The sequence below is a fragment of the Dicentrarchus labrax genome, unplaced genomic scaffold (genome assembly GCF_905237075.1).
Source record: "Dicentrarchus labrax unplaced genomic scaffold, dlabrax2021, whole genome shotgun sequence".
Classification (NCBI taxonomy): Eukaryota; Metazoa; Chordata; class Actinopteri; family Moronidae; genus Dicentrarchus; species Dicentrarchus labrax.
Genome location: NW_026136701.1, coordinates 17,347,434 through 17,456,701, shown reverse-complemented (window position 1 = coordinate 17,456,701; position 109,268 = coordinate 17,347,434). Strand labels below are relative to the sequence as shown.

General features: G+C 39.4%; 3 protein-coding genes and 1 long non-coding RNA gene across 6 annotated transcripts; 3 read left to right on the top strand and 1 right to left on the bottom strand.

The window, feature by feature from the left end:
• Positions 1-15,156: 15,156 nt before the first annotated feature.
• On the top strand, positions 15,157-20,353 carry LOC127368860 (uncharacterized). Of its 2 annotated transcripts, XM_051410102.1 has the most exons (7): positions 15,157-15,335; positions 15,455-15,560; positions 16,263-16,382; positions 16,498-16,579; positions 16,673-16,763; positions 19,499-19,618; positions 19,681-20,353. In XM_051410102.1, exons 2-7 carry the CDS (start codon positions 15,552-15,554, stop codon positions 20,117-20,119), a joined length of 861 nt encoding a protein of 286 aa, XP_051266062.1. In that variant the 5' UTR covers positions 15,157-15,335; positions 15,455-15,551; the 3' UTR covers positions 20,120-20,353. The 2 variants fall into 2 exon arrangements, with proteins under 2 accessions (XP_051266062.1, XP_051266072.1); XM_051410112.1 differs by lacking the exons at positions 19,499-19,618; positions 19,681-20,353 and adding an exon at positions 16,855-17,385 and having other exon boundaries at positions 15,165-15,335.
• A 1,525-nt stretch (positions 20,354-21,878) lies between these two features.
• Positions 21,879-23,200, top strand: LOC127368672 (uncharacterized). The gene is made up of 3 exons (XR_007885864.1): positions 21,879-22,008; positions 22,084-22,143; positions 22,214-23,200. It is a non-coding gene; the product is annotated as an uncharacterized LOC127368672 (long non-coding RNA).
• Positions 23,201-45,879: 22,679 nt separating this feature from the next.
• Positions 45,880-62,933, bottom strand: mmp16b (matrix metallopeptidase 16b (membrane-inserted)). 2 transcript variants are annotated; one of them, XM_051405008.1, is made up of 11 exons: positions 62,452-62,932; positions 60,348-60,496; positions 60,092-60,106; positions 59,634-59,750; positions 58,248-58,552; positions 55,310-55,471; positions 54,629-54,846; positions 54,358-54,496; positions 52,941-53,091; positions 50,725-50,840; positions 45,880-49,751 (listed from the first exon to the last, which is right to left on the bottom strand). In XM_051405008.1, the coding sequence occupies exons 1-11, from the start codon at positions 62,578-62,580 to the stop codon at positions 49,390-49,392; spliced, it is 1,863 nt and encodes a 620-aa protein (XP_051260968.1). In that variant the 5' UTR covers positions 62,581-62,932; the 3' UTR covers positions 45,880-49,389. The 2 variants fall into 2 exon arrangements, with proteins under 2 accessions (XP_051260968.1, XP_051260977.1); XM_051405017.1 differs by lacking the exon at positions 60,092-60,106 and having other exon boundaries at positions 62,452-62,933.
• A 5,884-nt stretch (positions 62,934-68,817) lies between these two features.
• Positions 68,818-108,788, top strand: egfra (epidermal growth factor receptor a (erythroblastic leukemia viral (v-erb-b) oncogene homolog, avian)). The gene is made up of 28 exons (XM_051406174.1): positions 68,818-69,108; positions 89,957-90,108; positions 90,950-91,136; positions 91,277-91,414; positions 91,546-91,614; positions 92,135-92,253; positions 92,630-92,771; positions 93,363-93,479; positions 93,935-94,061; positions 94,187-94,260; positions 94,348-94,435; positions 94,581-94,780; positions 94,954-95,086; positions 95,522-95,612; positions 96,187-96,344; positions 97,090-97,128; positions 97,298-97,442; positions 97,525-97,647; positions 98,599-98,697; positions 99,661-99,846; positions 100,149-100,304; positions 101,830-101,905; positions 102,713-102,859; positions 103,004-103,101; positions 103,189-103,356; positions 105,644-105,691; positions 105,785-105,878; positions 106,699-108,788. The coding sequence occupies exons 1-28, from the start codon at positions 68,991-68,993 to the stop codon at positions 107,040-107,042; spliced, it is 3,636 nt and encodes a 1,211-aa protein (XP_051262134.1). The 5' UTR covers positions 68,818-68,990; the 3' UTR covers positions 107,043-108,788.
• Positions 108,789-109,268: the final 480 nt, after the last annotated feature.

The following is a 109,268-nucleotide window of genomic DNA, read 5'->3' as shown; positions in this document are numbered from 1 at the left end:
TGTGTGTCGGGTAAAGTTTATAGGAATTATATCAAACCCAAATTAATTTAGGAATATATCCAATATGTAAATAAAATATAAAGTGAAGCTAAAACTTGAAATAACTCCAGGGCCCCTCCACAAAAAAGATTACAGACAGATCACAAAGAAAACAAGTAAACTGAATTTAAGCCACCCCTGATATATATAAAAAAAATTAGATAACACTATTGATAATAAGCTGAAAGACAAAATCAATACAGTCAGCCATCGTGACAGCAACAAACAAACAAACAAACAAACAAGGCAACGGGGATACAGGTTACCTATCTCTCTCTCTCTCTACCTAGGGATGCAAAACACCAACTAAAAAATGATCCAAAGTTCTTATGGTAAATGTGTTTTCGGAGCGCTGTTACTCATAAGCCCAGAGTACCATCCCACTGCAGGGATCCTCATTAGTGACAAGAGAAGATTGTCGCTCTCATTCATCTGTATGGCTGACATGTTTCAATCGGACACGACCACAGGGAGATTCTGAAGGAGAGGGATGACTAAAACCGCCTCTCCCTTGTGGACAGACCTCCTGAGACACAACTCAGACATTAACAAGATTGTGAGTTTGATGCGTAGTCTGTACACGATGAAACCCTTGTTGTTATTTATTGACAAGTTTGTTTTTAAGGCCTGTTGTACAAGATCTTATTTAAAAAATGTATTGAAAATACGTGCTCACCATTGAGAACTCATTTTGAAGACTTTATTTTCTTTGTTCCTCTCTGCATTTATATATTTTAACATTCCTCTGCATTATACATCTTCATCAAGGCAGATAATGTTTGCACACCATAGAGACAGAGTCTGGATATAGAGGCCTGTGAGAATTTCAGGGTTTGGTTGAGTGTTGGGGTCTGGTGCCCTCTGCAGACAGAGAGGAGACACATATTTTGCACTTTTATGTGGCCCAAAGATCTAGCAGTGGCATTATAATGGGGTTCTACATGAAATATGTTCTCAGATTATAAATACAATTATTCTGTAATGTCCTTTATGTGTTATATGGTTATGACATATAGGAGACATCAATCTGACCATTATGTTAATATTGTCTGTGTTTATATGCTCTGTACTTTTGTGAGTTTCTATGCTTATGTGCTCTGTGTTTATGGGCTTTTTTTTAAATTTTATGATATGCCATCAACTTCCCAGCGACTGCAGATGAAAATCTGGCACATTTAATGGTGGACTTAAGTCCTCATTTTAATTAATGTGCATTGTCCCTTTTTAAATAAATAAGTTTGAAACTTAAAACCTCTGTAAGATAAAACATTTATATTTAAAGCTCAAACGAGAACTAATCTGAATCTGAAGGTTTTTATTTATATTTTATTAAAATAAATTGGGAAGCAATTATTAAATACAGTAATTGCTTCAATTACAAACTATTATTATTACTATAACAAAGTAGCACAACGGATATGAAATGGGGGGACATTTGCTCTTGTGAAGAGTGGGACTATATAAAGTATGTATATTTCAGTTTCTTCCTAAATGTAGTGGTGCTGTCAATCGAATTTGAATTACTGACTAACTATTTTTTTGTATTTTCATTTATTTTCTTTTTTTGTTGATTGATTTTTGTGAGGTTATATTGTCATGTGACTGTATGTATTATTTTACCTGTATTGAATAAAAAAGAAATAAATAACTAGAAGTAAAACATAGGATTTTGTAAATGATACTATGTAGCCCACAATTCACTTCGCACATACTTCTACTCTTGCCTGAGGCGGGAGTCGGGTGCTTTCAGTCAGTTTAAATAACATGAATGAGAATAAAAGCCAGTGGTTGACTCTGGTGTTCTTTTTGTTGTTTCTAGTCTTTTATCTAATTGTCACGCTGGTTATGCCGCCCTGAGCCTCAAGCGTTTGTAAATCAATAGGAATGTTTTTTACATGAAATAACAGTGAGATAATGAATTATGAGAACAATGAAACTGCGAAGAATTGCAAACCTCACCCATAATAATACATAATTTAAGCAGAGGCACATGTTTTCAAAGATGTGATTAACATTAAGCTTCAGTTCCAGATGTATACAGCTGGAGTGTGGGAGTATTTAAAGATAAACTAAACTAAACTAAATCACAGCTGAATTAGCTAAAATAACTACATCTAACATACAAAGATACAATCATACTCATAATTTAACATTAAGAGGAAGCAATCTGTTTAGTTAAAGTTGATGAAAAATAAGTGAAATAAATTAACAAATACTGTATACATCATATCCAAAAGTATGTGGACACCAATATATCACGCGCTGATTGCCGACCATCACATTCCAAATAATGGAAATAATATAATAAATCTGTAGTTATGATGGCCTCCACTCTTCTAGGACGGTTCACCTCAGGGTTGTGAAACCTGGCTGCAGGGATTTGCTCCCATTCAGCCACAAGAGCATTACTGATGCTGAGCGACAAGGCCCTGCTCGCAGTCTGCTTTCAACTTCTTCCCAAAAGTATCAGGTCAGAGCTCTGCGGGCCAGGTTAAGTTCTTCACCAACAAACCCTCTCTTGATTTCTACACAGACCTGACTTTGTGTGCAGGCCCGGGGAAAAGGTTTCTCCCCAAACTGTTGCCACAAACTTGGAAACACAGTTTTGTGTAAAATATATGCAATAAAGTTATAATTGTACCTGAGGGGCCTAGCCTAAACCATGAAAAACAGCCTCAGACCAAAAGTATTTGGACAAGGTGTCCACAGTTTTGGCCTTCTAGTGATTTTTTTCTAAAGTTGAGGAGCATTGTTTGCAAATCCTTGGTGTATTAAAACATTATATGTACTGTAGATCTAAGGGTACACTTAGCTTCTTTCAGTTCAGGGAAGTAAAAGTTCTGCAGAATAAAAGTATGCCTTGGAGATTAATGCTTTGTTTGAGACAATCATTGCTTTAATATTAATGAATAAAATGTCTGTAACAGTTTCTAAATACAGAACTGGCTGAAGAAATTATTTGGATGCGTTAATTACAGAGAGAAAAAGATGTGATAATCAACACAAGTTGGAAGAGAGGTGTGAGTAGGATCTTGTACATATTTATGCAAGATTATTATAGAAGGTCCCACTATATTATATATAGTAAATACCTAAATACCAACTACTGTAACCTCCACAATGTAATGGAAGGTAGGTGGTTTTCACACACTGATCAGTGATATTATCACTGATCGCTTATTCTGAAATTCATAAAACTTGATTTTAATCAAATGTTAGCAATACTCTTCCTCTTTTTTTTAATGATTTTTTAAGTCCTGAAATGTGTAAATCTATACCCATCACTGTCTGATTGGTAATCATTGTCATTCTGTTTCCTGTCTGTACAGGAAGTGGAGTCACCAAAGCTCCAGGCTATGTAGAGTTTACCAACGAGTGGCTCTGCCTTATATATAATATAAATATAAATATCTTTATATTAAGATATTATGTGTAAATGTGGGAAAATGATTAAGAAGCTTTAATTCTGGAAACTGAAATATATAATATATATTATTCCAATATTATTTTTTTGGAAAATGTATCAGAAACAATTTTGAATTTTGTCATTTTCAAACCAAATTTTACTGGTTCCAGCATCTCAAATATAAATAATTGTAGGTTCATTCATTCATTTCATCATTTTACTGTTTTCTGACATTTTATTGACCAAACGATCAATATAAACCAAAAAATAATTGCCATATTTATCAGTAATTAAAATAATTGTTAGGTGCAGTACTAAAGCAGAGAAATATGTCTTATTTTATTCGGGTCAAAAAATTTGAAAGATTAAGAAATGTAGTGAACTCTGATTGCAGGATAATTAAATAAATTAGTAACAAAATAAAAACATGTTTTTGTTGAAAATCCATATTTTATCTTATTCATTATAATTTCCAAGAGACCTCTGCTGAATTCCGGCAGTCACCGACCTTTCTGGTGTGAAAGATGCCATGCAGTTCATGCAAAGTGTCATGCAAATCACTTTTCCACGGGTTCACATGACAAGCCATTGGTCTTCAAGTTGGTCCTTTTCATGCAGTGTCCTATATAAACCCTGACAGCACAAACATCCACACAGTCCTGTGAGAACACTGCAACAAGAAACAAACTTCATCATGGCTGTGAAGACTTTGGCTGTGGCCTGTGCTCTCTTTTTGGGAATGTGCATCATCACAAGTGGCAAACCAACTGACACAACCCATGCTTTCTGCAAGATTGTCTGGTAAGACTTCTTCTCTTTGTGATCAAATGTTGCTCCTTAAGCCAGTGCGGAGTGAGTGTGGAGAGGCTTTAAGTAGGGGTGTATAAAGTGAGTTTACACAGGTTTATTACTCTATTACGCCACTGGATATAAGATATAATGAAAAAAAGCTAAATAAAAGTACATATAAATACAAATAGATAATAATGTGTTTTACTCTCTCTGTTCCCAGGTTGCTCGGAGTGCCATGTGATCAAGTTAACATGGCCATCGTGACTCAGATTAAAGCCATGGGCTCATACAAGGTGGGGAACTTGAAGAGAAATGTAGTTTCACATTGATTAATTTTGGTGACCGTCGTGTAACTACAGTACTGATTTGCAAAATGCTCTTCCTGTGGTTCTAATCCAGCTCGGCCCAGTGACTCCAGCCCTCATTCAGGCCAACCACACTTCAGCAGTGGGCCAGATCGAGGCTGTTAACTTCACTATGATCGCCACATCTATGGGCCTGGGCTGCCATGTAGAGGTGAGTCGGATACTTTTACATCTTAATTGCAATCAGTGAAATTAAATTTGTTCTTTTTATGAAAAATGTCATTAACATGTTTTATGTGGTTGCTGTTTAGGGTTCATCCATGTCCGCATTCTGGTACAGCCTGTTTGATAACGGTACCAACTACTGTAACCTCCACAATGTAATGGAAGGTAGGTGGTTTTCACACACTGATCAGTGATATTATCACTGATCGCTTATTCTGAAATTCATAAAACTTGATTTTAATCAAATGTTAGCAATACTCTTGCTCTTTTTTTAAATGATTTTTTAAGTCCTGAAATGTGTAAATCTATACCCATCACTGTCTGGTTGGTAATCATTGTCATTCTGTTTCCTGTCTGTACAGGAAGTGGACTCACCAAAGCTCCAGGCTATGTAGAGTTTACCAACGAGTGGCTCTGCCTTGGAGTTGGATTTTCTGCCTGCAAATGATCGTTTTTTTCATGATTTTAATTTTTTGTCCTGACATATGGATAAATAGAATGGATTTACTAAATAAAAACTATGTTTGTAACAGAAAAATGCTATGTTTTTGCTTTTATTCTCATTTATGCAATTATTTATGTTGTAAATTATCTGTTTTCTTGTGAGATACATGTGGTTTAATAATATGAACATATAGAGTCAAACTATTGTGCTGAGATCTCAGCAGTCTCCACGTGAGGGAATAAACATAATCAATAAAAGCTTAATAGTTAACATTTGGCTCCTCAAGGAAGTGACTCACACAGGCTCCTGTCATTTAAGTTCAAAGCATATTAACACTCAAAGCATGAGGACAGAAAATGTTACTTTGACTTTTGACTAAATGTTAGACTTTGAACACGTTCTTGCTGCCAAACCTGCCAACATCTCTGAGACAAGCACACTCATCACAACACTGCAAGTGCAACAAAACCCCGCCAACAAAAAGCCAATAAGCGTAACTTTAATAATTAATGTAATATGCGCAAAAGATGCAGAGACAACGGAAATAAACACTCAACAGAATACAGACAGTTCATTAAGGTTACTCAGGTAAAGGCTGCACCGAAGCACCGAACACTGGAGAGAGAAACTCCCTCCAGACTGTGACAAACAGATAACAGAGGGGTTTGTTATTTTATACTTTATTGTGTAAAAAGCAGAACAAAAACACAGTAAGGAACAGATTAGATATAAGCATTTTTTTCTTGATGTATTTTATTGTTGATTTTAATAACTTTCATGTACTTGAAGTGTGCACTGTATTATCTAAAAAAAAGAAACGACTCGGATCAGACTGGGGGCTGAACAAACTTGATCCTGACACCCCTAAAAATGACGATAAAGTTAATGTTAAACTTAGACCTTAATTAGTTTCATACAATTTAGCGTTTAATTAAAGTTTAGATTATGGTACAAACAAAACAGTTTGTGGTTTATTTGTAAAGGAAAAATTAATTTCACAGCTGAGCAGTGAATTTTTCAGAATGTCAAAAAAATTAAAAAGCCCACAGGATGGCAGATTATGTTCTCTTTCATTGTGTATAAAAAAACTGGGATATATATAGCTGTGTGTGTGTGTGTGTGTGTGTGTGTGTGTGTGTGTGTGTGTGTGTGTGTGTGTGTGTGTGTGTGTGTGTGTGTGTGTGTGTGTGTGTGTGTCATGTGCGAAAAGGGTGTAAGATCATTGATTGTGATACAAGTTTACATGTGCCTCATATCTTCATATCTTGGGTCTTTTTCTGTATATGACGGCATTAATGTTTCATGACACCATCCATAGTTTCTGCAATCCTATACATCAATCTATTCTTATGTTTGTTGGTGAGAGATTGGAAGCAAAACCTCATGGTGGAAATTAAATAAAGATAATTATTATTATTATTAAACCTTGTTTTTTTTTTTTTTTTTTAGAGGAAACAGAAGCTGCATCACATTTAATTTTTTTATACATTAATTTTCAATGCTGGCGTCTGACATGCTCATTTCTTTTTTCTTTCTTCTTTCAAACCTGACTGTTAAACAGGGTTAGACAAAAGCTTGCCCTGAGAATGACTGTAAAGTGATTATTCATACAAAAGCATAATGCTTTTGTCACGCTATCCACAAGACTCTTGAGCACTAAAACAATTATTCATGCTCCATTTTCATTATTTCCCCTCTCAAAAGAATTTAGCCCCACAATCTGGAGGGAGTTGATCAATTTCAGCTGTATTACAAAAGGTGATCACTCATTCTATTCTTTTTAAAGGTGTGGGGTGTAATATTTAGGAGGATCTATTGGCAGAAATGGAATATAATATTAATAGGTATGTTTTTATTAGTGTATAATCACCCGAATGTAAAAATCATTGTATTTTCATTGCCTAAGTATGAGCAGTTTTTATCAACAGACGCAGTGGTCCAACGGTCTCCGCCATGTTGAATCACTATGTTTCTACAGTAGCCCAGAAATCAAACCAAACACTGGCTACATATGGACTTTTGCAGCCCGTTCTCATTCCCAGGTCGTCAAATACAGACGCGACTGGTGTTCAGTTAGTTGCAATCTGCACCGTTACATGCCACTACATCCCACACACTGCTTCCTTTAAAGGTAGAATGCAATGATAATATATTCAGTTCGTTTTGGCTCATTTTGAATTATGAATCCTGATTGTTTATAATAATAGTATCCATATTCCATTATGTCACATCCTTTATGACTTTCAGATATACTGTAGGCCTGTATATATGTTTAATAGCTGTAAGTAAGACTAACACAGGCTGGCAAACACACAGATCTCAGGCCTAAGGATATTACTGTCTCCAACCATCACATACTCTGGAAGGAGATATACTCTAATACAACCTGTTTAACCAAACTAACTATTGATTTGTCGCGGGTTCTTTGAATATTAATTCAAATATATGTTGACCATTAAACTACACTTGATATGTGTTCAAATTGATCTTTTTAGATAAACATGTTTACCTTGTTGCTCTCTGCTGGGCCCAGAAACCTGGTGAAAGGTGTGTGAGAGATCTGTAGGAAGTACTCTCTTTCGCCAGTGTTTTTATTTTGCTCGGCTAAAGGTACAAGTGATTTTGAATGTCAGTCATGACTGTTTTGCTACTGTTTTTCTTCAGCTTGCTTTACATTCCAGTATCACACATTAGTTTTGGGGCAACGCAGAGAATTTTATATGCATGAAGTCAAACAATACATGTCCTAATGCTCACGTTTTAAGGCAATTCAGAAACTTTCAGCTCTGATTCTGCTTGTTGTGTGTTGGGGGAGGGCAGTAAGGTACAAATTAACATAACACTGGTTATGCTTACAAGAAGTTCTTGTTCTTTGCTTGTGGGCTTTTCCCAGTTTGCCTTTAGTTGTTTTTATTATTTTCACTTTGTGTATTTTTAAAATATCAGTTTTAGTGAATCTCTCCTAAAGTGGTTCAAGGAAAATAAAGAAATCACTTTGAATATTACAAGTCACATGTTGTTGTCTTTCTAATCCAAAATACATCGACATCAACTGCTCTTATCTACTGACCGTAAGCCTCTGGATTCTCTGATGTTCCGCTTTGAGTATGTCCAGCTAAGAAAAGTCATCTGACTTGTGAAAGACCATCATGCATTTTACCATGTAAATCAAGACTGTAAAGATTTCACAGAATGTGGGTGTAACATTTCAGTAGGTTTATTTGTTGTTATGATCTCATGATGATGATGACATTTCTACAGAAACAGCACATGCATTGTCAAAAGACTTAATACGCACACAATTAGATCTTACTTTTTAAATGACATTTTTGCATGCATTTTATATTATACAACAAAGTCTGGACATGAATTAGTGACATTTAAGTATATTTAGTAGGAACTCTTACATTTCACATGTATCAATGAGAAAAACGTTACTCAGATGTGCAGAAGGCAGAGAAACCTAACCACTGCTCTCATCAGCATGGACTCATACATTTTCAAAAGCATGAAGCTTGACACGACCAATGCAACATAACCAAGCCATAAATGTATAACTGCCAGCTTGTTAGGTTCTACAGGTGGCAAATCCGTAGCCAAGGCAAGCCCATTCGTTGGTCATCTCCATGAAGCCCGGTGCTAAGCTGAGGCCACTCGCTAAAATCAGACACATTTGCATGAACAGAAAGATGAAAATAAAATCCTTCAACATTAATGTTTACTGTTTTTCCACAAAGAAGAAAGAAAAATGTGTTAATTGACCGAATATACAATCAAAACCGCAAAGAATAAACTCGAGAAGTTAGAAATCACAACCCAGAATAGCAGCAAGCATGACAAGATAATTAATCTCTGTAAGAAAAAGACACTCACCTGTCAGCAGGTCGTGGAGGTTGCAGTAGTTGAGGCCGTCGTCAAGAAGGCTGCTGAATGTGAGGGAAGCAGACTGAGCCTGTTGCAAACAAATGAAATATATGAAGTTTTATATGTTATTCTCTTGATTCTGGGACATAATTCATCTGAAGGAGTGAATATTTCTTACAGACACGCGGCAGCTGTTGGTCAGGATGGTGGTGTTTAGGGTGAACTCTATGTTCTCAACTTGCAGGTTGCCAGAGGAAGTGTGGTGGGCATGGATAGATTTTTTGTCGGCTGAAACAAGCTGGAATGGAGGAAACACGGGTGATTATATATGACCGAATATGTGGTCTTCAGATAACTGTCCGTTATCACTGGATTAATTCAAGGTAAATTATCTGGACAACTTTAGAAGAGAATATCACAGCAAATGAAGACTTAAAGTCGAAGGTAACAACAGAAAGATCAAGGCTTAATACACGAAATGGATCAAGTTATTAATAACAGTTATAATAGTTTCCTTATCTGAATTAAGGGTCTAAGTATATTTAGGCACATTTGTGATTTTGAGCTATAAAAGTGAAACTGACTTCACTTAATGTTGGCTGGTATTGTTAAAGGTTTGTGTCATTCAATAATGTTTGCCATCAGGCTCTTATTTTGATGATCAGTGAATGTTTCAACGCCTTTATATGTAGTAAGTATAAATGTATAAAATTAAATTAATTACTGCTTGTATCTTTAAACATGTCAACCACCAAAAAAGCAATTTAAAAAAAAACCAATCTTACTATATAGTGACATTTTTCACAGGCATTCACAGGACTGAAGGCTTGAATCTGTTGCACCAGTTTGGTACCGACATCAGCACAAGGCAGCCCAAACAACCTGGAGCAACAGAGCAATTATCACAGTATTATTCTTCAAATGACAGCAAACAGCAACAATTTTCTTCCAGCTAATGTTTTTATAGAATCTAATGTTTGCCATCACTAAGTTGCAGCATTTCTTTCTGAGCCTGAATACAAAGACACAATGAAACCAGAGATTAAGGCAGATTAGTGAGTCTTACCAGATTGTCCTGCAGAAAGCATGGTAAGGAACAGGCACCGGGCTGGCAGATAAAGAGCCAAACAGTCCTGCAATGAGCGCAGAGGCGAACAGCAGAGACCTCATGGTCACAAAGAAGCAGGTTTCTCAAAGGTGGAAGGTGCGAGTGTGTGCTGGGTGCTCGCTCTGTAGAGTGTGAAGTATCACTGCAAAATCTGAGCTTGTGACTGAGCCGTCACGAGGGCCAGTGAGGCAGATTGAAATTGACCAGATCAAAGATGAGAGCTATTGGGCAATTATACTCTCCTCATGCCTTAAGTCACAGAAATAAGAGTTAATGCCAAGTTATGTTTACAGTGTAATATTATGGGCCAATAATTATGCTCCATGTCTGTGATGCAGAACTAATAAACGTGTGTGACTTAAAGAGCAAAAAGTTAAAGTTAGAAAAAACTTCCCTCACTTATAAAATATAATAAAAACACAATTTTACAAATGCGTGTCACAGTGCGTCATCTTGAGTCTGCAGAGAGCGAAGAGCTGTCAGATCCTTGTCTGCATTGCTCCACTTTACTTTTGATGACGTGCTGTTCTATCAAGTCTCCCTTGATGGCAAATGACCACTGAGGAAACCTATATCATCATTTCCTGTCCTTAGTTACCAATATCAGTGGAGACCATTGCTTAAATATGGCCTTTATACCAGATCAAAGAGTGAATTTACACCAGAAATTAAACCACCAAAACCCAGGATCAGAAGAGGGAACGAGTGCAGCAACAGTTTCGATGATCTCTGGTAAACTAAATTAAATTACACACACAAGCATAATATAGTTGCAACTTTTTATTGGTATTTTTCTCAGAAGTACATACATTTGTCAATCTAAAACTACAAATTCAAATGTAAGAAATTCATGAAATTGTTAGTATCTAAGCTTTAATTATTCAGATATTAGTCAGAGATACTTAGGCCTAATTGGAAACCAAATGCAACAAAATCTTGACAAGATCTGGTGAAGCAAATTCAACATTGATGCTTCTTAGTCTGTACAGGTGGCCATTCCATAACCTAGGCAAGCCCATTCATTGGTCATCTCCAGGAAGCCCGGTGCTGAGGTGAGTCCACTCGCTAGAATGAAAACATTAATTCACAAACACAAATGGACAGAAATCAGATCATTCCACATTTGTGCTTAATAATCATTTGCATTCATAAAACAAAGATGTCTCTAAAGTTTATATTTCAACAGAGCAAGAATCACATTAATATATAATTAATGTTTATAATAGGAAATGCACTCTTGGACAAAATAATTCATGTTGTCAAGTGATTCTGGCTCCTGAACTCACCCGAAAGCAGGTTGCGGAGGTTGCAGTAGTTGAGTCCATTATCTAGAAGGCTGGTGAATCCAAGAGAAGTGGACGTAGCCTGGTAAGTAAGAAAATAAATACAAAAATTAAATACACAGCACCAATTTATACTGGGCGTTATATACTGTTACTTATGACTTTATTACTGGTTTTCAACACATTTACAAATCAATATTAATAATACTTGAGCCCAGACTGTGAGCCCAAATTTCTGAAGGGTTTGTTTGGTTATTGTTCAATAAATCCTCTGCTGATGGTTCAGTAACTTATCTCATATAGTGCATAAATAAAAATAAACTGAAATAAGCCAAAAGTCTTTCAAACCTGTATTTATATTAAACATGAGAATACATATCCCTCCTGCAGACAGAGGTCTTTTTACTTTTACAATTAAGCAGTTTAACACAGTTTTTTTTAATTAATTAATGAGCATAAGAGTGAACCCTTTACATCTTGTTGTAATACAATAACTAGTTTTATAAAACCTGTTAAAGTCACTGTTAAAGAATTAGCATCACTGATACTTACAGACACACGGCAGCTAGCGGTCAGCAAGGTGGAGGTCAATGCAAAAGTGATTTTCTCAGCCTGGAGGCCATTAGTAGAGGTGTGGTTGGCTGTGATATATTCAGGGGTGGCAAACACAAGCTGGAAAAAAAACCCAACATATTATTAGATTTAATATATTAAATTTACATACACTGACATTAGAATTGAGTTCTGTTCTTTTGTGTCAGTCTAAAACAGAAGTGGTTCTTACCATATACTGACATTCCTTACAGCCAGTCTCAGGGCTGAACACTTCAATCTGTTGAACTAGTTTGGCACTGATTTCACTACAGGGTGTTGCAAAGAGCCTAGAAAAATAAAAGTATGGACACAAAAAAAGCACAAAACAATTCATTTAAAATTCTAGTAAAATGAACATTCCTGATAAAAAAAAAAAAAAACAACTACAACAACCTCAAATTCTAATACACAAGAGACACAGACAAGAACCAGATCAGTAACTCTAACTCACCACTGTGTTCTGCAGAAGGCATGGTAAGGAACGGGAACTGGGAACGGGAAAGGGACGGCAGCTAAAGAGCCAAACAGCCCAACAAAGAGAGCAGAGGCCAGCAGCATTGTCATGGTTGAAATGGAGCAGGTTTCTTACTCTTGGAGCAGGAGTGTGAATGAGCGAGAGGACTGGCTGAGTAAATGCTTTCCTTTCAACCCTATTTATACAAAACATCAAGCTTATGATGAGCCCCTGTGAAGACCCTTGAAATTGATTTGGTGAAGGGTATGACGTGAGGGTCTTGTGCTGATTGTCTTTAATTACACAATAAAATGGCTCTTGTTTCAAAACTGTACAAATACTTGAGCAAAAAAAAATGTATTAATTTACAATGCCTCTGAAATTACATCCTAAGAACACTTAATATGAATACAAGAAACAATCAACAGTATTTTACATAATGAGGCACTTTCTTTAATATTAAGGGGTCAGCTAACCTAAACTGCTAAAAAATATTTATATAAGTATCTAGCTATGCAAATAACTGTGTTATGTATTTCTTTGAATGTTTTAAAATCCATGTATTTATCTCTGAGGTCTGTGCCTCCTTACCAGAACAACGGAGGCGACATTTTGTGGCTCTCTCAGCTTTGAAAGGTTACATTTAAAATATTCAACAGCAACACGTCTGTCCAGAAACAGTTACAGAAAAGAAGATGTCATCAGATTAAAGTTACATTCAGTAAAAAATGGGGATTATTAGCAGGATTATAAAAAAAAAGAAGAAGAAAATACAGAACAATATACTACCATGCACATTTGCATACATTACAAAAAAGTCTCATAACACCACTCTGGTGTCTGGAGTAAAACCATAGCTAATCCTATGGTTGCAAATTCATTTTCATAGCCTCTAGTGAAATAAATGCTTTAACTGGGTGGAAATTTTGACATATTTTTTGTGTTTAAAGCAGAAAAGGGAACAACATGACAGTATAGCTGATGCTAAAAATCTTTTCAAAGGTTACATTGTTCTGTTGTCTTATAGAATACAGTTCATCTTGTTGATATTTCATTTCTATTGTCTTCATTTGCATATATGGTGTTGAGGAGATTAAAAGTAACGGAAAGTTATTAAAGTTGATATTGTGATACTTGATACTTACTTAAATTACTGACTACATTTTTTAACAGGGAATTAGTAATTGCAAAGGATCACATTTTTAAAGTAACCCTCCCTAACCCTGCATGGTAATGAAGAATTAAATGATTTCATACACATCATTTGTTATTCATGTGGTCACTGTGACAGCTGCACTCGGATGTAAAGCTAACAAAAGACTTATGATCTGCGAATGACTATATTGACTATAATTACTGTGAAATTTAAGAATCTTGTGATTTCATAGCTAGAACAGTTATAATCAGCCATGGTCACTGAAACAGCAAGCACACAAACACACATCCTCACATGGATATGCACACATAGGAGATTACACACAATGACATCCTCTCTGTAAGAGTCATATAATAGCAGCAGGGACTTAAATGACACTCAGACACAGTTAATCCAATTAAAAATAAATAAAATGCAAGAACCTGTGAACACATCTCGTGTCATGGGCCATCCCTATCGTGCTCCTCATGATGAACTCAGCTCAAATACATTGTGTGTAAACTGTGACCTGGATTATTTCATTCCTAAAAAAAAGGGGTGGTTTGGTATTTTTGAAGTGGGATTGTATGAGGTACCTAAACTAGAGGGCATTTGGCATGCTGGTAATTTGGAGAAGCAAAATAAATATCTGTTGAATGCTATATTTACAATATTTTCACTGCTTTACGTCAGACAGCCATTTATATTGCCCTCTCCAAAAGACTACCTCGCAGAACACACCTCAATCCCAAACAACTAATGTTAGTTCGGATTCAAACTAACACGTTAAAACACAACGACACAAACTAACTAACTGAGGCAGGTCGAGGCGGCGGTAGACCAGTAACTCCTGTGTTCTGTGACGTAAAATCACTGTTTTTGTCAAAGGCTTTGAAGAGATCATAGATCGATATAAACGCTTCAGTTTCTCTGACAACAAGGAAAAAAGGTGTACAATATTCTAAATACAGCGTACACTTAAACTGATATAGATTATATTTGCTGGGCCTTTTTATGTGGCTGTGCTGCCCCCGTCCACAGCAGTGTATTGCTTCCACCGTCTACTGTGGGTGATACACTGACTATCTATATATATCTTAGACAACCCAATTCAGAATACCCAAACTATCCCTTTAAGGGTGACCTCTAGGTACCATGGAACTTATAAGGGTTTCATGAAATGATATCATTCTTTATTAAGTACTTTAGGGAAACGTTTGGAGAGCACGCAGGAAATAAGAGGGGAAAGAGATAGATATATAGATATCACATGCAACAAATACATCCGAATCAGGTGAATCCAATGGGGAATTTGCAATTACAATGTCATTACCATAAGACTTTAGTTCACCAAGGTCCCCCGGGGCCAGATCCTAAGTGCAAATAGTTTTGAAAAGAAAGGCAGCCTTTAGTTACACCCACTAATGAGGCATTAAGTAACCAATGAAGAGGCACTTCTGTGTGTGTTTCTTCTCGTGATCTTTAAAAGGCAGAGGGACTGAACACTCCAGAAGACACCACATCCAGTGACAACAACAATGCATATGAAAGCTCTTCTCACCACCTCAGCTCACCTCACCACCTCAGCTCTTCTCACACCTCACACCTCACAACCACCTCACAACCCTGCTACTTCTGCCGGCTGCCACCTCAGTTGCAGACCAGTCAACATGCACCGTAATATGGTAAATAGCACTTATTCTTTGAAGGTTGCTACTTGCTGGGATCTTTTTAAAATGTTGCTTTTTTAGTAAAATGCTAAAAATAAAAGTGAGTTTGTAAAATATTTTCTCCTTCCTTACAGGGTTTTTAAGCTGCCCTGCACTGAACCTGTCCGTGCTCTGGTGAATCAGGTGAAGGCGTGGAGCACACAGGAGTGTGATGACAGCCAAGAGAAGTGCATGTATGAGGTAAAAAAAACATCTTTGCTTTTTTTTTCTGTGACCAGCTAAAATTATTCTGACAAGGAGAATTGTTTAACCTTTACATCTGTGTCATTAACTACTACAACTTTATTTTTCAAGCTATAATGAACCAACTCTGTGGAATTCTCTACCACATGAAGAGCTCTTCTTTTAAAAGTAGACTAAACTAGTTTTAGTTTAAAGTTGGGTAAATCTTTTATTGTATAATTATTATTATTATTATTCAATTATTATTATCTCATCTCATGTAACACCTGTCACATGAAATGTGCTATATTAACAAACCTGACTTGGCTTTTTAGATGTTAATGAAATAAGCGAAATACGGTGGCTTTTCTAAAAAATTGCAACACACATTGCAATGAAACTGTGGGCAAAATAATAATAATTGCCTTTTGTTGGTATAATTCATTAAAAATCAAAGGCAAGTTGTGCCAGTGAAAAAAGTTCAGTGAAGTATGGCTCAGTGTTTTACTTGGTGGGACTTCTATGATTGGTGAAATTCACGGGAAACTACAATGATCGGTCAGAAAGTTGCAGTGATTCACGGAGATTGGTTGAATTTGTGTTAACTGTTGCAATCACAATATCTGAGGGACCGAATAATAATGATCATTGCAGAGTGAATTGGTCTTGCTCACCTCTGGTTGCATAATAGTTTGTTTTTGTTTTTGTTTTGTCTGTAAGATGATAAAGAAGCTCCCCACACACCTTGAAATTAAGCACACATCCCGCAAATCGCACACAACCACTCATATGATCCTGGATTTCTACCCTCCAGCGGCATCCGCTTTCTGCAAATTCAAGGTAGGTGGGCTTTTTATGACCTTTAAAAAATATCTATTGCTGTTGTCAGTGTTTATCTTACATTCAGATGTCCTTTTAACATCTCTTAACATTACTTTTGTTTATTCCTGCACAGGCCATTTCGACAACACCTCTGAATAGCCGGCTGAATGGCACCAGTCCAAACAACTACTGCCCATTCTACAATCTAATCAGTGGTATGAGATTCATTTTTAAACAGTAGTGCTTCTAATACTCTTAATATGTATTGTGTGCCTAATGTGCTTGTATGTCTGTTTGTACACGAACAGGAAGTGGGCTGACACAGGCAGAAGGCTACAAAGAGATCTGCAATTCGGCAATGTGCTCCTCAAAAGAATCAGCAACATGCATCACTAAAGGGTGAGTCCTGCACACTGAATTGTTATTATGGTTCAGTACTGCCTGTGCTGCTTCCGGGTTCCTCTCTACCACCGTTTCACCTGACACACAGGTCAAGACTCCACAGTTAATCAAGACTCCAAGCCACTGCAATATATAAACCCGGCTCAGTCAGCCAGAGTGTGGTACAGACGCTACAGCTGAACTCTTAGACTTATAGCTTATAGCTTGATTCTCTGTCAGTTTATGTGTTACTAACCTGTGTATCTCCCTGTATGACAAGCCAGCCACTAACCACCTTGAAAAATTGCTATCTACAGATGAATGTATGTATTAATTGTGTTATTATTAGTTGTAAAATTTCCATATAAACTTCTGTGGTTTTAAATAAATGAATAAATTCAGCCTTGGCCTGACTGCAGTGATGTTAACTCAGGTGATGTCCCTGGCCGCAGTGAGTGGGACTGATGAGATTTGAGTTTGTAAACCTTTTGTCACCATGTTAAAAAAAATAACAAATACTGAGAAAGTTGTACTTTATAGAGCATTTATATTCTTGAATTGGCTGACTTTACTAGCCCAAAAAGCGAACACAGAGAGAGAATTTTACTGGAACTGTCTGACAAATTAAATTTCAAACCAGGCCATGACTTCTCTGTGTGATTTATCACCGGTTCTTGGCACAGACACCCTGCGACCCATCACCTTACCCTCTACAGTATGTGTACATCTTGTCTCAGTGAGGAGAAGGCACTTGTGCAGGGTCTTGACTCTTGTGATGACCCTGTCTGGACCTGGTCTAGCTGCAAGACTATATAAACAAATGGCAGTCAGCCAGTCTTAGTTTAGTTTCTTTTAGTCATGTGAAATAAATCCTTTGTTCAACCTCAAGCCAGGTTGTGGTAAATAATTGGTTTATTATTGGACTTATTGCACTTGAAGTGAAGAATTATGTCCCCAGAGCAATTCAACAAAATTTAATAGGTGGAAGCCAGAGGAGAGAGGAAGAGAAGGTTATCATGTAACATTGAGAAGTAAATTATTTAATTTGGAAATGGTATATAATATTAATAATTTTCACTAAAGTATGATCACCTGAATGAGCAGTTTATATCTAGCCTACATGTTTCCTTCCATGGAGTCCGATATATTGAACCACCATGTTTCTACAGTAGTTCAGAAGGGACAAAACAAACACTGGGGGGCATTTTGCAGCCACCACAGTTTCTGCTTCGGAGAAGTGAGGGAGTTGTGATCTGATTTTACACCACTAGATGCCCCTAAATCCTACACACTGGACCTTTAAAACTATAGTTTCTCTAATTGTCCAGACTACCCAAAACAACAATATTTCTCTCCAGTTATTCGGAACAGTCAATTCACACTAGTGATGGGTTGGTCGCGAACGAGCTGGCTCTAAGAGCCTTATTGCCTTTTAAAGCTGCACGTGATTGGTCAAGATGTGTGGTAGAGTCTGTGTGTCTATACTGAGCAAGAGGGGGGAGGGGAGGGGAGGGGAGGGGTTACAGACACACAAGCAGCACAGTGAGCACACAACAGGAGGCAGGGAGACGAGAGAGAGCGAGAGGAGAGAGAGGAGAGAGAGGATTTTACGATTTTTTCCGAGACTACAAATGAAGATGAGTGACAGGAAACAGAGTAAAGTTTGGACACATTTTGACGTGTTAGACTCATCAAAGGCAGAGTGTACACTTTGCAAAGTGAAAATTTCATATCAAGCAGGGTCCACAAACAACCTGCACAGGCATATGAGAACTGTTCATCCAACAGTGCAATTAGAGGAGAAGAGACAAGCAAGGGAACCTGCTATAAATGAAGGTGCCAGTGTGTCTACTGCAACTGTTGCTGCTCCTACAACATCTACAGCATCAGCCAGTATACCACCACAACCACCTAGACCTACATCCCAGAGCTCTATGAGCCAGTTTTTGCAAAAGGCTATAACCCCAGCAAACAAAACTCAATTGATGAGGAACTGGCTAAAATGATTGCACAAGATTTTCAGCCATTTTCAATCGTGGAAGACAAAGGATTTAGAAGCTATACTCATGATCTCAATCCAATGTATGCACTTCCAAGCAGGAAAACGCTTTCCCAAAAAAATCATCCCAGGCCTATATGACAAAGAATGTGCTTTACTGCTAGGGGGGGTCAAAAAAGCCACAGGTGTTTGTTTAGCAACTGACTGCTGGACATCCTGAACCACCACATCCTACATGTCAGTTACTTGCCACTTTATTGAAAGCTACAAAATGGTGTCATGTCTACTGGATTGTTTTGAGTTTAGTGACAGACACACGTCTGAGAACCTAGCAGAGCAGCTGCTCAAAGTGGCAAAAGAGTGGGACGTGGAAAACAAACAACAAAAAACAAAAAAAAGTTGTGTGCTGTGTTAGTGACAATGCTGCTAACATAACAAAAGTAATTAAAACCCTGAAATGCACCCACCACCCATTTCTTGCATACACAATTAATTTGATTGTAAGAGATGCTCTGAAGGTGATGAAGATTTGAGCAGGTCACTGTAGAGATCAGTGCAGACAGGTACAGTGTACAAATGTTATCATGTTATTATTTTTATTATTATTACTTTTCAGTTATCATGTTTATTAGATGTTGTTGTTGTTGCATTATTATTATTATGAAAAGCAGATGAGACATGACGGGATATATAATAATACATACTGCTTAATAATACAAAGCATAATTCACTTATTTTTATTACTCTTTTTCAGCTATGTTACAGCCTCTAAAATGTTGATCCTGTGCAAGGGTCTGCAGAAAGTGACAGTTGAGCACCGGACCAGAATAGCCATGGGGAAAGTGAAGGTGTTAGTGGATGCTCTCTGTGCATCTTCCCCCCCCCCCCCCTTTCCCCCCCCCTCTTTTCCCCTTACCAAAAAAAAAAAAAAACCAACATGGAAAGAAAATTCCACAGAATGGAATACAACACTGTTCTGTCAGAAACTGCCATTCTTGACCCAAGATTCAAGAAGCTGGCCATCACTGAAAATAGAGCGGTGGATGAAGCTCTTCAGAGAATAACTGCAGCAGCAGCAAGATCCAGCCAGTCAAGTCCACTGCCAAGGGGCCAAGAGGGAGAAGAGGCAGCAGAACCAGAACAAGAGGAACCACAAGCATCTGCTGTTTGGAGATTCTTTGAGGAACGAGCAACCGGTGAAAGTACAAGGAATCCAATAGCAGATGCAATGTTGGAAGTGAGATCATATCTCGAGGAGCCCCTTTTCCAGAGAATTGCAGACCCACTGAGCTGGTGGGAGACCAAGTGTTCAGTCTACCCACGTCTTACACAAACAGGATCAACCTCTCAAAGTGGAGGCCACTGGTTTTTTTGAATGCCAATCTTCGCTGAAGACTTCTAGACACCTGGATGCTGCTTTTTCTTTTTGTTTTGCACATTTTAATTATATTTTGTTGAGTGATGTTTGGTTGATGTTGTGTTTTTTTCACTGTACATAGTTGCACATTTACAAATAATAATTGGACCTTTTTGTCTAATTAAAATGGGTCTTTTTTATTTTTCAATTATTTATGTATATGTGTTTATTAATAAAGCCATATAAATAATATACATATGATATATTGTATGTTTTTTTTTTTACATTAGTAATTCATTTTACACATAATTTGGTAATAAATTAATTTAAACAACAAAAAATCTAAGGAGTCACTTGGGAGCCGAAAGAGCCGGCTCTTTTAAGTGAGCCGAGCCAAAACAACCGGCTCGCCACAGAGCCGGAATTCCCATCACTAATTCACACATACTTGAGGCTTGAAAAAAAGGAGAGGAGAAAGTGATGTGAAAAAAAGGTTCTCAGACTAGAGATAGCTCCCTCTCCGTGCCCATAAAGACAAAAATCCACACAAGGGGGGTGCATAATGAAATTTCAACTTTTTATTGTTTTCTCTCTGTCTTCTTCAGGTAGGGTCATACATAATATGTGAGTGTATCAAACAATCAAATTGACCTAATGGGAAAACAAGGGCTTATAATTCAAATGCAACAAAATCATGCCAAGATTTGAGGAAGAAATTTGAACATTAAAGGTTGGGTGTTACAGGTTGCAAGTTCGAAGCCGGGGCAAATCCATTTATTGGTTACCTCCTTGAAGCCCGGTTCTGAAGTGAGTCCGCTCGCTAGAATCAAAAACATGGATGGAAATGAGTAACACAGTAACACAGGGAGGGGCTGAATTTAATATTTCAAGTGAATACAACAGCAACAAATAAAATGAGCAAAGATCTTTCAAAATAATGTTATGGCATGGCAACAAGATTCATGTTTAGAAAATTCTGGCTCCTGAACTCACCTGACATCAGTTTGTAGAGGTTGCAGTAGTTCAGTCCAGCATCAGTAAGGATGTTGAATCCAAGAGAAGTGGACTATATTGATCAGCAGTTCATCCATTGCTGGATTCCCCTGCTAGGGGGCTGCCACGGCAAAAAGTGAGCTGGTCACCATACTAACCCCCTTTTAATATGCAGTATGCCTCTATTTCAGCATTTAATTTATTTCTAAACTAAATTTGAATAATGGGCAGATAATTGTATAAACAGTTCCTAAAATGTCTGATCCAATATCAAGAATGCAATGACAAGAAGATAAAAAGACAAAGCCTTGTTGGCAGAGGTTGTAGACCAACTAAAGGAAGTACTTTATTTTTGCAATAATACAATTTAGGAGTGATTTGCTAATTATTACTCACAATTAATTACTAAAAATGTAAAAATAAAAAAAGATAATTTGTATATGAACCCTTTATACATATAAATATAATACATAATCATAATAAATATATGCCTGGTTGTAAAAGCCAGAATTGTAACTTGCTGCTAGTAAGCTAAATAGATAATCCGTTTTAAAGCATTTTATAAAATGAGCATTGTTGATACTTACAGGCACAAAGCAGCCACCAGTCGTTTTGGGAGTGAAGGTAAAGGTGATGCTTTCAGTATGAAGGCCATCCAGGGAAGTGTGGCTGGCTTCAACAGATGCAGGAGTGTCTGACACCAGCTGGAAAAGAAAAACATATTATTAGATTATTATAATATAATAAAAACGCTATAAATAAATAGATATGTGAGGGGCTGGCCTCTACATCCAAAGCACCGCCCTGTTAGGTAGAGTCAGAGGGAGCTCCCCGCCTTCATAAGGACAGGTGAGGGCAATTAGTGCCTCTTTGTCTGAGGCCTGGTTGTGTGGCAGGATTGCTGTGTCGTGCAGGTAAGGGAGAGAGGAGGAGGAGGAAAATGTTATATTGCCTTATTAGAAATCTAATGAGATCTTTTGTATATTTAGTTGTGGTGACTGTCCTGAGTGATCCAGATGGAGCATGCTCTGTAGCCCTGTGCTGAAGAGGTATGTCTCAGTGAACTTTGGGGCTTCATTAAACCGTAGATATATCACTAATATGATAAAATCTCTTTAGGCAAAGACTCAGCTCCTCCATCTCCCCTTTTAAGCCAGAGTAGAGCTTTTCAACTGTTGCATTGCTTCTTAGCAGAGCCCCACATGTACAAGGTAACTGAAACCAGTATGGTAAGGTAGGAGGGTCATGCCCTCTGAGGTATGTTGTTGTCAGCTGATGAGACTGACTTTTGTTATGTTTTCTTTCCCCTTATTGCAGATTTAAGGCCAGACTGCTGCTTTGCCTGAGCCAGTTCGCCAAGGTGGTTGGCGAATGTGTTACAGACTGTACAACTTACATAATCTGTAGATGGTTGAATACTTTTTATATTGGGTGTAGTGACCCTGAATGTCTGTGAATCTGAACCAACTGAATCTCACTGTATTTTCTGTCTTTTGTTTGATTAGGCAGTGGGACGACCTGCGGGGAGTAGTCGTGGGATAGGCACCCCTCCTTGCATGCAGTGTGGTATATTTGAAGGGTAGTGGTCACGTCATTGGGTTGTAGGTTTGACTTTCCTTGCAGTGCAAGTTGTAGTGTTTGTAGTGATCAGTGTGCACACAAGGTGATTTCGATTGGGTGATAGAGTCTCCCCGCGGTGAGTACCCTGTCCTGCCTATTCCTCGCGATCATTTAATCTTATTGTATTTTATGTTATGGTGAAGCCATTTGCTATTTATATACTGGTTGTTTTGACCATTTTAGTATTGTGGAATAAACTAATTTTGACTAGTTTTATGGTTTCTCTTTTCTTTTTCAGGTCTTTTGCCAGTATAATTTATTTTTAATAAATATTATTGGAGAGCTGAATGCACGTCTCCCGCTTTTCTTGAACCCTTTAAAAATTGTGTCAACGCTCAGATGGTTGGTGTCTAGGGCTGGTATAATTCTATTCTGGGTATCGGCCCGCATTGTAACCTGGGTGGGGTCACAAACTGGCGCTGTGAGCAGGGTCTTAGAGCCCATAGACGTGCATTCAAATCAGTTGGTTCAGTGGAATGATTTTAAGTGTATTGTTGGATTGTATTAAGTGGATTGTATTTTTCTTCTCTTTTAAGGCAAAGCAGCAGCTGGCAAGCTTATTGAAAGCTCTGTCCTGTCAATATTCAGTGGGCCTAACTTCATTCCCATGCCCAGTCTCCTTTAGTACAAGATGGACTCCTTAAATGTATCTCGGTCACAGTCAGGCCCCTCTAGCCCCCATGGGCAGGGTGACCCCAGCTCAGGGGAGGCCATTGCTCGGGAAAGATTAGTTTATATCCCTAGGGAAAGACCTTGTCCACTGTTCAGTGGCGTAGGTGAGATTAATATCCGGACCTGGGTTGAGGAAGTACAAGCTATCATGCGTGCCCGTAGACTTGCTACTATTGATAAGGCCCATTTTATCTATGATCATCTGATTGGTGATGCTCGTGAGGAGATTAAGTACCGGCCGCAGCAAGTGAGGGGAGACCCTGACTGTATTTTTGAGATCCTCCTGGCTCAGTATAGCTGCCCTATGTCTTTCATTGCAGTCAAAGAAGCCTTTTATGCTAGAAAGCAACAGGAGGGTGAGTCACTAAGGGAGTTCTCACATGCTCTGTTTTCTTTAATGGACAAGATGATCCAGAGTTGTCCAGACAAACGCATCCCTGATGCCGCTAAATTGCTGCGTGATCAGTTTGTAGAGTGTGTAGGGGATGGGAATTTGAGCCGGGAGCTTAGGAGAATGGCTCGTGAACATCCTGACTGTGACCTTCATGCTATTAGGGATGAAGCTATTAGGTGGGAACGTGAGGGCAGATCTGGGGAAGAACTAGGCCGACCCAGGAGTTATTCTGTCCCCTCAGTTTATAGCATGCAGCATGCCGGACAGGCTAGGGGTCAGAAAGATACTGTAGGGTCAGAGCTGGCAGAGCTTAAGGAAATGTTGAAGCAGCAACAGGCTCAAATTGATCAGCTTACACAAGGACTACGATCAAACCACACTTCAGTCAAGCCCAGACCCTTTCAGAAGAGAGGGCCACTCATCTGCAGACGGTGTCAAAAACCAGGACATTTTGCCAAAGACTGTGATAATGAAAGGGTCGTTGCTTCTGAACTTAGGGGTTCTACTCAGGGTTCAGTCATCCAGCCCTCCCAGTTCCAGCAGTCGGAAAACTAGCGCCCTCTGTTATGCTGAGCCACATTTCAGATGGGGGCATTGCTGGCTCCAATGGGGATATTCTACCAAATTCTGACCCCACACCCAACTTGGTAGGGTCCTGTCCAAAGGTCACCATTAGTATGGGGGGGTGAATATTTCTTGCCTATTAGACACTGGGTCTATGGTCACCACTATTACAGAGAGTTTCTTTGCCAAACATTTTGAGACAGGGGGCCCAGAGAAGCTGAGGGCGTGCCACTGGTTACGGTTACGTGCAGCCAATGGGCTAGAAATCCCTTACATTGGCTATTTGGAACTTGATTTTCAAGTCTTAGGCAAGCAGATCCCCAGACGTGGTGTACTAGTCATCAGAGATACACCAGACGCCAGCCCCAATCCAGAAGTGTGTGGAGTTCTTGGCATGAATGTAATACGCGAGTGCTATAGAGAGATGTTTTTGGAACATGGTCCTGCTCTTTTTGATCTTCCCCCAGTCAAGCAGAACCCTTGGCAGAAGGTTTTGCAGTTCTGTCACAGAGTCCAACCCCAGCCCGAACCACAAGTCCATGGCCCAGTCAGAGTTAAGGGCCGGCGAAAGATTCAAATCCCAGGCGGCACGATGAAACTGGTGCCCACTACCTGCAGAAAGGCATCTCCAGTTCATACGGGATCAGCCCTGTTTGAACCATTGGATTCAGGTTTGCCAAATGGTCTCCTCGCTTCCCCAGCTCTGGTCAAAGTGCTCAATGGTACGGCCTTCATTCCTGTAACCAATGTGGGGACTACAGACGTAATTTTACCTCCTCGGATTCAGATTGGCACCCTCTGCCAAGCCGAAATTGTCAGCCAACCAGAGAGCATCATTGAAACTATGGAGGAGGGGTCATCTGATGAGCAGATCGTTACCATGGCAATGCAGAGTGTGACGGACAACCCCCTGTCATCTGCCATTGAAACCCTTGATTTGTCCACTCTTGCAGCTCAAGACCAGGAGAGGGTAAGGTCCCTTTTACATGACTATCAGTCTGTTTTTTCTTCCCATGATTGTGATTTGGGGTGTACAAATCTGATTGCTCATGAAATTCCTCTTCTAGATGAGACACCTGTCCGCCAGCGGTATAGGCGTATTCCACCCTCAGAATATGATGCTGTCAAAGCACATGTTCAGCAGCTCCTAGAGAGTAAAGTCATCCGTGACAGTTGTAGTCCATTTGCCTCCCCAATTGTGGTAGTAAAAAAAAAGGATTCTACCATTAGGCTTTGTGTTGACTACCGTCTCCTGAACTCTAAAACTAGGAAAGATGCTTTTCCCCTACCCCGAATTGAGGAGACTCTCGATGCTCTGTCAGGTGCCCGCTGGTTTTCCACATTGGATTTAACCAGTGGGTATAATCAAGTTCCTGTTGCTGAACCTGACAAAATGAAGACAGCCTTTTGCACCCCCTTTGGCCTCTTTGAATTTAACAGGATGCCTTTTGGTTTGTGTAATGCACCCAGCACTTTTCAAAGGCTGATGGAGAGGATCTTTGGTTTGCACAATCACCAGTCATTACTGCTTTATTTGGATGATGTCATTGTTTTCTCTGCCACAGTGGATGAGCACATTCAATGACTGGGAGCTGTGTTGGAGACCTTGCGGGTGCAGAACCTAAAGGCTAAACTAGAGAAGTGTTGCTTCCTAAAAACAGAGGTAAAGTACCTTGGCCATGTCATCTCAAAAAGTGGTGTAGCAACTGACCCTGATAAGATCTCTGTAGTGGCAAATTGGCAACCTCCAAAAACTGTCACCGAGCTGAGATCATTTCTCGGCTTTGCTAGCTATTACCGTCGCTTTGTCCAAGGTTTTGCTTCACTGGCTGCACCTCTTCATCGTCTAGTAGCCGAGATGGGTGGCACAAAGACTAAAAAGCCATCCAAACGGCCCCTCCAAGAATCGTGGACTGAACAATGTGAAACCAGCTTCCAAAATCTGAAAGCCAGGTTGGTGGATTCCCCTGTATTGGCATATGCAAATTTTTCACATCCCTTCATTCTGGAAATTGATGCCAGTCATTTAGGCCTAGGTGCAGTGCTTTCACAACAGCAACAGGATGGCACCGTGTGCCCCATTGCATATGCTAGCAGAGGGTTAAAGCCTACTGAACGCAATATGTCAAACTACAGTTCTATGAAACTTGAGTTCTTGGCCTTGAAATGGGCTATGGCAGAGAAGTTTAGAGAATACCTCTTGGGTCATAAATGTGTTGTTTATACCGATAACAATCCTCTAAGCCATTTGTCCACAGCAAAACTGGGTGCATTGGAACAACGCTGGGCTGCTCAACTTTCATCATTTGACTTTTCTATTAAGTATCGCCCAGGCCGCTCAAATGGCAATGCTGATGCACTGTCGCCCCAGTACGAACAGTCAGAGTCAATGGCACCAATTGAGGCTGTGTTGCCAGGCACCTCTCTTCCTGACACTTTACTCCAGACCAAAGCCATGCCCCATCAGCAGGTAACTCAATCCATTGTCTCTGTTTTGCCATCTTATTCATCTGCTGATCTTGCGGCTTTACAGAGAGACGACCCTACCATCGGTGTGTTCCTGAAATTTTGGCACAGGGGGGCAGGTCCAAACCGACAGGAACGGACAAATCTACCTGCAACAGTACTGGAAATGTTGCGTCAGTGGAAGAAGCTGGTGGAGTGGGATGGTGTCCTCCAACTTTTCGGCTGGATGGTGGAGAGGCGATGCGCCAACTAGTGTTGCCACAAAGCTTAAAAACTGAAGTCTTGCATCAGTTGCATAATGATCATGGCCACCAGGGGCTGGACAGAACCCTCGAATTGGTGCGGCAGAGATGCTATTGGCCTGGCATGCTGAAAGAAATTCAGCATTATTGTCAACAGTGTGAACGTTGTGCCTTAGCCAAAGCAGTTTATCCCAAACCAAAGACAACAATGGGCCATCTTCTGGCCTCCAGGCCTAACCAGATTCTAGCCATGGATTTTACATATCTAGAGCCTTCTGCTGATGGCCGGGAAAATGTGTTGATTCTAACTGATGTGTTTTCTAAATACACACAGGCCATTGCTACCAGGGACCAAAAGTCAACCACTGTAGCCCGGGTACTGGTTCATGAGTGGTTCTACCGCTTCGGTGTCCCTGCTAGGATCCATTCAGATCAAGGGAGGAGTTTTGAAGGGGCCGTGATCCAACAACTGTGTCAACTGTATGGTGTGGAAAAGACCCGCACTACTCCATATCACCCACAAGGTAATGGACAGTGTGAACGCTTTAATAGGACATTGCATGATCTTTTGAGAACTTTGCCCCCCGAGCAGAAAAGTAATTGGCCACCCTACCTGCAACAGCTTACATTTGCCTACAACACCACTGTTCATCAATCTACGGGTGAACAGCCCTACTTTCTCATGTTTGGATTGGAGCCTCAGCTCCCAATTGACTTCCTGCTGGGAAGAGTTGAAGAGCCAGTGCACGGCCCTGTCCACAGCTGGGTACAAGATCACCAGAAACGCCTTAACGTTGCTTATGAGGGAGCCAGGAAACGGATGCAGATAGCAGCACATAAACGTGCAGAGCGGCATGCTGCACCAGCCTCTGACCCACTGCAATTACATCAGCTGGTGTTTCTCAGAGACCATAGCAGAAGAGGCAGAAATAAAATTCAAGACCACTGGAGCCCCACACCCTACCGTATCCTCAAAGTCCCTGATAATGCTGGTCCAGTGTATACAGTGGCACCCCTGGATCATCCGGAAAAGGTAAAACATGTTAATAGACAGTCCATCAAACCAATTCCCAGTAACCTTTGTGAAAACTTTAACAGGGATGCAGAGAGGACCACTAACCCCACCCTCCCCCCTGAGACGCAGTTGAGAACGGAGGAGGATGGAGACATCTATGTGTGGCAACAACGTGAGCCTCCAAGAAGGAATACCTGCCACCCCCCACCTGTTGAGGTTGATCCACAGTTGGAACAGGCATCTGAGAAACCTGGTAATGTTGTGAATTCACAGTCGAGAGTCGATTTTCCACCGGGCCCCTTGATGGTAACAGTCACTTCCCCCCCTCCCTCCCCCCCAAGTGTTAACCCTAGAAGAACAACACGATCCACCGCGGGACATCACTCCAACATTCATCGCCTGCCACACCCGGGGGCTGCAGGACCCCCTAGTGTCAATTCGATTTTAGCCCTTCATAGACCCTGGCTTTAAAAGTGCATTGTCGGGACGACAATGAAAAAAAAACAGGGGGTAGATGTGAGGGGCTGGCCTCTACATCCAAAGCACCGCCCTGTTAGGTAGAGTCAGAGGGAGCTCCCCGCCTTCATAAGGACAGGTGAGGGCAATTAGTGCCTCTTTGTCTGAGGCCTGGTTGTGTGGCAGGATTGCTGTGTCGTGCAGGTAAGGGAGAGAGGAGGAGGAGGAAAATGTTATATTGCCTTATTAGAAATCTAATGAGATCTTTTGTATATTTAGTTGTGGTGACTGTCCTGAGTGATCCAGATGGAGCATGCTCTGTAGCCCTGTGCTGAAGAGGTATGTCTCAGTGAACTTTGGGGCTTCATTAAACCGTAGATATATCACTAATATGATAAAATCTCTTTAGGCAAAGACTCAGCTCCTCCATCTCCCCTTTTAAGCCAGAGTAGAGCTTTTCAACTGTTGCATTGCTTCTTAGCAGAGCCCCACATGTACAAGGTAACTGAAACCAGTATGGTAAGGTAGGAGGGTCATGCCCTCTGAGGTATGTTGTTGTCAGCTGATGAGACTGACTTTTGTTATGTTTTCTTTCCCCTTATTGCAGATTTAAGGCCAGACTGCTGCTTTGCCTGAGCCAGTTCGCCAAGGTGGTTGGCGAATGTGTTACAGACTGTACAACTTACATAATCTGTAGATGGTTGAATACTTTTTATATTGGGTGTAGTGACCCTGAATGTCTGTGAATCTGAACCAACTGAATCTCACTGTATTTTCTGTCTTTTGTTTGATTAGGCAGTGGGACGACCTGCGGGGAGTAGTCGTGGGATAGGCACCCCTCCTTGCATGCAGTGTGGTATATTTGAAGGGTAGTGGTCACGTCATTGGGTTGTAGGTTTGACTTTCCTTGCAGTGCAAGTTGTAGTGTTTGTAGTGATCAGTGTGCACACAAGGTGATTTCGATTGGGTGATAGAGTCTCCCCGCGGTGAGTACCCTGTCCTGCCTATTCCTCGCGATCATTTAATCTTATTGTATTTTATGTTATGGTGAAGCCATTTGCTATTTATATACTGGTTGTTTTGACCATTTTAGTATTGTGGAATAAACTAATTTTGACTAGTGTTATGGTTTCTCTTTTCTTTTTCAGGTCTTTTGCCAGTATAATTTATTTTTAATAAATATTATTGGAGAGCTGAATGCACGTCTCCCGCTTTTCTTGAACCCTTTAAAAATTGTGTCAACGCTCAGATGGTTGGTGTCTAGGGCTGGTATAATTCTATTCTGGGTATCGGCCCGCATTGTAACCTGGGTGGGGTCACAGATAGATAAAAAGTGGTGCGTACCGTATAGTTACATTCATCACAGCCAGTCTGAAGGCTGAAGGCTTGAATCTGTTGCACTATTTTGCTGCTGATTTCAGCACAAGGAGTGTCAAAAAGCCTAGGAGAAAACAGTGTTACACAGTTTGGATACGTCTATGGTTAAAGCAAGAAAAATCATTAACAATTTCAAGCTTCGATTTGAAATGATAGTTAGCATTGCAGACAAAAAAAAAGCTCACAGAAACTTAAATTCAAATCAAGAGGCACAAAATGGAAAACTCTGAACCACATCAGCAAGCCTGACTCACCACATTGATTTGCAGATGCCATAGTCAGGAGCAGGAGCAGCAACAGGAACGGCAGCTGAAGAGCCAAACAGTCCTGCAAAGAGAGCAGAGGCCAGCAGCAGAGTCCTCATGGTTGAAATGCAGAAGGTTTCTTCCTCCTGTTGCCAATTTATACAAAATCAAGATCGTCACGAGGGCCATGAATGAAATTTGACTAATTGTGGTGACTATTACGTGCCTCTGCCTCAGGCTCTCACTCAGAGGGCATTTGTGGTCACTGACCGAATGCCCTCTGAGTGAAATCACAGCAAAGTCACTGCCCATCTTCCAAAGTGTGGAAAGGTCCAAACTCTGAACCCCAACCTTTAAAGATTACACCTTGACATCCCATGCTAACACTTACTTATGTTTAATTTCTAAAAATATTTTAGAAAAAAGAAAATTATTTGTACTTAACCCATAAGAACCCAGACCCATTTTTCTTGAAGGAAAATTATGGGGGATATACCACAGGCCAAGTGGAACTCATAGAACACATTTCTGATGTTTTTTTCTTTTTAAATGTCAAATAGGCTATTTGTTTTGTGACATAAGTCCCAATGGGCGTTTTTGGTAAATAAATACTCTATTACTATTAATACCTTAATAATTTGACATTAATGTTTTGTTTCTATTTCTTTAAATATACTTTAAATTGAACAACAGGGCATATATTAATTCTAAATAATTGAAACAGTGAAATTAATTGAAGGGCTTATTACCTTTTTTGTTATTGTGACACAGACGTCACATCAGATTTTCCATGACAACTTTACGGTTAAAAGCCCGATGTGACGTATATGTCACAGCAACATTTTCGGAACTTGTTTTATATTATTTTGTTCAGGAAATATGGTCAGAACAGATTAAATGCAATACAGGACATACTATTAAAGCATTAGAGTTGTTAAATGGGTTTAAACTTAGGTTAGCAACAAAAAGCAAGCTTTTTGAATTTAGCCATTTCCTTAATTTCTGTCATTTCTGTCATTTCAGTCACACCCACATTTTGGAGGGGACACTTTCCTCTCACAGTCACATGATTGTCATATGACCACCACACCAGGATGTTTTGTAGATGTCATTTAGGGACTTACTGAGTTAAGGTCAAGCATAGAAGATTCAAGGACATTTAAAGTGTTTGTGACACACTTGTCCCCATGGGTTCTTATGGGTTAAGTTATTTGTTTGTGAGGCATTTTTTTAATGATTTGCAATGTACTTATTGCAAGTCACTCTGGTCAAAAACATTTACTAAATGAGTGGAATTTAATATGTCGCTTCAAATAACATCAGACGTGCTTTATTTCATATTGGGCAATTTCTTTTCATATTAAAGGGTCAGTTCTAGTTTTCATAGGGACTATTTCTTTGAAAAAACATTTCCGCTGCAATCGTTTAACAGGATAATAACCAGGACACCCAATCAGAGATCTCAGAGATGGAAAACTCAAAACCTGAGCAGAAAAACAAAAACTAAAAGCATTAGTGGTAGCTGTATCAGATACTTATTTTATTTTCTACTTTTTCAGTTAGTCGAACCGACCTTTTAATCGATGGTTTTTCTGCTCCTCTTTAATCTATCCTCTTCAATCTGTAATTTCACACATCTATATATATATATATATCTCACACAACAAAGAAGTAAGCAGTCAGCTGTGTTGTGAGTCAGCATCATGTACTTAAACATGTAATGAAGAATTAACTGATTTCATCCACATCATTTGTTAAGTATGTGGTTGTGAGCTTCAAGAACCTGAGGTGGGTCCCACTTGGAGAGGGGCCATTTCTTTTAACAGAGTTGTGTTACTTTTTTTTACATTATTTGTTTTATTATTTCCCTTCAAATGGGCCATCGGCACACATATTTACATAATTTTTTATTGTTTTCTTTACTAAAAGTTTATTGATAGACGTCTGCATAAGAAGATTAGAAGGATTATATATATATATATATATATATATATATATATATATATATATATATAGTAGAGTTTAAATGTATTAAGGCAAATAAATACAGGTAAAAGGAAAAGAAGAGAAAACATCTGTATAATAAATCAACAGATGATAACACTGATATTTTTAAATTATATATAATGTTATATTGACGCTCACATACAAATTTAGTATTTCTCTAGCTCAATATGGGTCGGTCTGTGCCTCTGATTTTAAAAGAAATAAAGGCTTTGTTCTTGAATACCATGGTCCTGTGTGAGTTTCATTATATACTGTGAAACCACTGTGAGAGGCTTTAACATTTGTTATAAATCTACTACTGTATTAAAAACACGTAATTGAGCAGCATGGGGCAGTTTTTGATTGGTACAACTCAATTAAATCATTCTTTGGTTATGGGGAATTATCTTGATGTTTTTGAGGAATGAGAACTGATAAATTATATTTTGGAAATGTTTTGTAACAAAAGTAAAATGCATCAATTAAGAATAGATTACCGGTCGCGTAAGAATCAGTGTCAGCATTTAAAAATGTTTTCTGGGACAGTAATGTCTGTCTCCTACTGCCATAAAGGAGAAAAGCACAACCTAAATCACAAGATGTACAGACAGTAAAAGTCTATATACAGAATATATAAATATGACAAGACTTTGTGTCATTGTGTTAGAGGTGTTTTGAGGTCGCTGTCGGCCCTAGGAGCAGGGGAGTATTAGCATTTCAAAGGGTCTCTCAAAGCAAATTCTTCATGGCCGCAGTTTGATTAAGAGCAACTCAGGACCCCTAATGAATTTACTGATATAACTGTGTTGTCTGTACCTTCACACCAGTCAGCAGTTCAGAGTTTATAGCCCTCTTACACTGAAAAAATATAACATTGGTTAAACTTATTGAAAAATATTTAACATTGACTCAGCATAAATCATTTATTCAGCTTAACCTGTATTTTTCATAATTTGCTATAAATATGTTTTGATCAATGATTATGGGGTGCTGTTTGGAGATTTTATATTTTATTGTTCAATATTTCAATATTTTTGTTGTTTGGAAGAGCCTCAAATGGAAGATATTTTAACTCAAACACATTACATTATTGCAGCAGATTTGTAAAATATTAAATAGAAATCTCTAAAGGTGGCATTAGGAATCAATCAATAGTTTTATTTCCACATATTCAGACATTTTTTTCAAATACATGTCTTTTTTCATTGAACACTCACATTGTCTAAACTGCATAATAACAGATCATTCAATTGTTAAAAGTGTTAATTTCTGTTTTTTAACATGTTACTTTTGGAAATAATGTCAGTTAATGTGTTAATTTTGGCAGCATATGACAACAAACTGAGGTGGCAAGGCATTTTTTAGGGGTGACAGCTGCCACCCCATCCCACCCCTCATAATCCGCCCCTGTATGGGCAAACACAACATAATTACCTTTCACTGTGTGTGAAAGCATTTGAAAATGGATTTGCACATTTACATGCCAGCTGCCAATTCATCAATTCATATCAGGCCATGATTTATGAGTGTGCCAGTGTTTCGTGACCTTACTGCACCCTTTAATTTTGAATGTTGTGTGGATCAAAAGAGGGCACCAGTGCAGTGACGGTCTTGACCACATGTCTAAACTTTTCTGAAACTGTCATTTTACTGTCCAACTATTTCAAAATTGGGAAACAAGCTAAAGAGAGCAGAAGTATTGATCACTTTCCATGCACAGTTGCAGTATAGAAAACACACACAGTGTAATGCATTTGCAACTTTTTATTGTTTACTCTCAGTCTATAGAAATATATACAGTAAATGTCAGTCTACAATATATATAAATTATGGCCTAAGGGGACAAAAAATACTGTTTATAAATGTCATTATCTGGTCAAGTAACATGATAGCTGGTTAGACGTTACAGGTGGCGAGTCCGTAGCCCAGGCAAGCCCATTCATTGGTCATCTCCATGAAGCCTGGTGCTGAGGTGAGCCCACTCGCTAGAATCAAAACATGGATGGAAATTAGGTCACTCCACATGGATGGCACTGAATGTTAGAGTTCATGCAAATAAATCAGCAGCTCTGCAGCAAATGACGTGAACAATGGTTAGTGATTCTGGCTCCTGAACTCACCTGACAGCAGGTTGTGAAGGTTGCAGTAGTTGAGGCCATTATCCAGAAGACTGCTGGACCCGAGAGAAGTGGACTGTGCCTGGTAAATAAGAAATTAAATAAACATATTTTATACTGTTTCTAACAAACATTCAACACGAAGACCTGTTTTTGTGCTGTGAGCCGTAGCTAACTTTTTTTAAACTCATCTCCTGAGTGTGTCAGTTAAATGTTTCATTGAAAATTAGCGTAATTGATACTTACAGACACATGGCAGCCACCGACCATCATGGTGGGACTCAGGGTAATAGTGATGTTCTGAACTTGGAGGCCATCAAGGGAAGTGTGGTTGGCTTTGATAGTTTTAGGGGTGGCTGACACAAGCTGAAACAGAACATATCATTACACTAAATATATGTTGTTGCTTTTTTCACATCAAAACAGACAGATTTGTAAACAATATAACACAATATACGTAAACTGAAATGGATCTTACCGTATACTGACATAAATCACAGCCATTCAGAGGGTTAAAGGTTTCAGTTTGTTGAATTAATGTCATACTGATTTCAGCACAATCTGTCGCAAAGAGCCTAGAAAAAGAGAAGTAACACAGTTACATCATTTCTGAAGTCGCATTAAAATACAGAAACACATAATGACTGCCTCAGAGCCAGATAGGCAATCCTAACTCACCAAATTGATCTGCAGAAGGGACTGTAAGGAAGAGGGGCTGGGGCAGTGACGGGGATGGCAGTTAAAGTGCCCAAACAGTCCTGCAAAGAGAGCAGAAGCCAGCAGCAGAGTCTTCATGGTCACAGTGAAGCAGGTTCTTCCTCCTGTAGAGCAGCGTGAGAGTGTGTCGGTGAGAGAGTGCTGGTTGCTGGCTGATTCCCTTGCAAGCCAATTTATACAAAATATCAGGCCTGTCATGAGGGCCAGTAATGATGCTTGGTGCTAATTAATTAAGGGTGTGACTCGTAAGGTCATGTGATCAGGTGATCACTTTTAATTACACAAGAATGCCCATCTCATTTTGAATTTGTCAAACTAATGTACCAAAATTATACTTTAGCTCATTTGTTAATATATTTGTGGGAGGGAATTGACAAAATATTTTATAAAGAAGAAATATCGACAGGTTTTCATAGTAATAATGAGAGACAACAATCGTTAAAAGTCAAATGTGCTGTCTTTTTTGAACGGGGCTCTTTCTTTTATATTAAAGGGTCCGTTTACCAATATTAGAGACTTCCCCCATCAGAGATTCAGGAGGTCAGGTTGGAGAAAAGAGGAGAAAACATCCAATTAAGGGCTGGTTAACACAAATTATGTCAAAACTTTGGTAAATTAATCCACTATCTGATGGCTTAATACAGGTGGGGGTATCTGGAATTTTGTCACTTTTTTTTCAAACCAAACCTTTAATAGATGTTTCTGGATGATTTAACTCACAATCTACATATCCCACTCAACAGATAACTAATTAGTCAACTGACTTGTGAATGATCATCAGACCTCTACCATGATAATGAAGAATAAAACGATTTCATGCACATCATTTGTTATTCATGTGGTCACTCTGTGCTTGTTAGTAGGATATATCTGCAGAATAAAGTTAGTGTGAGTACTGATCCTTCCAACTGTTGTGTTACCAACGTTTCAAAAGAATAAAAATGATGCCATGATGTACAGATAATAAAAGTCTCATCTCGTGATTTGTGAATGCAATTGAAGAATCCAATGATTTTACACACAACGCCATGATCAGCTATGGTAACTGAAACCACACACAAACTGGACTTATATTGGGAACTCTATTATTGAAGTTCAAATTATTCATTTAAAGAAAAACATCAGCTGACAGAATATATGAATATGACAAGACTTTGTGTTGTGTGTTAGAGGTGTTTGTGTGTCGCTGTCGGCCCTGGGAGCTGTGGAGTTCGGGGCATTAGCGTTTCACAGGGTCTCTCAAAGCCAGGTCAACACAGTCAGATAAAGAGCAATTTAGAAACCCTAATGGATTGTCTGAGATAACTGGGAGCCCCTATGGTGACTGGTCAAGTTGTTACCTTCACACCAGACAGCAGTTCAGAGTACACAACCATCTTACACTGAAAAAAGTATAACATTGTTTAAACTTGAAAAAACAGATGTAAGTGATCACAACAATATTTGACATTGACTCAGTATAAAATTATTTATTCAGTTTAACCTGTATTTTTTAAGTATGCAAACTATTTTCTGTAGGTTGAGCAAACTACTTATTTTAAGTTTCATAAAAGTAGTTGTCTTTATTGACTTAATGTAAATAAGCCATTCAGTTCAACATGAATTGTTTAACTCCATTTAAATCGTTTTTTGAGGTTTGGAACAAATAATTTGCTATGAATATTTTTTGATCAATGATTATGGGGTGCTGTTTGGAGATTTTATATTTTATTGTTCAATATTTCAATATTTTACATCAGTTACAGTTTAGTGGAAGCATTTGCAAATGGATGTGCACATTTACATGCCAGCTGCCAATTCATCAATTCATATAAGACCATGATTTATGAATGTGCCAGTGTTTAGCAACCTTACTGCACCCTTTAATTGTAAGTGTTGTGTGGATCAAAAGAGAGCACCAGTGCAGTGACAGTCTTGACTACATGTCTAAACTTTTCTGAAACTGTCATTTTACTGTCCAACTATTTCAAAATTTGGAAATTTGTGAAAGAGGAGAGGAAAATGTGAGGAAACAAGCTAAAGAGAGCAGAAGTATTGATCACTTTCCATGCACAGTTGAAGTATAGAAAACACAGTGTAATGCATTTGCAACTTTTTATTGTTTTCTCTGTCTATAGACATATATACAGTACATGTCAGTCTACAATATATATAAATTATGGATTCAGGGAAAGAAAATATTGTTTACAAATGTCATCATCCGGTCAAGTAACATGATAGCTGGTTAGACGTTACAGGTGGCGAGTCCGTAGCCCAGGCAAGCCCATTCATTGGTCATCTCCATGAAGCCTGGTGCTGAGGTGAGCCCACTCGCTAGAATCAAAACATGGATAGAAATTAGGTAACTCCACATGAATGGCACTGAATGTTAGAGTTCATTCAAATAAAGCAGCAGCTCTGCAGCAAATGACGTGAACAATGGTTAGTGATTCTGGCTCCTGAACTCACCTGACAGCAGGTTGTGAAGGTTGCAGTAGTTGAGGCCATTGTCCAGAAGACTGCTGGACCCAAGAGAAGTGGACTGTGCCTGGTAAATAAGAAAGCAAATAAACATATTTCACTGTTTCTAACGACTTATTGGTTTCTAACAAACATTCAACACAAAGACCTGTTTGTGTGCTGTGAGCCGTAGCTACAGTTATATTAACTCATCTCCTCAGTGTGTCAGTTAAATGTTTCATGGAAAATTAGCGTAATTGATACTTACAGACACACGGCAGCCACCGACCATCATGGTGGGACTCAGGGTAATAGTGATGTTCTCAACTTGGAGGCCATCAAGGGACGTGTGGTTGGCTTTGATAGTTTTAGGGGTGGCTGACACAAGCTGAAACAGAACATATCATTACACTAAATATATGTTGTTGCTTTTTTCACATAAAAACAGACAGATTTGTAAACAATATAACACAATATACGTCAACTGAAATGGATCTTACCGTATACTGACATAAATCACAGCCATTCAGAGGGTTAAAGGCTTCAGTTTGTTGAATTAATGTCATACTGATTTCAGCGCAATCTGTCGCAAAGAGCCTAGAAAAGAGAAGTAACACAGTTACATCATTTCTGAAGTCGCATTAAAATACAGAAACACCTAATGACTGCCTCAGAGCCAGATAGGCAATCCTAACTCACCAAATTGATCTGCAGAAGGGACTGTAAGGAAGAGGGGCTGGGGCAGTGACGGGGACGGCAGTTAAAGTGCCAAACAGTCCTGCAAAGAGAGCAGAAGCCAGCAGCAGAGTCTTCATGGTCACAGTGAAGCAGGTTCTTCCTCCTGTAGAGCAGCGTGAGAGTGTGTCGGTGAGAGAGTGCTGGTTGCTGGCTGATTCCCTTGCAAGCCAATTTATACAAAATATCAGGCCTGTCATGAGGGCCAGTAATGATGCTTGGTGCTAATTAATTAAGGGTGTGACTCGTAAGGTCATATGATCTTACTCTGCAGTCTTGTGGTGATCACTTTTAATTACACAAGAATGCCCATCTCATTTTGAATTTGGCAAACTAATGTACCAAAATTATACTTTAGCTCATTTGTTAATATTTTTGTGGGACGGAATTGACAAAATATTTTATAAAGAAGAAATATCAACAGGTTTTCATAGTAATAATGAGAGACAACAATCGTTAAAAGCCAAATGTGCTGTCTTTTTTGAACTGGGCTCTTTCTTTTATATTAAAGGGTCCGTTTACCAATATTAGAGACTTCCCCCATCAGAGATTCAGGAGGTCAGGTTGGAGAAAAGAGGAGAAAACATCCAATTAAGGGCTGGTTAACACAAATGATCTCAAAACCTTGGTAAATAAATCCACTATCTGATGGCTTAATACAGGTGGGAGTATCTTGAATTTTGTCACTTTCTTTTCAAACCAAACCTTTAATAGATGTTTCTGGATGATTTAACTCACTGATCTTCATATCCCACTCAACAGATAACTAATTAGTCAACTGACTTGTGAATGATCATCAGACCTCTACCATGATAATGAAGAATAAAACGATTTCATGCACATCATTTGTTATTCATGTGGTCACTCTGTGCTTGTTAGTAGGATATATCTGCAGAATAAAGTTAGTGTGACTACTGATCCTTCCAACTGTTGTGTTACCAACGTTTCAAAAGAATAAAAATGATGCTATGATGTACAGATAATAAAAGTCTTGTCTTGTGATTTGTGAATGCAATTGAAGAATCCAATGATTTTACACACAACGCCATGATCTGCTATGGTAACTGAAACCACACACAAACTGGACTTATATTGGGAACTCTATTATTGAAGTTCAAATTATTCATTTAAAGAAAAACATCAGCTGACAGAATATATGAATATGACAAGACTTTGTGTTGTATGTTAGAGGTGTTTGTGTGTCGCTGTCGGCCCTGTGAGCTGTGGAGTTTGGGGCATTAGCGTTTCACAGGGTCTCTCAAAGCAAAGTCAACACAGACAGATAAAGAGCAATTTAGAAACCCTAATGGACTGTCTGAGATAACTGGGAGCTCCTCTGGTCGTGTTGTCTGTACTTCACACCAGACAGCAGTTCAGAGTACACAGCCATCTTACACTGAAAAAAGTATAACATTGGTTAAACTTGAAAAAACTGACTTAAGCGATCACACAAAATATTTGACATTGACTCAGTATAAAATTATTTATTCAGTTTAACCTGTATTTTTTAAGTATGCAAACTATTTTCTGTAAGTTGAGCAAACTACTTATTTTAAGTTTCATAAAAGTAGTTGTCTTTATTGACTTAATGTAAATAAGCCATTCAGTTCAACATGAATTGTTTAACTCCATTTAAACAGTTTTTTGAGGTTTGGAACAAATAATTTGCTATGAATATGTTTTGATCAATGATTATGGGGTGTTGTTTGGAGATTTTATATTTTATTGTTCAATATTTCAATATTTTACATCAGTTACAGTTTAGTGAAAGCATTTGCAAATGGATTTGCACATTTACCGGTACATGCCAGCTGCCAATTCATCAATTCATATAAGACCATGATTTATGAATGTGCCAGTGTTTAGCAACCTTACTGCACCCTTTAATTGTAAGTGTTGTGTGGATCAAAAGAGGGCACCAGTGCAGTGACAGTCTTGACCACATGTCTAAACTTTTCTGAAACTGTCATATCCCTTTCCAACTATTTAAAAATTTGGAAATTTGTGAAAGAGGAGAGGAAAATATGAGGAAACAAGCTAAAGAGAGCAGAAGTATTGATCGCTTTCCATGCACAGTTGAAGTATAGAAAACACACACAGTGTAATGCATTTGCAACTTTTTATTGTTTCTCTGTCTATAGACATATATACAGTAAATGTCAGTCTACAATATATATAAATTATGGATTCAGGGAAAAAAAATATTGTTTACAAATGTCATTATCCGGTCAAGTAACATGAAAGCTGGTTAGACGTTACAGGTGGCGAGTCCGTAGCCCAGGCAAGCCCATTCATTGGTCATCTCCATGAAGCCTGGTGCTGAGGTGAGCCCACTCGCTAGAATCAAAACATGGATTGAACTTAGGTCACTCCACATGGATGGCACTGAATGTTAGAGTTCATGCAAATAAAGCAGCAGCTCTGCAGCAAATGACGTGAACAATGGTTAGTGATTCTGGCTCCTGAACTCACCTGACAGCAGGTTGTGAAGGTTGCAGTAGTTGAGGCCATTATCAAGAAGACTGCTGGACCCGAGAGAAGTGGACTGTGCCTGGTAAATAAGAAATTAAATAAACATATTTCACACTGTTTCTAACGACTTATTGGTTTCTAACAAACATTCAACACAAAGACCTGTTTGTGTGCTGTGAGCCGTAGCTACAGTTATATTAACTCATCTCCTCAGTGTGTCAGTTAAATGTTTCATTGAAAATTAGCGTAATTGATACTTACAGACACACGGCAGCCACCGACGATCATGGTGGGATTCAGGGTAATAGTGATGTTCTCAACTTGGAGGCCAACAAGGGAAGTGTGGTTGGCTTTGATAGTTTTAGGGGTGGCTGACACAAGCTGAAACAGAACATATCATTACACTAAATATATGTTGTTGCTTTTTTCACATAAAAACAGACAGATTTGTAAACAATATAACACAATATACGTCAACTGAAATGGATCTTACCGTATACTGACATAAATCACAGCCATTCAGAGGGTTAAAGGCTTCAGTTTGTTGAATTAATGTCATACTGATTTCAGCACAATCTGTCGCAAAGAGCCTAGAAAAAGAGAAGTAACACAGTTACATCCATTCTGAAGTCGCATTAAAATACAGAAACACATAATGACTGCCTCAGAGCCAGATAGGCAATCCTAACTCACCAAATTGATCTGCAGAAGGGACTGTAAGGAAGAGGGGCTGGGGCAGTGACGGGGACGGCAGTTAAAGTGCCAAACAGTCCTGCAAAGAGAGCAGAAGCCAGCAGCAGAGTCTTCATGGTCACAGTGAAGCAGGTTCTTCCTCCTGTAGAGCAGCGTGAGAGTGAGTCGGTGAGAGAGTGCTGGTTGCTGGCTGATTCCCTTGCAAGCCAATTTATACAAAATATCAGGCCTGTCATGAGGGCCAGTAATGATGCTTGGTGCTAATTAATTAAGGGTGTGACTCGTAAGGTCATATGATCTTACTCTGCAGTCTTGTGGTGATCACTTTTAATTACACAAGAATGCCCATCTCATTTTGAATTTGGCAAACTAATGTACCAAAATTATACTTTAGCTCATTTGTTAATATTTTTGTGGGACGGAATTGACAAAATATTTTATAAAGAAGAAATATCGACAGGTTTTCATAGTAATAATGAGAGACAACAATCGTTAAAAGCCAAATGTGCTGTCTTTTTTGAACTGGGCTCTTTCTTTTATATTAAAGGGTCCGTTTACCAATATTAGAGACTTCCCCCATCAGAGATTCAGGAGGTCAGGTTGGAGAAAAGAGGAGAAAACATCCAATTAAGGGCTGGTTAACACAAATGATCTCAAAACCTTGGTAAATAAATCCACTATCTGATGGCTTAATACAGGTGGGAGTATCTTGAATTTTGTCACTTTCTTTTCAAACCAAACCTTTAATAGATGTTTCTGGATGATTTAACTCACTGATCTACATATCCCACTCAACAGATAACTAATTAGTCAACTGACTTGTGAATGATCATCAGACCTCTACCATGATAATGAAGAATAAAACGATTTCATGCACATCATTTGTTATTCATGTGGTCACTCTGTGCTTGTTAGTAGGATATATCTGCAGAATAAAGTTAGTGTGACTACTGATCCTTCCAACTGTTGTGTTACCAACGTTTCAAAAGAATAAAAATGATGCCATGATGTACAGATAATAAAAGTCTTGTCTTGTGATTTGTGAATGCAATTGAAGAATCCAATGATTTTACACACAACGCCATGATCTGCTATGGTAACTGAAACCACACACAAACTGGACTTATATTGGGAACTCTATTATTGAAGTTCAAATTATTCATTTAAAGAAAAACATCAGCTGACAGAATATATGAATATGACAAGACTTTGTGTTGTATGTTAGAGGTGTTTGTGTGTCGCTGTCGGCCCTGTGAGCTGTGGAGTTCGGGGCATTAGCGTTTCACAGGGTCTCTCAAAGCAAAGTCAACACAGACAGATAAAGAGCAATTTAGAAACCCTAATGGACTGTCTGAGATAACTGGGAGCTCCTCTGGTCGTGTTGTCTGTACTTCACACCAGACAGCAGTTCAGAGTACACAGCCATCTTACACTGAAAAAGTATAACATTGGTTAAACTTGAAAAAACTGACTTAAGCGATCACACAAAATATTTGACATTGACTCAGTATAAAATTATTTATTCAGTTTAACCTGTATTTTTTAAGTATGCAAACTATTTTCTGTAAGTTGAGCAAACTACTTATTTTAAGTTTCATAAAAGTAGTTGTCTTTATTGACTTAATGTAAATAAGCCATTCAGTTCAACATGAATTGTTTAACTCCATTTAAACAGTTTTTTGAGGTTTGGAACAAATAATTTGCTATGAATATGTTTTGATCAATGATTATGGGGTGTTGTTTGGAGATTTTATATTTTATTGTTCAATATTTCAATATTTTACATCAGTTACAGTTTAGTGAAAGCATTTGCAAATGGATTTGCACATTTACCGGTACATGCCAGCTGCCAATTCATCAATTCATATAAGACCATGATTTATGAATGTGCCAGTGTTTAGCAACCTTACTGCACCCTTTAATTGTAAGTGTTGTGTGGATCAAAAGAGGGCACCAGTGCAGTGACAGTCTTGACCACATGTCTAAACTTTTCTGAAACTGTCATATTCCTTTCCAACTATTTAAAAATTTGGAAATTTGTGAAAGAGGAGAGGAAAATATGAGGAAACAAGCTAAAGAGAGCAGAAGTATTGATCGCTTTCCATGCACAGTTGAAGTATAGAAAACACACACAGTGTAATGCATTTGCAACTTTTTATTGTTTTCTCTGTCTATAGACATATATACAGTAAATGTCAGTCTACAATATATATAAATTATGGATTCAGGGAAAAAAAATTTTGTTTACAAATGTCATTATCCGGTCAAGTAACATGAAAGCTGGTTAGACGTTACAGGTGGCGAGTCCGTAGCCCAGGCAAGCCCATTCATTGGTCATCTCCATGAAGCCTGGTGCTGAGGTGAGCCCACTCGCTAGAATCAAAACATGGATTGAACTTAGGTCACTCCACATGGATGGCACTGAATGTTAGAGTTCATGCAAATAAAGCAGCAGCTCTGCAGCAAATGACGTGAACAATGGTTAGTGATTCTGGCTCCTGAACTCACCTGACAGCAGGTTGTGAAGGTTGCAGTAGTTGAGGCCATTATCCAGAAGACTGCTGGACCCGAGAGAAGTGGACTGTGCCTGGTAAATAAGAAATTAAATAAACATATTTCACACTGTTTCTAACGACTTATTGGTTTCTAACAAACATTCAACACAAAGACCTGTTTGTGTGCTGTGAGCCGTAGCTACAGTTATATTAACTCATCTCCTCAGTGTGTCAGTTAAATGTTTCATTGAAAATTAGCGTAATTGATACTTACAGACACACGGCAGCCACCGACGATCATGGTGGGATTCAGGGTAATAGTGATGTTCTCAACTTGGAGGCCAACAAGGGAAGTGTGGTTGGCTTTGATAGTTTTAGGGGTGGCTGACACAAGCTGAAACAGAACATATCATTACACTAAATATATGTTGTTGCTTTTTTCACATAAAAACAGACAGATTTGTAAACAATATAACACAATATACGTAAACTGAAATGGATCTTACCGTATACTGACATAAATCACAGCCATTCAGAGGGTTAAAGGCTTCAGTTTGTTGAATTAATGTCATACTGATTTCAGCACAATCTGTTGCAAAGAGCCTAGAAAAAGAGAAGTAACACAGTTACATCATTTCTGAAGTCGCATTAAAATACAGAAACACCTAATGACTGCCTCAGAGCCAGATAGGCAATCCTAACTCACCAAATTGATCTGCAGAAGGGACTGTAAAGAAGAGGGGCTGGGGCAGTGACGGGGACGGCAGTTAAAGTGCCAAACAGTCCTGCAAAGAGAGCAGAAGCCAGCAGCAGAGTCTTCATGGTCACAGTGAAGCAGGTTCTTCCTCCTGTAGAGCAGCGTGAGAGTGAGTCGGTGAGAGAGTGCTGGTTGCTGGCTGATTCCCTTGCAAGCCAATTTATACAAAATATCAGGCCTGTCATGAGGGCCAGTAATGATGCTTGGTGATAATTAATTAAGGGTGTGACTCGTAAGGTCATGTGATCTTACTCTGCGGTCTTGTGGTGATCACTTTTAATTACACAAGAATGCCAATCTCATTTTGAATTTGTCAAACTAATGTACCAAAATTATACTTTAGCTCATTTGTTAATATTTTGTGGGAGGAAATTGACAAAATATTTTATAAAGAAGAAATATCGACAGGTTTTCATAGTAATAATGAGAGACAACAATTGTTAAAAGCCAAATGTGCTGTCTTTTTTGAACTGGGCTCTTTCTTTTATATTAAAGGGTCCGTTTACCAATATTAGAGACTTCCCCCATCAGAGATTCAGGAGGTCAGGTTGGAGAAAAGAGGAGAAAACATCCAATTAAGGGCTGGTTAACACTAATTATCTCAAAACCTTGGTAAATAAATCCACTATCTGATGGTTTAATACAAGTATTTTGAATTTAGTTTTTTGTTTTTTTCAAACCAAACCTTTAATAAATGTTTCTGTCTAAGTTGACTCACTGATCTACATATCCAACTCAACAAAGAACTAATTAGTCAACTGACTTGTGAATGATCATCAGACCTCTACCATGATAATGAAGAATAAAACGATTTCATGCACATCATTTGTTATTCATGTGGTCACTGTGTGCTTGATGTATCTGGACCATCACACTAAAGTTAGCATGACTCCTGATCCTTCAAACTGTTGTTAGCAACATTTCAAATGAATAAAGGAAAAAGTCACAGGTCTTATTGTAGAATCAGTATTTTCATGACAAAGGTTTATTGTTTTTTACCTCCAGACAAACAAAAACAGAACTATTAACTATTAAAGATATTGAACTATTGTTTGTGCCGCTTGATTTGTTTGACAATGCTAAAAGGATTTGGCATCCTTCATGAATATTGTAGTCTTTTTGCTGAACTTTAACATAATAGTATGGTGTTCTCCATTGTTCTTTGTCCAGTGTGAATAGAGTCAAATATGTGTTTTATCTTAACCGGCTTATTGTAGTGCATCTTCATGCTGTCACTTTGTCACCTGGGGTGACAAACAATAAAACTTTTCACCAGGGTCTGGTTTTAATGTTTGTGGGTGGGAACACAATACGAGGACACACTCATTATGCACTTGTTTTATTTACAACACACAGCATTTTCTTTATCCATGGAATGGATGGATTAAAAACAGAATTCTCCCAAGCAGACAGTATACACTCTTTATGTACATATTATGCAATATGTTAACTTCTCATACACTATGCCTTGGAGTATATACTGCATGTATCAGTGTATGAGATCTTGATTGCAATTATTGCAAAATGCTCCTCGTCTCTTCCGCACCCTTGCCTCTGTGGTGTATCGACTGCTGTCTAATCGGCCTCATCTACTTCCTTTAATGACTAATGCTTAGCAGCGTGTGTCAAGGCAGACAAAAAAAAAGCACTGAGGAGTCTGGAGATAAACAAGGACAGGTCATAGCATTGAGACTTCCTGATTACACTCCATCCACATCTAAAATGTCAGGTTTTTCAAGTGATTTAAGTGTCAAAAAGACCATTGTAAATATGGAACCTTTACAAATCTGTGATTTACCTCTCAAAGATGGAAAAACATTCACACCAGATGATTTGTTTGTTGTTGAGGCAGTTACAGAAGGAGGGGGATTACAAGACCAAAAAAAAAAAACATTGCATTTCAAACCCACTTTATTGACAGCTTTTTGCCCTCAGTACAATGCAATGCAAGATTCAAGGTGCTGAGCACAGAGGAATAAATACGGCAATAAATATAGTACCGACCCGCCTCACTGGCCGTCTTTAAGTCACACTCGCTGGAGCCATCAGACCCTCACCACAAACACACAAACTGATAAGACGTCACACACAACACTGAGCCAAAGGTTTTTGCTTCCACCTTAAATTACAGTGGTCATTGATCAGCATGGATTGATGTGTGATGTACAATTCAGCTTTAGGGAAAGCAAAGATGTTTCCTTTCTTTAAATGGTTCATTTTCTTTCATCATTCTGACAATCGCCTGAAGATTGGTACACGGAGGGCAGACTGGAAGCTAGTAATTTCACATGGTTTATAAAAAATTTGAGTTTGGATCTGTCAATGCATCCAACAGAAACCTGCAATGTCAATCGCTTCATTTTAACAGGAAAGACGGAATAGTACAAGAGAATCTGAATGATCTATGGTGAACAGAATGACATCTTAGTTTAACAACGGCATGCATTGCCCTCAGGTTTTAAAGGTTTTTACTCCTTACAAACGATGACAAGATAAAACCACCATCTAATCAAGGTCCAACCCCATCAATCCAGCCCATTTACCCTAATTCATAGATTTGAGAGGAAGTACATTTTAAAATCTCTAATTCCCTCTGTGATATGTCATAAAAATGGCATTGCCTTGATATCTATGGAAGATTATGTCAGATATCCTGTACAGTTTATGTCGATGAGCATTTCAAGTAAAAGAGTAACAAAATCAATGAGCACAAATATTTTTAAAAAATCACATCATGAATGCTCACAGACAGGTGACATCTGGCAAACTCTGAGAAACGCTACACCACACAACCACATTGTTACACATATGGCAGCAGTCAAAGGCAATTGCGAGACAATATATTTCATTATGATCCAGGCTGTGTATTGAAATTTTATTACAATACATGAGGATAGAAAAACCTCCTGCTCAGTTTAGCTCCATCTCACCTTGGAGAGAGTCTGCCTTTTGTTATGCTTTATTTAATTGTTTCTCATACTTAGCTGATTAAACTCTTTGAAACATATTATGCTTTATGTACGATGTCCTATATATGTAACACCATACATCATGATATATATGTGAAATATCTGTCTTCAGACTTAATTTAGCTGGTTTTGGTTTTTCCGATATGCCTGTTAATTCCAACAATGTTAGAGTAGTTCTATAAACATTTATTAGTAATTTGTTAATATAACATAAGTATTTTTGTATAATGGATAATTACAATTACAGTGTATAAAACCAACTGGTTCCATTATTACACACAGGCGAAACTGGTGTAACTTTTTTCCTCACATCCATAATTCAGACAACAATACGTTTCTTTATTTCTGCAGATTAATTCCTGTCGTTGTTTAGACATGTTTTCTTCTTTACAATTTGCATTAACTTAAAGAGAAGATGGAGCAATCTGAGCAAAAGCACTGGCCACTGATACGAGGCCGGTGTGCCTGTGGTAACTAGAGATGCGTTGGATGACTTTATTTTATGAGAAGCACTGTACGTGTCTCATTTTAAATGGGTATATGTAGTTCTTCCTTTCTCTTTTTTTCCCCCTCCTTCTCTGTGTCCTGTGCTATGTGAAATATTATGTAAACTTACAAACCTTGTATAAAAGTTGAAAAAAACAAAAAACAAAATATGGATTAGTAAAGCTGTTCAAAATGTATGGACTGACACTGTTTGGAGTATTAGTGTCCAAACTTGGCAGGAAAAAAAGGGAAGCAGGATGTTAGCTGTTCAATAACACACTACAGTACAGTACAGTACATACAGTGTATGGTGTGGGTAATTACTGTCTCTTTCACACACACAACTAACCTTCCCTTTCTCTCTCATATCCTCCGCTGAGGCAGAAAATGAAAGCTTATAGCCTACTTGCCAACAGCTTAAAACGTTTTTAAGAGCAATGAACCCATTGTGGATCAAACTGTCCTTAATTACTGGTTTGGCGGAAATTGCATTATGGGCAGTAATTATCGCCTTCATATGCTGTTCGTATTCCTACTGTGTCAATCAGTATCCAGTTTCCAGACTAGAGAGAAACAGAGAGAAAGAGAAGGGAGTTTAAGCAATCTGTGATTAAGGCAGTCTCATAAATATTGCAGAGAGGTTTTTGGCCCCTGTTTTGGAGATAGACTGCCACCACAGTCTTGAGTTCCTAGCTCTTACTATCGGCTGCCTCCTATCCCCACAGATTACAGAGCAGACGGGTGGATGTGAATACCAATGGTAAAAGAAAATCTGTGTATGATGCCACAAAGTTCGATCCATGGAGGAAAAATATCCCATCAAAAACAACATTGAGCAGTAATCCTCTTTGGAAGAAAAGGTCATATTTGGTTTGTGTATCAGTCCTCCACACAATGAATAATCTTTTACATGGACCCTAAATAAAAAAAAAAAGCACAGCTCAGAGCGATTTAATTAAGAAATGAAAGTAAAGTAGAAGCCTATATCTAATTTGTCCACTGAAGTTAGTGCTAGGGGCTTATTAAGCGGCGTGCAGAGACGAGGATAGACAAAGGTCCCACTTACAGTAGCTTAACTCTGTCTCACTTAATTGAGTTCATTCCAAGATACAGAAAAAAGTCAAAGCAGATACATACATATTAGTTAGACATAGGAGAATTTGCTCCCTCACTGTCTTCAGATGAGTTCCGCTGATCATTTCGCTTCCTTGCAGCTTGCACGTTATGAGTTCAAGCAGTTTTTAAATCTGCCAACATGGCAATCCTTATGTACTGTACCCTTTACAGTGCTTCCAATTACTGTACTTAGGGCTTCAAGTAATAACTAGACCTTTATCAGAGCTTCACACCCTTCTCTATACAGTGCAGTAACAATCCCTCAGACCCACTCCTGCATGGAGCGCTTGCAATACAGTATGTGGCGCTGTGTGCTCTTCCTCCTGAACTGGAAAACGGTGTAGAGGAGGACCATCATGCACAGCGCCAGGACACAGGGGATAGCGATGGCCACGGCTTTCTCCGTTCCCCCCGCGCTGTCCAGTTTGATGACAACGTCCGGGTCGCCATTGTCGTAGTGGCGTTCCTCCGCCACCGGAGGGCTCCAGTCCCAGTCAGGGTCGGCAGGTAGACCGTCACAGCCCATGAAGTCCCTCAGGATGGACCTCGGGTAGCCAGGCTCCACTCGAAGCAGCTGGTTGTTGAACTTCCAGTACTCCTTTCCCTTGTAAAAGTAGGTAAAGCCTGCAGGGAGGGATTGTGGGACACAACAAATTCACTTAAATACATTAACTTCACAAGGAGAGAGTACTGGGCAGCTGCATTTATCACTCTTAACTGAACTAATCTTAATTTGAATAAAAGGCTTCTGTCCGTGCTGTGCGCTTTAGCTTTCTTATAAATTAAGCTTCTCTTTTGGGGTATCTTCAGCATTTTACAGAAAATGTGCAAGATTTTTTAAATAGAGGCAGATCATGTGCAGCAAGCACAACTCTGAAAATCTTAGATAAAAAGTGAAGAGAAGAATACAGAGAGAACACAAATTCTGTCCCTTAAAGTAACACAGGAACTAGTTATTAGAATTATTTTTAGTCATAGAATTATAATGGCTTTAAGTGTAGTGCTGCAACTAACGATCATAATAAAATGTCCCAAAATATCTTCATTTTGAGAAACTGCTGCCAGCAAATATTAATCATATGAGATCATCAATAGTTGCCGACTAATAAACTTTTAATCAACTGGCTGATTAATCAACTAACTGTTGCAGCTTTAGTGTAGTGTAATGAAACAGCAGTGTATGCATTGAGTTCCTTTTTTCCATTGTTTATCACTCTCCTTTTACACGTGCTATAAATGTGTGCATATGTTCTGACCTCTAATAACTGTTTCAAATAGAGATTTTACACTGGTTTATACATTTACTCTGGAAAACCAGAAAATTGCAGTTATGTTAAAGTTATGTAAAATGCTGCTCAGTTTTCCTTTTGTCATGTTGTTTTATTTATTACTGAAACTATAGCAACATATACCAGACAAAAACATTTGAAGCCTAACTAGGTCTCTCTGCAGTACTTGAAGGTATTGTTCTTGATATTTTATAAATGTCACTGTGTCTTACAAACAGTGTGTGAAACTACTTGAAACTAGCTCCAATCTCACTGACTAGTTAGTAGACTAGTTACATGATCCAAAAAAAAAAAAAAAATCGGCGTACCATTGGCCTTATCCACAAAAGCCCCCTGTGGAGAGTCAGGGATGCCCTTCCAGATGGTGATGGGTTTGGGATAACCTGGATCCATGGTCCTCATGTCCTCATTGTACCTCCAGTATCTAAAACAGGGCAGCCATAAATACTACAGTCAATACAGATGGTGTATGCACACAGTCAGAGACATGTACCCCCATCAGACACCTGACCCTGCAGTAATAGTGTGCTGATTTGGGTCAATCCCAAGTAGGAGGAAATAACACATTCTTGTACACAAATCCACACACACACACACACACACACACACACACACACACACACACACACAACACACACACAAACACAAATCAGCATGGAGTGACAAGAGTTTAATTAATCCGACACACGACACAGTTACCAAATCCAGCAACACTAAAGCAGCAAAGGATCTATTTGGCAGTCTTCTAGAGTATACAAAGGCTACTGACTTCCCTGTTCTCTTCTGTCAGTCGCACCAGCATCCACATCTATCTGAGAGAGACTGCCTTAGTGTCCCTTGCACAGGACTGGACAGGACAAAATCAATTAAAGTCAAGGCGAGCAAATGTTAAAGGGTTTTGCCCTCTTGACTCCAGGCTTTTCAACATGTAATGTCACGTGAATGTGTAGCCAAGTTAAACAGTCCCTCCTCTTCATGATGATGTAAAAATAGTCAATTCATAACATGTGCAGAAGGTGACTAGATATGAAAACATGTTTGTTGCCCAATATCTAACATAATAATTACAAAGTAATGATATTTTACTTTACTTTTATGCCTTTATTTGACAGGATGGGTGAAGATAGACAGGAAAGGGAAGAGAGAGAGATGAGGGAGGACACACAGCAAAGGGCCGCAGCCGGAACCAAACCTGGGAAGGACCCAGCTTGCATGGGGCACGCACTCCACCAGGTAAGTCACTGTGTGCCCCATCACATCGACTTTCTAAGTTGGATATGGTAACCAGGTATGGACGTTGTTGTTTTTTTTACTACAACAACATTATTCCTATCTTTTGTGCAGCATCAGAGTTTTATCTTGGCACAGCACTAGACTTTTACGCAGTGTGTTTACAGTCTGATGTCTTGTAACTTGTAGTTAGACATAAAAGAAAATAGTCTTCACCCTCAATCTGACCATTTAATGCTCAGCAAACTTAATTCACATGACCAGACAAAGCAGCCAATCAATCATCCATACCGAGTTTATCTGTCAGGCAAATTTGTTTTCAGACGTTGTGATTGATCTGCTTCTCATACTCTGGCACTCACACACATAAATCTTGCTACACTGTGTCATTTCTTTAAACTAGAACAAACACCACCCTGTCACACGCAGAGAGAGACAAAATCATGCTTGAGACGATGGACAGAGCGTCCTGTTTGTCAAGATGTGCAACAGCAGGTTGAGGGATGACAGTATCATGACAAAGCATTTTGTCAGCTTTCACCACAGAGTCCCCTGACCTCTAAGGATATGATTTATCATGACAGCTGAACAAACATGTGAGTCACACTGGCCAACTCTCAAACATTAAGACCCTTGCAATGCACACAGATAAACAACAGATTCTCTGATCTGGTTGTTTTGGAAAGACTCTCCAGTTTCAGGGCAGGTAACTAACTGCAACCAGGAATAAATCAATAGACGTATACAAGTGGACACAATCATATAAATACTTTACAGGAAAAGATCAACTCTGAAGTATCAAAATCACAATTACAAATGTTGCTCTGACATTGGTTCATAATGAGTTGAAAGCCAATAAGCAGCATTTGTCAGCTGTTAAAGAGGCAATCAACGTTTTGAAAGCTTCAGAGATGCCAGCTAATCTATGCCAAAATTGAAGATGCATTGATCATCAAACCTGCAAAATGATTAAATATCTCAAGGGGAACAGTCCCAAAAATCATTAAATGTTCCAAACAGATAAAGAGGAACAGAAGGGAAGGAGCTGACAAAAAATACAAATGTATATTTTATTATTTTGTCTGTAGGATTCACTCCTCAACTTATTGTTTTATATAAAACCAAATTAAAATATGTAATAATTGTACAAGCTGGCAACACAGAGTCAATTTGGCATGAAAAATAGACTTTAACAGAGCTTTCAGCTATCAGTGGTCCTCATAGTATTTGTTTGCTCTTGTTCTGCCTTAGTAACTTCATTTCTAATAAGTACTTATAATTGTTCCACACAGACCTGTCTCCTTTGAAGAAGTAGGTTTTGGCGACATCCTCCCACCAGACAGCTGTCTCGATACTCTGAGTGGGCATGCCACTCCCGAACAGCGAGATGTCCTGAGGGTACGAAGGCTGGAGAGTTGTGTCCTTGAAGACCCAGAAACGGTTTCCTAAAATACACCCACAAAGTTAGAAGGCTCTGGGACAAAGACATTATCATAAAGATGACCTCAAAAATCGCGCTACACAAAAACCTGCCGGCTCTCAGCTCATTCAAGCCTTTTCCAGTGAGTCTATTTATTTCCATTCATGTGATTTCAAAGGTCAGATGTATCACCTCGTTTACAAAATTTCCACACAGCAGAAAATCTATGCAGTGTTATCTATAACAATAAACAGCAAGATGATGCTTTGAAGGCAACTCCACCGAGACTCATTGTTTTCAGTTTTATTGAAGCTATTGTTGCATTTAATTCAGTTTTATCATAAGTGCCTGAGGCAGAGTGAGGAGAGCAGTTGTGGTGGTGTGTTTGCAGTAAGTAGCTAGACATCACATACACACACATGCAGTTGAGTCCCCCTGAGAGAATAAATAAAGCATGAGGCGCTCTGATCCCACTGGGTGACAGATGTCATGTTAATCTGCCTGATGGACGGATGGCTGTACTGGACCTGCACCCGTTCTGCTACAGAGCACAAAACAACCTCAGTCACCCGGTTAGTTGCTGTATGATGAAAGATTAGTGTTTAGAGAGCTCAAACATGCACATTGACTTGTAAATGCAATAAAAGATTACTTTTCATTTATAAATAGAAGATTACTGTATGTTTTTGTGGTGGTATGCAATAAAATACTTGTTTTTTTTGTCTTTTATCAGTTATTACATTTTTATGACTTATGAAAAATATCATAACTATATATAACTATATATTTCTAATTAAGGATACACTATTGAAAGTTCATTTGTGTGACCTACTTTTATCTTGTTAGAGACATTTTCTATGTTTTATTTTGCAATTGAATCTGGGACAAAAATACAATTTAAAACAAAGCAGATTTTTGGAGAATTTTCTTGTCAAATAATAAAAAATATATGTTTACAGTGTTTCCTTTCTTTTTGAAACATTTGCAGAACAAATATACTATACTAAAATATTTTAAATCTTGCATTGTGTACGTCCATGTTTGCAAGCTAGCAGTCTTCTTCTTGCCTTTGTTGGTGTATTGACACATTTCTAGGTGCGTTTACAGCAGCATGTCAATCAATGAAATAGCATGAAAGCAGTGGTTGAAATCCTGTGCAAACTAGTACAAGCTTAACACTAACCACTTGTAACAACATTGCTCTTTAGCACTACTAGAGGTCAAAAACTCTACAGGATGCCTTTTATAAATAAAAAAACTGAAAAAGTAATTCAAAAATTGATTTTATTACCTTTGAAAAAGACAAACTTCCCTTCACTATTTTCATACACGGCATCAATTTTGGCAGGCAAGCCTTTCCAGAAGTAGTTGATCTGCATGGGGTAGCCAGGGACCACTGAGTTGTCCCGTACCCTCCAAAACCACTGGTCCTATAGAAATGGATATGGTGATAAGGCAGAATTACTATCACTAATATCATCATCATCATAATCATCATCATCATCATCTTCATCATCATCCCAAACAGCGTTAAAACCCCTCAGGCAGATGATCTACTCTACCTTGAACACAAAAAGTTCCTGTCGGAGGATCGCCAAGGTGTTGAAGCCTCCATCACATATGTTGGGTTTGGAGTTGGGGTTGGAGGGCTTGGCTCCCTGTGGGGGGCGATGGGGTCTGGCGTGGCGGTCATGCTTACGGGGGTCTGAGGGTGGGTGGAAGCGAGGAGGTGGGACCGTGGGTGGGGGCCTGGTAGGCTGCGGTGCTCTATCTGGTGGACCTAAAAATACACCAAATATTTCATCCTCCTTCCATACTGTTTCTTTTTGTCTGTACAGTGCAGTTTCTGTGTTTGTAAGATTTAACTATATTTGGGACTGCCCTTATTGAGATATTAAATAAGTTTACCGTTTTTTTTTTACCAAAGCACCTTTTAATTTTGGCACAAATGATTTGGCCTCTTTGGAGCTCTGTCAGTTGACTCATGTTGTTTTGAAAATGCCTGTTGGCTGTCCTCTTTGACAGCTGACAAATGCTGTTTACTGGCATTCAACTCAACATATCTCAATGCTGCAGCAGCATTTGCAATAGTGACTCAATAAGGTGTTAGAACAACATAATACATATGTAACGGCTTGATCTAGCTCCTTTCTGACTATTAGAATTTACAGAAAAATCAGTTATTTGTTCAACTAAATAATCTTTGATAAAAAAGGTTAAAGAGAGATGTACAAAGTAGTTACCATAGATTTTCTGGATGCCCTGTAGGTCGTCGTGAGGTAGTTTGAAGTTCTCTGTGTCCATGTACTGGTAGAAAGGAGCCATGATAGCAGTGGGGTCATTAGAGTGTTCCAGACCAAGGGCGTGGCCCAGCTCATGCACTGCAACCAAGAACAGGTCGTTACCTAGAGAGGGGAAGAGAGCATTGTGAATGCACAAACACAAAGCACACACAGTCCAGTTGATACAGAAAAGGAATAAATGTGAGTATATGTGTGTCGTGAAGAAGTTAACAGACATGCACAGACACACTCATGGACACCAGAGACAGACAGTAATAAGCACAGATACACATCAAAAAATCAGATTAATATGGGCATTTTTACAATTACTTGTATATTCTATAAATGATAAGACATGTCGGAGTATGCATAGGCACCTTGAAATTAACCTTCTCTCCTTTTCTCAGGTATTCAGAAAATCAGTTAACCAATTAACCAAATTATTTATAAAGCAGAGAATGCTGAATATTTGCTTGTTCCACGGTCTTACATATGAGAATTTGCAGCTTTATGTCACCATAAATGAACCTTTGGGTTTTTGACTGTTCCAGTTGAGCAATTTTAAGACATTACTTTGCATTCTCAGAACTTATGTCATTATTTCTTTGACATTTTATAGACAAACCATTAAAAACGTTATTGACAAATAACTGGTTGATTAATCAACAATGAAAATGATTATTGCTTGTAGCCCTCTAGTCCAGACACAACTTCCATTGAGTTAATGCGGTGCTGTGTAGTGCAAGTAAAGATTACTGGAGGTAAATTGCAAAGCAAGAACACTTTTTCTTTTTTTCTCCATAACAGAAGATAAGCCACATGTGAGCTACAGCTCACAGAGAGCAGAGGGACACACACTCACGTTGCTGCCCAAGGCACCACACAACAGTGAAAATACAAACACACGTTCATACAGTATAATGTACCTGAACATGTACAAATGTCAGCATAGCGCAAGGAGACACTGTGGGTCTAATTCATATTATAGTCAAACACACACAGACAAATTAAAAATGTCACAGTCAGTGTTTATGGTCAGCACTCAGTTCATAGTGTCAACCTGATTTAGAAAGAAGCACACCATTTACGTACAGCTTGTGACTGAAGCTGTCCCCAGGAGATTGTCGCCCTTTAAAACATGATATCCACTGCTGCCAGCAGTGCTACACAGAACAACCACTGACCCTCAGCCAGCAGCTAAAAGGTTACACCTCCCCCTCCCCCATTTATCTAACACAACCAGCCTCTTCCACCTAACCAAAAATGTCCCACAAGGACTCCCAGGAGACAGGCCGGAGCTACCATTAGCGTACATGTCAACATGCAACATTTACAATTGCACTGCTGTGAAAGTCCATTAAAGGTTGCACAGCTTTCGAGACACATAAGCTTAGACAGGAGCTTTTTCAGAATCAGCTTCAGCACTCCACATAGATAACCCTGGGACACCGCGCAAGGGTGAACATGACTTTGACTTGGGAGTCTGAGACAATTGGAGTATGAGAACAAAAGAGAGACAGCGAGCTGATGGGTGGCAAGCAGTTTCCCAGAACAAACACAATGTGAGCTGTTGCCCTCCCCTTCCACTAATGGGAGGATAAAATGTAAGCGTATGGCACATGGGTATTAGCGAAGTAGCCTGGTGGTGCTCTGACAAGCCTGGCGCCCTGCAGCCAGGGTAATTAAAGTGTGTGTGGATGCACGGTTAAGAAACACATCTTATCTCCCTCTTTGGGCTGCTGTGCATGGCCAGAAACCACATTGCCAGGGTGGCCCACATGTGGGCCACAGTTCTTTGTTATAAGATAAACTTAACCTAACTTAATTTATAATTATACATAACATAACATGAAATGATACAATGCAACATAACTCAATAATCCAATCTAACATAACCTAATATACCTATGACAACATGACATAACTTAACCTAATACACCCATGACACAACAATATAACCCATACTGACTAATCTGCCTTGATTTAAGCATATCATACCATAACAATACAATATAATAAATAATACAACATAACATGATGTAACACAACATAACTTACCTCATTAAAACCTAAGGAATATGTAATATACCCATAACAACACAACACAAGCCAACATAACAAAACACAGTGCAACACACCACAGCACAACTCATGACAGGATATAACCAATTATAAACTACTGTAACCTAACCTAATATACCCATAATAACATAACATAACACAGTAAAGCACAGCATAACATGGCATATAAACATAACCCATAATAACCTAACTTAATCTAATATGCCCATAATAACAAAACATGAGTTGTATGGATATATAACTGGCATTTTTCTGTTTTACCTCTCTTGAAGCATACCACTGAGCTACATCAAAATCACTAAAAACAGAATAGCCATAATCATGTGCCAGCAACCAATGTCTTAAAATAGCAGAGCTTTCTATCCTGTCATCTGAAGAGCTTATTATGCAGAAAAAAACATCAAAATCCTGACAGATGGGGTGATGCGTCTTTACAGAGCACAGACCGATCAAAGACATCTCTGCATTCTTTGTTTTTGGTTAAGCATCCCTCATACCCTGCCCTGTGATACCATCTCTGTCATATTGCCCTCCTGTCTAGCCATCTGTATTTCCAGTATTTGCTTTCCATCAGTCCTTATCTGTCTCTCCTGATGACTGCTCTTCTTTCTGTTTCTCAATGCTTTCCTCGCTCGTTCCACACACCTTATTTGTTTACCTACCTGCCAGCATTCTGCTTCTCTACTTTCTTTCCTTCCCTAATCTTAATCTCTTACTATAATAATTTCCTTTCCGCTCTGCTGAAGTAGCTTCTCTTTGCTTTAGCTTTTCTCTCTACTCCTTAACACTTTCTCTCTCTCTCTTTTCTTTGACTTACCATCATGGTTGGGGTTCCCCAGGGTCCAGGGCTCATCTGAGTCAAAGTGTGTGTCCCCTCCTATGCCTGGGCCCGGGAAATAGGCGTGAGCGAGGAATCCCCCCTCCCCGTCGAAGGGTGAGCTGTCGCCGTGAAAACCCGAAGCGAAGATGATGGTGATGTCCACGTCACGCCTGCCAGTCTCCAGGGCGCTGTATGGAACGGCCTCAAAGCGTAAGGGAGTCACACCCTGCCACACGTCAAACGCCCGCCGGATGGCATCGTGAGTCTCCCGGGGACCCACCTTTGGCGTGACATTTTTTATGCTGTGGGAAGAAGAAGAGCAAACGGATTAAAACGAGAGGTGGAGGGAGGTTGTAGTTTAAATACTGTGTTCATAGTAGTAAAAGACATGGATGTAAATGATGCAGCAATCATGCATATACATAATGCATGCATAAGACAGAAGGGGAAAAACACGTACTGCATCAACCCTGTGCCTCGTTATCCCATTAATTTGGAGTGAACATTTTTACTTTGCAAAATGAGGAGACACTAAAAGGAAAAGTTGCACTTGACACAACTATCTCAAGCCCGGCAGCTTTTACTGAACTTTTAACACAGCAGTCGTTATCAGTCCCTGGCAGGCAGAGAGGAATGGGAAATCTTCTCCCTCTCTCTCCACTCATTTTCATGAATAAAGTGCAGTCAGCAGCAGCACTGGCTCAGCACTGATTGACATTCCATTAGGAGAGGTGGCTCATCAATTCAAATTCGTGGGGGGAGGAAGGATTTGAATAAATTGACAGTGTTATCGTCTATTACTGCTGTAACCTGTCAATTTGCAGTTGTGCCAGAGACCCGTTTATCAGTTCTCCTCAGAACCTATTAAAAGCTGGAGCTTAATCAGGCGAGATAAGATGAGAGTTTGAATATTTCTGCTGAGATTACGGACAATTTACACACAGGATTTTCAAACAGTCTTATATGAGGGAGAGGAAAGCAGTCAATCTTAATGCTACTCAGCTAAAACTGTTTGTTTTAGTTTTATGAAAAGGAGAGAATAAATGGAAGAGGATAAAAAAAAACTGCCTGATCCCATTTTATATTTTGCCAGCAAGCTATTTATACACTGGAAAGTAAACATACTCACAGCACACATGGGTGAATGTATGTGTTAATTTGGATGGTGTGATGTTGACTATATTTATGTGTGCGTGCCCCCATATATGTGACGTATTTGCACAGTCTCTATGACAACACAGAGCATGTGATCCCAGGTGGTTAAAAAGGAGGAGATGAAAGACGAAGGAGATCTGAGAAAATTAACACTGGCACATGTGAACCCTACAATAAGCGCTGCTAAACTCAATGGTTGCTATGACAACTGCCACCACTATCTCTCACCTGTAGGTGATGTGTGTACGCTGCCACTTCTGTCCCGTCAGCGCGTATCTCCTCTTCCGTGACCTCGAAGCACTTTTAAATTTGTCCGGAACTCCACAGCGAGGCTTTTGCATCCAACTTACAGAAAAGAATAGAGAAGGAGAAGAAAAGAGAAGAGAAAAGGTGACTCGAGTTTGATAACTAAAAGTTGGGAGGTAAACACCATCACAAGACAACATAAAGCACTGAAGTGAACTCAGTAGTTCTCTTCCTGACAGGTGCCAGATGATCACAGCAGCAAAAGTGTGCAAAACATCACTAAACTACTGCAAACTACAGTCATCAATACAAGTGTAGGATCAAAAATCTCAATGAGAGCTGAGAGGAAATCATGTTTCATGTTTTCTCACTCATACCACATCAGATTATCACAAGTACAGAACACACACACAATACATAGGCAAAACATTATTTCTCACCTCAGCGTGATATCACTGCATCATCATGCAAAATGAGAAGAAGGAAAAGTGTTAAAAACCTTCACCTGAGGTTGTTTCAGGTGAGGTGACATCTCTATTTCTGTCCTTCACTAATTCATTGAAATATTGATAGCAATTCCTTCTGCATTTTAAATGAATGAGCGCAGCATTTGCATCAATGTCCTACTGAAAGTGCATGTGCGCCTCAGCTTATGTTCATACAAGCGCATCGTCCACGGCATGTGTGTATACTCACTCCTTGGTTCTCTCATCCAGTGTCCCTGTGACATTGAGACCATAGACGCGCTGCATGGCAGCAATGGCTGAGTGCATGGTTTGGGCCGAGCGCAGGACAGACATTCCCGGTTCTGTGCGGGAAAGGTAGCCATACCTCTGTAGCCATCCCTGCGAGTGGGGGAGAGGGAGAAAGATTTTAAGACTTGTTCTAGTCTATTTGCCTTTATTAGAAAACTCAAGTGGAGAGAGGAAAGACATGGAGATGGAGTAGGAGATGACATGCGCAAAAAAGGTCCCAGGCTAAAATCACATCCAGGAGGTTGAGCATTTGCATTACAAGTTTGTTCAGATAATAAATTAGTTGATCATCTACTATAATATACATGTATCAACCGAGCTTCTGTGTTTTGTGCAATACATCAAAAGTGAAAGGCTATAAATAAAAGAGTCTATTCTGTTCTCTTCATGTCTTCCCTTTACCTGCAGCTATGAACTTGAATCTCCTTCATTTTGTGTTTGATTAGATTTGGTCCCACGTGTAACTACTTCAGTGTATTTTCTTTTTCAGCATTCATATTTCACCTAATGCTGGGAGGCTGTCTAGTACAAACACAGACCACGGACATTCCTCCACCGCAGCGGTTGGGGTACCTTGCTCAAGGGCACCACAACAGCAGCTGTTTAATGAGGACAAAGTATTGTTTGCTGAGTTACCCTAGCCAGTTTTTCCTAGTAAGTGGCCAATCCCATCATAAAAATCAATAATTCTGTGCGTCATTCATTCTGCACCTCACAAAAGGATGGAATGTGACTAACCCATTGCTACAATGCTTTTTTATTTATCGCAAGAAAGCAAGCTGCACCGAGAAAGAGCTGCTGTGGATGTATTTATATTTAAGAGTGTGAATTAAATGTTCAGGAGCTTTAATGAGGTGGAATTTGCATGTAAATAGTCTTTTGTTTGCAGAAATGGTCTATCCAGCAGTGATTTAGGTTTAAATTTGTCTGTGCATATTTGCTCAGAGGCTCTGTGGACATCAGTGCAACTGTTTGCATTTGAATCCCTTCCAGTGACCTTAGTCAGTGTTTGTGTCTTGCGGCTGCCGGTCAGTGTACATGTGCGGGACCCTGGCCCTGCCTCCTCTTGCCCTACAAAGGGAGAGTGCGGCTCGATACAGAGAGGAGAGGTGAGGCCGAGCATCATCCAAGGGTCACTGCCAGACTCGAGGTGCACACAGCTGTGCACACGCCAACCAGCTGCCTCCACATCTACTACACAGCCTATGAGATTCTCCAGCTAGCTAATCTGACTAGCTGTCTCCTCTGTCCATCCCTCCCCCTTCTGCCTCTATCCCTCTTTCTGCTGAGCTAAACGCCTTGTTTATCCCTTTTTTTCCCCCCCATCCTCTCGCCTGTGGGTGTGTTTCCTGTGTGTGTTGTGTTTGTTCAAAGGCACAGAGAGATCTCAGAGAGATATCGGGCAGATTTCATTGAGCCATAAAATTGAATAATGATGTGTGTGTGTGTGTGTGTGTGTGTGTGTGTGTGTGTGTGTGTGACTGTCAGCCTCAGCATTTAATTTCTTCAGAGTGGTGGGAGGGGAGCCTGAGGTGAGGATGAAAATGACATCAATTAATAAAGATACAAAAAAGCAAATCCTATTATGCAACTTGTTTCTGTAAAGGTTTAATCTCCTCCAACACTATGATGCTGCCAAAGCATGTCTGACTTTATGTTGGCCTGTCAAAGTGTATCTAGAAATGAAAACAGGACGCTGTAGGGCATATTTGTTAAACTAAACCACCTCTAAGAGCAATCATATCTAGGTTGCACATTTGGCATCAGTGGGGCTGGATCAGCTCAGCTCACGGACCGCAGTGTAATAAAATGAGCATCCTTCTCTTTCATTGCACTCTACAAATGAGGAATGCTCGATATTTTCGCCGTTAACTGCGTGAGTCGTCCTGATAGGCTTACAATGCATCCATGTTATGCGTTATGGTAATTGTGCCCACGGATCGCGTGGGGTGTCAATATATATGATTTTCACGCGGTGGCAGATGATGTGGAGGAGAGAGCACGGTCATTTATGATAACCAGGGAGGGAAGGCCATTTATCTTACCTCAACGCTGAACTGATGATCCTCCTCTCCGGACACGGCACACGAAATCCAAAGCAAAAAATGCAAGCAGAATGCTGCCGCGTAAAAGCAATCCGATGGTTTTCTTTTACTGGAGGATACTAAGGTCATAATGACCTGTTTTTCCCGAGCGTTTATTAGAAGAAGCCGCCCGTCTGCTTTGGCTCTTGTGTCAAATGAAAATCATCGGGCGAGCTGTCAAGGCAGGATTCAGATGAAAGCGAGAAAAGGGCCACGAGTTTTATAAAATCCCCGATGGTGGCATAAAATGTTCCGATGTCAAGCAGAGATAACGCTGCACGTTAGACCCGCTGCCCTCGCCATTCTTATTTACATCAGGGGCTACATCTATCCAGCAGCATCAATGGCCATGTACAGTACCCAGTCTGCGCAAGATAGGCTCCCTCCCGACTCGACGCCTGCGCTTTGATTTCTCACACAGCGCAGCGCTGCTTGGCAGCATCATGAGAGCTGCCCTACAGAGTGCATGAGAGATGAAATGCCATTCTTCAGAACTGCCTGTGCGTTTGACTTTTACATTGCAAAGGCCACGGCTCTGTGCAATTTGAAGCGCACATGTGCAGTCTGATCATTTGATTTTAAATTTTATTTCTTAAAAAAAAAACAAAGGCCTTGGTCCAGATTATGGACTGATGTAGCCTACATTCCAGTGTTGATGCCTTTATAGGCCAAATTATCTCTATGTGCACCCTACTATAAACAAAATATAGCCTGCATCTTGTCAATAATTCATAAATTAAACAATCATCCCATCTTCATCATCATTATGTAAATGCACAGTTCACAGGAACTGCTGATCACTAGCCCAATTATGCTCATTCTCCTTAAAACATGTGTCCCACAGTTCACCCCTGTGTTGATATCTGGCCTGGAGACCCAGAACAGACGACCCTGACAGCTTCCCAAGACATTTATAGCACCTACAGCTCTTCATAGCCCAGATATGCTACAACAACCTGCCTCAAGCAAACAAGCCACAAGATGGCGATATTTCATTGAGGAATGTTGCCGCCAGCTGTTTTCCTTTTAAAACCTCTGAGGACACGGGACACACTGGAACTTGAATCCACCCCACATGAACTAATGAGCCTTGATATGACAGGCAGAAAGGGCATATGGAGAGTATAGAGTGAAGAGTAAGCATGTGACAAAAGCACTGACACACTATTATTTTAATTCAGGAGGTTTAGTTGATTTATTTGGGAATTAGGCCTGATGTAAATCAGGAATTAATAACATATATGACAGATAAATATCACATTAACAATCCCCCTTGCTTTCAATCCATTTATATGTTTATACTGAGAGGGCATCAAGGAACTGAGTTAGTTAAAATGTAAGCCTTACACTGTGTCTCGTGTCCTGTAATCTTCTGTCAATGGACCAAGTATTTAAAAAAAAGAGGTGTGGATCCTGGCTCTGAACCTGATGGCTATACCTGCAGATAAATCTACATGTTAGCTGATTACATCCATGAGCTCATTCTATCAATCACTTGTATAAAAGAGAGTTGGAATGAACATCATCTGCCAAGCTGACACATTTGTGGCTTGGCAGTTTTTTTGTGACCCTGGTCCAATCCAAAGTCTGCAGCCAGTTTGCTAACGGTCAATCCTTTGATCTCTTTATTCCCACTTGTGAATGACTCATAGGTTCCTGTAGTTCGGGGAACTTTCTCATCGCTGATTTGAATGGATCTGGCGGAATGTGCCACCCTTTACCAAAAGAGAGTCGTGGCACCAGTGTTGGGAATGCAGACCTTCACCCCGACTGCGCCACAGTCAGCACCAAACCACTTCAGTCAGTGCAAAGCTCCATAGACCATAAGGGCCCCATTAAAGTCACCTTAATGAGATTTAACTCTTGTGACCTTAATGATAGAATTGTATACTGTCCAAGCACATCATAAAAGCAACATGTTTGAGTGTGTTCCCTACATGACCAGGGAACACTTAGATTGCAGCAACTACAGTGAGGGAGAATCTATAATCCTTTAAACATCCTCAAAACATGCTTCAGAAAATACTGGCAACTGCTCCTGTCATAAATCTTTTAATAATAATGATTGTTATAATAATACACAGTTATAACTGTTACAAACATTCATATTTTTATCTTAGAATTTTTCTCTTTTATATATATATTATTATATATATATATATATATATATATTTATATTTTCTAATTGTTGTAATACTTTATCCCAACAGGTTAGCCACACATTTTATTTTATTTTGTTATTATGTGAAAAATAAAACTTAAATAAATTCTTGAAATAACTTTTGTAGTGCTCAAAAAATGAAATTAATTACTATTATTATATGCGTAGCATGCCACACACAGACCTGATCACACAGAGACACCAAACGAAATTATTCTCATTACTCATAACTGTGAACAAGGTGTTCTATGTTATGAAACAGGATGTGACTGGTTGAGAAGTTGAGAAATGGATTCCTATTAAAACAGGTTCATTCATTTACCTTTAGGTGTTTACTGTGTAACCCAATGGGCTGCCATGGAGACCACATGCTCTGGCAAGTAAGCATGGCTCAGAGCCAAAAGACCAGGGGCCTCACCAGGAAATGGTGAAACACAGAGAAGTAAGACATGCACAGGTTTTATCGCTCTTCATAGAAAAAGAAAACAAAGTGTGTACGTGTGTGTGTATACTCACTATTAAAAAACAAGAATCCATTCACACATTCATATATTTGCCTTTACTATTTATGTTTGGCAGATGGAGACTTTCCTTTGGGGTGGGTGGGGGGTGGGGGGGCAGATGGTGAGATACAAGGTAATCTCACTGGCTTCTCTAATTAAACCTAATTAATTGGTACTTGACAGTGTGTTCTGAATGCCTAAGGCTTTTTAGCCATACCGCTGAAAACAGGATTTAGAAAGCTATTATTAAAGCTTTTATGGATTCAGTCACATCTAATCCAAGTCTTATCTCACATGTCAGAGATATGGCAGCCATGACACGTGCCTAAAACAGTGCAGAGATTCACAGCAAGGATGTCTGAAATTGAACATTTCATTTTGGAAACAGTTTGGTGGATCTGTTTCAGGCGTCATGCATTATTTGTTCATCTGAGCAATAATTGAATACTTAAAGTGCTTTGGATCAACTCTTCTGCATATAAGGAGCTATGCATGAATAGTGTTGAGTTGAGTTTACGAGCAAGAAAGCAGATTTAGTAGAAGGAAAAGCAGAAAGTATCCACACATTGGATTAAAGGTCCCAAAACTTTATTTCTTTTCTTTATTTCTTTTTCACTTTCATCACAGTTTTTCAAAATCATATTGTGACGTAATGTTGTCCCAGCCCTACTTATTCTCATGGCTGATATTTTATTTTCCGAAACACAGCTATAGAGTGAAGTCAGATACTGGCTTTGAGTGATACTATATGATCCCGTATGTTATGATGATATTCATTCCAGCTCTCTCTTGTCATGTTGTTGGTGGGGGCTGGTACTTATCCCATGCATGTTTTCCTAAATTGGACTTAGATGTTGCTAGTCCATCTGGACCCTGTCATGCAGATCAGACTTCAGACCTGCAGGGTAACGAGTCATCTCCCACTCACACCACGGTCACATAACCGCTCCACCTCACTTAACCACTTAATAAGACTCCTATCCTCCTAGAAGTCTTATACTGTTTGGCTTTTACCTGAAAGAATGTGAGTCTCAAATGTGAGCTGCACTGATTAACACATACTGCATATCCAAAATGTCCTTCAGGTACTGAATACCAGAACTTACTGAGCTTAAGAGATGGAAAATGTGAGGGTATTGCAAGGTGGGACATGTATTTACTTTGCCAGCCAGTATCTGTCATCTCCCGTCTCGCTCTTTCACACACTTTCTTCTTTCCTCTCTGGTTCTTTTTTTTTATACTGTCTCTTTTGAATCCCCAGCGGTCCGGCCATTATTCTGTGTTTGTTTAGTGTTTCTGCTTGGCTGACAGACAGCTGTGGTGTGAGGCTCTTGGTAGGCCTGTGCAATATTCAACGGCGATGGATGGCGATATCTAACACTGGAACAACTGGGACTCTTTCTTACTGTGGAACATTTCATAATTGAGACGTTGACTAGTGGTGTAGAAATCGGCCACTGGTGAGAGGCCGAGGTGATTTCTTTCCCTTTTCTGTTTTAACAAGCCTCCATTGTGGCCCAATATGTGGCAAACCTTGGTTTCAAAACATTTAAAAGCAACCTGAGTCAGATTTAAATATATGACCCTGAAGCGAAGCTGACATTTGTATTTTCACTCAAAGGTAAAACTGCAATATTTGACCTCCCTTGATCCTCTTTTAGAGAACTGGACCATTTTAAAGCATGTAACCTTGTGAACAGAATAACTCTCACATTATTGGTGCTCCTTCAGTTACCGTTTTCCTCCTGACTTAAATGACAAAGGCCATGGATTTATTTTCTGTTTCCCAATGTAAGCACACAGAACAGTCAAACTGACAGTTGCACCACGTCCACAGCACACTGAAAATAGCTGGGCTGTCTCATGTGAAACGTTAGCCTCACATTAGGTAATTTCTCCTCAAGGAAAATGGTCATAATTTCACCCAACACAATAACCTCTTCCTCCAACAGTACAACCAAAGACGATTTGCTGAGCCATTAGGCTGTGGTAATGAAATAAACACCAGTGTGAAAAATGATTTCTATCACTCCTGTCCCCATAGAGTCTGATCTGTGTACAACAGCAAACACATTTAAGCAGCTTGACATCCAATTAGACTCGGCTCCAATCAGACAGACACTCTGTCAACAGTCTAGACTTTCTGTCCATTCAACCCCAGTATGACATTGCTACTGACTACTATCTTTCATACATGCACATCAACAAATAAAAAAGGGTGAAAAGGTGATTTTTAGGGTTGCCAGACCTTACCGCTGAGCTTTGCTGGGCTGGGCAAAATTTAACCAAACCTCCAGAAGTTAGTTTGACATCCCGGATGAGTCATCATCATCCTTTTCTCTAACTTTCTATATCTAGGTGTTCACCTAAAATAGCTCCAAGAACACTTCATACGTCAGATTTTGGTGTATTGGTAAGTGACAAAAACTCAACATCTCAGCTTTTTGTGCAGTTTCTTCAAGCCTTTTAGTCTTCAGAGAGCACTTTTGTCTAAATAACACCGACAAGGCTTTTTTCATTGTAGATATTTTGACAGGACATAGCGGGAAAGAGCAGGTTTAATTAATAACAGTATAAATGACTCCATTCCATTTAGCTGTGCCTGTTCCAGCGTCCTGATATAACGCATGCTTACTACTGGGACACTTAATAGAACTGAACTATTAATGTATTTAGTTACACCTGTGCTTTTCCTGCAGCAACGCAATACTGCAAATTAATCAAAACATGTCATCATTATTTTGTTTCTCTTTTTATACACAAAGGGACAAAGTCACATCAAAGTCTAATTCCCTATAGAAAATCCTCAGAGCGCTATACCAAGGGCAACTTAAGACTCACTCTACTGAGCATTAAAAGCAGGAAGAGAGGGACACCCAGATAAACACATGTAATCACTCCACCATCTCTCTCCCTGTTTGCATGTCCACAAGTGCATGAAAGTGTGTATTTCAGCCTGTGTGTGTGTGTGTGTGTGTGTGTGTGTGTGTGTGTATAAAAAAAGAGTGAAAAGAACAATTTCCCCTAGGGGATTAATAAAGTATATCTTCTTCTTCCTCTTCTACTAATCCACCTTTCTAACTGCATTTTTCATATATCAATATCAGAGTATTCTGATAGGTGGCAAGACATTAATAACTAAATTCAAGGGTTACTTAATAAAAATGTTACTATAAAAATATACTGGTTGTATCATACAATTTTTAAACCCTAACATATCTAAGTTGAGGTCTAGTAAAATTATCTGGATGACCTTTCCCATCTCCACCTTCATTGAGCCTCCTGCATCTCAGCTGAATCATTTTAGGGAAAACAGACCATAAAATCATGCCCTCAGCAAGAACTGATTTTTGTTTGCCGAAGGAAGTTTATCCAGCTTATCAGTGCATCACTGACAGCAACTGGTTTGACAGCAATTTTCACAGCTATATAGCTCCTGTGGGGTTTTCTTTTTTGGGGGGATGTTTCGACCCTTCACTTTATTCATAAATGCATCTAAAAACAACAACAACAACAACAACAGCAACAATATAACACTGTGCACAATGTTGTTGTTTTTTAATCTAAAACTCATGCACGCTGCCTCTACCTGAGCTCTTCGAGAGGCGCCTCTATCCTCCCTCTTGCTGACGTCAGAGCAGCCAGTAGCGTGTCCTCGCGCTGCACTAGCACTGTCTGCTTGGAGATATCTGCGCGAGGAGGAGGAGCGGTCAAAAGTTTCCCAGAGAAGGAAAAGTCTTTCACTTAACGAGAGAGAGAGAGAGAGAGAGAAAGAAAACAACCCTAAAGATTTTGAAGTTTTGATAAAGCGGAATACCGCGTGTTGTCGGCATGGAATGACACCCCTCTCTCACCCAGGAGCTTCAAAAACCACGATGGCAACCCGTTTTCTGAAGTGGATCAGTCTCACCTCTGTGCTGTGCTGGGGCTGCTGTGTTCTGGCGGAAAAGAAAGGTATGTCAGGGGAGCTGTTACAACATTGTACGTGGCTGGGTTGTAATGCCAAGCTGGGGCTTTCGCTTTCCGTCTTTTCCTCGTCCCAAACATTTACAGAAAACCTCACAGAAAGAAAAATCACAGAGCCGCAGAGAAACTTTAAATCCAGCGTGGGAGAAAAAGTTTCTCACTGTCTCTGTGGTCAGTCTGTGTGAGCTGGTAAAAGCTAACACAGAGAGGCTCCAATAAAGTCTAGCTTTCAGTATCAATGGGGGTTAGTCATGGGGTCACGAATACAGTCGCGGTCAAAGTTGCGGGAAAAGTTCTGATTAATTGGCCAATTAGGAAAAACTGCGCAAAAATACGCATCAGCGTACAGATCCCGTGTGAAAAGTAAGCAAATTTGAACCACATTGATGATGATGATGATGATGCATGGAGGGGATGTGGATTGTGAAATTTACTGACATACTTTATTTTTTAGTCCCTTTTTAAGGTTTCTTTTTTCACTTTTATTTTGACTATTTTGGATGTTTTTGGGGGGAGCAGTGTAGTGTGAGCATTTCTGCCTTAAGCGTTTTATACGCAGTGTTTGACCTATTTGTATCCCAAGAATATAAAGTCAGGACGATGCTGGTTTTGCCTTGAAACACGCACTAAAAGCCCGTTTGACACATTTATTAACTAAACACACAAAACCTTGCAGATGACAGACGTTGCCATATTCTCTCATTTGCTTTTTCCTTCCTTGCTGTTAACGGTGTATTTACGCATCCTCTTACATAAAGAGAACAAAAAAATGATGTCCCCAGTTTGCATCTGGTCCTCAAAGGAAATTAGATCAAAATGTGAAGACAGTCACTTCATCCCACAAATGATATAAAGCAGAACGTCTGGTATGAAGTGAGGCTGATGAAAGTATGAAAACAAGTGTTGAAGTATAGGAACAGGTTTCTTGGTTTCTCTTGTTCTGCTTGTATTAGTGCATTCTTTTGGCCCTGAAGTAAAGGCCACAGAAATCTTTTTTTTTTTTTTAATAATATGACAGTGTTTTGACTTCAATGATTTCTTCCCATCTTTCTTCTAATAGCTGAGATGGTCTACATGAACACCTCACTACAAGCACAAGTGATATTTGACCGACAAAATAAGCACAGGAAAGGTCCTGCATCACATGGTTAAATTAGATGTTAATGAATAAAAATATTTAAATATATTCAACATGTACTGTGAGTGACTCAAACCTCAAGAAGGCCAGATGTCAGGATAGAAAGTGACCAGAAGTATCACTTTACTCCCTAATGAGTTTAACTTCCTATTCTCATGAATCATCATTGTCCACACTCATTGCGCTGTTGTTCCTCCTTATAAGCAGATAAGCACAGTGTGTTCAGTGCCAGCCGTGCACGTGCAAGTTACATCTTTCCTGTCTGCTCCAACAAGTAACAACCAGTGCCGGTTTTCAGAGAACCATAACAAATCAAAAGTGTTTGTGAGCCAAAAAGACAGAGTCCCTAAATATTTCTGGGCTTCTAAACAAACTAGACAGAGCACATTTCACGCAGCAGCAAGTCTCCCACAGTAAATAAGGTTTTTAGAATTTTATCAAGACCAGAAAAGATTAGAAATGAGCAGCTGTAATGGTAGTTATGGCATGCAGTACAATTTGGTTGAATTACCATTCATTTTTTGCGACTGATCCAATTTCCATTTCCAGGGAAATGCAAGCTCCGCCATATGGTCGGGCAGTTTTAGTTGTTGTTGTTGGTTTTTGTTTGGCCAGAGGCTAAGGCAGATGTTTCTATGTGGCACACCGTGTTTTCCTAGAACACAGTGTCCAATAATTGTTCAACTTGATTTGAACAAGATGTCAAATTCCAACTACATTTTTATGACACCAAAACTTAAAAATGAAAAAGCCAAATGCTTGGATCTGTACTTTGCTTTACATCTTGATAAATACAAGTACACATACATTCATTTTTGTTATTGATTAAAGAAATAGTAGCTGGAGGGTGCCACAATGTACCCCAGGGGTTTTGGCATCCAGTTTGCATTTGGCTTATTCATTAACTCAGAATAACCCTTAATCCTTAATAACTACATGACAACTTGAAATACTTTCTTTAACCTGCTGCAAGTCCACCTAAATTTAGAGGTGTAAATAAGATGTTTTTAACATTATAAAAAATGAAAGTAGTTAAAATGGTACATGAGGTACTGTAACATAACATTGTTTTCCAGTGAAAACCAAGTTTCTCCAAAATGTCAAAACAAAAAGAAAGAGGAACAGTCTCAATATAAGCTTAGTGACAATGCATTTTTAAGATAATCCAAAGGGGTTTGAAAGGGTTTTATAAGCCTTAAGAAGAAGAGTAATTTTCTCAGCCGACAAAGGAGCTTGTAATCCTTTGACTTATTTTAAAAATCACCTAACTGGGAAAGACATGCTTTTCATGGATGGACGATATATAGAGAGAGAAATAAAAGTCTGTTTGTGTTGCTAGGAAGCAAGTGAGAACATCTGGTCAGCTATTTACACCAAGAAGTGGCAAAAGATTTTCAAGTTGAGAAAAACTTGAAAGTGATTGAGATCATGGATGAAAAATAAACACTTTGTGCATATTTTTCTTCCCTTCCTGAAAAATTGTTTTCACCATGCATGGATCAGTGAGCTGAAGAGAGAGACAACACCTCATTGTCACATTAACAGTCCTCCCTTCATTACAAATACTGTTATCTGTGAAGAAACTATTATTGGGGTGAAATGTGTACGCACATTAACTGACTAAAAGGATAATTCATCACTTTTCAATTGACAGTCTGTTTAAACCCTCCCCTGAAAAGCAATTATCCAATCGTAGCTTAGCAACTGTAACTAGGCACGGCAGACCTGTCAAGCTTTGGATTTCTCCACATGTTGAAACAGTGTGCATGGAGCTGTGGTAAGAGCGATTTAAAGAGTTTGGAGGGTGGTGTCACCAAAAAAACAAGAGCAAAGGTATGATTAAACAGTGTTTATTTGCTCCAGCATAAGGCAAAGAATCACATTATTTTCAATCTACATTAGTTTTTGGGGTTAAAGGTAAAACATTTCATAATAGCACATTCACTGTCGTTTTTCCCCACTGTGTGGAAGCTGAGGGTAAGGTAATGTTCTGTCCTGCTCTTCATTAGATTTAGGGAAGTTTACACTCCAGCAACCATCGCCATCTTTACCAAACAGGTCGCTTATCCTAAAAGCCTTTTCTCTTGTAATGTTAAAAGTGAAATCATGTTTGAAAATACAAAGAAAAGTATTTAATGTAAACATTCAAACACTGATATGTTATGTCTGATCTTACATTTTTTCCTTATCGTACCAATAGTAATTGGACCAACTAGGTCTACGCTTTACTCTTTAGCACGATATCTTGTATGTAGCCATCTAATGCATATTAAAGATCCCTTTTACGTTTTCATTTTAAACTAGCGGGCTGGAAAAACAAAAACGTTAGCAGAGATGGTGTTTTCTACCAAGCCGTTGAGCTAATGTTAGCCTAACGAGTGAGCTACAGCTGATAAAATATGCTGGAAATTTCAATGAGAAAATTGATGGTGGCCAGCTAGACATGACAAACCGAATTTTGTCTACATCTGCCTTAAATGAAGGAAAATAGTAAAAAAAAAAAGACCAAAAATTTCGAGTGGTAAATCTGTTGCACCACCATAAACTGCATATGCGCTGTGTGAGGACAGAAAACTTGACAGGTTTAGCGACAGTAAATAAGGACGCAGGGTGTAGTGAACAATCCTGTTAATAATTAGCCTTATTTTCAGTGCTTTCAATAACCACCCGATGATCTCAAATATGTTTTTTGCCAAACAAAGATTGCTCTAGAGGATATAGAGGAATTATCATGCTGTTTTTTTAATGTGGTCATTTACCCCACCGGTAGTTGCAGTCCTGTTATGGGGAAGATGTTACCCCATTTTGAAAATGAATTTGAGATTTGATAATGCATCTGCCAGCCTCTCCCACAGGATACCCACCTGTCAGTCCGCCACTCAGCGACGGCCTGCCAGGTTGTGATGGCTTCTATGGGACTCAGACAGGACTTGCTGAATAATAGAAAAGCTCCCCGTCCTACGTGCTGGCATGCTCAGTTTATTAACTGTCATCATCTGTGGGGAGGTTGTAAATAATGCCCACAGCTTCACCCAGCAGCCAACCACAAGTAATAAGTGTGCTGATTTATTTCCCAGATGCAAGCTAAATGGCCTCGGAATCAATTTGATTCCTTCTGTTTGTGAGTGGAGTTGTACTGTAGAGGTGATGATCATATTTTTTATTGTATGATTAAATATTTCTAAACTCTTCTACCTTTCAGTATTGGATATTGCTTTTCTAAGCTGCCAAAGTACAGATATGAGGTGAACTTGCCTTAGAGCCAGTCTAACTGGGCTACGAGTTAACCTATGAAAGATCAAATTAATCACAGGCGTATGTTGACGGCTGAATCCTTAATCCCTAATACGAGGCTCCCCAGCTTGCTTTGGGAACAGGATAACCGGCTTATATCAATATGCTTTTTCAGAGTTAGTAGGTTATTCAAGTTCTCAATAGAATGACATTGGAATATAATATATATAGGTGAAGTCCAGCTCCATCATTTCTGAATTTAAATTTGCTTACACACCTGCAAAAGTTTAGCTGAATCATGATAAAATTTGACTCCTGCAGTGCATTTCAGCATCCTGAGTAAGTGCTTTTCCCTCTGCGTTGTGTTGGGATCTAACAAGCCAGCTTCCTTCGTCAGTCATCTGTTTTTTTCCATCGCTTTCAGAAAAAAACATGCCTTTTCTTTCCATTAAAACCCACTCTCTGGGATTAGATGGATGTCGGTAGTGAAATATAGGTTATGATCCTGTGTAATACTAGAATCTCTAGTTTTAGGGTCCAGAGTGGCCCTGGTGCTACTACTGCTGCTGCTGTGTCTTGCTGGTCCTCTGACGACCTTCCCAGACTTCCATCTGCTGCAGCCATTGGTGGAAATATGGCTTTTTGGTTCGAGCCGTGGGAGCTAGAGGATAATTTCTCGCCTCCCACCCTCCCAGCTTTGATAAACTGCACCATGTCTGAGTGGTAGAGATTTTAGAGAGCTGCTGGCGAGGTGTAGGATTTTGGTTTCACGCTGGGACAATAGTGCCTCTGTCGAGGGCAGGTTATCTGGCAGCACTGATACTTTTGTAGAGCAAGCGAGATCTGTGGCGTGCAGCAGACTCACCCGAGGCTAGACGTGTTTGTCAGCGGGAGGAAACACAGAAGTGAAGCAACTTTTGTTCTTCTTCTTACTTTTAACCGTAAAGACACATCTGAATACAGTAAATCTATTGTATAGCCCTATAAATTAGGTAGTACTGCATTTCTGTAAGCATCAATTCTGTGTCTGGTTCTACTGTCTAAACAAACCACAAGCAATAAAGTTTTATGTATTGCTTTCATGTCTGACATTTGATAAGTTAAGAAATGCTGGCTGCTACATCTCTGATTTTAATTTATGAAGGTAAACCAATGTGTTTTGCGTTGTAACTGCAGCTACTATAATCCATTCTGTTTGTATACATACATCCACTGAGAACCCAGCATGGAATAAGTGAGTGAACGTGGTTACTCATTGAACTGATTCGCTTCCTTTGTTTGTACATGGTAACAAAGTGATCCGCTGCGTTTATGGCGTTTCCATGATCCACTGGTTGTGCATGGAGTCTCCAGTGGAAAGAGACCCAGGAATTCAGGTTGGAAAAAAAAGGCCTGCTATCTTCCCATCTCATCAAGTGCAGTGTCGTGTTAAAAGGCAAAAGAGGCCACCGCTCCAATGGAAGCCTATCTACTGGGTATCTGACTGAGGGAGTGTTGAGGAGTGGTCATAATTTTGCATTATTTCATTCTTTTGCCTTTTTGGAGTAATGTTTGAGCCACTGCCTTACTTTTGGAAAAACATGACTCACTGATAATTCTTATTTTGTTAGGGATGCACAATATATTGATAAAAGATTCATGTTTTTTCTAGTGTCAAACTGGGGAAAATTGGGGAAAAAAATAAAACCAACATAAACTTTTGGAAAAACAACACAAAAGCTAAAAAGTTTAGTCAATGATTCAATCAAAAAAAACTATTACTATCTGAAAGTAAATTTAATATCGATGGAAAGGAATTTACCCTTCATTCTGGCAATTTTTTGACCAAACAATCAAGAAAATAATCTGCAGATCAATTGATTATTAGTCGAAGTCCTAATTAACGATTTTTGATAAGAGTTGACTCAACCTATTTCGCGCCTGCATTTATGCCAAGATTAGCACAAACATGCATAGTACTATTGGCATTTGGTGTGACAAAAGAAAAATATTGGACGCAGTATATTAAGCATCCTCAAATAAATGTTTATTTAATAATGAAAAGATAAACTAATATTTATCTGTATGTTTACAAGAAGACAAGTTCAAACTGGTATCTTCAGAAAAACAGTGTCAGAACAAATTCATGACTTACTTTTAGCTCAATGTTTTGACTGAAAATAAAGAAAGTAGTGTTGTCTTTTTGTTGGCTGGTATATGTTTGCCAGTGTACTGCACACACCCGTTAGATTTATGCCAGTTGCAGCATCTGAAACATTTCTTACCAATTAGTTTCTGTTGTGAATGTACTTTGTGTTCTTCATGTGCTTGACAAAGCAGTTTTTGAATGTGTCCTCTCTGGCTGGAACTGCTGAAACAGTAAGTCAGCTCTAGTAGTGAAGGTAAAGATGGAAAGTGGGCACTGAACATGTTTCCATCCTGGAGGCTTTTAGCTTGGATGAAAACCATGGCTCTAACACGCTGAGGAGAATTTTGCAGCTCATTTCAGTTCAGAAGGACAGTGAACAGACATAGTCTGAGGCTTTTTTTCCTTACAGATAAATAAGTTGTTGTATTTGTGTTCACCACTAAACTATGTGGATCTTTTTGTCACAATACAAATGTGAGGGATGTCAATGAGATGGACAGGGGTGGTGCACGGATTAAAGGAAGAATCGCAGCAAGGGGAGAAAAACAGGGAAGTTGGGGATACACAAACAAACATCAGAAGGACGAGGTGAGATCTTTGACTTTGGTATTCGTGCACTTGCTTAATCCCTCATCAAAGAGGCCTCAAACTGTTCTTTCTAGTTTCTGTTGCTTCACTGTCTCTCACCATTATCCCAAAGACCTGTTGTAGGTGTGGCATTTTCTCTAATGACCTAAAGGTCATTCTGAGGAGCAGTGTTTCAAACAGTGCTTGCCAAAAAGAGGAATTGCCCATAGGGAAGGGAACAATAGCTTCACAAACAAATCCCCATCTCAGAATATTTCAGAAGAAAGCATTGGTTGAAGGGTGGTGGCTGATCTCTGAAACTTGCTTCCCTAATAGCATTTAGCCTCTTCCTGTGTGGTCCATTGGCCCAGTAAACTAAATGGTGCATTTTAAGCTGTGACTCACTGTTAGTGGTTTGGACTTTGTGGCACATTATGGTTAATTTATCCAATTTTTTAAAATGAATTCCTGCATGTGCCAAAAGCAATCGGGATGGAGGTCCAGGATGTTTAATTTGTAATCCCCTTTGCAAAGTAAAGAGGGGGCTGCTTCCTGCCTCACATCCTGATTAAAAGGATGTTGGTGCTCTTTAACAGCATTACCTGGAGGATTTGGCTGTTTTCCATTGGTTTGCATTGGCTCTGGACTAGTCTATTGCTTAAAGGTTTAGCTGTTTCCATGCTCACGCCGAGTGACATGGAAGTTAAGTTGTTCAGCTTTCTGCAATGGACTACGTCACTGCAGGACGGATATGGGTGAATATGTTAACATCAAAAACCCTATCTAGTTCATTTATAGCACATAATTATTTATGGCTTTAAAGGGAATCCTGATCAGGCTTGTCTGATAGTTTTCATTGCTCGAGTACCTATAAAAAGTTTGTTTTCTTTGACAATGTGATTAAGGCATTACATGCTTCATTGCAAGGGCGTGGTAGGGTGTCAGTCAAGACAGTAATGTTCCAGTATTTATTGAAAAGGTAGTGGCGAGTAATAACTAGTCAAATAGAACAGAGGGGCTTTGCTTTGTTTAGTCTTTGTGGATTCTGCCATATACTGTATCCTCGACAAGGAAATGGCAACCAACTTCAGTGCAGATGCACTTGGATGTCAGCACTACTGTAGGTGCATAGGAAACTTACTTTACAGCAGACCCTCTCACAAGTAAACATCTACAGACATGCAGAATCACTTGTTAACTGATACCTGTATTGCCTCCAGGTTTCTCCTAGTCTAGACCTCCTGTCACATCTTTGAATGGGCCTGGCATTGACAAGTTGCAGAGTGCAAAGCTTCTCAATTCCCAGCTTACAGTGTGCCTTTCTGGTAAGCTTCCCCGGGCTTCCTAACAGGGCTGTCTTCTACAGAATATCTTAAAAAGGCTGAAAATTAGCCAATATACATAGTGGGTGGGTGGTGGGGATCCAAATAAGATAATGAGAGAACACGCATGACTGACAAATGTACACAAAAAAAAAAGAAAGTGCACGAGGTAAATTAATTCTCATCCAGCCCCTGTGGCTCATGTGTAGACCAAACTTGAATGAATGAACTTGAATATCTCCTTCCCCTCAGAAACCCAGATTCTTTGGACAAAAGGTTCTTTATTCAGGACTTTGTTGTCTTCTTTGACACAGGCTTATCTGTCTTCCTTGACCTTAACTCGCCATGTAGACATGACTTTACAGCCCTGTGTCAACAGTGAGGAGAAAGGCATCCCTGTTGGCTAAAAGTTATGAAGGCTGTTAGGGTAATATAATCCATTTGGCTGTTTTGGGGTTTTATGTTGGAAAAGGACATCTAATCCTATGTACAAATATCAGTAGAGAAAAATAGCTTATGCCTTGAAATGGTATCAAGACTACGGTTCTGCAGCCATGGTAGCAGCTCTGTGAGGCTGAGTTCTTTGGGCTAAACGCTAATGTAGACATGCAAAAATGTTCTCATTTAACAAACTGAATTTTAGCGGGTATAATGTTTACTCATGTTCACAATGTTAGTTTAGTGTGTTAGCATGCTTTTGCTAATTAACACAACACAAAGTACAGCTGAGGCTGATGGGAATGTAATTTGTTTTGTAATATTTGGTCATAAACCAAAGTATTTGACAAATTATATTTAGACTTGATGATGGCGCTATGAAAACTTAAGGATTCCCGGAGTTATCACAATGCATCTTGAGGGGAACATGAATATCTTCACCAAATTTCATGGCAATCTATCCAATAGTTGTATAGACATTTCACACAAAAATGTTATAAATGTTTGATTGGGTATTATGTAAAAGCCTAAAGTTCTGTCTCCAAAACTACAAGAACTCAGCAACAAAAGGACACATTGACCGGTGAAGTATAATTCTGGCAAGCAAATAACAGACATCCCTCCTCATGACATAGCTCTGTCTGAATTATGACACCAGTGATGATAGCGCTTTTGGCAGTGTACTTCGGCGGGGTGTGTTAGAGGAGGAAAAGAAGATGTCAGCCCCTCTCTCGCCATGGTTCCAGCATTTTACAAGCCAGCATCACCTCTCAGGGATTTCATCAGCATTGTAAAACGTATTTCATCCGAGCCATTTATAGATGAGATGACAGCATTGTTCATCATATCGTAGTGGTGGCAGTGCTCAGCTACAGAGTTGATCTGTGATTTGTTTAACTCCCAGAGCACTAAAACATAATGTGCTCTAAACACAACACGCCTTCTGTAGTACCTTTTCTAATTGCCTAGTAAGTTTCAACAACACCAATGCTTCGTTGAGCTCAAAATTAATTTCCTGGTGGGACTTTGAGCGGAACATCTTCATTACCACATGTTTTCATAATTGAAGCCAGAGGCCTGTAAAAAAAGAAGGAATTCTGTTTGCTTCACTTGCAATGTCTCCCTCCATAAAAGAGGTGGAACTGACCCTCTTGCAAAATTGCTCAATAAACCATTTGTGAAGGCCATATATTATAAGTATATTCCCATGCACTGTATCATATTACAGCCCCATGACACTTAAAGCATCACTGATAAACGATCAATATCTACCACTCTCCTTTCATTTTCATAACAAACCACTTCAGCTTGATAGTTATGGAGCTAGGTGGTGAATGGGTTCCCTGGTAGAAATACCCTGGAGTGCGTTGTTGGACTTGTGCCAGGCAGTAAGGATTAGCCCTCTGGACCTGCAGTATATCCGCTACATCAACAACCTCTTCCTGAGCTGATTAGAAGGCAGTCTGAGATTTTTTAATATGAATCCACTTGTTTAGTTTTTATCCTGGTATTATTACAATAATCAGGCACCCTTAAGATTACCAAGAGATTAAAAATACTCAAAATCTCATTGGGTTTTTGGGTCAAAGGACATGTAAACAACCCTCTAAACTTGATTTCTTTCAACAGTCTAGCGGGAGGTATTTGAAATATGCCGGCAGGGGAGTTTGTCTTTTCTTTTTATTGTTATACTGGCTCGGTAAGGCCATTTTGGATACTTTTTATGTGCTTATGTCTCAAGCTTCCAAGAAATAAAGTGATCTGAACTGAGATTTATCCTTGGATATGAATGCTTGGCACCTGCTGGTCAATTGAAAAACATCCGAGATGAGATCCAGGATTTGTAGCTGGAAACATCATAACATCTGTTGAGCTGTTTGTAACTGACAAAACAATCTCACCACAAGCTCCATTTAGGAACTGTTATGGAGCTTTTGATCATGTCACACCAATCTTCCACAACAAATGGAGTTGCCCATTTGTCATTGCATGGTAGATGGTCACATTTCTCTTTTTTTTCTGGGCACTTTAAGGACCTGGTGTAGATGTTGGCTTCAAAGTTGACTTTGAAAGTTCATTTGTGACCATGGAAACAGTAGTTGACAAAACAGTCTCACCACAAGGTCCATTTAGTAGCTTTTTTTTTGCCCAGTTGCCCAAATTTCCATTTGAAGAACTTCTTGTCCATTTGATTTTGATTTTTTCGCCAACTACTGTTATGAAGGTCAAGACTGAACTTTCAGTCTCAACATCTTTGTAACGGTTGGACGTGTTAATAAAAAGCAAAATGTCTCCCCAATATAAAGGTAATTATTGTATTAAAGTTTATTATATTTTCTGTCTGAAATTTAACTGGTAATTAGCGGAAGGAAGCAGAATTTTCTCTTTGTTTGGGTTGGACATTAGATAATGATTATGTTGGAAAGGTTTTATATCCTGGCTTCTACACTGATTGTCCACTCTCTGGAGTAGTCATGAAAGTTCGTAGTGTGTGTGTTTCATACACGGTGATTCTGAGCCAAGGTCCTTGTGTTCAGCAGTGTAGCTGATAGCGAGGAAAGGGTCTAGCCTGCCAAGCCTGATGCCTTTTGATGACTGATGTAAAGCAGCCAGGCCTTAGGTTGTGCGAAAGCCCCTCTGTGTCTCTCTAGTGAGGGGGCGGCCTTGAAACAACCGCCCATCCTCGGTCATAATCATCTTAAACAAGCTAGCGCATTGTTTCGGAGCTTTGTTAACCACGTGTGATGTGCTTTTTTTGTCAGGAACAGGATAAAGCCACGCACGTTAACAATGGATGAAATCTGAGCCGTGGGCTTGTGGGAGATGTGTTTGATGAAAAACTAGCACCATTTTCTGTCAGTTGTTGCTGTTGCACTATTTCAGTGGAAATACAATTTGTTTTAAAAATACTCTGAAGATTATAATCGGGCGCTCTGGGGCCCCAAGTACTTGGCCGTGGCACCCCGTTGCATTTCAAACATTTCAGTTTGATGTGTCATAAGAAATACGTAGCTGAATTCTTCAGAGCTTTCCTGTGCAAATTAAATTGGTCATGCTTTTGGCGAGTACAACGCAACATGTAACAAAATACCCTTTCGCAGTGTTGAAAATTATGAGAGCCCCTCAGTTGTACAGACTTATTCCCCAAGCTCCATTTGTCCCTGATTCTTGCCCTCAGCCAGTGTTGATGAGGAAGAAACTACTCATCAGTGGATTTAAGGGGCCTTCTGATGTGTAAAGCAGAGGTTGAAATGGTGAGTAAAGGCTGAGCAACAGAGTAAAGCTTACTAACGCAAACCCCAGGGCTTTTGTAGAATATTCCTTTTATGGGGTCTCTCTCGGTGAAGACTCCAGCGGGGCAGAGTTACTGGAGACATGACTAAGGCAGTTGTTGGCAGGCAACGCTGCGAAACAGCGGTTAGACCTACACAGAAATGAGCCTGTCAGCAATCGGGCTAAAAATAAGAAACTCTTAAGCAGAAAGGCTGCCTCAAAGAGCGTCTATCTCCTCTGTTTAGATGAAGTGAGGAGTCCAGTGAGTGAGAGTTATCTGTCCTATCTGTTGATGCGCTGCAACCTGGGCCTGCTGCACTACACTGGGAATGCTTAAACCAACAGGGGGATTCCCGAGTCACAGCTGCTTTCTCCTGCTGGAATGATGTGTGAAATGTGTGGGTTTCTTCGCTTGTGGTTGTTATTTTTCTTTCTCTCTTCTCTGCCTCTCTTCCTCCGCTCTTCTTTTCCAGGCATGGCTCAGTAATGGTCAGTGGAAGGGGGTGGGGGCAGTGAGTTAACAGCAGCAGTACGCTTGCCGCCCACTCCCTCTCCAGTCTTCCTCTTGTGCTTCCTGTGGGATTGAAGAGCAGTATGGTTTTAACAGGGAAGGAGAAAGAGAAAAAAGAGGGGAGTTGTGGGGGGAGTTTCTTGGCTGGAATGGGTTTCAATAGGGAGAATGTCTGGATGTTAAAGAGGAAGTGGGTTGAATGTTGGAACTTTTCAGGAGAATGGTGGGTGCATTATTGGAATTTAAATGGGGTTGGGGCTAACAGGGGTTGTGTGAGTTTTGGGTAACAGGAGTGGGATTGTTTGGTGCCTTTAATGGGGGTCTAATGGACTTACCAACGGGGCATGTGGGAGAATTATCTGACTAATCATATACTGTATATTGCTTGATTTTTTTGGGCCGCCATGTTGGGGCCCTTGTATATTGGCCACAGCTGGAGAGTAATGGGAGTGCAGCTGTGTTCAACTAACTCCAATAAATCAACTTGGTGCCCAGTAAATTATGCCTTTTTCAATGCATCTTCTATTATTTATGGTTTATTTAGCTCTTCTGTCATGGATATGGCTATTAGGTAATGAATGCACCATTGACTTTTGAGATAAATTTGCAGTTTGTTGATTTTTTAACAGCAGTAGCTCAAACGATAACCAGCATGAATGCAACAAAACCTCTTTTACATAATAACTGCATAATAAATTACTTTTTCTCTAAATTAAATAGTTGGTTCACTAAAATTAGAAAAAAAACAACAAAATTTCTCACTGTATGTCCTGCCTCTACAATGGAGCTGAATTGAGTTTTGTTTGCACTCACAGCTTTGAAAAACAACAACATTTAAACCAGCATTATTAATTTGGCAGCGCAACAAGCTGTAAACATTGACATATTATCACCTTATAAAGTGTTAGCAAACAGTCGCCTATTTACACACGCAGCTGATATGGAACAACTTTGGCACCTATTTAAGTAGTGTTTCAGGTTACCTGGCAAACATAACTGTGATATTCAATCCATGCTAACTATGCTAACTTTTTCTGTCTATGGTGTTTGGCAGGTATTGTAGAAAAGGTTCATCACAGCTTCTTTGCTTAAATCTCCTGCTGCAGCCACGCTGATGAGAGTGTGAGAGTGAATCAGGGCAGTAAAGGTTCACACCATAAAACCAAAAGAGCTCAAAGAAGCTTTAAAGCTCCTTGGAACTGAAGGGGAATAGTGGGATGATATTTCTCTGTGGGTGTGTCACTACGAGGAACCCTTTTTACATCATACATAGCCATAGTGACCCATTGTTTATATAAAAATACTGATTGCTGCAGCTTTAAAAAGCTTTTTTTTCCAGTCAAGAACAATGTTCTTGTTACTGCAATGTGAGTAGTTTTCATGGTAAACTGCAACTTTCTACAAAAGAAATGAGTCAACAGTGAGGCCTGTTGATTATCCAATGACACTAATTATCTTGAATTTTGTATATAACATTTGGCATTGCTGTTGCAAAGCCTCACTGCACTGAAGATTTTTTTTTTTTGCTCAACCGAGCCTTTAACTCCTTGTAGAACTATATTATCTATATGCTCTACATTCATTTAAACCCAATAATTTAATAATTAAATTGCTTAAAAGGTCTGAATAGTTCTGGTTTTAAAATGAGTCATTGTTTGTGGACAAATGTATATGCCTTTAGGCCTTAGAAATGCTGATCACAGTATGCAGGACTGTGAGTATACATAATGTATTCCTGTGTTTGTGCAGAACCTAAAAACACAGTTTCCTCACGCTGAGGTTGAGGGTAAACATTATGATGGGCCCAGCCACAGGTATCTGGAGTGTCTCACTGACTGGTAGAGAGTGCTCTTCAGGAGCGGAGAGTAAACATTAGCCTTTTTGGTCTTTATTTGGTCACTTTGCTGAGCTTTTAACAGACTAAACTTCACTGACTGTGCTCAGGCAGGGCCAGAGAGTGTAGTCAACTGTTTAGAGGACATGTGACGTATTCACTGGGACGCTTCATTTGCTTGTGTTCTACAGCTGGCCGATCCAGTGTTTTGTCCCCTTTGTTGGCCTTCAGGGAAAGGTCAGCAATGTTCATGCATCAAGTGTGAGGCTTTACACCCCCTTTCCACAGTTTGACCCAGCTGCTCTGTCCCAGATCGACGTCTTGGTTAACCAAACCTCAAACCACTCCCTACTCCTTTTCTCTTCTCCATTTCATTTTTTCTCACACTTCCTTTCCATCAGTTCTCTTTCTCCAATAGTACATTATGTGACGTCCTGACAGTACATCCTCCTCCGTTGGAGACGACAATCAGTTACCATCTGCTGCAGCATCACAGGGTAGCTGTCTGGAACTGACCCTGTGCAAAGATCAACTTCCTGAGATGTCAAAGGGACTTGTGTTGTTGCATTCACTGGGAATAGGGAGGGAAAGTGGGGGGGTATCCTCTAGTCCTCTCTGACCCCTTTTTTCTTTTCTGAGGCCCCAAGATGTTTTCTCTAAGGAATTGGTGCATCTCCCACGCAGAGGAAGATTGCGTTTCCCCCATGCAAAGAGCAGGAAATCAGGAATCCTTATGTCAAAATACAGAGTATCTTTGTACAGATATAGTACACCACCAAAGAACTCACATATGACTGCTATTGCTGCTGGTTTCATCTTTATATGACATTTGATCTCCTCCTGAATCTTAGCCAGTCAGACAATATAAGAGGAGGAAGTATGAGCTGAATATACAGAAAAAATCAAGGAAGTGGCTTTTTCCCACTATTCACTGATAATGGGCTTGGAGAGATTTATACTTCCCTGAATCTGAAAGTCTGGAAATTTGAGTGAATGCAACCCCAAGTGAGCCCCAACTTTAAACTGAGGCCAATAAAAGCAGAACGTGTATTTGTTTTCATCTTATCAACATCCTCTTACCATACATCTGCAGTGACATATGAGGGGTTTCGCCATAATTTCCCTCTAAATATGGGAATTAATCTTGGCATCGATTTGTTATCAGCGGAGGAACACTGCAGATTGAGTTACATAATATACTTTGCCGTAATGCTGTTGACTTGGAGAGAGAAATAAACAACTCATGTCAGTTAGCATTGTTACTTCCCATTAATTAAGTATAAGGTTTCCGAAAATCTAATTATCAGACTCTGGACACAGAGTAATTGAATTTCAGGTAGTGAATGAGAGGAAGAGAATGCGGCAGGCTCATTTCTGTTGTCTGTCAAAGGTATAAAGCATGATGATTGAAATGTATAGTAGATGGCTCAGTGTGCCAAGGAAACCAGTAGATGGATTAGAGAAGTTTTTACCGTGTCCCTGGGAAGTTCGGTTTACATTTGTGGACATTCAGTATTTCCTCTCGTGGCCAGAAAAATACAGAGTTTCATCAAAACATTTAAATGAGACCTCAAAATGTGAATTTATGCCAAACTCTGACCCCTTTCCTTTGGTTGGTTTTGGTACTTAACATTGAACATTTGATCTTACCATGTTTAGTTAATGTTTCTCAAGTGTTTACTGTAAATTTTGTCTGCCGTGACTTTGGTTTTATACCCTGCTTCACGTTCCCCTTCTGTCTGTCAAATAGGTTCTCAAGCTTCAAAGTTTGAGTTTTTACATTATACACTGCTTACATAGTAAAGGAGATGGACATAATAATAAGACATAGCTGTAGCACATTATGAAATCCAGTACAATACAATACAATAATTCTGTAAATGCCACCTTTTGTAAAGCTTTAAAGGAAGAGTTGAAATTATGGGAAAAATGTCTATTCGCTTCCTTGAAGAGAGTTAGATAGTAAGATTGAACACTCTCGTCTCTGTCTGCTTGGCAAAACAAATCGACCGGGTCTTCTAAAGCTCATTAATTAACACGTTATGCATTTGTTCAATTTAACCAATTTAATTTTAAAATTTCTCAGTTTTACAGTTGGTTGTGTATGGAACAGAGGCTGGCTAGCTGTTTCCATGTTTCCTCTTAATGCTAAGTTAAGCTAACTACCTGCTCACCGTAGCTTCAGACAACAATCCCAGCTACATCAGGTGATTGTAAACAACCCACATCAACTGATAGCTCAGCTGATTCCCTTCAAGCATCCAATGTTACAACACAGCTCCACACCAGCTCCTCCTTTTACACCCTGTCTGATTTAATCAATGTCCTTTCTGTTGTCATTGATGCATGCTCTGCTCTGTACCCCATGTACATGGAAGGGCAGGGAGGTCCCAAAAAAGAGCTATACCACCAAACATAAAAGTCCTGACTGAACTACATTATTCTAGACTATACATTATCACATAATATATGTTTAATTATGTTAGATTTGCTGTCATTTAGGATGAGATAATGTTAACAGAGAATAACGATACACTTACCTCACAATTCAATGCGATTCACAATACTGAGTTCCTAATATGATCTTCTTACTAAATGAGATTGAAGACAAATTATGACTGAAAAAAGATTCCTTTATTTCTCAGACAAAAAAAACCTACAAAATATATTTTCTCTTACATTTTCTTTATCAAATCATAGAATCCTTTTTTATTTCTGAGGTAGGCAATAAACAATACAAAACAATGCATATTCCCTTTCTTTGTAAAAGTGAAACTGTAGTTTTTGTGCTTTGATGCCACGATTGATATAAACAATTACTTTCTCAGCTCACCAATTTGAATCTTCACATGTTTCAAACTGTTGAAAAAGTCTGAGGCACTCAAGCGGGTAGTGATTAAAAAGCCTTTAATATCTCGTGGCTATTTACTCATAGAAACAGTAAAAAAACATGCCTGCGCGTTCATTCAGGCTTTCATCAGGGCAAATACAAAATGGTTGCCTTTGGGCTGAAAGTAGGCATGTTTTTTTAATTGTTACTGTGAGGCTTTTTAATCACATTCATTTCTTGAGTGCCTCAGACATATTTGTATCGCAATTCAACTGTCTCACATTATATCCTTACATTCCTACATGTTAACATTGAGAAAAGATGATGGTGACTGAGGAAATTCAGGGAAACATTTACAGCAGGATGCGAGTTGAGAGTTATGGTACAGGACTCCAAACTACCTTTTTCACCTGCTTCCCAAAACTCACAGGGGGTATTGCTAAAAGCGTTACAGCAGCCCCACTGATAAGGCTGCCTGCAGATGTGTCTGCAGACATTTTTTGTTTATCGGCCTTGTGAGTGCAGGCCTCAGCCCATGCCAATTATCTCAAAGTGCCAGATAACAAAGTCTATCAGTAAAGCATTCCCCAAAATGTCAAACTATTCCTTTAAGTTCCTTTTTTTTATTTCAACAATTCAGGTAGTTATTTGACACGCCTTCTCTGTAACAGTAGCATGTGCATTCTCAACTGTATTTGAGCATGTAAAGTGTGGACCTGAACAATGAGCTAATTATCTCATAATAAGCGTGGGCAATTTATTTTTTTGTCGTTGTGCAGATCCTATAGCCTCAAGAAACAAATATCTACCACACACACTTGACTTCCATCACAAGTCCCCAAGTAAACATCAAAAGAGTGATATGTGACCGCACATTTCAACAAGCTTAGATGACTAACGATCGGGTTTATCAAGTCTTTTGTCTAGCTCTGACTGCCTGCTGATCACAGCGCAATCCAGGGAATATTTTGTACTCCTCACAGTGTTGCACACTCACACACATATCAGTACACACACACCCACACACAACATGCATACAAGAGATATACCAGATCTGCCACTCCTTGCTCCTAGAGTTACCTCCTGGACATTTTGTGACGACAATACAGCTGGAGGAAGTGAAGCAATCGGTAATTAGTCTTTGTCACAGTATCAGTTACGTCACTGTAGGCCCCACCCTTGCATTTACGCAGGTTGCAGATAGTTAGCTGTGTTTTTATATGTTTTTTTTTTTTATATGAATGATTAGTCAAAATTGAATCAGCTACTAAGATTTCCAGTACTTTAGAATTTGCATAGTCTTTTAGTAGTTTGCAAGTTGCGTAACCTTTTATGACACATCCTACTCAGATACTGTATAAAAGAGTAATTTATTTGTAGAAGGTTGTGCTGTGCAAAAAATAAAAGGCTAGGTACAACTATAAAGCCTTATTTTAGTTATAACTTCTATGTAGCTACAGCCTGACCTTGTTTCTCACGTCTTGCAGCCTGATGAGGAAGTCAGTTTATGGTTGTTGAATATCAGGTAATTTACCACCTGCAAAGGGGTTATGAAATCAACAACTGGACAGGGGAGAATGTTTACAGTGGCTATACTGCTGCTTGCTTGAGCAATCAGGTTTTTTTCTTCCTTGTGCGCCATACAAGCGTGAGCCTCTGGTGCAGGAAGTTTGTTGAACCTTTAGTCACCTGCCTCACTCAGCCTTTACTGCTCATCATAAATATTAACTGAACAAAACATTCAGACAGGAAGCAGGCTATATGCTTGCAGCTGGGTGGTATACAGTACATCTATGTACTGTATATGCTAAAAAAAACAAAACAAATTAACTGTAATCAGCATCCATATTAGCAAACTGTCATCCAGGATGTCCAAATCAGGTTGATTATTATTCACAGCTGCACAGTCATGACAACCTTTTTGTTTATTACGGTTTGGTTTCTCAGTCTGAGTAATAATTAGGAGGCTAATTACATCTCACATGGCTCCTCTAATTAAAACGGTCAGTTTGCCTTTAGTCTGCCTCTGTTGCCTGGGCGTAAGGCTGCTGGACTGCAGGGTTCATGTCAGGGAGATCCCTCAGGGACAAAGTAATGAGGAGGAAGAAGAGGGAGGGCGGGAGACAGCTGTTTGTGGCTAATTCTCACTGATTGTGTGCCCAATCGCCGTTGGTTTGTGTGAATTCAAAACAACAACAACATGTGTAAAATACACAGTGGACAAGGAAAAATACAAAACATTGGCTTCAGATACTAGCTTGACGTAGCTGAAAGACGTTATCGTGTCCTTTTTTTTTTTTTTTCAATTTGGCCAATCAGAAAGGGTTCCGAGCAATTAAATTAACTGTTATGTACAGTGTAGTGAGGTGTGTCTCAGAATTTGGAGCACATGTTTTGGCTTTCTTTGCAGTCAAGAGCAGACACGTTGTGGAATGTGACCCAAGAGACATTACACCAGCACCCTAATGTCTGATAAACAAGAGGAAAAATCCTTTGTGTTTCTGAACCTATTGCTCAATTTAACCCTACTTAAAAGAGAAAAATCAATTATATGCTTATTGTGTGTGAGTGTGTGAGGGTTTGTGTGAATGTATAGCTGTGTGTGTGTTTGTTGGAGGGGTGTCAAGGTGTTGAACACAGCTGACTCTCTTCAGTGCCAGTCAGAACCTGTCTGACCAGCTCAGGGGATGACTGAATAGAGGAAGACCTGTTTTCTTAACACGCACATTCTTCCTTTTAAAAACTACATTCATTAAGAAAAGCCCTTTGTGTCTTCTGCACTTATCAGTAATACAGCTCTCCTTATCCAAACGCTTTATTGCTTAACGCCAGATAGGCTACATTATAAACCCGCAATTGTAGTCCTGTGAATCTCTCTATCAATGACTTTGTTGTTATTGCAGCTTAAAACTCAGGAAACTGCATGGATCAGCATTTTATTTAAGCCCTTAGTTGTTATTTAATCATGTCAAGAACTTGCCCTAAAATCAGATATGCTTAGACTAGACTGAAGTTATTGAGACTGTTATTAATTATGAGATTTAGAGAGTTAAAGTTCCCCCAAGTAACGCTCTCACACACAAATCTCATGGAATCTGTGACACACCAGATCTTTTCTCTGAAATGACACAACGGGCCTGGAGATGCTGGTTTCAGTGGTTGTTGTAACTAGCCTGCATAGCAGTGGAAAGATTCAGGCCGTTGCCAGTGTAAATACAGCCATCTCCCTTTGACTTCTGAGCCAGACTTCGCTTCGTTGCTGAGATTTGATTCCTATTGTAGATGCAACCCAGATCGTGTATTTTCACATGAAAACTGGCCAAGTTATGACTGCACAGATCAAGTTCACAAACAGAGACATACACAGAAAGGCATAAATTGAGCCAGTGTGTTACATAAGCGGGGAATGTTTCTGACTGATAGCACTGTGGACCTTGGATAAATGCTTTGGTGACATTGCAGATGATTTACAACCAGTTTGCATCTTGTGTTTCAAGTAACATCCAAATAAATCCTGCAAATTCTGTAATTGTTTTTTTGTTTTTTTGTCCTTCCCTGCAGTATGCCAAGGCATCACCAACCGTTTGAACCTCCTGGGTTCCAAAGAGGACCACTACCTGAACATGGTGAAGACCTACAGCAACTGTACTGTGGTCCTTGAGAACCTGGAGATCACCTACATGGAGGAGGACCGTGACCTATCCTTCCTCAGGGTAAAGACTACGCTGTTAGCAGTGGAGGATAAACAAGCACATAACAGATGTGTAGAAGGTTTCTTTTACACATTTTTTTCTCTTTGTCACTTTGGTGGTCTAAAGCTAGTTTGCCAGACAATCTATCCTGCATCTTTGCAGGCGCTGCACTGCCCTTAGCGCTTCAGTACAGATAATTAAAATGAGTGGGGAATATTTAGTGACGGATGATTCAGTGTGTTTATGACGCTCCGGTTGGAGCTTTGCTTGAACCCCAACTGTAACGAGAAGGTTGTGAACACTGGGCAGATGTCACAAGGGACCACCCACTCACATGCATACACAGAATAACATACAGTCAGCAGATATCATGCAGTAGTTCCATCAGTGAGGAGGGGGGCATGGCTCCCTTCATTTTCAGGATCCTAATTTTGTCCCCATTGCTTTTACATAAAATCGCTTTAATTAGAGTCTGCTTACGGTCCAGCTGGGATAATCCACATGAAAGAAACTGAGTTGATAAAAATGTTGATATGCACATCAAGGTCCTCTGCAATTGTTCCTGTATGCTCTTTGCAATAAGTGATAGCAAGAACATTTTGTACTTTTTTTTTTTTGTATTGTCCTGAGCTTTGCCTCTCAGGTAAGATACTGGTAGGGACTGTATGCAGCCCGAGAGAAAGACCTGTAGGGACTAGTCAAGATGTTAAAGCTAACCACCTCCTGTACATATATTTGCATTTGACTCACAGCTGTGTACAGTGAAGGAAAATGCTCTATTTAGTAAAGATGTAAAAAGAACATCACCTTTCATTATGTATCAGCAGCCTTTTGCACTATTCTCTATTTTTTTCTTCCACAGTCTATTGAAGAAGTGGGTGGCTATGTGCTGATTGCACTCAACATGGTGCCCAGGATTCCTCTGGAGAACCTGCGCATCATTCGTGGTCATTCGCTCTATGAAGGAAAGTTTGCTCTTGCTGTGATTGCCAATTTTAACAAAACTTCAGGTCAGGCCTCCAGAGAGCTTCTTCTGACTAGGCTCACAGGTCAGTCCATCTTTCCCATTTTTTCTATTTTCTGTGACAGAATTTCTCCAAAAATTTTTATGAGGCATAAAAATATTGATGTGTTGTGAAAATCAATTGGTGTACTTCTATAGGATTAACGTATTAGTTTTCTTTTGCAGAAATTCTTAAAGGAGGTGTTAAGTTTTGGAACAACCGGCTGTGCAATGTGGAAACCATACAGTGGTATGATATTGTCAATGCTGAAAACAATCCCAGCATGGAGCTCCCAGTGGCCGGCAAAAAAAGGAATCCATTTTGTAAGTAATACATTCCACAGCAGAAGGCCTCAATTGCAAAGTACTTCAGTTTATTTGTGCAGTTTTAAGGAATTTCAAGCGTGTGAACTAAACATTTTACCCTGTTAATTTCTTGTGTTCTGCTTTTCCAGGTAAGCAATGCGACTCAAGCTGCTTCAATGGTTCATGCTGGGCATCTGGTGCTCAAAACTGTCAGACCTGTGAGTTGTGATTGAATTGAACACACTGAATTCAGTCAGATCTGTTTAATAAAACTATGCTGTAAAGCTGAAATCTGTAATGCCTAATTCATATTTTATTTTTAGTACTGTTTATCTTTATGGTGTGGTGAAACACAAAAAACTGTTTGCCATATTTCTCTACTGTAACAATGGATGTCTCTTTCCCCTCATATTGGGATATATAAGATAAGATAAGACCTCTGTTGTTTCCCAGAGGGAAATTCAGGTGTTGCATCAGAAGTACAGAAATAAGTACAGATAAACAGAGGGGCAAAGCTGGATTGTTAAAGTGATTGGCATAGTTAATGTTTTGCATTACTTTGTTGGTTATTAACATTTTCACTGCATTTTCACTACATAGTTTCAACAGCAAGTTGTGCAAACAAGCTCAGTATTTGAACATGCAGAATGTTATGATTTGCATTTAATATGACAAAAATAAATGTTAAATAGTTGCTACAGGTCATTCCACTGACTCTGTCCCATTCTTTTTTTCCAGTAACAAAGCTGAACTGTGCAGAGCAGTGCTCTAAGAGATGCAATGGAATATCACCCAGCGACTGCTGTAATGAGCACTGTGCTGCGGGCTGCACAGGACCGCGGGCCACCGACTGTCTGGTGAGAGAAAGACACCTCGGTATGGGGGCGAAGAGTAATGATATGATTAAGGAGCTGGGGAGGAGTCGAGCTTAAACAACAAAACGCATACTTCTGCATCAAATTTGGATGAGAAGCCTCCAACAAAACAAAGCCCTCACTCAGCAGCATCTGTTTTTATGATCAGAAGTCTTGTTATTAGTTTCAGTACCAATGAGACATGCAAGTCCTGATTAAATCTTTCATTTGGCAGTGCCTTGAGTATTAGCGTCTACTCTCCCTCTCTGTGCAGCTCTAAAGATTAAGCCTAGGCTGTGATAGAGGAATGCAGTGTTATCATTAGTGTGGGGCTCTGTTATGGTCCCAGTGTACTGGATGACTGTTGTTTGTGCTGCAGGTCTGTCGGGACTTCCAGGACGAAGGGGTGTGTAAGGACTCCTGCCCGGGCCTTATGCGCTACGACCCCAACCTGCACCAGCTGGTACCCAACCCACATGGAAAGTACAACTTCGGGGCCACCTGTGTCAAGACCTGCCCACGTAAGAACGACTATAAACAGAGAAACTTATTCTCAATTTTTTTGATTGTTAATAAACGTTTCATCCTCTCAGACACTGATATATTTATTGCTTTATATAAAAGCATGCACTGTTGTAGCTGTTGTCTTGACAGTCAATATAAATAAAATAAAACTAGAAGGCTTCACTGGCCACTATGAAACACATCATGCATGATTATGAGCTTTTTCACATTGTGGTATGCTGAACAAGTGCCCAGGTTGTCCTTCAGGGTTGTTAGACATTCAATAGTTACAGTTAGTCTCAGTTTAATTATAAACTGTATAAACACAGAAAGAAAATGATTGAGTTTCAGGGCCTGTTAATGCAACACTGTTCTTTCTCAGTTTAACTTCCACAGGTCTGTCCTAGTATTACTGGCCTGCAGCATTATTATGTACCTATAGTAATACTGTTGGTATAACCCACACAAGTTATTACTGCTTAAAAATACATTGGTTTTAATCTTTGTTTGCGTTTCTTTTTCGGCTCAGATACTTTAATATTCAATCTGTAAATGTTGAATATTTTATGATTATGAAGTAAACAGCTTGTATTTTGCAATCATTCCAGATAACTACATTGTGACTGATCAAGGAGCGTGTGTGCGGACATGCAGTGGTAACACATATGAGGTGGACGAGGGAGGAATCAGGAAGTGTGCCAAGTGTGAAGGACTATGTCCAAAAGGTAGGGGGTTAAGCTATCACTGGGCAACATTTTTGACTCATGTACACAATATAGTTTGTAGTGGTGGAACACAAATAAGTACATTGACTCAAGTACTGTACTTAATTACAATTCAAAGGTACTTGAGCTTGAGCTACGACATATATATAGTATAGTAAAGCTATATTTAGAGTGCCGGTAGATGGATTTTGTTATCTTTAGACAGAGGCAGACTAGCTGGTTTCCAGTCTTCACGCTAAACTAAAACACTGTTGCTACTTTTATTTTCACTGCATCAAGTAATAATCCAATTTTATTCTTATATAATAATACACCACTTTAAGGGAATATACTGCTGGCTTTATGATTATTTTGATACTTTCAAAGTTTGGTTTAGCCTAATACCAAAACTAGAGTGAGGTGAAGGGTTTTAAAATAGTATCTGTGGTGATATTTGTTTTCTTCATTGTTTACAGTGTGTGACGGACTTGGGACAGGACACCTGGCTAACACCCTGGCTGTCAATGCCACCAATATTGACTCCTTTAAAAACTGCACAAACATCCATGGTAACATTGCTATCCTCCACCCAACAGTTCATGGGTAAGTCAAGGACATTAACAGTGTTAGAGCATTTATGCTTATCTATATCACCTGTATCAACTGCAGTAGATTATCGGGCACCTTTCACCCGTGGCAGATAAAATGTACATTCTTGTTATTTGCAGAGATCCATTCACCAAAACACCAAAGATGCATCATTCCCAGCTTGATGTGTTTAAGACAGTTAAAGAAATTACTGGTAAGACTGCATAATACCTGAGTAATGCATGACACACTAAATGCATACTAAAAAAATTTATTATTAACAATCCGTTTGTTGTTTTAGGACACTTGTTGATTCAAATATGGCCAGAGAACATGAGCTCACTCAGTCCTTTTGAGAATCTGGAGATCATTCGAGGACGAACTAAGCGGTATGTTCCTTATAAAGACCCCCTGTAGATTCACAACCACTGAACCACAAGAAATTAATGTCTTTTTCAAGAACTGAGTATTATTCAAGGCTATCATAAAAAGTTTTCTTCTTCTCTTCCTGTTCCATCTTTTTCTTTTTTGTAGTGGTAGCCGCAGTCTGATTATAAATCAACTCAGTATCGATCACCTGGGCCTTCGGTCACTCAAAGAAATCAGTGATGGAGACGTGTTCATCATGAAGAACAAGAACCTATGCTACACCAGCAAAAGCCACTGGACGAAGCTCTTTAAATCAGAAAGCCAAAGTGCTACCATAGAGGAAAATGCTGATGCTGACACATGTGGTGAATTGAATTTAGTTTTTTCCCACACCGATTTAGTCAGATCCTTTTGTTGTTTTGTTTTGTAGCTTCTGATTACGTAGTGCACAGGCCAGATTTAATTAATGGAATCTAATTTCAAAATTGGATAATTATGCGGGAAAGATATCTTTTTGAGATTGTATGTTTGTTTTCAGCTCTGAGGAACAACACATGCGACAGGAAGTGTACCACGGACGGCTGCTGGGGCCCCGGCCCGGACATGTGTTTTGCCTGCCGTGACTACAGCCGTGATGGGAGCTGTGTTGACTCCTGCAACATCCTGGAGGGGTAAGGGAGGAATCTTTGGGTTTTAATGCCTTTTAAGCTCTGAAATGCAGTGTTTCTTATTTTAGACAAACAAACAGCCTTAACATCCGATCTGTTTGCTGTACAGTTAACTCCTTTTCATACCACAAGCATTTCCAGACTATGACATTAGATGAGTTGGGGATTTGTTATTGAAGCAAATGTAAAAACTAATATGATCCAAGGTATTTTGAAGGTAAACCTCCAGTATACATAAGAATAACATTTCAGCTGAAATGGCACATTCACTCATATCTGTTTACCTTTGCAGATCTCTGTCAAACATTGAATTTCAACATGCTTACAATTTAACTTATGCCCTCAACAAGGGGATCAAGAATTTCACTTCACATGTAACTGTTTGAAATGTGGTGCACCAGCAGTGAGAGTCTGTCAGCTTTGCTGTTGTTTTTGCAGAGAGCCGAGGGAGGCCATCGTCAATAAAACCTGCATGGAGTGTCACCCCGAGTGTCAACGCGTGAATGGGACTGCAACCTGCAGTGGGCCTGTATGTGTGTCACAACAACTAAACTATTATTACAAACATCCATAAAAAACAAAACCTCCCACCCAACACTTGAACTACCGTAGAACATTATTTATGAATCTAAAATGTTTCTGTATCAGTCACTCAGAATCAGAGAGCACCACAAATGAACAATTACACAGCCTGAAATCCATTGCAGCCACAGGGCATGTCCTGTTTCGGATGAGGGGTGTTGCTGTGTGATCTATTCTACTTTTATACACTCATAATCCAATCTTTGACTGAAAACAATACATTCAATCCCCATTGTTAGAAGTAACTCTTGGAAATGTGGGGTATCATTATTGAAAATAGACCATATTAAATTGCAGCACTTGATTATGATAAGTGTCTCAGAGAACAGAGTTGTAGTGACCTAAACCTAAAGCTAACCTAACATTTCTGGGTGTGTTTTCATCTCTGAACATTTGCATCTTTATGAGGAGGATGGGTGCAGCTTGGTGTGAGAAATTATTACTATGAGACAGTGCAGTTTACATAATATTTACTACTCCTCTCAGGAGAGTTGTAAACAGTCTTTTTTTTTTACTTTCAGGGTTCTGGAAACTGTACAAAGTGTGCCAACTTCCAGGATGGACTGTTCTGTGTGTCTCGCTGTCCCCAAGGCATGCCAGGGGAGGACGACATGCTAGTGTGGAAATATGTGGATGAGAATAAAGTGTGCCAGCTATGCCACGAAAACTGCACTCAGGGGTAAGAGCATTGTTCAGCCAACCTGAGAACTGGCTCTACATTTTCCCTGTGTTGCAAACATTTGTCTGTCGTAATGTTGATGCAGTAACTTAATCCAAGCCAGAAGGATCAGCTGCGGTTCTGTTGGCACAGATTGGAGAGCGAGGTCGGCTTTCAATATGAAGCAATTTTTGCCGAGATTGGTGATGAAATCGGACAATTTAGGAGAGATGTTGTGGACTAAGATGAAAGGAAAATACCACTGATTTGACAGTTTTGCTAATTTAGAAATGTATATATTGATACCATAATTTAGAGATTTCTGATTACTTTGATTTGCATTGGTTTCCATTCAGTTCAGTATTCAATGGATAAAGGTCTACATTGCATTATAGAAAAGAAGAAATTAACTGAGAAAGAAAGGAAAGCAGACTTAATGTTCACATTGATGGAGTATCCACATTCAGCCATGGTGGTGGCTGGTCGGTATAGTGATGAGTAATGAGGGAAGTGGTTCAGGGATAACAGAATGTCCTTTAATCCACTGCAAGGCGCTGTGTTGATGAGCTTTTGTCTTGTGCAACTTTTTATGTAGACAAATATGATAAAGAATTTTCCACAACTTTTCCTGGCATCTTTTTTGCACTCACACAGTTGAACAGTTTTTCATTAAATTAAATATGTTCGGAATCTACTGATGACTTGATGAATTTCCAGCGTGAAAGCACAGTGACGATAAGCATTCTCTGCATTGATTCTTTTACAGGTGCAATGGGGCTGGTCTCCAAGGCTGCCAGAATAAAAGGTAAGTAAATACAGTAACACTGATAATTGATGCTGAAGTATACACCGAGTTTGCCTAAGTTCTGCATTCTAAATCTAATCTCCTCCTCCTCCTCTCCTTGTTTATTGAATTTGTAAATGTGCTCTGTTTTCTATCTGCATTTTTAAATCAGCTTCCACCTGTCTTTCAGCCCTTCTGGTCTTTCCATGATTGCGGCTGGTGTAGTTGGTGGACTGCTGGCTGTTCTTATTGCGGCCCTGTCTGTCTTCGTGTTGCTACGCCGACGCCACATCAAGAGGAAGAGAACCATGCGCAGACTTCTCCAAGAGAGAGCGGTAAGATGAGGGTTAATTTACAGGGATATAAGCTGTACTGTTTGCAAGAGAGTATGTAAGATATTCAATCCGTCTTTTCCAGTTGGTTGAACCTTTGACTCCAAGTGGAGAGGCACCAAACCAGGCTCTGCTGCGGATCCTGAAGGAGCCTGAATTTAAGAAAATCAAAGTGCTGGGATCAGGAGCTTTTGGTACAGTTTACAAGGTAATAACACGCTTCAGATTCGTGTCTCAAAACACCTTGTTGTCAAAATTACACTCCAGCACTGAGCTTTACTGAAGCTGGAGCTCAGGAGTACTGTATATGCCAAGTTTACATAACCAACACCCGTCAGTGTTTTCGCTCATCTACATCTGTTGTCAATTTTTCAATTAAAAGACACATTTTCAACTTGCCAGATCATGCATGAGTGACTCCACTCACACTTTCAGTGCTGTGTGTGTACGCACATACTTTTGTGTGTTTACACAGTGACATTGAGGGGACTTGAATATTTTGAATACGGGAACAAAGGCTAGTCTCTACAAAGTTAACCATCTATTTTAGGGTTGCTTTTAGGTTAAGGTCAGGGTAAATCCCCAGACAGAGAATGTAAGTCAAAACAGTTTTCTTAGTACAAAAACAATTGTGCATGTGTGTTCTTGAATTTCTATCTTTGTGAGGACCAATTTGAGTTTTAGACCTTGACAGTTTTTTGGAAAGTAAGCAATTTTTTCAAAGGTCTATTTGAGGATAAAGACTTGGTTCTAGGTTTAAGGTTGGAATTGGGTTTAAGTTATGGTTAAGGGGTAAAGGTTGGGATTAGCCATTTAGTTGTGAAGGCTAAGGTTAGCTTTGGTCATTAGTGAAAGAATGAGTCAAACTGCCAACATCACGCTGTAAAAAATACAGGTCAAATCCTGCATTCATAATTATATAATTTTTATTCTATTTACTGTTCCATTATATTTTAGAACTGGTGATAAGTTTTCATATACATTACAGTACAACATTTTAAGTGGAGAGTATAAGTGTTAGGGGGTGGGGTTGTACTCACCTAGTACATACAGTAGATGTCAGCATTTGTAATTGTACTGTATACGCTAACATTTGTCTCTATGCACATAATTCTGCTGTAATTAGAGAATATAAAATAACACACCTGTGTCCATACAGGGCCTGTGGGTTCCAGAGGGAGAGGATGTGAAGATCCCAGTGGCCATCAAGGTTTTGAGAGAGGCCACATCACGAAAAGCAAACAAAGAGATCTTGGACGTAAGTTTACTGATTTATGTGGTACATTATACTGAGTCATAACTAAAAGCCATTCATTTGAAATGTTATTTCCCAGCCTTCAGTAAAGTGTGTGCTGCTGGTGGGAAATGACAGTGGAAATATAAAAAACTATGCATATTTAGTTTTGGAATTATCACAATATTTTCACTGGATTAAAAGGCTCAGAAGTACCTCAATGTGTTGCGCAAAGTGAGTGACAATTATTGCATCCCAGATGTCAAGTTAACTGTAATGTATAGTCTAATTTATAGCACATGCAACTTTATTTGAAACTAATGACTACTAATTCACCTTCTAAAGAAGAATGTGTCATGTTTCCACATGGTGACCCTCTTATGGGGCTGTAGGAAATGGGATTAATTCATTGGATGGCTGTGCGTGGGCGTTGATGTGTAATCCAAGGCTGAGGTGTTCTGCAAAGGAATGCAGTCCTGTAGCCGCGCTGTGAAAGCAGCCTGTGTAAAATGCATTACGTTAACAGCTGAATGGGCATCTTAGATCCTGTGATTTTGTGGTCTTGTTGCTCAGTCATTGTGTATCTGGAAGTTGTGGTGGACACAGCATGTCCTCTGAACTTCATGGCCTAAGGGCAGAGGCTCGCTTTTAAATGTTCTTTGAAGCCTTTTTCTCGTCAGACTGTCTAAATTACAGAGCTCCTAACAATCAAATGGTTATTTACTGAACATTTCTGATACTGTAATAAGCACGTAGAAAATATTTGGGGTACAATTAATGCGCTCATGACAGAACACTACTAAATAAAGCTCAGTTTGAAGTGCTGTTTGCATGGCTCTACTTGTAGGAACTGCTGATTATCGCCATGGTTTTTTCTTTAACTCGCTTTCCTGTTATAACGCTTTCAGCTGAGCCACATAAAATATGCTTGGCTGGGTATGACTGCTGAACAACATTATTTTTTGTGTGTCTTCATGTGCACCACAGGAGGCTTATGTGATGGCCAGCGTGGAACACCCCCACGTGTGTCGTCTGCTTTGCATCTGCCTGACTTCCACAGTGCAGCTCGTCACCCAGCTGATGCCCTATGGCTGCCTGCTGGACTATGTCAAAGAGAACAAGGACAATATCGGCTCCCAGTACCTGCTTAACTGGTGTGTGCAGATCGCCAAGGTAAGAGAGAAACCGTGTAAAGGCTTCAAGTTACATGACAGGTTCTGTTTTACACACCCACTATACATATTAAGTGACCAAGATACAAACAAGTCGATGTTGTTTACTGGCAGTAACAATACTGTTTATCCCATGTCTGTGTAGGCTTTTTTTAGTCATACAGAAAGAGAACAGTACATGCTGCCTGTAACTGCTGAGAAATACTGTTGAATAGTATGACTCAACAGGTGATGATGACCAGTATATCAATGTATCAGATGTGAGGCGCTTATGTAATAACTTCATCGTTTGTTTGACAAAAGGGTATGAACTACCTGGAGGAGCGCCACTTGGTACACCGTGACTTGGCAGCGAGAAATGTTCTGGTGAAGACTCCTCAACATGTCAAGATCACTGACTTTGGTCTGGCCAAACTCCTCAATGCAGATGAGAAAGAGTACCGTGCAGATGGTGGAAAGGTTGGTTAGAGATTAAAGTAGTATAAAGTGTCATTCTGTCTGTCCTGAATATTTCAAAAACACATAAAATTCACTTTAAGTTTTATAGTATTTTGTAGGCCTAAATATGAACAACTTTATTCGTGTATTTATAGCCTGTGACAAATTTTATGCTTGTTAGACAGATGACTTTGTGTAGATGAATTAATTTGTAGTTTTGCTCTAGATTATATCTTATGCAAGTGGTGTAGTATAAATAGTTTTGTCAGTGAACTGTGTTCTACAAGAAATGACAAATCAGATAAATTCCTTCTCTTATCAATATTTGTTTGTGCAACTGAAAGCAGTATTTTCCACACAGAAAAGTAGTACCCAATAATGTTTTTCCCATAATACAGTAAAGTAAATTATATTACAGAATGTCCTATTATTACCTATTACTGCAATTTCCCAGCTTGGGATCAATAATATCTATCTATCTATCTATCTATCTATCTATCTATCTATCTATCTATCTATCTATCTATCTATCTATCTATCTATCTATCTATCTATCTATCTATCTATCTATCTATCTATCTATCTATCTATCTATCTATCTATCTATCTATCTATCTATCTATCTATCTATCTATCTATCTATCATTATTAACTTATTATGTTATCAGAACAACATGTGTGATTTATTATTTATTTCCAAACAGATGATAAAATCATTTTGACTGGTAATGTAATACAATATTCGGTTCCTGTCCAGAGATTTTATTGCTCACCAGAGGTGCAGATTTGGAGACAGTCCTGTTCTTTGAAATTCATCTGGACAAAGGTGGATGTCAAAAACAGACACCTGCTACTGTTGAGATTTCCTTCAATTGTTGTTCTTTCATTCTGAAACATGTTGTTAATTAAACATAACAGTTTTCCTGACAGGAATTGAGTCTTGTGATTGAGGGAGGGACAGTTAATCATCTTTAGTATGGGACTTAATCCATATGCAGCAAACCATCCCTGAAATTATTTTTTTAACTTTGTCTGACACACTTTGTGTGAGGACAGCATACTGTTTCTCATCTCCTATAAATTGAAAGCGGTACCAAAAAATGTTAGCTTTTTCAGTGACTTAATGATAAAATGTGGATTTTTACGTGACCATTGCAATTCTGCACCACTAGGGGACAGTACAGTTACATTACACTTACATTTAAGAAAGCACTACAGTACTTTGACTAGATGTAATTAGGGTACAAATTAAGTCATTATTCATGTTAAAAGGCTATTCCAGATATTGCTGTTGAGAGTCCGGTGGCCACAGTTGAGGCTGCTGGCTCAATGAGCTAATTCATCTTCTCTTTATCCCTCTTTTTAAAAAAAAAACACACAGGCATGTCAAATGTTGCCAGTAAAAGTGATCTGCCAGAATATCTTGTGTGTTATTGTTCCAGTCTCAGCTTATTGTCCAAATGTACTCAAAGGAACATTATGGTTGTGCCTTTATATCATTATTATCATTAAATAGATTATTAAATTACAACTTTTTGTTCCACAGGTACCAATTAAATGGATGGCTCTTGAATCCATCCTGAACAGAACATACACACACCAGAGTGATGTATGGAGTTATGGTAAGTCTTGCGCTTTGGGATATTAACACATGCTCTACCTCTAACCCAGTGAGGCACGAATCCTGCTTGCAATGCAGATTGAGATCCTTGTGTAACTTCAGATATGTAAAACAGCTGAGTTCTGTTCTCCTGAGTATTGGTGACAGTCTCACTGGAGAAATATTTATTCATTGCTAAATCAAGTTTTTTAACAGCGAGTGCGGCGAAAAGAGGAAAGCCATTTTGAAGATTGATAGGATGTTGTTCTTGGATCTAATAAGGCTTGTCAACATTTTAAAACAGAAAATGAGAAGGGAGAACATCTTGCTAGCTTCTGCAATTTTTGGAGGCTGGTAGCACACACCTACACACCAGCAGTCTCAGATGGACAATTGTTGTGTCAACCCACATAAATGGTTCATGTTCACATAAACACACATGCACAGATGCCTACACACACACACACTCTCATATAGAAAACAAACACAGCACAGCTTTCTTGTGTAGGCCAGCTTCCAAATCTTCTTTTTCCCGAGGGTTTGATCATGCCTTCCGCTCAATATGGCAAAAGCATCAGTAGACCCTGGCAGAAGGGACTGGCTTCCTTTCCTCCTTTTCCCTTCTTCAGTTCCTCCAACACAGAGATGCATCCTGCTAACTCCCACTCCTGCAAGCAGAGCCAATTTGTCAACATTTCTATTTTGATGCTGTGTGTTATTTGGAAAGCTTACATCCTGTCACTTTCATTTCTTCTCTTTTATTGGGAGCAAAACAAAGTGAATGACAGCTTGTCTGACTGACATATACCAACTGTCCTCCTTTCTCTAGGTGTAACAGTCTGGGAGCTGATGACATTTGGGACCAAACCATATGATGGGATTCCAGCCAGTGAAATAGCTGGGGTCCTGGAGAAAGGGGAGCGACTGCCTCAACCACCAATCTGTACCATAGATGTCTACATGATTATGGTGAAATGTAAGCTTGGTGTTATGTTGGTTAAAACCCTCTGCTGTCAAGTGCATTGACATGATATTTTCCTTTCTGATCATTATCCCACAGATAATGTGTTTCATCTTATCTTCTAGTCTTAAGATGATATCTGGTGATGTGTGTGTACAGGTTGGATGATTGATGCAGATAGCAGACCTCGTTTCCGGGAACTAATAGCTGAGTTTACAAAGATGGCTCGCGATCCTTCTCGTTATCTGGTCATTCAGGTATAATTTTACCTCAGATATAACAGTCTTCAATATGATTTGATGATGGATTGTAGTAACCTATTGAACACTGTATTTCTATTCCAGGGTGATGACTGCATGCACCTGCCGAGTCCCACAGACACTAAATTGTACCGCAGCCTCATCAGCGGGGAGGACATGGAGGACGCCGTGGATGCAGACGAGTACCTGGTGCCACAACGTGGCTTCTTCAGCAGCCCGAGCACCTCCCACACCCCGCTGCTTCACTCCACAGTAAGCTACTTCCTATAAAAAAAATCTAATGAAAGGTTTTGGATTGGGTGTGTCCGTCAGTCTGCCTTTCTGTCTCAGGTGACATTTGTGGTGCCACGGTTAAGATTTTGTCAAAAGCTGATTGAATGACGCATCCTATCACAAAGAATTTCCTAAAAAAAAACCATACCGCTGCTGATATTTCATAAATCCTCCTAAATGCCTTTAAAGACAACATTTTAAATTAACCTTAAAAGCCAGTGCTGTCACACCACTCCAAGAAAAGAAGTGCATTTTTTGTCATATAATTACTGTAGGCAACCAATCATGCTCAGAACAGCAAAATAATTTAACATGAGTGGTCTCTGAGTCTGACTGACTTCCTGTATATGTAGAACTTCCACAAGGTGGTGTAGTTTTACTGAAAATGTACCCTATATTACTTATTATTATATTTTGTTTGATTGTCCACCTACAGTATTATTATAAAGTACACTGACTGGCCTAATAGTGTGCTGTCATTAATATTAAAAGGTGTCGTCTAGGACACTACTGCACTCAATGCTGGAGTAAATTTCAAAAAGAAAAAAGTATTAAATAAACCAAAGTGCTAGATAATAGCAGAGAAAGAGACAGAGAAAGACCCATAAAATGAAATATACTGTAAAGACTATGGTATATATGTAAAAGTACTTATATATGAACAAAAGGCCAATTCTACAACTACATTAGAAAATGGGCTACAGTTACATTTAAACTGTAGCAGCTGTTGACCTAATCCACCAATCATAAAGAGATTCAGCCAGAATGAGCCAGAATATTGTCACAATACTTTATGCTGTAAACTTTAGCCGTGACAGGGTCAACGGGAAAAAAAAGTTAATTGGTACATGCACTGAAGAACAGATACCTTTACTACAGACACACACACCAGAGCCACTCGCATTGACCTTCTCTATCCAAACAGTGACAGAGGAATACCAGCTGCTTTGGAGGCAGGAAGCAGCGTTCATTTATTAAGAAATTGCACCAGCAGTCCAACACTTAACCAACATGCAGTCAATTGTTTGAAAATGTAATTGTTCTATTTTAACTCGTCTTTTGGGAAATGGGATTTCTGCATAAATCATCAACCAGTGAGTCATTTTTTCTACCTCGTTGAAGGTAATTACCTTTCACTTTGAAGCAGCAGAAGCGGAACACTGACTATTCGACTGAATCTGGGTGATCATACAGCGCCGAGAGTTAAACTAATTGTTCTGACTTGAACCAAGGAGGCCAGTAGCACCTGGCCTGAACCTTCCTGACCCCAGTTGCCCTCATTCTGTTTAACAGTCACCACTGGGACCATTTCTCCTCTTCCTGACCCTACCCCCTCGTCCTCATCATCATCTCCTCTCCCACGTTTCCTCCCAGGTGCCCTTTGATTGATGAGAGCTGAATGAGCAGAACTATTCCACCTTAGGTTCAGTGAAGGCCATGCGTAGGTCTGGCTTTTCTACCTGGGATCATTGCCGGCCACAGACAGCCTGGTTAGCTCATATAAGCTTTAAAGTTTGATTACCTTTGCAGGCAACCAGGCGAACCTTTTGAAATCTTTGTCCAACAAAAGCTCAGCATAAGCCTGCTTTTGTAATATCACTGTTGGGGCAAGGCCCACAGTGGGTCGAGAAATTTTTTACACATGGTCGCTCCTTCAGCGTGTTTAATTTCCTTTTCTTGTTGGAAGTAATTGCATTGCCACAGCTGTCACTCTCTTCTCTTCATTTGCTCGGTTTCCATGGTTTTAAGGCCGTTCACAGTTCTTTGACTTGAGAATATGACAGACACAACAAAACCTGTCACATAGCCTGAATGAATATGAATCTGCTCGGTGGACATTTATTTTGATCCTCATCGGCTTGTTCTGAGATGACAGCTATGGTTCCTCGGGCACCATAAAAACATATTACTATCACTATTCAAAGGGAACTTATTGTCCCCTGAGAGGCTTTAAAATAATTCACATTGACCAAATGAAACACACTTGCTTCAGAAAAACTATAAATAAAAGACGGAAGTCAGAATCCAAGACAACCAAAGTAAAAGATAAATAACGATGAAGGATTTGCAGAATCAAAAATTGAGCACAACAGAGTATTGTTTTGTTACATCTTAAACCTTTATTCACTTCATGTCTTCTTTATGGATAATGGAGGCATATTTTATATAGTTTATATAATTTGTGGATCTATAAAACACAATTTCCTGCTCTGCATTCGCTGTCATCACGAGACATTAACTCAACTTTATATTGTCTACTTTGCAGAGCTTCAACAGTAGCATTGGAACATGCCACAGCAGAAATGGCTTATTGGTAAGAGAAAGTAAATCCTTTAAACTGCATTTAAAGGAAATTACTGTGTTATTTTTAGGGCCACAGCCCTAAAAACCTGTCCTATTTTTGCAGAATGGGCTCCCGAGCAGAGATGGAAGTATCGTTCTCCGGTATATTCCTGACCCCACAGACAAATTTTTAGATGATGCCTTCCAGCCAGCTCCAGGCAAGTATCCTCCTACTTCAAAATCGCTACTCTAATGAATTTCAGTAAAGCTCTCCCCTTGTCCCTTTGTTTGATTCAGTGAGGAAGTGGGACATCTAGTGGACAAGAAGAATATTGCTATAGTTTTGTACTGATGTCCCAGCTGAAGAACATATACCATTTACCATTGAACCATTTGGTGTAATCTTTCTTCCAATGTTTTTAAAGGACCATTAGTGCATAATTCTTTATTCTTGGTGACTGTAGGGGGGGGGGGGGATTTGAAATGAAAATAGTGTAATAGTGTAACCTGTGAACCTGCCCCCTTTTTTATTAGATTACCACCATACAGGTGCGTTTCTGTTTGTCAGCTGCTGACTATGATGGAATATTTTTCAGATCAGCCACATTTTCGCCACCTGCGGCTCTACTGATTTAGTATAGCCCTTCTTTATAGTTGGGGGATTTGTGAGAGATACATTTCTAAAAGATTAGTCAAAATCTATGTAGCAGGCGTCACGTTACATAATGAATTATAGGTTCTAGTAAGGATGAAGCTCCACAAACTACTGAATCCTACAGTTCCCATAATCTCAAATCTCAATAGCATCTTCTTGTTAGACCCTCCAGTTTGTAACGCAGGTCTTCCAGTCAAAGTCACAATAATGACGATGATAACATGATTTGTAGTTAATGGGTTGAAATGTGCAATACCACAATTATGGTCTGTTGGTCTGATGGTCTCATAATAAACTGCCTTCTAGTTTTTTTTTTTTAGCTGTGTATACACTTAATGGAAAACTATCTAGTGCCCTTGCTAACGTTACTGACTTTCTTACAGACTACATGAACCACAACGGAGTCTCAGATATGATGAATCCCATCTACCAGCACCCCGGTCCACCCCGCACCATCCTCCCCACCATCTCTTCAGATGACACAGAGACTGAGTACCTGAACTGCTTTAAAAACGGGAACAGTGGACCTGAGTACCTCAACGACGTTCCATCCCCCGCCATCCCCCTGGGCATTTCCAACGGCACGGTCCACAGCATTCAGAAATACCAGCCCCAGAATAGCATAGACAACCCTGATTACCAACAGGATTTCACTCCAACCTTCAAGACCCATGCCAACGGACACATCCCTGCGGCAGAGAACGCAGAGTACCTGGGCCCAGACTGAGGACATAGTGGATACAGACAAGAAATAACAGACTGTTTTCTGATCCATTAAGAAAGGGCATTGACGTCTTGGCTGGGAAAGCATAGTTAAGTGGTACCATCAATTATCCTATATATGTTGTATCCTGTCTTAACGAGTCAGGACGCACTCTGTACAGCTTCCTGTGTTGTTTGCATGCAGTCATACTTGTCACGCAAAACCCCTCTCATTCCAAAGAGTTTTTTCTTACCACCAAACTCCAAATGACTCTTTCATGTTAAAAGCTGGACTGACACTGACTCGTACATGACTCAGTTGAACTGAGAGTTGCTGGACCAGACACCTTCATGTTGGAACCCCTGTCAGAAAGTGAAAGAAAAATCTCAGAAGTGAAAATCTCTCTACAAGTTGTGCACAACGGGGCTGCTATTAAATGTAAACGCCTCCATCTTTTCAGGAGGCAGAAACTCTGTTGCACAGAACAGAAACTGGCAGCTCAACCCAAAACACAACCTAAGGTACACGTGTTGTAGAATCACAAGTTAGACACACAATTAGTCAACAGTATTGACATGTTGGAAATTAAACACCCACTGGTGCTTTCGCTTGATGCTGAAGCCTCGCAACATTTCTCCATGGTGTGGTCAAGATGATTTAAAGCGAGGTTTTAAAAGTAAAATGATGGCTTGACTGTTGGTGTCCTCTGTGGCCTGACGAAACTCATCCTAAAGGATGAGTCAATGAGGAAACAAAATGTTGCAATGTGTAGAATGTATAGTCTGTTTAAATGGGAATACTGTTGAATTGTAACATTTGAATATGTTAACTTTATGCTCTAAGACAGTTCTGTATGTACTACAAACTGGTTGTGTTCTTTCTTGGATTGAAAGAAGAAAGTTTCCTGTGTCCCCTGATATATGGTATCACACTAACTATGTAGAGAATGTAATGGTAAATATAGCAAATGTGATTGTGGTTGTATTCACACTGCTGTGCTTTGCGGTTGAAAGCCTGCAGCACTCTTGTAGCACCAAGCATATTTGTGTAGACCCACAAAGTTAGCTTAGCTCTGAGCTTTGTATCAGCACGGTACTTTGTGTACCCAGGAAGCGTTTTCTGGCCCTTTTCTTACTGATGACTTCCTGCAGACAGTATCTTTTGTAACAAACTCTCTTTTACTGATCAACATGTTGACATGGCAACAAAAAAATCACCAGGAAAAACTGCTTTCAGAATAGAAGAGAAAAATGCTTGTTGAACTGTCTTAGGTCATGTAAGTAACTTGTTTGAATTTTTAGATTGGATGTAGTTTTCCCTGTAAACGTGAGTTGTTTTATTTGAATGGCTCTTTGTCGAGTCAGAAACTAGTAATGTTTATAGTCTAATGTATCTATATTATCTACTTTTCCTTGTCTGATTTATTTCTATTTTTTTAACTAAAGTTGTTTTACACACGGTGTTGACACCATATCTATGAATCTGCTCTTAGCTTTAAAGTCTTGTAGTCTTGCAAGAGCATTAACTTTTCCAATATTATTCCTAGTTTTAAAGGAATATACTATTGTAGCAACCCATAAGCCTACTTTTGCAGATTTTACACAGGTACATGTACAGAACAGCTGATTATGCTGCAATATACCCCAAAATAGTCACCTATAATTTATACTCAGTACACAGTTTTGTCACATCATACGTGAATATGCACTTAATCCTGAATTGTGATGATTTCATTCAAAAGTGAACATGAATAAATCTTTTCTATGGAAATACATCTTGTTTGTTTTTCACAAGTTAAGGGTGAGATACAGGAAACCCAAGCATTCACTAATCTACTCAGTCTTTTTATCTTGACGGCTGATGCACTTCAAGTAACAACTTGATGAAATTCGTTTAGCAGATAATCAGCGGAACAAGAACAGCATCCACCCTGATGTGTTGCTGTTCACACTCATACATTTGAAAGGCTCTATAGTTAAGAGTGTGAGTACCAGCTTTTGACCACCATGCTGGGACAAACTGCCACTGATGAGATAAAAGAGGTTGATTGAGCATTAGAGGACAAAACCTCATTCTATACATACTATCTAATGTACACAATAAAACAATGACTTTTAATTTTCAATAGATCAAAGCTAAGCTCTACTTGTTGTTTTCTATTCAGTGGCTAACTCACTGTAACTAGGGTGTAATTCATTTTAATTAAGGGGTTTCTTTCCAGCGCAAGATATGGTGCTGTCTGCTGTGTTC

Bases quoted from the DNA above. Each gene is read 5' to 3' on its own strand.
- LOC127368860 (XM_051410102.1), top strand. The intron at 16,580-16,672 runs GTATGAGATTCA...GTACACGAACAG, and splicing joins ATTCTACAATCTAATCAGTG to GAAGTGGGCTGACACAGGCA. The intron at 19,619-19,680 runs TTCCCCCCCCCC...AAAAAAAACCAA, and splicing joins GTGGATGCTCTCTGTGCATC to CATGGAAAGAAAATTCCACA.
- mmp16b (XM_051405008.1), bottom strand. From the start codon at position 62,580: ATGACCTTAGTATCCTCCAGTAAAAGAAAACCATCGGATTGCTTTTAC. The intron at 55,472-58,247 runs GTAAGTCAAAGA...TCCCCTCTCTAG, and splicing joins GGGGAACCCCAACCATGATG to GTAACGACCTGTTCTTGGTT. The intron at 50,841-52,940 runs GTCTGTGTGGAA...GCCCTGTTTTAG, and splicing joins TACTTCTTCAAAGGAGACAG to ATACTGGAGGTACAATGAGG.
- egfra (XM_051406174.1), top strand. From the start codon at position 68,991: ATGACACCCCTCTCTCACCCAGGAGCTTCAAAAACCACGATGGCAACC. The intron at 96,345-97,089 runs GTAAGAGCATTG...ATTCTTTTACAG, and splicing joins CACGAAAACTGCACTCAGGG to GTGCAATGGGGCTGGTCTCC. The intron at 99,847-100,148 runs GTAAGAGAGAAA...GTTTGACAAAAG, and splicing joins GGTGTGTGCAGATCGCCAAG to GGTATGAACTACCTGGAGGA.